This window comes from Maylandia zebra, unplaced genomic scaffold (assembly GCF_041146795.1).
Source record: "Maylandia zebra isolate NMK-2024a unplaced genomic scaffold, Mzebra_GT3a scaffold02, whole genome shotgun sequence".
Taxonomy (NCBI): domain Eukaryota; kingdom Metazoa; phylum Chordata; class Actinopteri; order Cichliformes; family Cichlidae; genus Maylandia; species Maylandia zebra.
Window position 1 is genome coordinate 851486 of NW_027490032.1, and position 144179 is coordinate 995664.

The 144179-nt window shown below is 40.3% G+C and overlaps 7 protein-coding genes, 4 long non-coding RNA genes and 1 other non-coding gene across 14 annotated transcripts in view; 6 read left to right on the forward strand and 6 right to left on the reverse strand.

Moving 5' to 3' along the window:
* The window catches only part of LOC106676162 (butyrophilin subfamily 2 member A1-like), a 4154-nt gene extending 356 nt beyond the window's left edge, over nucleotides 1–3798 (forward strand). The window contains exons 2-3 of the mRNA XM_076881003.1: nucleotides 1950–2297; nucleotides 2527–3798. Coding sequence (XP_076737118.1) covers nucleotides 1950–2297; nucleotides 2527–2621 — 443 coding nt within the window. The 3' untranslated portion in view covers nucleotides 2622–3798. The remainder of the gene's footprint in view (nucleotides 1–1949; nucleotides 2298–2526) is intronic.
* Nucleotides 3799–23923: 20125 nt separating this feature from the next.
* LOC143412403 (uncharacterized) lies at nucleotides 23924–31288 on the forward strand. The gene is made up of 5 exons (XM_076881073.1): nucleotides 23924–23989; nucleotides 24069–24311; nucleotides 24383–24513; nucleotides 30991–31099; nucleotides 31179–31288. The coding sequence occupies exons 1-5, from the start codon at nucleotides 23968–23970 to the stop codon at nucleotides 31286–31288; spliced, it is 615 nt and encodes a 204-aa protein (XP_076737188.1). The 5' UTR covers nucleotides 23924–23967.
* On the forward strand, nucleotides 31253–33981 carry LOC101483770 (butyrophilin subfamily 2 member A1). The gene is made up of 3 exons (XM_004574251.6): nucleotides 31253–31391; nucleotides 32210–32554; nucleotides 32777–33981. Exons 1-3 carry the CDS (start codon nucleotides 31334–31336, stop codon nucleotides 32947–32949), a joined length of 576 nt encoding a protein of 191 aa, XP_004574308.3. The 5' UTR covers nucleotides 31253–31333; the 3' UTR covers nucleotides 32950–33981.
* Nucleotides 32298–39100, reverse strand: LOC143415696 (uncharacterized). Of its 2 annotated transcripts, none has more exons than XR_013096125.1 (5): nucleotides 39010–39100; nucleotides 37794–37853; nucleotides 34608–34751; nucleotides 32771–32852; nucleotides 32298–32400 (listed from the first exon to the last, which is right to left on the reverse strand). It is a non-coding gene; the product is annotated as an uncharacterized LOC143415696 (long non-coding RNA). The 2 variants fall into 2 exon arrangements; XR_013096124.1 differs by having other exon boundaries at nucleotides 34569–34751.
* On the forward strand, nucleotides 37860–40754 carry LOC112430577 (uncharacterized). 2 transcript variants are annotated; one of them, XR_013096123.1, is made up of 3 exons: nucleotides 37960–38393; nucleotides 39846–40211; nucleotides 40450–40754. It is a non-coding gene; the product is annotated as an uncharacterized LOC112430577 (transcript). The 2 variants fall into 2 exon arrangements; XR_013096122.1 differs by having other exon boundaries at nucleotides 37860–38393; nucleotides 39846–40754.
* Nucleotides 40755–42088: 1334 nt separating this feature from the next.
* Nucleotides 42089–46336, reverse strand: LOC112430293 (Fc receptor-like protein 5). Its single transcript, XM_076880931.1, has 6 exons — nucleotides 46306–46336; nucleotides 45697–45732; nucleotides 45242–45505; nucleotides 44917–45162; nucleotides 44606–44830; nucleotides 42089–42406 (listed from the first exon to the last, which is right to left on the reverse strand). Exons 1-6 carry the CDS (start codon nucleotides 46334–46336, stop codon nucleotides 42381–42383), a joined length of 828 nt encoding a protein of 275 aa, XP_076737046.1. The 3' UTR covers nucleotides 42089–42380.
* Nucleotides 46337–51330: 4994 nt separating this feature from the next.
* LOC106674693 (uncharacterized) lies at nucleotides 51331–66172 on the reverse strand. Its single transcript, XR_013096151.1, has 4 exons — nucleotides 66042–66172; nucleotides 64285–64317; nucleotides 52512–52671; nucleotides 51331–52292 (listed from the first exon to the last, which is right to left on the reverse strand). It is a non-coding gene; the product is annotated as an uncharacterized LOC106674693 (long non-coding RNA).
* On the forward strand, nucleotides 53537–60959 carry LOC112436117 (uncharacterized). The gene is made up of 2 exons (XR_003024941.2): nucleotides 53537–53960; nucleotides 54089–60959. It is a non-coding gene; the product is annotated as an uncharacterized LOC112436117 (long non-coding RNA).
* A 10214-nt stretch (nucleotides 66173–76386) lies between the features above and the next one.
* Nucleotides 76387–85581, reverse strand: LOC143415713 (uncharacterized). Its single transcript, XR_013096138.1, has 4 exons — nucleotides 85426–85581; nucleotides 85176–85339; nucleotides 79682–79852; nucleotides 76387–77362 (listed from the first exon to the last, which is right to left on the reverse strand). It is a non-coding gene; the product is annotated as an uncharacterized LOC143415713 (long non-coding RNA).
* Nucleotides 85582–100243: 14662 nt separating this feature from the next.
* On the reverse strand, nucleotides 100244–109334 carry LOC143415702 (high affinity immunoglobulin epsilon receptor subunit alpha-like). The gene is made up of 6 exons (XM_076881090.1): nucleotides 109241–109334; nucleotides 108611–108646; nucleotides 108181–108441; nucleotides 107856–108101; nucleotides 107602–107769; nucleotides 100244–101197 (listed from the first exon to the last, which is right to left on the reverse strand). Exons 1-6 carry the CDS (start codon nucleotides 109269–109271, stop codon nucleotides 101043–101045), a joined length of 897 nt encoding a protein of 298 aa, XP_076737205.1. The 5' UTR covers nucleotides 109272–109334; the 3' UTR covers nucleotides 100244–101042.
* A 4593-nt stretch (nucleotides 109335–113927) lies between these two features.
* Nucleotides 113928–121939, reverse strand: LOC112431817 (Fc receptor-like protein 5). The gene is made up of 6 exons (XM_076881031.1): nucleotides 121835–121939; nucleotides 121052–121087; nucleotides 120618–120878; nucleotides 120293–120538; nucleotides 120057–120206; nucleotides 113928–116860 (listed from the first exon to the last, which is right to left on the reverse strand). Exons 1-6 carry the CDS (start codon nucleotides 121863–121865, stop codon nucleotides 116718–116720), a joined length of 867 nt encoding a protein of 288 aa, XP_076737146.1. The 5' UTR covers nucleotides 121866–121939; the 3' UTR covers nucleotides 113928–116717.
* A 17961-nt stretch (nucleotides 121940–139900) lies between these two features.
* Nucleotides 139901–144179, forward strand: part of LOC101485537 (programmed cell death 1 ligand 1) — a 9947-nt gene continuing 5668 nt past the window's right edge. The window contains exons 1-2 of the mRNA XM_076881045.1: nucleotides 139901–139974; nucleotides 142575–142726. The gene's annotated coding sequence lies outside the window, so the exon portion shown is untranslated. The remainder of the gene's footprint in view (nucleotides 139975–142574; nucleotides 142727–144179) is intronic.

Here is a 144179-nt window from a genome sequence, read left to right on the forward strand (position 1 = left end):
TGGACTTCATAGGGAGCTCAGCAGAACTAAAAGGGAGAAGAGAGAGAAAGGAGGAGTATTATGCTCAAAGTCTAGAACAAAGATATGCCTTTAATAATGTTAGTGCAGTCTACGGGGCCATACTTGGCTGAGCTTTAGCCAAATGCTCTGAAACAAATGATTTTTAAAAACTATTTTTAAACTATGCAACGTAAGAGTTTCTCACGGTGAAGAAGATGAAGAAATGGGACAGTCATCAGCAGCAAAATTAATCATCTAATTTCTGCCCCACAGGGCAGCTTTTTGGGTGAATACAGACAGACACACAAACAAGCAGCAGTTGAATGTGGTCGTCATGATCTCCAGGTCTTGGAACCAGGGTTTTTAACTTTAGGTTGTTTAGGGTTTGTCTGCGTTTATAGTTTTAAATTAAATTCAGTAAAGCTGTGTCTTGCTCTCAGATGGATTTATGACTGTACATGGTTAATATCTGATATTTAGCTTTCAGTGTGGCGTGTATTCCCATACACTCGAAATGTGAGGGCTAAGTTGCTGGGTCTTTTGGGTAAGCCATCATAGATAATTTAGCTCTCAGAAGACAAATTGTTGACTAATTTGTTAATTAATCTAAGGTGTGGCAAATCACTGAAATAAAGTTCAGTGCATAGTTGATATAAATTGTCATGTTCATGTCAACGCCTTGATAAATAATGCTCAAAAAATATACATTTCTTGTGCTGTGATATTATGTCACAGGAGTGTAAATCTGTAAACCCTCAGAGTCACATGATCAGTAACACATGTGAATGGCAGCCACACATGATTCCCACTTTTCTGTTTTAAATTAAACCCTGTTTTAAATTCATGATGGTACACGTGCATTGTAGCCTCTGACAACGTCACTTCACTTTACTTTGCAATTACTTATTTGCAAAAGTAATTAGTTTCTTAGTTACTTTTTAAAAACATGATTTACAACCTGAATAGGTGATAAAGCGATAGATCTTCTACTCTTCTACTTTCTGCCTAATCCATCATATAAAATGTAATCAAATGGAAAAGTTTCTTTTTAACATTCATTTTATTAGTTTTAGTCTTTTAACTTCATGCATCAAGCAAAAATTTAATTATATGCAACATTCTCTGACTGGAAGAAATTAGTTTAACATTTAAACCTATTTTCTGCACATTCCAGCACATAAAATTTACACTCAGTCTTTCAAATAGATGCAAGTAAAACACAGCAGAAAATAAATAACATCAAAGACTAGCGGTCCTGTTGCTCTATTTTCACCTGTAAAGCAGGAGTGGGGTAGGCGGAGGTTTACTCTGGTGCAGGTGAGCCGCAGCGCTCAGTGGAAGAATCCGCGAGTTTCTCTGTGAGTTTCCCATTACGTCGTAGCGCACTCAGTGCTTGCTTGGAAGTTTAGGGTTTTTTCGCTGTAAAAAGAAGTTTTATTCCCACGCACAGCGGACGCTAATGTTTTTGTCACTTTTATGGAATCAAACTCAAAGTAAGGTCAGTACTTCCACGCTTTAAACGCTGCACGTTCATACTCTCTCCCGTACTCTATATATTATCCATTGTTGATCTGCACACAGCTGTTGTCACGAACATCGCACTCGCTTACGTCACTGTCATGAGACCCTCTCGCAAAAAAATATCACGGTTTTAGTAACACAGTAACGCAGCGTGCTTACGGGAAAGTAACGGTAATCTGTCTATGAATAACTTTTGTGAGACTCTAAGATCTGAAATTTAAATGAGCTTCTCTGCCTTAAGAAACTCTTCACACTCCTCCTCAGTATAGAAGAAATTTTTAAGGGCTATGGAAAAGAAAATTCACCAGTTAAACTAGTAAACTTTTCTGGAATTCACCTTTGAAGTTAAAGGGAAATTCTCAGCAGAAGAGTTCTGGTGTCTGCTGCAGAAGTGAACATTTGTACTTTAACCTCTCTGCTCTGTATAGTTTCTCTTTCAGACCAGAAAAACGTCACAGCTGAGTCTGGACAGAACGTCACGCTGACATGTCGAGCTCCAAACAACATCCAGACTGTGGAGTGGAGAAGAGCTGACCTGGGAGACGAATATGTTTTTTTGTATCGGGATGGGAGGAAAACTTTAGTGCGCCAGCATCCATCTTTTAAGGACCGGGTGGATCTAAAGGACAAACAGATGAAAGATGGAGACGTGTCTTTGATTCTGAACAATGTGACGATTAATGACACTGGAACATACGAGTGTCGTGTCGTTGAGACGGGAACATTTGGTTTGAAGCTCATCAGCATCATCTACCTTCATGTTGTTGATCCTCCAGGTGAGTGAGTAGAGTTGAGTGTGTGTGTGATCAGAGGTGAAGCTGCTTCCTGCTTGTTGATGTTTGTTTGTAAAGATGTTGTTGATGAGACTTTGTAGAAAGCAGCTGGTCTGAGTGATGTGATCAGAGTGCAGCAGATAATGTCTGACAGCAGTTTGAAGAGGAAATGGATTCTGTTCTGTTCTTCACTCATGACAGCTGACACCTCACACCTGTTTCTCACCTGCAGGATCTGTTGGACTAATCGTTGGTGTATTAGTTGCTGCTGCCCTCGTTGTTGCTGCTGTTGCTGGATTTGTGATCTACAGAAAGTATAAAGGATAAAAGAGTCAGGCTTCACACTAACCTACTGATGATCTGCAGCACATCCAAATATCTCAGACCTCTGAACAGCTAAACTTTGAGTCTTCTGCTGCTGTCTCGACTTCCAAGTGATGTCAGTGAACAGGGGGACAGACACCAGGGACCTCACAAAGAAATTAATTATGAAGTGTCACCATAAAATGTTATTCTGTCTTATCTCTGGGTATGGAGATGATGGAAAGTCTTTGTGAGGAATTCAGAGTAAAGAAAATCTAAAAGAAAACAGAGTATTCTGCTGATTCAACAGTTATTGTCTAATTTTGCTGCATCCAGCTTACACAGTAAAATTAGACTTGCCGTTGTTCATAAGTTCGAATTTTAACAAAAACAGGGTGCTTCTGTTTATTACTAATGTTATGGCTGCAGATTAGTGTCTCACACTTGAACTCAGCACTTTATCAGGAAATTGCTTTAGTTTGTCAGTAGATCAAGTGTGAAGTGAAATTAATTTGACTGATTCAACGGTCATTCTTGGAGGTTGTTCAGCAGCTTAAATGTGACCTAAAAGGAGACCAGAATCAAATGTAAAAACATTTATACATACATGCACATATACATGCGCACTCATGTCAAAATGTGATGCTCAGTTTTCATGTTAGTGATGCTGTAACCTTCGAGCTGGGCTCGATTTATGCTTGCACGTGTGAAACGTATTCCCACATGAATCTATGTTGGCCTTCAGCAAATGTTACCATGTTGAGTAAAATGAAATAAGAGCTGCTTTCCTGATACTTTAAACTGTGACTGTAAGATTGACACAACTTGCTAAACCATTAATCCCACTTTTGAACTTCATAGCAAGACCACAATGGTGCAAAAAAAAAAAAAAAAAACCAATATCCAAACATAATATAATAAATAAGGGTGGAAAGGCTTTAGTCATTATCCTTATAATCTTTATTTATGGTGCACTACTCATCTGAAACACTCGTCATCACAGCGTTTCTGGTTTTCAGCTTTGTTTTTTCTTAAGAGGATCTTTGTGTATTTACCTTTTGTTTATATTTTAAAATATTTTGTGTATTTTTTTGAATGTCAAGCAGTCGTTTCATTGTGACACTTTTATCTCTGCTATAAAAATCAAGTATACAATCAGGCTTCATGTCCGTTTTCACACAGAATAAAGTCCTGAAGTATTTCTGTTGTTTGCCAGTCTTTTTCTTTCAGGCGGACTTTAACTCATCACCCTGTGACTCATCCAGCATCTGTGTGGCAGGGTGACAAATCAGCTCTAGCACAGACTGGACTGCCGGCTCTGTCCGCAGTTAATGACTAAATCCCTGTCATAAACTGCACACAGTGCAAAAAATCTTTTATAATAAATTGTCTCAGTGTAAAGAGGGGGAAATACATCCGTTTTAAATTCAAAATAGCTTTTTCTTAACATTGGGAGGAAGAAACCTCTCCTGGGCCTTTCTGGATGGAGATTGCGTGTTCTTCCTGTCTAGGCTCTCAGTTGTCGTTAGTGTGGTGTGAACATGAGTGTGTGGTTGTCTGTTTCTCTGCATCAGCCCTGTGTCAAGCTGGTGACCTGTCTAGACTGTATCCTGACTCTCGCTCTGCGGCATCTGGGTTAAGGTATATCTGCTGTAATGGTTGCTTTGCTCACCACCGCAACCAGTCTGACAATCCCTGATATTTATACCTGCAGGAGGCGGGTATAAGGCGCAGGTGTCAGGTTAAGGCTGTGTGCAGGTAGGAGTGGAAGTAGAAGGACCCAAAGTGCAGACACTCGGAGGCAGAAAGTGGCTCAAAACTCAGCTTTTATTGCTGGATTGCAAAAAGTGGCAAAACGTAACAGAAATCCAAAATCCAAAATTCCAAATAAACTTACATGACCAGGCAAACGGAACACACAGCATAAATGAGAGTAGATCACAACACAGACACAAAGAAACACGGGGCTTAAATACACAGAGGGAGCAATCAGGGAATGGGTAACAGGAGGGAAACACAGCTGGGGCAAATCAGAACTGACGAGACAAAAGAAGCGTAACCTGAACACACTGAGATAAGACAGAGACCTTCAAAGTAAAACAGGAAACACATAACACAGACTGAACAAAGACACAGACTCACTTGCAGGCACTACAGAGGGAACAGAGACGTGGGACCAGGGCAGACAAAGACACTGACTGGACATGGGGATATAGGAACTAAGGATACACAGAGACGCGAACTAGACAAGGGGATACAGGTGATAGGGGAGACAGAGCAACTAGAGAAGACAGAGACATAAACCATAAGACAGAACTCAAAGAAACCAAAGACTAGAAAGTATAAATAATATAATAAACTCAAAAACCCTGGGTCAACGACCCAGGCATCCTAACAGCAGGAAGGTGTCGCCACACAGACAACATCTCCCTCTGTGTGACTGTATGTGTCTGAGCTCCTGATCTAAAGTATCATTTAGCTGTAGGTCAAAACCGACACAATCATATATTTTATCTTCGATGCAATGCACCTTGGAGGTGCCACAAACATCGTTTTACATGACATGATATCAAAATTGACACACAACACCCGTGACACAGGCAACATCGCATAATGGGGTCTTAGGCTCCAGCCCTTTACCACGAAGGAAGGAAGATGGATATAAGATGACTCATCTGGGTCAGAGGACATCAGAGCTTACGTGACATTAAAACTGTAGCTGCCGGTGTTATTGTGAGGTTTTTCCGGTGACGCCATCCCAACGCATGGCAGTCTAACGAGTAGCTCTCTCATAATTAATTCGTTCACCCCGTGAAGTGTCATAATTATTACCAATTTTTAATAGATAGTAGAGATATAAGCGGGGTGAACATGGGGAAAAGAGATAAACAGAAAGGATCGGCAGAAGAACGCGTAAACGAAGGGTTTTCGGCAGCGGCATCGCCACCTCGACATGAAGCCAATGCTAGGGCTAACATGGACAAAGGCTTGGCTTTGACCACGATACTGGAAAAACTACGGGACTTTTGAAGAGAGTTCCAAGAATTTAAATCAGACTTGGTCAGAGCCAATAATAGGATAACCGAAGCAGAAACCCGTATCGCGAAGATGGAAGACCGGGTCCAAAACGTGGAACAGGTGATGCTAAAGATGCTAAAAATTATCGGCGAGCAAGAAAGTAAAATCGCGGATCAGGAAAGCCGGGCCCGGCGAAAGAATCTGAGGCTGTATAATGTCCCCAAAGGAGCGGAGGGGTCTTCGATGCCAGTTTTTGTGGAAGAAGTATTGACGGAATGCCTCAACCTCCCCCAGGGCACAGAGCTTGGTATCGAGAGATCACACCGGGCTCTGGGAGCAGTGAGGAACTGAGAGGGAACCCCACGTTCCCTCTGGAGATATACTGTTCTGTCGAAGTGGGTGAGATAACAAATACTTTCCCCTTACTAGATGATTAAGATTGCTATAGAGACTGTGGAGAAATGCATCTTAAAGGAGTTATCAGGGGCCCTTGCCCTTCAGCCAGGGGAGGTTTCCCCCTGTTTATGGGATTTATGTGCCAGGGTCTGATAGGGATCACGTTGTTTTTTTTTTGTTTGTTTGTTTTTTTTTTAATTTGTCCGGTTTTGGATAGTTGTTGTTGTTCATTGCTCGGGTTTTTAGAGAGAGTTTACCAGTCGATAAGTTACTTAAGTTTGGATACTTTATTTCGGAAAAATGAGCGCTAAGGGAATTAAGGTTATATCCTTTAATGTGAACGGGCTCACGAATCCGAAGTAGAATTTTGACTAAAATTAAGAAAGATCAAGCACAGATAGTATACTTACAAGAAACACACTTGAATAATAATGAACATGAAAAATTTAGGAGGATGGGCTTTACAAACATGTTCTCCTCAGCGTATGAATCCGGTGTTCCAGATCTACTGGCGTTTAGATCTACTGGCGTTTAGATCTACTGGCGTTGGTTGAACAGATGTGTGGCAGACTTGCGTTTCAGGAGCTGCTTCCGACAAACCTGCAAAAAAACGGCAAATGTGTCACCTGTGACACTTGTGAGGTTATCTCAAACACACTCTGTCAGTTTTGATGCTGTTGAACAACAAAATGTTTAAAAATGTGGTGACCTGGTGATATCCTCATGCGCGACGCGATCGCGAAAACAGCAAACAAGTAACACCACGCCGATGTTGTCCACAGGACAGCAAGAGTAAACGATCGGGAGACTCTTGTTGTCCTTATCGTTCCCCTCGCACGGTTTATTTCTCCGGTTTCAGCGTTTTTGCTTCACAACTAAAGCGAGCAGTTTACTTTGTGTACACTAACATGGACTCGAGTCAACCAGCGCCACCTCTGGCCAAGTGCCACAGCCTACAGCCAGATCAACCTGTGACACACATCTGCACCACGTTTGAATCCGTGTCATGCACATTTGTACCTTTCAATTGTGTCTGTTTGTGCGTCATGCAAATAAACCTTTGAAATGAATGAAATGATATCATATATTCCTTATTAGCCTACATTTGTAAAAAATTCCAAATTATATACACAAAGTCATAGAAATCACCACTCCAATTGGTCATCATGATTTTGATATTCTCTTTTTCCATAACAATAAAATACGCCTTTGAAAAATATGACACATCAATATTTCATTAGTGTTGTCACATCACATCCTGTAAGCAGAGTCTGCCTGTGTCTTTTCCCTGGAAATTAATATTTCCAGCCAATATAGGCAATCCATCAACATGGCTGGAGAGTTGGTAGTTATATACAGTCTGCATAAGTGTGGTTAATCCAATGAAGATTTGTAAGGAGATGGCAGTTACTGTGAATTCACAGCAGTTACACAGTGATTAGTAATAAACAGTCAGTGAGAGTGAGTGGATTTAAGAAAGTCAGTGACTCAGGTGTGTCGCTTGGTTTGTCATCTGTTTGTGAGACTGGAGGAGACGTAGAAATCCTTTTTTTTAAATCTCAGTTAGGAAGATTCCTGTTTGAAAACAAGCACTTTTTGTGAGAAATGCAAGAAGTACATCTGCAGAAAGCACACAGTTACATTCTGTCCATCATGTGGACAAAATCGAAAATGTTGAGCATTGAAAAACTGAGAACGTTGGGCAAGTTCAAAAGACGTGTTTGTAAGAACGAAAAACCTTTACCAAATTGTTCCTAAAATAGTTATGGAAAGTCTAACTGTTGTATGTCTGTGTTCTACATGTTTATCTGATGGGAAATAAAGGTGCTATTGTTTTATTGCAGTTTCTTGACAGTTCTGAGTGGATTTACACAGTACGGGTCAAAATGACCCGCAACCAAATCAATGTCACTTTTTTTGTTTTTCAACATAATACAAGGGTTAATTTCCAAAACTTGCTTATGATCTTCAATTTGTAGCAGATCCAGCTGCTATCACACAGCAGCTGGAGCAGTTTCAAATGGAGGTCAGTCCACTGCTGCCACCTGTGGCCAAGTGCCATAGCCCACTACTAGATTAACTTGTGACACATCTGCACCTGCTGCTATGATGACATTGAGTAGAGGCTGAGTGGCTGCACTAACCCCTGGTACATCCAGATCTACCCACAAACATGTTGAAAGATGCAATGGCAACAATGTGGATTGTCAACACTAAAAACAATCAGTAAGCAAAGACAACAGGGATCACTTTTTTCTGTTTATTTAGCATGCACAACATTTGTAGTCGCCTTCTGCACAGGGGAAGTCCACACACACTGTGTGGTACCACTTTCCACAGAAGGTGCAATCTGCAAGATTGAATGAGATTGTCAGAGTCATTGTCTGACTGTTTATTACTAATCACTGTGTAACTGCTGTACATTCACAGTAACTGCCATCTCCTTACAAATGTTTATTAGATTAACCACACTTATACAGACTGTATATAACAACCAATTGTAAAATGTTTGTTCGCAGAGAAAAGACGCAGACAGACTACGCTAACGACATGTGATGTTACAACACTAATGAAATATTAGTGTCATTTCATTCATTTCAAAGGTTTATTTGCATGACGCACAAACAGACACAATTGAAAGGTACAAATGTGTTGTGCATGAAACGAATTCAAACGTGCTGCAGATGTGTGTCACAGGTTGATCTGGCTGTAGGCTGTGGCACTTGGCCAGAGGTGGCGCTGGTTGACTCGACTCCATGTTAGTGCACACAAAGTAAACTGCTCGCTTTAGTTGTGAAGCAAAAACGCTGAAACCGGAGAAATAAACCGTGCGAGGGGAACGATAACGACGACAAGAGTCTCCCGATCGTTTACTCTTGCTGTCCTGTGGACAACATCGGCGTGGTAATACTTGTTTGCTGTTTTCGCGATCGCGTCGCGCATGAGGATATCACCAGGTAAACTCGCCACATTTTTAAACATTTTGTTGTTCAACAGCATCAAGACTGACGGAGTGTGTTTGAGACAACCTCACAAGTGTCACAGATGACACATTTGGCGGGTTTTTTGCTGGTTTGTCGGTAGCAGCTCCTGAAACACAAGACTGCCACACATCTGTTCGACCAACGCCAGTTGATCTAAACGCCAGTAGATCTGGAACACCGGCCGCAGACGGGGTGTGGTGATCTTGATTTCCAGGGCACTGAACTTTGAAAAGTCATTCGAACTTAAAGATAAGGATGGGAGGTTTATACTGGTCTGGGGAACAGTTGATGGTAATCTGGTTACTTTAATGAATGTGTACGCCCCACCAGGAAGTGACTTAAGTTTTTTTAAGAACATTGTTAATATAATGGTGACAGAAACTCAAGGCCCTTTAATTTGCGGCGGCGATCTAAATGTACGCCTGCAGCCGGATCTAGATAGCTCTAATAGAAAGAAGCCGGGATCGAGTACCTTATATAAAATAATTTCAGCATTGTTTGACGAGGTTTAATTGATGTATGGAGAAATCGCTTTCCTACAAGGAGGGATTACGCTCATGTCTCAGCCCCACACTCCCTTTACACGAGGATAGATTATTTTTTGACGTTTGGAAGAGATAGGGATAAAATCTTAACATGCGAGATGGGCTCGATAGATATAAGTGACCACGCACCGCTGTATCTGACAATTGATATGAACGTATACCCCAAAATTTCAATTTGTAGATTGAATTCATCTCTGCTTAAAGATGTGGAATTTAGGAAAGTAACAAGGAAAGAGCTCAAAGACTATCTCGAAATTAATAATAATGGGGAGGTGTCACCCCCGATGCTATGGGATGCATTAAAAGCTGTCATGAGGGGGAAGATAGCGTTTGCCTCCTTCCAAAAAAAAGTAAGAGAGAAAAAAATGGAAGAATTACAAGTGATTCAAAAACAATTAGAAAGTGAGCACAAACATAAGCCTTCAGCGGGCACCTTGCAGAAATTAACAACGATTAGAAATGAAATAAATACGCTGAGTACACAAACGATAAAGAGAAAATTGTTATACTTGAAACAGAAATATTATGACGGGGGATCGCAATCAATGAAGATTTTAGCATGGAAACTTAAGAAGAAGATAGCGGAGAATACTGTAACTAAAATTAAACACCCAGAGACGGGAAATATAATGACTCATCCTAGTAAGATACAGGACGCCTTTGAATCATTTTATAAAGCATGGGAGTCCCAGGGGGGACTCCTGAATTCCTGAATTCTTTATGCCTACCAAGCCTTAATGAGGAACAAAATAAAATGATGATAGCGGAGGTGACGGAAGCTGAACTTATGAATGCCATCAATAGGTTGAAATCAAATAAGTCACCAGGCTCTGATGGTTACACCGCGGAGTGGTATCGGGAATTCGAACAGGACTTGATCCCTACATTACTCAATACTTTTAACTGGGTGTTAAAAACAGCGCAAATCCCGCCGAGTTGGAAGAAGGCTATCATCTCGGCTATCCCGAAAGAAGGGAAAGACAAAATGAAGTGTGGCTCATATAGACCCATTTCTGTCCTTAACATAGATTATAGACTGTTTACTTCGATAATGGCCAGGAGAATGGAAGAACTTTTACCCGACCTGATTAGTAATGATCAAACGGGGTTCATAAGACGACGACAGACCCAGGACAATATACGCAGAACTCTTCATGTAATACATCAGATACAGGCATCTAAGAGTACAGCCATGCTTATGAGTATTGATGCAGAAAAAGCCTTTGATTCTGTAAATTGGGACTTTCTATACAAAGTCTTGGATAAGATATACCGACCTTGTCATTATGGTGGGAAAATTACGCTAGAGATTTATAGGATGGAGGAAGTAACAGCTCATGTCAATGACAGGGTGGGTTGGTTCCATTTGTGTTGGGATAAGTGGGTTCTATATGCCAATACCCATAAACCGAATCTTCTTTTCAAAGCTTGAAACCACCAACCTAGCTAACTGGTCACTCCCGACTGTTTTTTTTTCTTTTCTTTTTTTTACTCTTTTTTCTTTCTCTTTCGTTTTGCTTTGTTTTTCCCTTGTAAATTGTGTTGATTAATGCCTGTAATCACCTTCGTGAAGTAATATTTTAGAAATAAAGAATTAAAAAAAAAAAAACTGTAGCTGCCTTCACCAGTGGGTCCCGAAAAGCCCTATATAAATGCAATCCATTATTATTATTATTATTATTATTATTGTTGTTGTTATTATTATTAAAAGAATTAGAGGAAACATCACAAAGTCATGGATGAACAGATTTCTGAGTGTGTTGCTTCCTTTGGAGGAGGAATGCATGTGAGAACCAACCAAATTAGTCTGGATATCAGGAGCAAGGAATTCATTAATTCCTGATGGTAATTAATATTTTGCCCAGATTTGGCCATAATCTCTGAAATCTTTGGACTTGACTGACCACATTAACTGAGGGCTGACATTAGGCTAACTGCCTCAACTCTGCCTCACATATTCCCAAGTGACATTTAAACAAAGTCAGTTTAGCTTAGTTAAATAGTGTCAAATGACAACAACAGTTACCTTAAGGTACTTTATATTTTAAAGTAGAGTCTACTATAAAAGATAGAAAACTCAGCAATCAAACGATCCCCATTCTGTATGAGCAGTCACTTTGACGACATTGGGAAAGAAAAAATCTCTTTTATGCAAAAACCTCAATCCACCAGGCACAGGGAGGGGCGGCCATCAGCCAGTCAGAGATCTGCCTTGACACGTCGTAGATGAGCTGTGTCTGTTCCTTGGGATTTTACTATAAAAAAAGAAATCGCTGGAAATTTTTCCAAACTCCAAGAGAGCAAATTGGAATCAGGCTCCATAGCATGCATCTGTGAACAAGAGAGGGAGCTCTGCTTTAAAAGAGACCGTGATGGATGGATGGATGGATGGACAAGCTTCATATCAGTAAATCAGTGTTGACATATAAAATAGGAAATAAAATATTCTGTGTCTGTCTGCGTTGGCCAGAAGACAAAAGACAGAGTTTTAATGTGATCCCTTTAGAGCAGGGGTGGGCAATCTCAGTCCACGAGGGCCGGTGTCCCTGCAGGTTTTAGATCTCACCTTGGGTCAACACACCTGAATCACATGATTAGTTCGTTACCAGGCCTCTGGAGAACTTCAGGACATGTTGAGGAGCTAATTTAGCCATTTAAATCAGCTGTGTTGGTTCGAGGACACATCTAAAACCTGCAGGGACACCGGCCCTCGTGGACTGAGATTGCCCACCCCTGCTTTAGAGCCTGAACCATGGCTGAGATCGTGTTCATTGAACCTTATAACAAGTTAAAAATAATAGTCATAAAATTTCCAGATATGAGTTTCAAATAGGATCATCTGCAATCTTTTGTGCATGTTATTGCTCAGTTCATCTTAGACAAACAAAAACATATACAGGCAGGGCTGGTGTTAATAAACAACACTGATGATGTACAAGTCTAAGAAATAAACTCGCCCATCAAATATTATGTGTCTGGTGTCACATTTGGCATCCTTGAACAACTGAAACAGTTGTTTTTAGGAATGTGTAGTCCTCCTCCCTGTGCGATTCACTCATTTCAGCTGTGTTTCAGTCCTCTTTCCTGTGTCACAACCAAAAACATCATTTGTGGGAACACAAAGGAATGTTTGATGAGAAGGAGAAAGAATTATGATAATTTTGTCACGGTTCGCCGTTTTATTACAGTTCCACCAGGTGTATATACAAGTTGTGCAGGGGAAGTGATATATACAGAGCGGTGATAGGGAAAAGGCTCTGGGAAATCCAGGGAGGGGGAAAAAACACTTGCTCTTCTTCAGGCACTCTCACGATCAGTGTCTCTCCAAACACTCTCAAAACAGGAATGCCCCTCGGGGAACGCAAGAAGAAGGAATGCGCTGAGATGCCTGAGTAGACTTGCTCAGAAGTGGGCTGCAGTGATGCGAGTCGCACAAAACGATCCAGCGATGTATAGTAGTTACTCCCTGCACTAATGAGGCCCAGGTGGGCCGAGGTCGTGAACCTGCCGTGAGAGAGAGAAAACTACTGATCAGTGACCTGCTGATCCTCTGGGCCGTGACATATTTATATGTTTGAAGCTTGGGAATTTCACCCAGCAAATATATCAAAAGGTACTAATTACCAACAAGGTCCATTAAACTTCAGAGATGTTGTTCAGGTCATACAAATGGTTTCCTGACAATGATTGCAAGCGTTAAATTGCATCTTGAGCCACACACAGCCAGCTTTAATGACTGCCAGATAAGGGAAATTCCTTTTTTCTGTCACTGTACAGAAGTTTCACTGCACTTTTAAACCTAATATGAGAAGAAAAGAAGTTAAAACTTAAGTTTGATGCCTCTGTTTTAGAGCTGTCGAGGTCCTGGGTCGCTGGAAAAGAGTTTTGAGTTTGTTGTTATTATTTTTTTTCCATTTTGTATTAGTTCTTAGGGTTCAAGTCTTGTGTTTAGTTTTTCTATTATCCCTACCTGTGTCCTCTCCCGGTATTCTGTTCGTGTCCCCGTTTGTGTCGTTTGTGTTTTCTGTTTGACTTTGAAGGTTTGTGTCTCGTCTTGTGACTGATGACACAAAGTTTGAAACTTTCTGGGTCACCAGAGATTGAAGTCAGTTATGTCTGTTTCATTTCTAAAACTGATATACTTTCTACTTAAGACTCAGCAAGTTACATTTTAAAGGTCAAAGTCAGCAACAGAAAAAGGAAAACAAAGACAAAAAGGAGAAGCAGCAACACCTTTGTAGTGCGGCTCGGAGAAGCAGTAGTAGTGGTGCAGTAGAGCTATGAGCAACGCACCGAGGCCCAAACGTCTGAATCATTAGCTGATTCGGAGAAGAGTCAGGAAACACAGGGCTGGGTCAGAACAGTAAAGTTCACACAGTATTTCTCAAGTATTTTTCCTGGAAACAAATGGGCATGTTCATCATTTTGGGGGGAAAGGGGGAAAAAACTAACAAAAACTTGCAGTGAAACACATGTTACAGGTTGCTCCAGTGGTGTGATGTTGAACCATACTGAGCAAGTTCCAGGATGACTCTGTTACTTCATTGACAACATGCAGCATTCAGCCACTTTTGGACGTTAAATATTCTTCTGGTGCCAAATGTATTGCGCCCAGTAATAAAAGCAAGCTCCTCAGCAAATATAACTCCGCAAGGAGCACTGAGATCATCGAGCCAGATGATCTTATTACAACTCAGGTCTGGTTTAAAGCAGAGAGGAATTTGGGCCTTCGCAGGATCATTTATTATGGCAGTTTCATATCGCAGCTGCAGTGCTTAGACTCTGGAATAACTTAATATTGGTAATTCAGAATCTATCCAGCCTTTCAAATTCTGTCTTAAAACTCACTTTTTTATGTCGGCTTTAATCTGAGTTCAGTCTGAGAACCATCGGGTTTGTTTTATGTTTGTTTTTATGTTAAATACATTGTATTTGTGTCATCTCACGTCTTGTTTTCTGTATTTGTTTTCTCTTGTTCATTAACTAACTAGTTTGGTCAACTTTGTTGCTTTTAAATGTGCTATAGAAATATAATTGACATTGACTGATACAACACTGGTCTGCCCAGCTATTGGTTGGTAAATTTATTTATGTAGTGTTCTCTTTGCCCGACTCTCCCCCAGTTCAGTCCATGGTAAATGGACTGTGAACTGACAGAATGCAGGCTGCATAAACCATATTTTACTCTCACCTAACACTCAAAGCACTTTGCACTCCAAGCTGTAACAGCAGACACTTTTAACATCTACGTTATTTGATACACGGCCCTGCTTTAAAATTATTCAGAAAAAACAAAGAAAAACAAAAACTTCTAGATAATCTTGGTGTAAAGTCGACTTCCACATGGCTGGAAAACAAAGGCCTCCAAAAAGCAACTCTTGTTTACTTAATCCCAAAGAAGACAAGAATGGCATTTTGTCCTTGTTTATAGCCAGATGTTGTCCATCTTGCGTTCTGGTTCTTGTTTGTGCTGTGATTTTTTTTCATTATCATCTACTAAACTAAAACATGTACTTTTTACTTTGATTTAACAGCATGAATGGCTGTTTGCTTCTCTGTAGTGAGCCTGCGATAGACTGATGAAACACATCTGAACTACATGTGAGAGAAATGATTGTGAAATTTTCCATCTGTTCCCTCTCTCAGAGAAACATTATTCTGTTACAGTGTTTCCCTTCCTGTAACTAAAGGTCAAAGGTCAAGTGAAGGCCTGCATGTGCTTTGCAAATAGAAGCTCCTCTGCTGCCACCTACTGGCCGTTACTAAGCAGTGAATGATGTCTGTTCATGGCGCTTACACTCACCGGCCACTTTATTATGTACAATTTCTTCACAGCAGTGACTTCAACTTCCTCTTCTTGCCTGGAAGTTGAGGATCACAGTTATTTATGTGATAACCTGGCTGATTGTGGCTCAAGAGTTGGCAGTTCGTCTTGTAATCGGAAGGTTGCTGGTTCGAGCCCCGGTCTCGGTTGTTGTGTCCTTGGGCAAGACACTTCACCCGTTGCCTACTGGTGGCGCCAGTGTCCAGAAGCCTCGCCTCTGTCAGTGCGCCCCAGGGCAGCTGTGGCTACAATGTAGCTTGCCATCACCAGTGTGTGAACGGGTGTGTAAAATGCTTTGGGGTCCATAGGGACTAAGTAAAACACTATACAAATACAGGCAATTATCATTTAATCAACCTCAATAACCCTGTGGGAAGGATGAGACGCTGGAGGTCTCCATATTTTCTCAGATTAGATGATGACAGATGGTGTAGATATCCTCAATATTGAGAGATCCTCAGATTAAACCTTATTTGTTTCATTGGTTTCATTTTGATTGAGAATAATTTGACCTATCAGAGACCAGCAGCTTGATTCTGGTGGTTGGATATAATAATGTCTAAAAAAACCAAACCCACAAACTTACAATAAACAGACAAAATGGGGAACCGGTAACAGATAAGATAATGTTTGAAACTTATCCGAAACATTTCCATATCTAAACTCTTCCAGGCCTATTTACTGCAAGACAATTGATCATAAGAGCAGCTTCAGCTGTTCCACTGGAACAATGTCTAACTGGCATCTGTGAAGCCCCACACTTACTTCAGTCCTTACTCTGTACTTCTAAATATCAGCTTTAAACTGAATTTATCATGTGAATTGTTACATCATTTAACCCCATCTGTGATTCTTTTACCTCACCTTCTTCTGAATATCAGATTTTCCCCTGAGTAATTACAGTATTTTAGTAATAAATAAATAAAATTTGCCAGATCTGTCTCATGGTTGACCCAGGGAGCAGACTGAGACAGCACATACTGAATTTAAGATCTTTATTTTACAAAAGCAAAATTGTAAGTCATCATTTTCCTTACTAAGTACTGGAGCTACATCGTGACTGATAGGTTTGTAGCTTGAACCTATCCGCTGGAATGTTGAAGACAATATAATTACACAGCAAAGCAAGACACGAAGTAGGCAAAGTTCTTCATGTTTCTCGTGCACGGGAGAGACCGGACAGGCGCCGTTCCTTCGCTTGACCCCAGTTGCTCTCTTCGTTCTCCCGTAACACTGCTCTTTTATTGAGGTTACATAAATATGCATAGGTTCATTAACATATGACGTCTACATACAAACAAAGAGTACCGTGTGTGTGTGTGTGTGTGTGTGTGTGTGTGTGTGTGTGTGTGTGTGTGTGTGTGTGTGGCTGATCAAAGGGTCATATAACATAAAAGCACACAAGCAAACATCCTTGGTCAGGAAGAGGGTAGCCCCCCCCTCACCCTAGATAACACCGTGAGGAAGTCCAGCAGTTCATCTAAACAAAAAAGCACTTAGACTAGAACAGACGTAGCTACGTTAATCCTACCATAAAACAATAAGACAAGGTACGACCTCTTCCCATGCTCCCAGGATGTAGGTGTGGAATACACACCAAGCCTTTGTAGCCTGTTAAAGATCACACATCCTATCACTACACAATTAATTATACACCTCTAAGCATACATGGTTAAATATTTCTAAGCATAAATGACAACCAACAATACAAAATCTAACAGTGACATTAAGGCGACATCAGGGAAACATCAGACATGATGGGCTTGGAGTACTGAGTGTAGGGAGACAAAGGAGTGATGGCTCAAAATGACTCCTCCTGGCAGTTCTAAGTGATTAGCTCTAATGTTTGTACGGACTTTCAATGAGTACGATGTGATCAAAAACATCTGCAGGTACATTCAGTGTTGATATTTGACACATCTGAACCACAAGGTACAAAATAAACTGATTAATATAAACTGTGTGGAGTCGCAAATTTTGAAGCCAGCATGATAACCTTATCTAACGGATGATGTGGAGATCCAGCTTATTTAGATCTGATTAACATCAGTTCACTAAAGAAAAAGACCCCCTGAAAAGATTAGAATTGTTGAGACAGAGTTTAATACACTGAATCATCTGAACAGCAAGAAAGTACATAGCAAAGCAAGCAAAGCAATCTCGGGGGTGTAGAGTAGCACAAACAGCAAAGCCACACAGACATGGAGAGAAGGACAGGTGGTGGATCTGGTGGATCCTCTCTCTATAGTGCCCGTTAACTACCCCTGCTGCTGGGTAACGTTCCACCTGTCCTCCAGTCAGAAACAGCAGCTGCAGGGTCAGGTACAGGCCAAGGTCCTGCCAGGGGCTGGTCAGGACTCTCACTAAGGGCCATCTGCAGAGGGGCAACCTTTGAATAACCCTTTGCTTAGCCTTATCTCAATGGGTCAAAACACAGTCAGACATGGCACATTAATGAAAATGATTAAATCTTACAACAAGCAGTATGCATCAACAGGTGCTCATACAGGAAGTGGCATAATCGTATGATATACGTGTGAATAATACTTAACTGAACTACATCTTGTAACTAAGTTACATGCAATTTAAATTTATTGGGTAAATGTTTAACATGCTGATTCTGATACAGTGGACCCTCGTTTATCGTGGGAGTTATGTTCTAAAAATAAAAATAGGTGAAATCTGCAGGACCAGTGCCTGGATTGATTACAAGAACGCCTATGACTCAATGCCCCACACCTGGATCCTGGAATGCCTAGAACTATATAAACATGTACATGTATATATATACGTGTACATATACGTATATGTATATATGTGTACACATATATACATATATGTATATATATATATATATGTATTAATTATGCTGCAATAGGTGTAGGCTGCTGGGGAATTCACATGATGTATTGAGTGTTTTTTATTCAGTCACCTTTCTCACCCACTATGTATTAATAGACCTCGCTGCATTGAATCGTACTTGTTATCTCTGTCTCTCTTTCACAGCATGACTTTATCCTGTTTTCCTTTTCTCACCCAAACTGCTCACAGCTGATGGCCGCCCCTCTCTGAGCCTGGTTCTGCTGGAACTTTCTTCCTATTGATTTTTATTATATTTATGTTATTATTTTATTCTAATTTTTGAGTTCAAGAGAATAATGGGACTCTACTTAAAATCATATTTGTATGCATAAACTGAATAAGTAACTGAAGTAATTAAATATTTTTTTGTATTTACATGAATATCTGAAGAAAATATTTCTGATTTATAGACAGTCTTTGCTTTAATTCACTTACTACATTAGTTTACTATTATAGAGCAGGTATTGGGATCACCTTATAAGAGCATAGAGTGATGGGATATGTGAGTACTCAAACCATGCACTAACATGAACATGTACTAACTTGGAGGAAATGAGCACACAAGCTTTATATGGGAGGACAAATGAGATTGGACTTACCTCAGGGAGAAAAGAAAACTTGATGACATGTGACCCCCAAATCAGGTCTGAGGTCACTAAAAGGCCATAGATATATGATGTGTATCTGTAAGCATTAGTGTGTGCATGTAAATGTGTGTGGGTGTTGGTAGCTTGCAGAGAGCTTTATAAAGGGAGATTAAAGGTACCAGGATACAACGGTGTTCCAAAAATCAGACGACAGAAATAAAAACACAAATGAATCTTTGATTCATGAAGCTCCACACAAAACAGACTGTCAGTCACCTCCTGAGCCACAACCGCTTTGTGGTTCATGGTTCGATTGCTGGCTGCTGCAGTTTGCATACCACAGTATCTTTTTGCGAGATACAGGAGGACCTGAAGTAGCTCTGCTGTGTTCATCAGGGTGTGAAGGAGTGGGTGTGAGAATAAATAGGTGAAATGATCCAACAAGAACTGTGAGTACTTAAATAACCCAAATGGCTGTGACACAGGCTTTTATTTAAAGAAGGAGAAAAATACAGAGAGGAAGCGGATGTGCTTTATTTGCTGTCACTGATAACAGATGAGAAAGGGCAGATACTGAGAGGAACAATCAAGAAAATGTTTCTGCTTCATCTGTTCTGTGAGTAAATTCTCTCTGGTTGTTTGAGTGTCTGTATTTTAGTCGGGTTATTATTGGAGAAGACAAGAGAAATTTAGATTGGACTGAATTTATCTTAAGAACATCATGAGAACAAAGAGCAGGTCTACAGAGGGACCCATACCATTACACAGTAAGAAGGACTCTCGTAGATTTACTTGAAATGTGCAGACATGTTACACTCAGTCAGTTGTGGGTATGTTAGGTTACAAACTGATTGCACAGGTTTAAAGTAATTGGTGAGTGTATGCAATAATAAACAAGCAATAAAATAAAAGTGGAAGGCTAAATGATCGAGGAATGAAGGGTTGCCAGTGTTGATGTATACTAACTGGCCTCTATATTAGGTACGCCTGCTAAATCACTTGTTAGGACGAATATCATCACCCATAACCAGACCTTACAATATAAAGCACCTCTTGTGAGGTTAGAGCACATGAACAGAATAATCTCACCAATGAGTAAAGTTGTGGCTCAGGCTGTGTGTGCTGTCTGTTAAACAGTGTCCATGTTAATATGAACAAAACATTAAAGTCATTTCCAGCTTTAACACCAAAGGCTCAGGAAGTAGAGCAGGTAGTACCAATCGGGCTGCTCCAGTCTGCACGTCACACTGCACGATATTGAACCCTGACTCCTCAAAGTGTTAAAGTGCGTAAATGTTAGTTATAAAGCTTTAAATATGTAATATATTTGGATGCAAATCAGTGGGATTTTTTTTCCCAAAGTTGATGTGATTGAAGTAGAATAAATAGGTAAGTGTATGGAGTGGTTAATACCTGCAGCAGAGAAAAAGACAGCTGAAGCTCACTGATGCTTTTGGTTTATTAAAATCCCTTCCTGTGTTGTCCAAAACCACAGACGAAGCTGTCAAAATAATAATTACATTGTAACATTTTTCACAATGTTATTTTTTAAAATTAATGTTTTTTTTAAATTATTTAAATAGTTCTCAGGGATTTTTAGGAAGAGTCAATTATATTACACTGAACAAAAATATAAACGCAACACCTTTGTTACTGCTCCCATTCCCCATGGGATGGACGTAGAGACCTAAAATTCATTCCAGATACACAATATAACCATCCCTCCCAAACAGTGGTCACAAATCAGTCCAAATGTGTGGTAGTGGGCACATCTGCCATATTGAGATAATCCATCCCACCTCACAGGTGTGCCACATCAGGATGCTGATCTGACATCATGAGTAGTGCACAGGTGTACCTCAGACTGCCCACAACAAAAGGCCACCCTGGAATGTGCAGTTTTGTCTCACAGCAAAATGCCACAGATGCCACAAGCAATGAGGGAGCGTGCAATTGGCATGCTGACAGCAGGAATGTCAACCAGATCTGTCGCCCGTGCATTGAATGTTCATTTCTCAACCATAAGCCGTCTCCACAGGCGTTTCAGAGAATATGGCAGCACATCCAACCGGCCTCACAACCGCAGACCTCGTGTAACCACACCAGCCCAGGACCTCCACATCCAGCAGGTTCACCTCCAAGATCGTCTGAGACCAGCCACCCAGACAGCTGCTGGAACAATTGGTTTGCACAACCAAACAATTTCTGCAAAAACTGTCAGAAACCGTCTCAGGGACGCTCAACTGCATGCCCGTCGTCCTCATCGGGGTCTTGACCTGACTCCAGCTCGTCGCCGTAACAGACTTGTGTGGGCAAATGCTCACATTCGATGGCGTCTGGCACGTTGGAGAGGTGTGCGCTTCACGGATGAATCATGGTTCACATTGTTCAGGGCAGATGGCAGCTGAGAATGTCCCAGTTCTTGCATGGCCAGCATACTCACCGGACATGTCACCCATTGAGCATGTTCGGGATGTGCTTGACCGGCGTTTACGACAGCGTGTACCAGTTCCCACGAATATCCAACAACCTCGCACAGCCATTGAAGTGGAGTGGACCAACATTCCACAGGCCACAATTGACAATCTGATAGACTCCATGCGACGATGTGTTGCACTGCATGAGGCAAATGGTGGTCACACCAGATACTGACCGGTTCTGGGTCCCCAGACCCCCAATAGCGCAAAAAACTGCACATTCCAGGGTGGCCTTTTGTTGTGGGCAGTCTGAGGTACACCTGTGCACTACTCATGATGTCAGATCAGCATCCTGATGTGGCACACCTGTGAGGTGGGATGGATTATCTCAATATGGCAGATGTGCCCACTACCACACATTTGGACTGATTTGTGACCACTGTTTGGGAGGGATGGTTATATTGTGTATCTGGAATGAATTTTAGGTCTCTACGTCCATCCCATGGGGAGTGGGAGCAGTAACAAAGGTGTTGCGTTTATATTTTTGTTGAGTGTAGAAAGAAAAGCAGTGAGTGTCTTCGTGTTATTAGATAAGGAAAGCTGCACATGTAACCAGTGAATCTGTGTGTGTTGATTCACTGGGCGTTCCTAAACTGCCACATAGAAAATCTGACTCATGTGACTCTCAACAGAACATGCAGTAAACCTTAATAGGTTATTGGCTTAATAGGTTATACAGGTCATAGTGTCTGTCTTTACCCTGCATTTGAAAACAACAACAACAACAACCTACACGTGAATAGGAAAACATAAGAAAACAGGCTGAACTTAACTGGGCCTCAAAATTCCCCACATCCACACATTTATGCCTGTTAGTACCGAACACCTTCAGAGGCAACTGGAGGTCAGAGCAGCTCTGAAAGCACCAGAGCGGCATGATATATTTGCCTAATGTTAATACAGGAATGTGGATAAGTAGTTGTGTGTGCACTGATTCCTTCGCCCGTTTTGCCTGTGGAGCCATCGTTCTCTAACACTTATTTACTAATGCCTAATAAACTTCCTGCTCCATCTTCTTCTTCCTTCATCTTGTCCTTTTAACACAGCCTGCGTAAAAACAAAATAAAATAAATACCCACATGTGTTGAGTTTAATGTTCCTTAGTTACCTTTAGAAAACTAAATTGCTTTCCTCTCACAGGCTCAATGAACTGTTTTATTTCTCTTCAGTTCCGATCTCAGTGCTGAGCTGCACAGCAAACCAAGGTCAGTAAACTTAGTTATTTATTATATTTATAAATAGTTTTGTTTTTTCAAATATGTTAAATTATTGTGGTGTCGCGATGAGGAATCACTGGGGATGGTAACTAAGATACTGACAACGCCACCTGGGGGAGGGCGTTACACCCCAGGAAAGATTTCTCTAGCCAATGTACGTGTTGCACTGGCTACCAAAGCCCACAGACTCGTTATTAACGGCAGAGGTGAGACAAAGGAAGTTTACAAATTTCAATTTATTAAGAGGAACTACTAAAGACATATAACTATAAAATCAGGAAGGCACCTAGGGTAGCAGGGTTGAGACGGCAAAATAGTTAATTAAAACACTTTATTAACAAACGATGATTAAAATGACCAGACCCCCTCCCACGATGCTACCCTAAAACAATCACAGCATGATAACAGAATAACTAAACAAAATAGTGGAGACCGGCCACTTGAGGAGGCAACCTACGGGGAGGAGTGCCCAAGGGTGCCACCAATTACTCACCCGTGTAACTTCACTGCAGACCTCACTGTCACTCACACTAAACTCTAAATGGTGCAATCTACCTATGCCCGGTGTGTACACTCGCATGCATCGGGAAGGGGATTCCACCTCACGTGCCTAGCCCCTCAGCAAGCGGCCGCACCTCCACTAAAGCAATAAAACAAAGCATAAAACGTTACACACATTAATAAAAGATCTACATAAAACAAATACACCCCAAAGTACTGTTCGTTATAAAAGCATCACATAACAAACAAAACAGCATGACAAGACAGCAGCAGTATAGTGCAAACCACTCTCTAAAGGGCAATACTAAACTGCAGCGCTCAACTGCCTAATGCTCTCAGCCACCTTGGATGGACAAGACTGCCAAATGCCTCCTTCTGGTAGTGAAGCGCAGCTGTTTCTTATAAGCCTGCTAATTATCAACTGGGAAGGTGTGGATGTTAGTGGTGCGTTTGTGGACATCATGTAAAATCCTACCCCAGAATCTACTTCACTACATTATGTTAGATTGATATGCGTTGCTTTAGTGGTAGTTTCCAATGTAAAATTGCTGGAAGTAGCTAAATGAATTTAAAGGGTTCACAATCTGACAGCTGCTCTCGTAGCCCTCACAACACAAATGTGCTTTCACTTTTTGATTTTCCCTAAATAATTTTTTGATATTATTAATTATTTTAAGACATTGTCATTGATCATCTTAATTTTATTTTAACACTTCACAGCTCGTCTGACTGTGAGTCCCAGCAGCTCTCAGCTCTATAAAGGAGGCTCTGTGTCTCTGAGCTGTGAGGAGGACGACAGCTCTGCTGGATGGACTCTGAGGAGAAACACAAGTAAAAAACAGAGGACTCAGTGTGTCGACTGGGGGAAAAAGCATAGTTCTTCCTGTAAAATCACCGATCTCTTTACATGGGACAGTGGAGTTTACTGGTGTGAGTCCAGAGAGGGTCCCATCAGTAACATGGTTAACCTGACAGTCACTGGTAAGCTGAGTGTGTGGAGTTAGTGTTGATGAAGCTGTGTGTAAATGGATGAAATGCTGTAGTTTGTCTCTGTGTTGAGGTGGATCAGTGATCCTGCAGAGTCCTGTCCTCCCTGTGATGGAGGGAGATGACGTCACTCTGCTCTGCGAAGAAAAGAATTCCTTCAACCTCCCAGCTGCTTTCTATAAAGATGGCTCCCTTATCGGCAACGAGACGACAGGTCACATGACCATCCAGCATGTTTCCAGGTCTGATGAAGGCCTCTACAAGTGTGACATCAGCGGTCATGGAGAGTCTCCATCCAGCTGGATCACTGTCACAGGTGAGGAGCTTCACTCACATTTTACCATTTCACCTACAAATTCACCTGAACAGGTGGGATTCTCTCTGCAGATAGGCCTGCAAACACAATCCTACACCCATCCTCAGCACCATCTCCTGACCCCACCTCCCTCAACCTTGTGTTCAGCGTTGTCTCTCACCTGCTGGTAATATGTCCATACTTCATCTCCACTCTGCTCATGGTGTCTTTTCAGACTAGATTTTTATTTATTATGTTTGATCTTCTCATTAAACATACACATATAACACATATTATAACTAATATTTGAATGTAATGTAATGCAGTGTATGGAAAAAAATCAGTAACTGGCAGGACGGTGCTGCCCTCCCCACAGCAGTGATCTCTGCAGATCTCTGTAAGAAACTTTGGTCTCACTTGTTCTTCTTGAGGAGTTCTTTGGGTTTGTTGGGAAATCAGTTTTACCCCGGTTCTTTTATTCCTCGAGCATCCAGAGATGGCACCGGACTCAGTAGTCATTTTCACAAAACTTTATTCATCTTTATTCATCTTTACTCATCTTCATTTATCTTTACTCTTCTTCATTTAAGCATGCACTTCTTGAAGGGAAGACGAGGCCGGTGTCCCTCTCCAAAATCTTCACTCCTTTGTCTGTGAAACACAGTTTTATAGAAGCGACCCCATCATAAAACCCCCTACGGTGTGCTGCAAACACTGTCTGTGTCTATGTGCACGAGCACATGAATGCCTACATGTGCGCGTTCCCGCGTGTCTATGTGAGTGCTCATGAGTGAGTGTAATGAGTAAAGTAAGGGATTACTATTGCAAAAATGGTAATTAGATTACTGTTATTTTCCCGTAGGAACGCTGCGTTACTGCGTTACTAAAACCGTGATTTTTTTTGCGAGAATGTCTCATGACAGTGACGTAAGCGAGTGCGACGTTCATGACAACAGCTGTGTGCAGATCAGGGGCGTCACTAGGTTTTAAGGACAGGGGGGGCTTAGCCCCCAAGAGATGCACACGACATGAACGAACGTAGTGAATGAGCACAAAATTTCACAAACAGAAAACAAAGACTGACAAATTGTTTTCCTACTTTTTTGGACAGATTAAACATCCTAGGCCACCAATAGATCTATTGTTTTATTTCAGTCTGCTTTATAATACAGTACAACAAAAAAACAGAGGAAATGTGTTTGCCGCATCAATAACAAGAAAAAAACTGAAAATAAAAAAGTACATTTTTCTGGCTGCAATCACCAGTTACTTGGTGGGTGGAAGCATCAAAGAATGACGTCTGTTTTTAAGAGTGGCAAATCGGTCAATCACTCTGTTGTGACTCAGATGCTGAAGCGTATCTTTTTCAATAGACATGACTGCAAGACTGTGAAGTCTTTTCTGACCCATTGTTTGATGCAGCCAGGAGTGCAGCCGACGCAGTGCACTAAAGGACCGTTCACACGAGCAGCTGCTGACAGGCACTGTTAGGGCAACTCGGATGGTTGCCTTCAGAGAGGGAAACATGTCTGAATCAAGGAGGTTGTACACAGACAACATATTTTTGGGTGGACATCCAGCCTCTGTTTTCCGGGTAAGAAAGTTTCTGGCCACCAGAACCTCCTCTTTTTTCAGGTCAAGTCTGTAGTGCTTTGCAAGTTCATTCAAGTGTGGTTCACTCAAGAAGTTCTCAGATTCAGGACTGCATGCCTGGATGCCTTTTAGCAGCCCTGCATCTACACTGCAAAATCTTTGATCAAGCTCGCCAACCATCCGATCCACACAAGGGAAAAGTAACTCTCTTTTCAATGTGTCTGAGTTGTTCAATTCAGTGCGTGAACCCACAGTTGCCTCCAGGACAAAATCCTCCATTTTCCTCTGTTTGTGCCTTGTCTTGGCACCTGGTTCATGGATACTGTGGGTGTTACACAGGGCCTTGGTTTTCTCATACAGCTCTGTAGCAAATGCATCTGAGTGTTTTCCCTTAATTGTGTCACACACAGCTTGTTTGCAGATAAACGCTTCTGCCAGGTCTAAAGTCTCTTTCTGCAGGAATTTGTGGAGTCCTTCGGTTACAGACAGAATTGACTGAAACATCAGTAGTGCATAGACTGCTGAGAACTTGTAGAGCTTTGCTCTGAGACCAACAGCTATGGGGGATCCAATTGCAGATAGGCACTCCAAAATGGCAGGCAATGTCTCAAGAACTGCACTGATTGATCGCAACTGACATGCCCAGCGAGTGTTTGAAAGTTCCACAAGCTCAGTTTTTGTCAATCCAAGCTTTGCCTGAGTCTCCATGAACTTATGATGATTGACTAGGGAGGTGCTGAAGAAAGAATACACACACTCCAACAAGCTGAAAAGCTCCACAGCCTCTGGGACAGCCTTGCAAGTAGGGATGGGTATTGATAAGATTTTCACGATTCCGATTCCATTTTCGATTCTGTTTAACGATTCGATTCTTTATCGATTCTCTTATCGATTCTTTTTAAAAAAGGAGAACACTAAGGTCGATTAGCTTAGAACTTTGTTTTATATCTTCTCTTTGAACAAGATAGAAATTTAGGAGTAACATGGCCTTACAAACCCAACAGTGAGATCTTAAGAGATCCAGCCTACAGCTCTTCAATGGGGTGTCACAGGGTCCCCAGGAAAAAAAATTGTAAATGTAAAATAATAAAATAAATATTCTTCTGTAGCAATAACAAAGTATAACATAAATTGTTCTGTGGCAACTACACAAGAATATCCAGTAATGTCCCTGCCTACAATTAAACACATTCACTTACCAAAAATCGGGGGCATCTGCTGCGGCAAATGGGTGCAAGCCTTTTACCACAAACTTAGTCACTGCTCGGTGACATTCGTCTATCCTGGCCTGAAAGGAGACGCTACCAGTAGACTGCAGTGAGAACTGCCAGCATCTGAGCCAGACTCTGTCTGTCTCTCTCATCATGGTCACCTAAATGCACAGTAATGGCAGGTTTTGTAATAAGGCAGATCGCGCTAACATAATATGCACTGTTAGTTGATTATTTACCTGCCGCATTAACGGGAGAGGACGTGCAAACGTTACCGCTGCTGCTGGGTTGAGATTCACGAGTCCGGAGCGGAATTAAAAACACGACATTCATTTAAGGTCATCGTGTGTTTTGTGAGCAAATGCTTTTGCATATTTGCAGTGTTTCCTCCCTTAAATGAAATATCTACTTTGCAAGTTGCCCTGTTGTCATCCGTTCTCATAAAGTATAATCAAACTTTTGAGCGTTTGAGCCGCTTAGGCGCCGTGTTTCCTGCCAGGTAAATGACGCTCCGCAACGTGGTGACGTCATTCGGGGCGACTGGAATCGATAAGGGAATCGTTTGCAAAAATGGCAAACGATTCCAAGGAATTGAAACAGTGGGAACCGGTTCTCAACAAGAACCGGTTTTCGATACCCATCCCTACTTGCAAGTATTGCACAAAACCAGGTTGAGTTGATGAGCATAACAATGCACATAGATAGCCTCAGGATGGAGCCTTCTAAAATGTGCTTGTACACCTCCAGTGGAGCCACTCATAACGGCTGCACCATCATATGTTTGTGCTACACACTTAAGCTCTGCAAGACCATAGTTTTGGATCTGCTGCTGAATCTCATTTGCAATGGACTGGGCATCAAATGATTTTATCTCTGCTAGTGCAAGGAAACGCTCCTTCACTGCCCCCTCTGACACGTACCTGACACAAACAGCTAACTGCTCTGCCTTTTTATCCCTTGCCTCATCCACCATGATGGAATAGACTTTAGACTTTGTCATTTCAGATACAATGACACTAGTAACTTCCTGGGCACAACAGTCAATCATGTCATTCTGGGATGTTGGTGAGATATACTGTGCATTTGATGGGGGATTATGTTTTTGAAGAAAAGCATCAAACTCCTTCAAAAGCTCCATGCACGCAAGAAAATCCCCTCTGTTTGGGCTGTCTTCACCTTCATCATGGCCACGAAAAGGGAGTCCCTGTCTCCCTAACATAGAGGTGACTGCAACAATTCGTCTGAGATACTCTCTTCTTTCGACTATCTCACTCACATTTGCAGTTGCTATCACCTGTGCAACGTTTCCCTGTTTGCTAGTTCCCTGGTAGCTTTTCCATGTAACAACACTGTCCTTATGTGTTTGAGCCATCTCATGCTTGCCAAAGATGACTAAAGCTTTCTTCCAGTTCTTGCAACCGCTACTGACCAAACTATCATGTTTGATGTTTTTGCCAAACACTCTACATGGGAAGCAGAAAGCTGCATTCTGGCTGACTGAATATTCTAACCAGTTGTGCTTTTCAAACCAGCTGTGGTTAAATGCTCGCTTCTGTGTACCAAAAGTATCATGTGGATAGCTCTTCAGCTTCACCTGTCTGGGCCCTGTGTCTTTGTCACCTAAATCAAACCCTGTAGTAGAATGAGTTGCTGCAGCTGCTTCATCATTTTCCCTCTCTTGGCCTGTTTGCTCTCCTCTCTCTGTAATAACTTGATCTTCCTCTGCCTCTCGATCCATTTGCTGCAGCTCCTCTGTCTCTCCTTGCTCTCTCTGACTTGAACTTGCCTGTTGACCTTTTTCTCCCTCAGCCTCCCCTTCTGTCTCACCCTTCAAGATACATTAAAACATACTGAATTGTAATGTAAATTGCTAATATCATGACTTCTGCTCCCGCTCCACAGTAATTTGTTGCTCCCAAATATTTTGAAGTTACAAACATTATATTTTGAGCACGCATGTGACTAAAATGGTTGCAATTTAAAGCCCTGAAAAATATTACTAAATTACTTGAATTGAAGTAATATTAAAATAGAACCCTCAAAAATATGTGAGTCAGGCTAATTTGACTTGTATACATATCTCTCTCTTTGCTCTCTCCACTTTCTAACCTTGACTCTCCTAAATAAAAGCTCAAGTTAAACAGGTCTTATATGTTGTACCGTGACTGAAATGTTTCATATTTCATATCCATATTGAGTCCCATAAAATTCTAATCAGACTGTCTCCATCACAAATGACTCCATCCTTTGACTCACCTCTCCAGCAGACGTCTCTCCCCTCTGCCTCTCTGTGCTCCTCTGCCCTGACTCCTACAGGTTAATGGGGATGGAGTGATTATTATTATTTCCACTGATGATAACCATACCTGAATGAGCTCAGCTGGATTTTTCAGAGCTAAAACGAGTGACAGAAATTAACATTATGCTAACAATTTAACTTAGTGCGCTAGCCAGGTTTTTATTTACAAAATGGGGAGCACCTGGTTCATTATTTACATGGGATTCTCTGCTGTTAGCTGGAGCTAACTAATTGTTACTACCAGCCAGTGATGAAGACTTACTTTCTTGAAAAACTTGCGTATATCCATGATTTCTTGCCGATTGCCACATGTACGCTAGTGTGTCCGCAGGTGTATACGAGCGGAGTGTAAAGTAGCAGTGAAAATGAGGACTGGATTTTCAGTCATGTGGATGTCCCCTGTGAACAACTGGAACGGATTGGATAACGAAGCACTGACGCTACCTTAACAATGTAAAGCGAAAGGGACCAACCGAGTTATGATCATATTTGTGTGAATAGCGACAGGTTTATATTATTATTTCTTTAAACTCATATTCCTGCATCTTTATATTGAATTTGTCTGCAAGTTCTGTAAAAAAAAAAAAATCGAATAAGTTAAAAAAAATAAAAAATAAAAAAAAAACAGGCAAACCTTCGCCTACGCTAGGTGGGTCATGTATGTGAGGTAGGTGAGGTGCTTGAAGTGCACAGAATAAGCTGCTGTATGAGTGTGTGGTTAGTCAACAGCACTTTGAGCTGTCAGTGAGACAGAAAATAACTTTATATATATGCAAGTTCATTATGTGTCTGTTTAATGGTGCAGACTGATGGTAGTTTGTACCTGTGAGCACAAACACCAACAATGAAGGCTAATAATCCAACATTTGAATCTATTTATTCTGAGCTGACTGAGAGCCAGGCTAAAAATAAAAAATCATCACTGCTGTCTACATCGCACCCTGTGCTGATTAAAGTGAGAGAAGGTCAGTGAGCAGGTTTTCCATCAGGTTTTCCTGCAGTTTGATTCTTGGTTCAGTTTAAAAATTTGACTTTAGTTCAGATTACACTTTTGCTCAGTGTGTTTGTTCACTGTGGACTGATTCCAGATCAGATTATTCAGAAAACAACACTTTATTTACTAGATGTAAGCCCTAACAGTCCTTAAAAAAAGTACGTAACAGTAACCTAAGTAACAATCCTTAAAAAAAGAAAAGCAAAAGGACTGTAGAGGCATAAATCAGTATAAAAAAAACTTGTTATTACAAGAAATAAATGGAGTTGCTAACATCTGTTTTTAAATATTTTACCCACGCCCACTCCATCCTTCCCAGTAACTCCTCCTAAGGAAACATTAAAACAAAGGAGCTCTTCTCAGAGTCAACGTTTGTCATTGTCTTTCCACGGCATCAGCTCCTCAGCTGCAGGCAATTATTCTGGCAGTGCACACAATGAGTCTTTGCCAGATCGCCTGCTAACCTCAGTTATTTCACAGCCTCATGTTCCTGTGTATTTATCAGTGTGCATTACTTAGTCTCCTAGTCGGTACCTGGACTCGTCATTCCAAACCCTGCCATAGCCTTGCTTCTGGATTCAGCTGCTGCTTAATCCTTTTCAGACAAACTGCCATTCTCACCTGCCTGCCTCCCTGCACACCTATATTGGACTCAGCACTCGCCTGGACCTCACCTCGCCTCCACCTCCAGCTAATCCCCGCCTGCAAACACGTAAGCCATCCCAGCTTGTCAAATGGGAAAACACTCACAACTCCTTGGACTGTTCTGATTTTCCTCTCCTATGTTTCAGTGCCCTCACCAGCCCCACTCCAGTCTCAGCAGTTTTTGTTTTCGCAAATCACTTGGAGCTTCTGGTCTTTGGTTCTGCGCCTGAGTCCATTCCACGCCACGGGCCTCTGAGCCCTGACAACGGTCTAAACATCTGGAAAGTCCTGGAGGAAGAGAATGGCTGGACTCATCTGGATTCTGCTTTCTGCGTGCCTCCTGGGTTGTACCTCTCAAGGTAAGCTGTGGTCTGTGTACCAACTTTAATCAGTCTGCGTGAAGTTATAGGCTGTAATCAGTAATAAAAGTTTTAGGTGGAGTTTGTGTACAATTAGAATTTAACCACACAAACCTGGAGTAAATCAAAGTTAACTAAATAAGGAATTTAGGACTTTCGGAGTTACTGACATTTTTATACACAGTCCCTTATAGTCAAAGCAGACATTGATTCAAAGTGTTGAAAATCACAATCAGCTCAGCTGCACCAAAAACCCCGAAAGAAGATAACTAAAGTGCACAGCTGCAGACTTTTTCCATGGTTGAGACAAACGACTTCACAAAGTCTAACAAAGTCAAAAACGCTCACGAGGAAGGAGGAGTATTATTATTAAGTCTAAAACCAAAAGATTTATAATGGTAATACAGTCAAATTAAACTCTGTTTTAAATCCTCGAGGGTGTTTCTTGGTTGCGAACCTCTTTAGTTGTTCTGATCATAGAAATAATTCTCAAATAATCAGGCATTTTACATGTCGTCTTTGATTTGTCAGGCCTTCTGTCGAACTGGTCAGTGGATTTTCTTTTTTTTTTAAATAATCAATCAAATTCTGAATGTTTTGCTCGATTTACTAATAATCTTGTTTTTCCTTTTTTCCAGAAAAAACACTTTTTAACAGTTAAATTTAAAGGAAAATTCCCTGGATTGTCATTGAAACACATTATATTGTCCCAAATGCTGCTACCCAAGTCTTAACTGTACAGTCCATGTCCAGTGATCCTGATGCTTTCTGTTGAAGTAAACAGCTGTTTGAAACCTTTACCTCTCTGCTCTGTATAGTTTCTCTTTCAGGCCAGAAAAACGTCACAGCTGAGTCTGGAAGGAACGTCACTTTGACATGTCAAGCTCGAAAAAACATCCAGACTGTGGAGTGGAGAAGAGCTGACCTGGGAGATGAATATGTTTTTTTGTATCGGGATGAGAGGAAAACTTCAGTGCACCAGCATCCATCTTTTAAGGACCGGGTGGATCTAAAGGACAAACAGATGAAGGATGGAGACGTGTCTCTGATTCTGAACAATGTGACGATTAATGACACTGGAAGATACGAGTGTCGTGTCGTTGAGAAAGGAACAATTGGTTTGAAGCTCATCAGCATCATCACCCTGAGTATTGTTCCTCCAGGTGAGTGAGCAGAGTTGAGTGTGTGTGTGATCAGAGGTGAAGCTGCTTCCTGGTTGTTGATGTTTGTTTCTAAAGATGTTGTTGATGAGACTTTGTAGAACGCAGCTGGTCTGAGTGATGTGATCAGAGTGCAGTAGATAATGTCTGACAGCAGTTTGAAGAGCAAATGGATTCTGTTCTGTTCTTCACAGCTGACACCTCACACCTGTTTCTCACCTGCAGGATCTGTTGGACTAATCGTTGGTGTGGTAGTTGCTGCTGCTGCCCCCGTTGTTGCTGCTGTTGCTGGATTTGTGATCTACAGAAACCATAAAAAGGCAAAAGAAGTTCGTCTCAGACCTCTTGTCATTAAACAGTCTCCTGCTGCTGTTCCCACTTCCCAGTGTTGTCAGTGAACAGACACAGCTGGAACTTCACAATGAAACTGATTTGTGAAATGTCACCGACAGTTATAGGTTTTTGTTTAGCTGTTGACCTAGTGTGTGAGAGCAAAGAAAACATCGAATTTTGCTGTTTTATCATTTATTATCCAGTTATTGCTTCATCCAGATCACACAATATAATTCTGACTATGAATCACTTTGAATAATCTCAGCATTATTACAATATTCTGCTCTTTACACTGGATGTCTTTGCTGCAGTGTTCAAATATTCAGCTTACTTTTACAACCTGTGCCTGTGCAGATATTAGTTAGCAGTAACTTGCAGTTGTTCAGAAGCTCCAACTCGAACAAAAACTCAGTGCTTCTGTTTTAATAGCTGCTCTGAAACTTGAACTTGATACACTTGAAGCTTTGCTGTCACACAGCCTGACGGAGACAATGTGGAAATCGCTTCAGCTCGTTAACAGATTAAAGTGAAATTAATTAACTTGACCGACTCAACCATCACTCTTGGTTTGTGTTCAGCAGCAGAAATGTGAATTTCAGAGATCAGAAGATTAGAATCAACAATAAGAACTTTTATACATTTTAATAATGTAATGTAAAATTGATCTCACCAGTGTTCACCAGCTTTGTTTTGATACCGAGATTGTTTACATTCCTTTTGGGTTTGTCATTTTCAAAGAGCAAGCTCAGGCAGCCTCGTTGGGGCTTAACAGGATAAACTTTAATCACTGAACTTTTGGAATAGGGGTTGGGGGGAAATTCCATTAATTATATATGTACCATGTGCGTTTTGGCAGTGCCAGGAGCTCTGCCATCTACTGCCATCTACAAGTACTGTATTGTACACAGGTATGAATAGACTCACGAGCCACAAAAGATTGAAGATTATTAATTTAAGGAAAATATGAATCTAATGAGGACTTATGAGCAACTGCTGTGACGTGTCTCTTTCATTGCTTGTTATTTAGTAAAAAAAAAATGCTTGCATGTAAAACTCGTAATCACAATAAAAGAATAAAAGCAGAAATGTGAAAATCATCTTCATCACTGCTGTTTCTGTTTTGGTTTCTTTCTTTCTGAAGAAGAAAGTATTTGTGCCTTTTTGAACATAAACATTCATTTCATTGTGACACATCTTTACCCTGCTATAAAAAAATCTGGTATATAATCAGGCTTCATGTCAGTCATCCACAGAATAAAGTCCTGATGCATTTTTGTTTGTCTGTTTCTTTCAGGTTGAATTTAGCTCATCACCCTGTAACTTTTAATGCTATGTGGGTGCACTCTGCAGCTCTGGCTGTTGCTGAGTGCAGTTTGTGACTCAGTGTGCAACAGAAAAAGAAGTGTTTAATTTTCAGTTAGGATCTAATGCACAGCTTTCTTATGTGTCAGGAACTGGCATCACCCTACGAAGCAGTATTGCTGCCATGCAGAGTGTGCACGAGTCATTGTTAGTCAAATGAAATTTGCACATTATATTTACACTGGTCACTTTAAATCAGGACTAGAGGAAAGTTTGAAACTCAGCAGTACACACTTTTCCTGTGTGTGTGATGTTTGGAGAATCATGTGAATGTTCGCAATTTGTGAAACAATTCGAAAGTCACACCAATGACCACCTTAACTCAAAAACACACTGGAATTCCCAGAAAACACTCCCTGACTGTTTATCAGACACCGTCTGCGTTCCATCCAGATCCCTCGTGGGCGGCTCAGAGTCTCGCTCTGCACGTCACTAAGCTGGAGCTTGGTATGCTCTTGTTGGAGGAGGGCGCTTTTTCCCCCCTCACTCTCTTCTACCAGCGCAGCTGCAGGATGAAAGAACAGAGCACGGTTCACACTAATGTTTACTGCCAGATGCTTACTAAACACCTCATTCTAACTATTTATCCCTGGAATGTGAGTTTCTTCCCACATCTGTACTGTTGCACTCACTTTCGTCACAGACCCAATCGTGATGTTTAGCTTTTAAAATAAAACTGTGTGAGATGCTGTCATGTATTTGACAAGGCAAGTTTGTTCCCATGCAATCTTTAACCAGACCCACATCATATTCAGGGTTAGGGCCTCTCACCCAAACTTTGCAATCCAAAGTTGTGCAGGCCCGGTTCATATCAATCATAAAAAAAACACGAATAAGATATTTGGAGGGGTCATAGGTCAGTACCAGGTAACTCATGAGGAACAGATATTAAAAAAGACAAAGCAAATTTATTTTAAAAATTTAGTTATAAAACAAAGCAAAAAAAACAAAAAACCAACCTTAAATAATCTCGGTCTAAAGTCGTCATCTCCATGGTAGTATGGACATGGTTTGAGAACAACTCTAGTTTAATTCAAACAGTTTCTTGCCTTTGTTGATAGCTATTATAAAATAGCTCTTGTGTTTTTGAACAGGTGATGGATGAGCTTGTGCTTTCATTAATAAAAGAAATAAATCTTGTCTCATGTCTCCTGTATGTGGTGTTAAACAGGCTAATACTGCTGCACTTTAATGTCGGTAGTTCAAAAGCCATTATAGTTTATGATGTGGGACTCACTGTGGAAAGTTTGAGAACTGCTGATTTAGAGCTTTAAAGCTTTAAGAGTAAAGACCTGTAACTAAGGGTCAAAGGTCAAGTGAAAGCAGGCATGTGCTGAGTAGAACCACCTCTGCTGTCACCTACTGGCCTTTATTAAGCAGTGACTGATGCCTGTACACAGTGCTTCCAGTCACTGGCCACTTTATTGGGTACATTTGATAGTAATAAGCTGAAACCCTTTTCCTTTACAAACTGCCTTCTTTATTCTAGTATAGCTTTAACAAGCTGGTGGAAACATTCCTCAGAGGATTTAGTCCATACTAACATAAAAGCATCACACGACTGCAACACATTTGTTGGCTGCACATCCATGTCTGCTGGAAGAGGAGAGGGAGGTCTGGGCTTCTCTCTTTAAAGAGAGACTGATGGATGGATGAACAAGCTTCATATGAGTATATCAGCACTGGCACAATAGACTGCCTCTAATTAGTTTACATTTTCGAAATGTCTTCAAAGTTTCTTCAACCAACAAAAGAACGAAGGAAAATGTGTAGCTTTAATGTAGTTCTTCCTCTGGTCTTATCAACAATTCTACTTTTGATAGTTTCTTTACCCTCTTTAAATCTGTTGATATCAAACTACTAAGTGACTAAATCTCTCGTTCCATGACGATCCCAAAGGTGCTCTGTTGGATTGAGGCAACTGGTTTGGAATGATTTCAGCTTTGTGACATGGTGTGTTGTCATAAAAAGATGGATATGCTCAGCAACAAGACTCAGGCAGAGTGTGCAAAAATGGAAAATGTGTCACACCACTACACCACCAGCCCGAACTGATGCAGGTCAGGGTGGAGCCATGACCTCCTATCCAAATTTTGCAGAAAACTGGAAACTCATTAAAACCAGACAATATTTTTTCCAATCTTCTAGTGTCCCATTTTAGTGAGCCTGTGTGAATTATAGCCTCCACTTCCTGACAGTAGTGATTCCTACTCTTCATCTTCTTGCCTTGAGGCTGATAGTCACAGTCATTTGATGAACCTCAATAACCCTGTGAAAAGGATGAGATGCTGGAGATCTCCAAATTCACTCAGATTAGATGAAGACGGATGTCATAGATATCCTCATTATGCAGAGATCCTCAGTTTAAATCTGGGTTCTTTAATTTTTATTCAAAATAATCTTTTTTATCCAAAAGAAATGTTTCCATATCTAAAATCTTCCAGGCCTATTTCCTGCAAGACTAATTGATTAGAAGAACCACACCAGCTGGTCCACTGGACCTTTTCAGTGCTTACTCAGTAGTTCTAAATAATAGCATTAAACTGGATTTATCATGTGAACTTCTGCATCATTTAACCCCATCTGTGATTGTTTTACCTTCTCTACAAATACTGCAGCCTGGTATATAAACCATGCCAACATTCCCTTTCTATCAGGGGTGGGGAACTCCGTCGAGAGCCGATGTCCTGCAGGTTTTACATCTCACCCTGGGCCAACCCACCTGAATCGATGATTAGTTCATTACCAGGCCTCTGGAGAACTTCAAGACATGTTGAGGGGGTAATTTAGCCATTTAAATCAGCTGTGCTGGATCAAGGACACAGTTGCAGGAAACCGGTTCTTGTGGCCTGAAATTCCCTAAGCCTGGTTTATATCAAAACCAGTGCTTATATCCTGCTGTAAAATGACCTTTAGTCTTGTGTCTGTGAAGTATCTCTATTCATCTACATGCATCCGAAGTAGGGTTTTTTTTTTGTTTTGTTTTTTTTTTTTTAAATCAGACTGCACCCAGCACTTTAATGACCTAAATTCCAAGTACTGTGTGTGAAAAGACTCCTGACTCTGGTTGAGTCTTGCTTTAATTTGTAATTTTTCTGCAAATCTATGTAGAGTCTATTACGCGAGTGGCCAATGTCATTGCCAGCATTTATAGCTGTGTGGCAGTACCATTGTTGACATTCATTCAAATTCGGAGCATGTGAGGTTAAGTTGTAGATTGTGGCTTCAAATGTTCAGAAAATCCAATATTTTGCATGACAGTGAAATTTCAATGTTGCAACGGACAGTTCCAGCAACTGCACAACTTCCAGCGTTGAGGCAACACTACCCTGTTAAAATTTACGGGTACATGGAAGTATGCAGAGTACATTGTGTATCAAAGGAAGTGTCCTTATTGAGACAGTGATTTGCTTTTTATTTGGTTTATTTGGCTCGTTTTCAGCACCAGGTCAAATAGGATGCAGGTAGTGGTTTGCCAATTTCATGCTTCACTGCTATTACACTATTATTTTAAACCTACAGCACAACCTGGACGACGGGTTTTTACCTCACCACGGGCAGTTGTCAGATAGTTGCAGACCAGTCTCTTGGCTTGGATGATTGGAGCCTAACAGGAAAGTCAAAATAGCGTTACTGGGCTTTGATGTAAATTAAAAGAAAGAAGAAAACACATCAAAAACATGAATTTAGTTGAACTTATTGACATCAGAGCAGACAAAATTACCCAGACTAGCTCTTCCTTTGTGGAAGCTGCAGCAAAAATGCTGCACACATAGATGAATGCCCCAAAATGGCCTATTCAATGCACATATTTCATTGTTGTGTCATTAAGTTTTGACACTCAGAAGCAGTTTCCTTTGATTTCCCCTCACACCAACTCACACCCTTACTCAACCTCCAGTTTCTCAATGGGAAGAGTGTAGATGTAGTAAACCATCATGTTCCCTCAGTCAGTGACTTTCCAGCTTTGCTTAATCTGACTTGCTTAGGATAAGATATTAGAAGCAGGTTCTGATTTTTTGTTTGTTTCTTCTTAATTCTGTGTGAGATCAGAAGATCTACAGAAGGTGGAAAATGCCCACTGTAACATCTGTGTTACACTACTGGATTTGGATGTCTGCCTGCCTTCTCGTGCCTGTGTCTACATGTGAGTTGCATATCGGTTCGCGATTTGTGTGTCTGCATCAGCGGCATTTGCTTAAGTCATACTAGGACATAGATATAAATGTAGCATTTGGACTTGTGAAAAGGATCTCTGCTGTAGCCATCTGGCTCAGGGGGTCTCTGTGTGGGCTATGACATGTTCTGAAATAATAAGAAAGACACTTTTGGCAGCCTAAACACTAACGTTTCGTCGTAAGTGATCATATTTGAACTACAAGGTGGAGTGCTAAATTATCAGGTAATTACATTTGGCTTGGTTAGCACTCTGCATTTATAGGTCATATGGTTGTAATCCCGAGACACTCATATCTAATTAAATCAAGTAAGAGATTGAATTAAGAAAAACAAAAAAAAACAAAAACAATTTCACTGGACAAAACTAAAGCACACTTTCTTGGATGGTCTGAACCAGACCGCAGGTCATACCATCGATAATCCATAAATGCTCTAAACACCCTAATAAACATGGGTCAGTGGCGGTGAAGTCCACTACACTGTTCTCACGGGAACGCAATGTTTCCTACCTACAAGTGTGCAAATAACTGTAAACCTCGGCCACAACAACCAGAGCTCAAGTGGTACATTGTTGTGTAACCTACCGTTCTAACAGAAGATTAGGGGGACCCGCATCAAGCTTTCATGGAAAGAAATTAAAAACACCAACTTGGACCAAGCACTGGCAGCTTCAGGTTTGCTGAGGAATACCTAATTGCCCACACCTGAGCTTATGAAAAAAGCAAAGACCAGCTCCGCCCACCAGGGGCGGTTCCCAGACTCAGGTCTCACCTGTTACACATGCCTCTTACTGCATTATCGAAGTTTGTTTTTATTGAGACATAAATATAGAAACTAATAAAAAATTGTAGTCAGCTGCACACCAGTTTATTTCAGCTGTAAAGCTAGACATTTTAACATGATGGGCATTGACTCTCTTGGTCAGGAGATGACCTGTGGGTTCTTGTGCTTATTTTCATGTCGGCCAGTCAAGCATTTTTGCAATCTGGTGCGTTGCACCATGCATGAGTGATCGTGTTGATTTTTACTGCCAGTGTAATTATCTTCCATTACCGAGACATACAGATATACAGAGGGAGACTCCAGAGACTTCCTTTTTAGGAAAGTTATATAACATATTGAAAGCTTGAAAGCTTGAAACCTTGGAAGAGCTTCTGAAAGCATGGCCTCTAATTTATACGCATTTTGGTCAGAGATAACTTCCATGGTCTCGTGGCCTAACTTGTTTAATCCCCTTGATAAGGTCAGGCGGGTGGTCATTAACAGCAACATGGCATTCATTATGAAGTCCCCAAGTATTGCAAATATTGCTAAAAGTACATGTGGTGGGACGTCCCCACACCGGCCTCTGTGGAAGTTGGAGTGAGAGTTGCCCTTTGACCTGATTTAACTTATGTGGTCTGTGTTTTCTCTCTTTCAGTCTCATTAAGCGCAACAGTTGAATCTGGAATCAATGTCAATCTGTCATGTTTTGCTTCTGTCTATGACAACAACAACATCACCGCTGTACAGTGGAGCAGAAGTGACTTGGAGCCAGAATATGTCCTTTTGTATCAGGATGAGCAGTTTGTTACAGACAACCAGCATCCATCCTTTGTGAACCGGGTGGATCTGCAGGACAGACAGATGGAGGATGGAGACGTGTCTTTGATTCTGAAGAATGTGACGACTGCTGATAATGGAACATATGAGTGTCGTGTCCTGTTGACGGGAACAAACCGTGAAAAGAGAGCCTTTTTCAAGGGTAACCCCATCTGCAGTGTAAACCTGAGAGTTGATCCTCCAGGTGAGTGAGTAGAGTTCAGTGTGTGTGTGATCAGAGGTGAAGCTGCTTCCTGGTTGTTGATGTTTGTTTCTAAAGATGTTGTTGATGAGACTTTGTAGAAAGCAGCTGGTCTGAGTGATGTGATCAGAGTGCAGTAGATAATGTCTGACAGCAGTTTGAAGAGGAAATGGATTCTGTTCTGTTCTTCACTCATCACCTACCTGACAGCTGACACCTCACACCTGTTTCTCACCTGCAGGTCAGCCGGACATTCACAAAAAGGATGGAGGGTTCAAAATTAGAGTTGTTATCCATCCAGCTAGTTTGACAGTTTTTATTTTGCTTGTTGTTGGTGCAATTGTTGGCTGTGTGAGCTACAGAAAATATAGACAACGGCAGAGTCAAAGTTCTTAGTCTCAGAGCTTTAAACAGCTGAAGTGTGAGTCAACACATCCTGAATTTGGTGATCAGAACATTTTCTTTATTTGGGCATGTTAAGAACTTGTAACAGAACTTCATCATGATGAAAAATAAGAATAATAAAGATTTCTTCATCTCAAAATATGATATAATGAGTTTTTGATTTTGAACATCAAGTATAAAACATTTTGGATTGATTGATTGATTATACTTTATTCATCCCGAGGGAAATTGGGTTAAGGCTGCCAGCCGTGCCAGCGCCGTTGACTGACGTTATTTTTGGTGTGTCAGCCTTTCAGTCTTCCTACCATTTCAACCCTCCTACACTATATACACAAGCTCGTGAACTCCTGTAGGTATCACAATTGTGTTTCTGCTTTTTATGCTCCGCACTGGAGGTGCCATATATCTGATGTTAGCAACTATGCAGGTTGGGCCTGGTTAGTAGCTGTGTGACTGAGTATTTACAGAAGACATTTTGAGGCTCTCCTATTGGTTGCTGTAGAGTTTCTTTCATATCAGATGCAAAACAGCTCCTGCACCTTTACATTGTTAGGTTAGTCACCTTTCACTGGTGCAGACACAGAGTTGTACAGCTAGTTGGTGCACTTTAGTGTCAGTAGATGGCAGCACTAGATATTGGTTTATTGTTGAGATGGTGGTCAGAGCGGCCAGAGCTGGTGCCACATCCAAGAATCACCTTTGCTGCTAAATCAGCTCATTAAACTCTTCTTTAAAACCACCACTTCACATCTGTTACCTAAATGCTAAATGGTGATATTACAAATACTGTTTTTCTTATTGCAACAAAGAAAATCCTGCATGTGCGTTCTGCACATCTGCCCGCCACTCACACTGCTATGACAGAAACACTTTAACAGGTGTTTACTTTATTATTTCACAAATGCATGATTAGTGCAAGAGAGCAGTTGCTATTTTAATGAGAGCTGACAATAAGAAGGAACTTGAAGAAACTACACTAACTTGTAATAACATCTGTGCACGACAGCTGCAGGAGCACTGAGCTGTTGATGTGCTGCTGTGAAGGTAAGACATTAAAAAATGAGTTGGAATCTGCTCATTATGTATCTATTAGACTTGTAACTAGCTGATCATTTGAAAAAGACACTCAGCTCTATTTGTTTGAAACATCAGATGTAACCGATTTCTTTTTTTGGGACCTTGGAGAGTGTAACAGACTTTGAACCACAGACAGCAAACTGCACGCCAGCTAAGATGTGGTGTACAGCTTCTTAAGTTAAACGTCATCTCCCAGTGCAGCCATCCATAGCCCAACAGACTTCATTTCCTATCACGAACACGTACGCACTTTGTTCTGACTTTTTTTCTCTGAAGTTTCCAGCCACTGAATAATGCTCCTGCTGTTTATAGTGTGCAGCTGTGGCGTGTATCAGTTAGCATCAGACATCTTTCTGAAACCCACAGAACCACACGAGAACAAAAGTGAGACCAAAGTTTATTGATTCTGCAGAAAAACTAGATCACTGCTGTGGAGCAGACAACACGGTCTCCCACTTAGAAATTAAATGGATCAATAGAAAGATCAATAGGGGATCATATACAGTGCATTCCATTACTGCATTAATGCATTACATACTATACATACTCTTGATAAGGCAAGCGTGCTGGCTGTGTAAGGTGATGAGAAAAACACACGGAAATATATGAGTATTACACATCTATGTCCTGGGGTCTTATGGGTCGGTTGGACCAGTAGCTGGAAGTCATCGGCTGGACTGGTGGGAATCTTCAGTACAGAGCTCTGGCTTCACAATCTGAACACACAGTTTAAAACATCATGAGAAACAATAAGCACCTGTGCACAAACCTGGCCCGTCTGTTATATTCATATACAGAGAGTGAGGAACACGTCAAACCAGTTACAGTTCAGACACATCTTAACGAAAGGTTTCAATGTCTAAAGTCTCTCAGGCGCAAACCTGCATTTTAAGTATTAATCACCCTAACACACTGAATTATGAATACTATAAACAGTATATGTGAAACTTCAGATCACACAGCATCTGCAGGTGCACCCCCTGCTCTTTGATACATTTCAACCACAAGATACCGAAGGTCTCACGCAGTTTACAGGAACAACATATAACAGGTGGAGACTGTTGCTGTGGGTTTTTACTCTGACAAAAGGTCAATATTCTGTATCTAGGTCTCCTTTGTTTGCTACGTGTCTTTCTATATGTTTTTATAGAGCAACATCCATCCCAGAAAACAATTGAAACATGAACATTGTAACATGTCGTGCATTTGTTTGTCTGAGGTTGTATTTAAATCATTTTTAAACCTACTAAGGGGCGGATCTGCTAATGATGTCAGTGTTAATTTAAACCGATGAGCTCACCGTGCTTGGATCACGTGACTTACATTTTCTTTTTTAACATTTTTTTAACTGGAAGATACAAAATAAGCTCATCAAAATAAACTGTCTGAGAAGTATGAACCAATCTTCCCACACAGGACAAAAAATGAAAAACAGGCGGATGCTGCTGCTGTGGTTTTACAGTGAGAAAACGCCATTTTCACACCTTGCACATCCTATCTCACTTTTACCTTTAGATCATCTTGGATTTTTCTATTCTATTGTTTTTTTCTTTTCTGCACATGTGCAGAGCCAAACAAGTGTGATGTTGACAAGTGTGATGTGATGCAGAGCCGTGCTGTTAGAATAGAACCAGGAAAATCCAAAAGAAGAGCGTGAAAATCAAAGGAGTGCGTAAGAGAGTGTAAATGTTGGCCTCATGACAATCTGAGGTGCTTAATTTTCTTCTGCATTTCCTTCCAGCTTTACTCTGAGTCTACATCACTTCCTGTACTTAACATTGTTCTTTGACTTAAACTTTACAGCTTTTATGAGAAAGTCTCAAAGTCTGACTTGACCAGAGAGCCGCAGACAGCTCACTTAGTCTCTTTGGTGAATGGTAATTAAACTGGTTCTTATACACTTGAGTACTCAGAGCACTTTATACAAAATACATCATTCATCCATTCATACAAGCACTTGTTTTCTATTGATTTTTTAAAATTGATTTTATCCCTTAGCTGTATTATATAAAAGGAAGTGTGAAATCAATAGTTTAATTAATTAGTGTAAATTGACACGGGAGGTCTTTGTGAGAAGGAAAATCTGAAATGCTTATGACAACACAGTTGTCCAACATTTCTGCTCTCCTTCAAATGTTTCAAAGTCATCCAATGAGTCAGATTAGAGTCTTTACATATTCTGGCCTCTGAGGCTTATGTTTGACACCACTGGTTTAAACTGGAATGCCAGGAATAGCTGGAATTGTTCTGAGCGTTAAGACAAAGAGGAGCAGCTGTACCTGGTCTTTGTTTATATGGGTTTCTCTTTAATCTTGATTTCTACATAACAGATGTCTTCTGTCCTCACTGCTGAGTAGACGGCAGCTAAGGTGCTCTCTGCACAATGAAACACACAGAGAGGACATCAGTGCACATGTCATAGAGACACTACTGCCATTACATTAATCATTCAGATTATTTATTGTGGGGAAAGTAATTATGATTTTCCTGCTGAATTTGTAAGTATTATTGTAGCTTCCACAGATTGACCCATGAAAGCGTCGAATGAATGAATGAATCAACAAATCCACGAACTAATCAATCAGTTTGTTCTATGTATAAAGCACATAAAGATGTTATAAAGTTTACATATTTGCTGTAATTATTCATTCAATTTATGTTATTTTATTTTATTTAATTTCTATGATTTATATCTTGCTGCTTTATTTTATATATTGCATTTATATCTTACACTCTTGCCATTATAGTGCACTAATTGAATTTTATATATTCCTTTAACTTTTCTTAAGTCTTTTTTTGATACTGAGGTGAGTAAGAAACAGTATTTGAGTTATCCTGTGTGTCCAAGCAGAGAACTGACAATAAAACATTTTTGAATCATGAATTTTTGAAAAGCCTGAAAGTCGGAGTCTCACCTTGAAGCTTCCTGTCAACATATCGTTCCACCAAAACAATCAGTAAGACCACTAGAGCTATGACACAGAGTGTTCCAGCAGTCAGCAACACCGGGAGAAGAGGAGAGGAAGCGGCAGGAAAGGTCGAGGTGGTCGAGGTGGTTTTAGGTGGAGGTGTGGCTGTAGATGGAGGTGTAGATGTAGGTGGAGGTGTGGATGTAGGTGGAGGTGTGGTGGTGTGTTTGTCTAAAACAAAGCAAACACAGTCATTAAGTTGTCGTCACATTGTGAATGTTGAAACCTGCAGAAACACAGACAGGTGAGTGTGTCACCTGTGACAGTGATCCAGCTGGATGGAGACTCTCCATGACCGCTGATGTCACACTTGTAGAGGCCTTCATCAGACCTGGAAACATGCTGGATGGTCATGTGACCTGTAGAGTCTTTCCCAGTGAAGATGCCATCTTTGAAGAAAATGGCTGTGAGGTTGGAGGGAGTGGTCTTTGTTTTACAGAGCAGAGTGACGTCATCTCCCTCCATCACAGGGAGGACAGGACTCTGCAGGATCACTGATCCACCTCAACACAGAGACAAACTACAGCATTTCATCCATTTACACACAGCTTCATCAACACTAACTCCACACACTCAGCTTACCAGCGACTGTCAGGTTAACCATGTTACTGATGGGACCCTCTCTGGACTCACACCAGTAAACTCCACTGTCCAGTAGAACGATGTGGCTGATGATGCAGGAAGAACTGTCTAATATTCCAAACTCATCTCCACACTGAGTCCTGGTTTCTAAGCTTGTGTTTCTCCTCAGAGTCCATCCAGCAGAGCTGTCGTCCTCCTCACAGCTCAGAGACACAGAGTCTCCGTCAAAGAACTGAGAGCTGTTGGGACTCACAGTCAGACGAGCTGTGAGGGTTAAAAATAAGCTTTTCATTAATTTCAAAAGTAATGTAAATTATTGTTTAGATGAAATCAGCCTATAGAATGAAAATAAGATTTAAATGTGCTATAGCAGCCCACAAGCATCTACACACCAGATATTTCTGATTCTGATCACCATTTTAGCACTTTATATTTATAAAAAGACGTTTACTGACCTTGGTTTGTTGTCCAGTAAAACACCGATGTCAGAACTAAGGAGAAATTACAATTAGGTTAGTATAGAATAAAGACTAAAGAATAAATGACTGTAGATAATTATTATGTTATAGATAACTATGAAACTCTGGGAAAATGCTGGTTTTGCTACAAGAGATGTCACGTATGGAGTGGGATGATTAAAGCAGGATGATTATGTTAGTTTAAATGAATCAACACTTCTGAGTCACACTAAATGTCAGAATCCTCGAAGCAGAGGTCGAGGAGGGGGTGTGAGAACAATTTAAGGAACGTTGTGCAAAAACTCTTCTTCGTCTTTCATGTAAATTCATAGGTAGATTTAGAAGTCGATAATAATGAATATATAGTAAGAAATCTTTGCAGTATCATTTCCCCTGTAAATGTCACACAAAACTGTCTATCAGTCTTTTTGCACTATTAGGGTTTTTTTTCTCACTGTACTGGTGGCATAAAGAGCACTACCATAACTTGGTGCTTTTATTCTTCTTTTTCATGCTTTTTCCTTCATCACTTTTGATTAACAGAACAGAAAGTAAAAGTTCAACATTTAAAACAAAGAAAAACCAAAAAATTCATGCTTTACTCACAGAGCAGACATAGTACAGACGCTTCCTTCATCGTCCTCTTAACTGACGTGACCTTTTGTTCCTTTTTGTTATAGAGACAAGGTAAACCCCACCCTCTTCACCAACTTGTCTTTTTTCTGTATGTGTAAGATGTGTGTCAAATATAAATTAAAACAAAAAATCATTCAATTCAAATTGTAGTTTAAAAGTTATTTGACAGAAAAGAGTACAAAGCTGCACTTTCAATAATTTAACCGCTTTTAGTGTTTGAAAATGTGTTGTGTTGTTTGGCAGCTTCTCTTTTAGCAACACTTTAACAATGAAGAGCTGGGAGAATAGGGATGCAGTGGTGAAATTTTCCCAGTCTTCCCAGATATGCAGTTTTAGCTGTTGAGCACAGCGGGGTTCTTGGAGACTGTTGCCCACAAAGACACTTGCGCAGGCTGTCACCGCACCAGCAGCAGAATCATTGATACGAAACAGGATGGGTCTGTGCGTTACCTTGTTTACATCAAATTCTGACCCTACCTAAATCTTTCAGAATATATTGAAACTAACCAGACCAGGCAGTGTTTTTAGAATCTTTTATTTACATTTGGTTAGTGAATGTGTGAATTGCAGCCTCGGTTTCCTGTTGTTAGCTGACAGGAGTTTCAGCTGGTGTGGTTTTCTGCTGCTACAGAATCTCCTTCACATGCGGTGCATTCAGAGAACAGCAAGTATCCTTTTGTTGTAACGAGTGGTTGTTCGAGTCACTTTTGCCTTCCTTTCATCTCAAAATATAAAAAACGGGTGTTGCACATTCATTATGCGAGTTAGTGACCTTTCACTTGTGCAGACTCAGTGTTGGAGGGCTTGTTGGTGCACTTTAGGGTCAGTAGATGGCAGCACCAGACTATGGTTCCTTGGGACCCGTCACTCAGGAGGACGTGGCTGATTTTTCTTTTTTTTTCTCCCCATTGACTCATCACACGCAAGAAAACTTGCACACACAGACACACACGCCTGGTGCTAAAACTCACCCATCCTGCTATATCAGCTTCTTGTTAAAGATTAGACTTGCTCCAAATTACAACTTAAGTCATTTATATGCTTTTAGATCAGTAATAGTTACCACATGCCATACGGTAATATTACAGGTACCAGTGGTGAATTTTGGTATTGCAACAACAACAACAACAACAACAAAATCCCCCGCGGCATTGACTGTTGACAGAAAATCTTCTAATGTGACAAATCCAAATTATATCTGTGTTTTAAGATTTTACAAGGTTTTATATTTGAAAAACTTCCTCATATAGATTTCTGACATTCAAAAACAAAACAAAAACAAATCAGCGACCAATATAGCCACCTTTCTTTGCAAGGGCACTCAAAAGCCTGCCATCCATGGATTCTGTCAGTGTTTTGATCTGTTCACCATCAGCATTGCATGCAGCAGCAACTACAGCCTCCCAGACACTGTTCAGAGAGGTGTACTGTTTTCCCTCCTTGTAAATCTCACATTTGATGATGGACCACAGGTTCTCAATGGGGTTCAGATCAGGTGAACAAGGAGGCCATGTCATTAGTTTTTCTTCTTTTATACCCTTTCTTGCCAGCCACGCTGTGGAGTACTTGGACGCGTGTGATGGAGCATTGTCCTGCATGAAAATCCTCTTTTTCTTGAAGGATGCAGACTTCTTCCTGTACCACTGCTTGAAGAAGGTGTCTTCCAGAAACTGGCAGTAGGACTGGGAGTTGAGCTTGACTCCATCCTCAACCCGAAAAGGCCCCACAAGCTCATCTTTGATGATACCAGCCCAAACCAGTACTCCACCTCCACCTTGCTGGCGTCTGAGTCGGACTGGAGCTCTCTGCCCTTTACCAATCCAGCCACGGGCCCATCCATCTGGCCCATCAAGACTCACTCTCATTTCATCAGTCCATAAAACCTTAGAAAAACCAGTCTTGAGATATTTCTTGGCCCAGTCTTGACGTTTCAGCTTGTGTGTCTTGTTCAGTGGTGGTCGTCTTTCAGCCTTTCTTACCTTGGCCATGTCTCTGAGTATTGCACACCTTGTGCTTTTGGGCACTCCAGTGATGTTGCAGCTCTGAAATATGGCCAAACTGGTGGCAAGTAGCATCTTGGCAGCTGCACGCTTGACTTTTCTCAGTTCATGGGCAGTTATTTTGCACCTTGGTTTTTCCACACGCTTCTTGCGACCCTGTTGACTATTTTGAATGAAACGCTTGATTGTTCGATGATCACGCTTCAGAAGTTTTGCAATTTTGAGACTGCTGCATCCCTCTGCAAGATATCTCACTATTTTTGACTTTTCTGAGCCTGTCAAGTCCTTCTTTTGACCCATTTTGCCAAAGGAAAGGACGTTGCCTAATAATTATGCACACCTGATATAGGGTGTTGATGTCATTAGACCACACTCCTTCTCATTACAGAGATGCACGTCACCTAATATGCTTAATTGGTAGTTGGCTTTCGAGCCTATACAGCTTGGAGTAAGAACACATGCATGAAGAGGATGATGTGGACAAAATACTCATTTGCCTAATAATTCTGCACTCCCTGTATGAGTGACATCCTGAGCTAAAGTCTGTTGGCCATTGAAGAGAAAAAAGAGAGAAAAAATAACATAGAAATAAACCCAGAAGCAAAACCAATCATCTTTGAGCCCACTGACTCATTTTTGAATTTTCTTCAGATGAACATTTCACAAACATGCTCTAAAGATAATTCATCACTGGGGGCTGATCTATTTAATCTATTTAATCTATTGAAAATAGAGTTTCACTTTATCATTTTTGTCATGTTATTTTCTGACAATAGTCCAGCCTATGTGTTATCTGGCCTGAATTCAAAAGATCCTTGAGTTCCATCTCTGGCAGGACTTTTGATAGGCTGAGTACAGACTGGACCATGCTCTATACCTCTCTTGTTGTGGCTGTTGCTACTAGCTATTGACCTCCAGGGGCAGCTGACAGGTTCCCGGCTGCATCAGTGGCGTGTGGCTTGGGCAGTGGCTGATGCAAAAACTTGGGTGTTAGTGGGAAGTTGCTGACATCTGTAGAGGAAGCAGAGTCTGGGGTCTGAGTCCCCTATTCAGGTGGTTGAGTTGCTTCACCTGTTTTGTTGCGCTGTAGCGCCGCTCTTCACCCTCCCTTTCTGTTCGTGGAGCTATGTATACACAGACTGGTAACCCCTGCTCTGAAGATTTAAGCATAAACATTGCTCAGCAGAAACAAACTCAAGGACTGTTTGTATAGCAGCTGATCTAGCTCGCTAGAGTTTGTCAACCCTGAACATAGCTCTTCAGTATCTGTAAACTAGCATCTCTGTGTCTGTAAGTTCTCAAATTGTACATTCAAAAACTGTTTCCTCAGAGGCCACATCCTCTGGCCCTATGGATATAGGGAGTAAATATAACTGGGACTGTTTATTCAAAGCCTGTTAATTTAAAGGATTGTTTTTTGATTGCTTATTCAAAGCAGAGAGCAAATCCTATTAAGACTTTAGCTGCTTCTCAAAAACTGGCCTTATTGGAGACTGTCATTCCCAGGGCCTCCCAAGAGGCTGAGTTTCAGCCTTCTGCTGACTCTGGACTCCTGGAGACTAAGAAGCCAACACAACCTGCATTACCTGGAAACTCTGCCTTGCCATCTCAGCTGTCTGAGCAATTAGTTTCTGCTGACAGCCCGAGCGCGTTGACCCAGCCGTCTCCGTCCTCTTCTGGAAGCTTCCGTGAACTCATTTAGCCAGCTGAGGATTGCACCTTGCTGTCACGGCCTGGGCAGAGCCAATGCCCTGAACAGCTCCAGCCAGCATTACCACTGCCAGATTTTTCTGTGCCTGCTGGTTTCATTTCATCGCTGGAGAACCATGCCAGCTGTCTGCCATGTGGGACACCTTGCCAGCCAGAGGTGGTGGACGAGGCGCGCGGGGGGTCCTTGAATGCCGGAAGAGGGGGAACAGCCGGGTGAAGGGCTGCTCCTGCCGGAAGTGGTGGAAGAGCCACTCCAACCAGATGGTGGAGGTATGGGTGTAGATCTCCCTTAAATAAAGAACATCAGCTAAAAGTCACATTGTGAATGTTGAAACCTGCAGAAACACAGACAGGTGAGTGTGTCACCTGTGACAGTGATCCAGCTGGATGGAGACTCTCCATGACTGCTGATGTCACACTTGTAGAGGCCTTCATCAGACCTGGAAACATGCTGGATGGTCATGTGACCTGTAGGCTGCTTCCTGATGAGGGAGCCATCTTTATAGAAAGCAGCTGGGAGGTTCCCAGCCAACATTTATATGTGGGGCCCATATGGTTTGGAAATGGGCTGAAAAATGGGCCCCATATAGGATTGTCCGCGGGTTCCGTAATGGCCCCATATTAAATGCCCATATAGGTGTTATGTTAGGAAAATCTGGGAACTAAATGGGCCCCAACTGGGAAAGTACACAAAAACCCACCTGGGCCCCATCTTTCAAGTTTTTGTGGGTACCATGTAGGCACCACATAGGCTAAAAAGTGGGTTTTAAGTGGGATTGTCCGCAGGTTCCACAACGGCCCCATTTTATAAGCCCATCTCGGTGTTATATTGGTAAAATCTGGGAACTAAATGTGCCCCAACTGGGCAAAGTACACAGAAACCCACCTGGGCCCCATCTTTCAAGTTTTTTGTGGGTACCATGTGGGCACCACATAGGCTAAAAAGTGGGTTTTAAGTGGGATTGTCCGCGGGTTCCATAATGGCCCCATTTAATAAGCCCATCTCGGTATTATATTGGTAAAATCTGGGAACTAGATGGACCCCAACTGGGCAAAGTACACAGAAACCCACCCGGGCCCCATCTTTCAAGTTTTTGTGGGTACCATGTGGGCACCACATAGGCTAAAAAGTGGGTTTTAAGTGGGATTGTCCGCGGGTTCCGTAATGGCCCCATTTTATAAGCCCATCTCGGTGTTATATTGGTAAAATCTGGGAACTAAATGGGCCCCAACTGGGCAAAGTACACAGAAACCCACCCGGGCCCCACCTTTCAAGTTGTTTTGTGGGTACCATGTGAGTACCACATAGGCTAAAAAGTGGGTTTTAAGTGGGATTGTCCGCGGGTTCCATAATGGCCCCATTTTGTAAGCCCATCTCGGTGTTATATTGGTATAATCTGGGAACTAAATGGACCCCAACTGGGCAAAGTACAAAGAAACCCACCCAGGCCCCACCTTTCAAGTTGTTTTGTGGGTACCATGTGAGTACCACATAGGCTAAAAAGTGGGTTTTAAGTGGGATTGTCCGCGGGTTCCATAATGGCCCCATTTTATAAGCCCATCTCGGTGTTATATAGGTAAAATCTGGGAACTAAATGGACCCCAACTGGGCAAAGTACACTGAAACCCACCTAGGCCCCATTTTTCAAGTTCTTAGTGGGTACAACATGAGGAAAACATGAGCTAAAAAGTTGGAATGGCATTAGCAGTGGGTTCTGTATTTGCATCTTATTTCTAGTTTGAATTGACTAAGTTCTGGCACTGAGTGGGCCCCATGTAGTAAAACAGTCACAAAATCAATTTTTCAGACGGCTAATACGGGTTCTGTGACACAAAGACACCAAATATATTAAAGCTGACCGCAAACAAAATCTAGTTTGTAAATAAAACCATTTCAAAAATCACGAGGGTACACAAAACAACATTTTTCACATTTATTTTGTCCAACAACTGTGATTTTACGTAACTGTATTCCAAAGTGCGTAAACGTTTAAAAACTAGAAATGTCAAACTACAGCAAAATTTCCTTAGATATTTGGAACTGTAGCAACATGGGGAAAAAGTCAGATGGAAAACTCAAAAGCTTATCTTGAATCAGCAGGGTTTGTTTTTTTACAGAGCCGTAAGTCTATTTTGTACCCTTGCAGCCCTCGGTCCTCCTGTCTTTAGCTCCACTGAACCACTTGGAGAGAGCCTTCTCTGCTTCTTGCAAGTTGACTTTTGATGTTAAATAATTCTTCAGTGCCTCTGCAAATGAAGAAGAAGAAAAACGGGCAAGCCAAAGTAAAGTTAATCTTAGCTTACTTCATTTGGTGATGATTTTCAAAGAACAATGTTTATTTCACTTTATTGCCTCAAAAAATATATACAAATTGCATGATAACCAATCTCAGTTACACTTTCAAACACTTTATTAAAAAAGTTTAGTTTTCTAAAGTTCAAATGTCTCAAGTGAAACTAACTTACCATACACAACATTAAAAAGACGCAAATCTCTGAACTTTTTTTCCCCATGTCGGCCAAGCATGTTGTACTCCACAGCCAGCTCAGGTGATATGAGGAATTTCATCATCCTTCTTGTGGCATCGTCTACACTTGTTTCCCCTGTATCTGCTACCATGGCAACCTGAGGGGAACATACAAAAAGGACAGATTAGATACTGGCATCTGGTTAGGATGCCTCCCTGGTGAGGTGTTTTGGGCACGTCCCACCAGGAAGAGACCCAGAACACCCAGGACATGCTGGAGGGACTATGTTTTTCGGCTGGCCTGGGAATGCCTTGGGATTCCCCCGGAAGAGCTGGGCCAAGTGCCTGGAGAGAGCGAAGTCTGGGCCTCTCTACTTAGTACCGGATTGGGTCGAGGGGCAGCAGCCTAAGCTTAAGATAATGGACCGGAATGGAGGATAAATGGACACTTTACATATTACTTAATGTTTACTGTGTGGTGATAAAAAAAAAATGGTAGTAAACACAAGCTAAACTAAAAAAATTAATTGCGCTTCCTTAACCCTTTATCCCCAATAATGTTACGCAGGATAACTGGTAGGTCTGGTAGGTTTTTTCCTCTACTGTATACTATATGAATGTAATCAAGGATTAATAACAGAAAGAAAAAAGAAATTGAAATTTTGCCATTTTTACTAAAGGCAATCAAAATGTACATGAATAAAATATTTAAATTAGTCAATTCAAATTAATAACTCTAAAACACTGAACAAAATTAAGTATTTGACCCTGTGGTTTATTTTCGGACATCTCTTTTCTTCTAAAAGTCCAGGCGTGTTGGGCCCCTGGCAGAGCTCAGGTTTGACGAGACAGGTTTGGAAAAACCTGTCGCTGGTGACTTTTTGGGGGCTAAAGGGTTAAAATAAATAGGAATTGGCCAAAATTTGTATAAACTATGAAAGAGCAGAACAAAAGTAAAAAAAAAAATCTTTATCTGTTATCGGAATCAAATATTTGATTAGAATAAAAAATTTAACTTTTGAAGAAAATATAATCTGATCAAACATTATTCAGCTTTAAATATTGTTCAGCTTTAAACATTATTCAGCTTTAAATATTGTTCAGCTTTAAAGTTACTGTGCAACTGTGTAATAAAAATGTGCTCACGACTTTGGCCTTGAGAGCGATAAGAAGCGATCGCCTCATCCTGCAGGTGAAAGATATCTGCAAGCGAAGAGACTAGAACACCCAAGGCCGATTTCCTTTTATGGAGTTGTTTTTCTGCTAATGCAGCACTTTCCTCACAACCCCCTCCTGTAAGTTTTAGAGAATATATACCCATCCTCACAGCAAATATTTGGAATCTCTTGATGTGAGCTGTGTTGAGAAGTTGTCTCTGTCTCAATAAAAGTTCACTGATTCCCCATCTGCTGCAGGTGTCCGGTTGTCTTCATTCTCCGCCAGCCTGGTTAAGTCAATTCCTCCTTAACATCTAAAAGAACCTATTTAATGAAGGAAGACGGGTTCACTTTGTGTTTAATATTATTCTATTGCTGTTGTTGTTTTTTTATATCCTTCAATTGGCGTCACGAACAGGATCCGCTCCAGGCCAAACTGGAACGGGGGGGAGGACATCAGCCGTGGTCTGAGTGAACGGAGTTTGGACAAAAAGCTGTGTGCACACAAAAACAAGGTAAGCAGACCTTTTATTTCTGCTATATTGAACATTATAAAAATACTTAGTGTCCAAACTCCTAGTAATTCATAACCAAAATTGTCTGGCTTACTTAAGGCTTGTTGAGAATCAGACAAGTGAATAAGAGATAAGTGAATAAGAAATAAGTGAATAAGTGAATAAAGATAAGAGTGAACTGAGGTCTGACCACGGTTGCAGCCGACGGGTTGCTCTCCGGTGTCGGATAAATACCTCAGTGCAGGTCTGGGACCTTGAAAGGGTTTATTAGTAACGCCTTTCTAAACAAATTAAAAGGTTAAAGGCCTTGAGAATATTTTTTAGTAATATTCTCTAAACTACAGAAGGGTTAGGAAGGCCCAGAGGACTTTATTAGAAAAGATCCTCTAAAACTTAAAAAGGAGAAGTACTGGTTGGAGTCCAAAGGAGGGGTCCCTTTGATCAATAGGAGAAAACGGATCTCTTCTTAAAACCCCGATGATTTTAGTGTTTTAAATGTTTTGATGTTCTGTTTGATATTGGACACACATAAATACACGCTGAATGCTTGCTGTGGAACACTGGGCAGGACAGTTTGGTTCTCCGTTGTTCACAGATTACACAATTAAAGGAACTAGGTTCCTCTTTTGGTTAAAATAATACACCACACATAGAATTTTTTTACACATTTATTACATACATAAGGAGGGTAATGAGTGACTGCAGGTAATGTATGAAGTGTGAATGAGACGTGTGAACAAGGTGACAACCAACTAGCACCCCTATCAGGAAGCTCTAGGCAAGGTTACCCGCCAGACTCCGGTTTGGTAGAAGCCTGGTAACACCTGAAGGGATATTTCAGTGCTGACTCACCTTTAAAGCAGCGCCCCAGCTGTTAGTGCCTAACAGAGGCAGAAACCCAGCTGGCCCAAATTCTCCTTTAAAATCAATAAATAGAACATAAATTACCGGTGTGTGTAAATAAGTTGTATAAATCTGTTAGATCTGAAACTCCTGCTAAAAAACTTCCTCTCTACAACTCTTTTCTCTTCTCTCCCTCTTTCTCTCAGTTGGGATTCTGTGTGTGTATGTGTGCTGGAGAAATAAAAAAAAAGGAAAAGGGTCTCTCTCTCTGTCTCTGTGAGAGGAAAAAGGTGGGGGCCGAGTGAGCCCGCGGGGCCGAGCGGGTCCGCGGGAGCGAGCGTGTATGCTGTATGAGGAAGAAGGGGGTGAGAGGGAGCGAGTGAAAAGAGTAATCGAGTATTTGGTGATTTTTTTATTATTTCAGAGGCACTGGGTAAGAGTTTTGACTTTAGCTGTGAGAGTTGTGAAAAGAGCAGGTTTTTCTTTTGTTGTAGACTGTGAGTAATCGGTGTTTTTCTGCCTATTGTGCTGCGTGGAAGACACAGAAGTGTAGAAATGTTTGTGGTTTATCTTTGTTTGACGTTTTATATAGAGTTGGTTGATTCAGGGTGATTTCTCCCGTTTAAGGGAGGAGTTGCATTGTGGTTATGTTAAAGCTTTGCTGTAGGGGTATGTGTGTGATTTTGTGCTGGCTTCGCATGTTTAAATGGATGCATAGAAGTTTGTCAGTGAGAAATTGTTATGGTGGGGTTTTAAAGTTAGTAAAGAGTCAAACAACGCCCACTGTTTTAAAAAAGGCCCAAAACATCATAAAAGACACCTCACATCCTGGCCACTCCCTGTTCGAACTGTTGCCCTAAGGCAGACGGTACAGGGCAATCAGAGCAAGGACTAATAGACTCAAACACAGCTGTTATCCAACTGCAATAACACATCTGAATACTACAAAAATGTCCACCATGCCACTCTTGTGTTAATCTATGCACGGTCTGAAGCATGACGGTGGGAATACTTAGTATTTTAAGTATTCTATCTATTTTATTGATTGAATTTTATTGTTTTTTTATATTTGATATTACTAGGGATGATGCAATGATCGGGGACCATTCTTAATGTCGTCGGTCTCATGACAATGACAATAAAGTTTTTGATTTTGATTCTGATTCTGAAATACACCCTCCTCAAGAGTTCAATGATTTAGGCAGTTATGTTTATACAAATACTAAATGTATGTTTAGTGTCTTCATACAGGTGTTTTTTCTTAACCTGGAAGCCTGAGTACGGCAGCAGAAGACAGGCCAAGCTTTGGCTAAAATTCACGGCTGGACACCAGAGTTGTCCTCACCCCTCCCGGTAAAACAAAAAAGAGAGAATGTAGTTTGAGGCGGGTTTTTCTCGCTGAACTGCTCTGGGTGCTGTGTCCCTGGATCTCACCAGTGTTAACCTCTGGCGGAAGACATGGAGAAAAGGAAAAGATGTTCCTGGTAAATCACTGAAACAAATAAAACCACACACAACCAGAGAAAGATATGAGAAGGGTGAGGAACAGACACGTGTGCGTGTTAGAGAAATGCCTCGTTTGAGAAAAAGTTAAAGTAACCCATATACAGACGCACCCATACATGCAATGAAGAAACAGCTTACATACATGTGCACGTACATGCAAGGTTAAAGTAGCGATACTTAACATACACCTGTTTTTAAATGATATAGTTTATACATTACTGACAATTAAACGCTTTGGGTTGCAGGACAACAACGTAACGTCAAAAGACAAAGACACTGGTCTGAGGATTAAGTGAGGACACGACAAATTTAGTGGTTAAAAGGGTCGACTTGGGACATGTTTTTGTTGATTGTTTAAGACAAATGACTACTGAATGATAGGAAATTCCTTTTTAGGTTTCTAAACAGGATCTTAAGAATTTTAACACGTACCTGTGTTGTCCTGTCAACTTGAGGGGTTATGAGTTGATTATATGGTGAAAAAAAAAAAAAAAAAAAAAACAAAAACAAAAAAGGGGGGAGACGAGATCTCGTTGTTTCTCCCCTCTCGGGATAACACAGCCAACACAGCACAGCCAACACAACATCATTTTCCTGTTCGCCTGTTTTGTTTTGTTTTTGTTTTTTCTGAGAGCCGAAGCTGACCTGGACTCCTACCCTCCCCTCTACCATCGTTGCCCTCTCCGCGACCATCTTTGACCCTTTGACCCCTGAAGGCCACAGCAGCTGGACTCACAACAACAACTTGAGGATGTCAACAGTGCTGCAAAAGAGTGATCTCATGCAGCAGAGACGGAGAGCACTAAACCTAAAGCCCGTTTCACTACACGGGGGAAATTCCCAGGCTGCGTCAGCTGACAGAGCTGTGACGAGACGCGCATTAAGCCCGGAGGAAAAGGGACGGTGAGCAGAAGGATGCTGACCTCTGAGAAGAGCCGAACAGCAGAGCTGCAGAAGGCCGTGGAGCAAAGTAAGGACAACAGAAACAGACCCAAAGAGGAGGGGAGGACCCTAGGCCATGCGTCAGGCCGCTGGTTTACCTAAACTACAGAACAGGAAGGTGATGAACACAAACATATACCAACACACGAACACACACTTCTGCATGCGCCTACTTAGAATGAAGGGAAACACACACATGAACACTTATGCTCTTGTTGAGGGAGTAAAAACTGATACATACCCATGCACTAAAATCAAAATGTTGATTTAATTTACTAAGAAGTGACACACAATGCTCCAGCTGCTGCAATGAAGAATGCTTTACTGACAAAGGCTCAATGCTGCACACAACAAAGTCAAATACAGAATTTGCTATAATAATAAGCCCAGAGGGCATTTGTGTGGTCTGGGGAGCAGAGTCCGGAGCGGTTTGGTTATGAAAATGATGCCCGTGCGAGATATCTGGGGCTTAAGGCCTCGACTTAATTGTTTACTCTACACTAAAAAGAAAAGAAAACACTCTGAGCAGTGGTGCAGAGTGAAAACGAGGAATTAACAGTGTGAGTTTTATTTCAGAGCGCCACGTCATTGTGATGGAGATTTAATAAAGGAGGAACACACGGACAAAGAAGAAGAGAAGGGGGGGCAGCCCTTGAACGCGATTGCCTGAGGCATTAAAGTTCTGTACTAAATTCTGGTTTCCAGTGTGAGAAAAGTCACGCAGTGCCAGTAGTAGAGCTAGGTTGAGTGATGATTCTAAATTACTGTAAGTAAATCATCGTACACCGTTCAAGTTTCATGATAACGGGGATCTAGACTTTGTTGAACCCTAGGCAATTTGAACAGGTAAAAGTCGAGTGGCCAAGTAGCAGTTGAATAAAAGTCATTGAATAAGTGTTGAAATAAACTGGCAGAATTAAGAGAATTAAAACATTTCAAGAGCTCAACTTACTTAATGGTTCAATTTTGTTTCACGAACGCAAAACATATAGGTTTATGAATATGAAAAGGTTGAGGTGGTGTTGATTTGACTCTGTGTAGGTTTAGGTTGGTACTTTTATTGATGGGAAGAATATTCAGTGACAAGTCCTAAGACCCGGGCGTCTGCATTTTGTTTTTGTTATTTTTCATTTTATTTTGTTTTATGTTTACTGATTTTTGTTTGTGAATCTTTTCTTTAAGCAGATCTGCACATCGGAAATTACAAGCATTACACGTCGGCGAGAAAATTGTTGTAAGTGAGTTTCTCCGCATTGAAATGGGTTCTGGAGGAAACACTTGTGGGGACAATTAGAAACGAGAGTCCCTGTTTAAAAAAGGATTCAGCGAGGTAATCCAAACTCAAGTTCTTGTTTCTTTTTGAGATGACGTCATTTTGCTGAGTGTGGAAACTAGATGCGACGACAGGTTTCACTATCAGCAAAGAACGGATGAATGGATGAAAGACTGGGAATAAAAACAAACGGACTGACTGGTAAAAGATGACAAGACTTGACCATGACTCAAGGTTAACCACCTCCACCTAGATAGGATAAAAGGGTGGATGAATTTATGTGGGTTTCTTTTACAGGAGTAGAAGGATGACAAAATATTCGAGGATGAGTGAACCTGTAAATGCCATTTTTGTGTCTTGTGTTGCTTACAGAGGTAACTGCGCAGCGTTACCATTTACATTTTCTTCCCTACAGGGTTACAGTTTTAATGTTTTTCTATTACAGGATTTCTGGGCGGATGTGTGAAGAAACGGTGTTTATGGGTTAGGAGTTGGGGATGCTATTACACTGTATTCTGGTGAGAGTGTTGGGGGAGACACACCCTGTCTTGAAAACTGTGATTCTTTTACAGGAAATGTTTTATAGCACCTATGGAATGAGGATGCCTGACTACGGTCAATGTGCTGCTAATGTTTGCTTTGCTTTGGTGAGAGGGGTGCAGTAGAAAACAGACAAGTGACATGAAAACAAGTAATAATAACAAATAACAAATTTGGGGACAGTTTGACCTAGAGCCCACTAACTGGCCATTAGGGGCTCTCTCTCTCTCTCTCTCTCTCTCTCTCTCTCTCTCTCTCTCTCTCTCTCTCTCTCTCTCTCTCTCTCTCTCTCTCTCTCTCTCTCTCTCTCTCTCTCTCTCTCTCTCTCTCTCTCTCTCTCTCTCTTGGAATAACATTGCCCAAAGGGTGAATAAAGCAAATTGTGGCAATAATAGTGATTTAATGATTGGAGAAACCTGAACATGATACTTGTCTGTTGAGCTGAATCGTTTATTACTCTTATGATTTTCCGGTGGGACTATGAAGATTTTTTGGTACAGATTGCAGGTTGTTGCTCTTTAACTCCTAGAACACGCCCTTGGCGAGGTGGGGGGAACTGGACCACCTTTCTCTGCCCCATCATCCTCTATTAGACGACATCCAAGCTAAGTAAACATGTCTTGGCCCTTTCCCCCTGAAATGACAGGCAGGCAAAGATGTTGCGTCTTTGTTTGCTTCCTGGCCCTGGGTCTCATTCCCATTGGCATAATCCTGATCTGTGAAGGGCCCCCGACACTTCTGACACCTTCAAGTTCAAAAGCTTCGCCCCCTTCTGACAGTCCCAATCTGACAAATGTAGCCCCTAGGGTCTTGCCCACCACTTCCTCTCCAGTTTTACCATATTCACTTTTGAATGTCCTTAGCAGTTACCGTTCTGGGTTTATTTTACGGTTGATTTATTCTTTCACATTTTCACGTTTATATCTCTCATTATTATAGTATACTCTGTACTCTCCACATTTTTATCATTACTTATGCTTTTTGGTTGCTGAGTTACAGGAACTGTTAATTTTGTGTCACTACCCTGGTTGCACTAACTCGTTGTATCCGTGTGTGCAGGACAGCTGTTACTGCTTTCGTCGGGAACCGAGACTGCTTGCAGCCGACCCCTGGGCAGGGTGGTGCCTGGACTCTTTTCTCCTCATCTGCAATGACAGATAAAGACAAATGATAAGACCCGAGGAGTTTTTCGAGCCAGGCTTCGACACGTCTCTGTGTTCCTTTGAATGTTACTTATTTTTGTGTGTTGACCCATTTAAGATGGGTCAAAAGGGGGATTTGAAGAAAATATAATCTGATCAAACATTATTCAGCTTTAAATATTGTTCAGCTTTAAACATTATTCAGCTTTAAATATTGTTCAGCTTTAAAGTTACTGTGCAACTGTGTAATAAAAATGTGCTCACGACTTTGGCCTTGAGAGCGATAAGAAGCGATCGCCTCATCCTGCAGGTGAAAGATATCTGCAAGCGAAGAGACTAGAACACCCAAGGCCGATTTCCTTTTATGGAGTTGTTTTTCTGCTAATGCAGCACTTTCCTCACAACCCCCTCCTGTAAGTTTTAGAGAATATATACCCATCCTCACAGCAAATATTTGGAATCTCTTGATGTGAGCTGTGTTGAGAAGTTGTCTCTGTCTCAATAAAAGTTCACTGATTCCCCATCTGCTGCAGGTGTCCGGTTGTCTTCATTCTCCGCCAGCCTGGTTAAGTCAATTCCTCCTTAACATCTAAAAGAACCTATTTAATGAAGGAAGACGGGTTCACTTTGTGTTTAATATTATTCTATTGCTGTTGTTGTTTTTTTATATCCTTCACTTTCTGGAAGATTTCTCGTTACATCTGTCATAAAAGTAACAACATCTCAGAAAAGAAACATGATAGCAACAGAAAAATATGATAGCAGTGTGATGTGATGGTCCCTGGCCAGATTTTTACACATATTATAAGCCCTGTGACACAAAAACCACAGAACTCTGACACGCACAGACTGTTTTCCTTCGTGCTAATGAAGAAAAATGCTGGTCTGGTATATAAAAGGGAATTTATTCTTCCAGGACCTGAAGCTCCGTAATGCAGCCCTCCAACAGCCAAACCTATCTGTTCTCTGATTGTCTTGATGCATGCTCAATCATCCAGGTAAGTAAATCTCCAAAAGTTGATTCTGTTCATCTGGACGTAGCGCTTGCAGCATTTTCTCCCACTGAAAATGCTACGTCCAGATGAACAGAATCAACTTCTGGAGATGTTCTCTGATTGGATTGTTTAATTGGTGATTGACATGAAATTGACCAATCAGCTGAAAGGAAGAAAAATAGGGTCAAAATTTGGATGTGTAAGTATAAATCCACACACAGCCAGGAAAGCCGAGCGCAGAGTTGTTTGTAGCACCAATTCAGCCAGAGTGGAGCCAGATGGATTTTCCATCCATCCACACTGTAAAGTCTATAGACAAATTAACAGTGTTGTTGGTATTTTCTAAAACAGTTGTATTCAATAGGAATTGCTGTTTATAGTCCTCCTGTATATCTGCATGTTCCCTCCCAATTAAAACCTGTGATAATGGAGATTCAAATTCATGTCATACCTATACCAACAGTTATCAAGTATCCAGATCGACCTTTACTGATGTGCTCTGTCAGTGCGCCCCAGGGCAGCTGTGGCTACAATGTAGCTTGCCATCGCCAGTGTGTGATTGTGTGTGTGAATGGGTGAATGACTGAATGTAGTGTGAAGCGCTTTGGGGTCCTTAGGGACTAGAAAAGCGCTATAAAAATGCAGGCCATTTACCATTTAAAGGAAAATTGTTATTTCCATGTATTTTCCTGTTCTGCCTTCAACTTTGAGGACTTCCCCCCACATTTCTAGTTGTGACAGTGCACCTACAACAAAAAAAATCTGCTGTGATTTACATTTGTTGAAAGAGCAATTTTGTAAAATAGTCTATTTTTGTATGCACAGTTTACAAATCTGTCCTGTACAGCATGGACTGATTGCATGCTAAAAAGTTGTTGCTTAAAAATAAAACAATACATTTTTAATTAATAACATCAGCAGAAAGCCTTGTTATTAATTAGATGTACAATTTCTATAGAATACGAAACAACTCAGTTCATTTTTGATCATATCAATACCAGCATATTACACAACTAGTGATGGGATTTTCGTCTCTTTTTAGAAAGCCGGCTCTTTCGGCTCCCAACCGGCTCTTCAGGTTGTTTTGTTGCTTTAATTAATTTATTATTAACAACAATATAAAATTATGAACAAAAGGAATTACTAATGTAAAAAAAGAAACGTGGTTTTATTTATATATGTTTATATATAAATATATATGGTGGCCCCTAGAGACAAAGCATGTACAAACTCCAAAACCCATTTCTAGCGTCAACTGAACTTCCAAAACAGAGCTATCTAGATCACTTAATTTACACAATTGAAATCATATGTGTATTTTTTGTGTATTTATACACAAGCACTCATATATATTCATAAAAAATTCCAAAAGCTGTTCATTTACCTGTTACTACCACACACCAAATCCGGTCGTTGGTACTTCCTGGCTTGTGTAGCCACTAGGTAACAAAATCTCAACACTGTGCCTAGCATCCTGGAGCACTTCTGTTGTGTTTTGTACGTGCTTTGGAGTTTGTACGTGCTATGGAGTTTTTACGTGTTTTGGGGTTTGTACGTGCTTTGTCTCTAGCAGCCACCGTAAATATACTTTTATTTATTCTCTCCACATAAAATGTAATAAATAAATCATATAATACAAAAAAAACAACTATTTACATTTCAACTTTTAACTATTTAAATTTTCAGCTTTTTCCTTTTAAACAAATTTAAAGTGAAACAACACAAAACACTGCAAACCACAACACAATTAAATATAAATTATAATATGAAAACAAACAGAAGATGCACATTCTCTGTCATATGGGCCTGCATGAATAAACTTTCTGAATCCTTTATCATCCGCAATTGAAAATAGTTGTGGATGATTACTATACCTTTGTAATGTGACGTTGTTGTCCCTGGCTCTCTTTCTCTCTCTCTCCCTCCTGCTCTGTTACTGTGCTACTGCGTGTGTAACAACCGCCCCTCCCCCCTCTTCCCAGCGCAAAGCACAAGGCTCGCGTGCAGAGTGAAGCGGAAAAAAAGTGCGAGAGAGAGGGTGAGAGAGAGAGAAAAAACACGCTTGTGTCGTTCACTTCAAAGAGCCGTTTCGTTTTGACCAACACATCACTAACAACCATGATGAAAAACGCTCATCTGCTTCCATCACCATCAGCTGATTAACATTGAGCTGCTGCAGTCAACACCATCAAACTAATTTAGTGTTTAATGTTATGTTATTGAATGCTTTTATTTTTAAATCTTTACCAGCGCTTAAAGACTGTAGATGTTCACACCTGGTGTTAGAAAACCGAGCTCACAGCAGTATTTTTTTTTATAACAGGAAATTTTAATTTTTATTGGTTACCGTGTTTATTACCACTTTTATCAGTAATGTACTTCCTATAAAATATGGATTTGATAAGTTACCGGTTTATTGAAATCAGCTAGTGAACACATCGATCACTTTATTGAACTACACACCTTACACTCTTGTGAGCCCTGGTTACTAACAGCAGGTGTGAATGTTTGGAGTCCAAAACGCAGATAAAGATTAGAATAACAAGGCAATGTAAAATCAGTTTAATGCAGTTGACAGTAGCAGCTCAGATGGAAATCAGCCAATTGTGAGGAGAGCAGAGGACCAAAACTGTCAGAGTTGTGGGTCAAGTGAAGAGAACACTGTTGGCATTATTGTTAGCATAAAAGATGAAAATTAAATAAATGTTAAATTTTAAAATAGATCATTGCCTCCTGTGCCTAAATAAATATATATACTTAATACCAATAAAAAAAAAGGATGCCCCAAAGACCATCACTTTTCAAAAATAATAATAATAATAATAATAAGTAATACAAATAATATGAAAGTTACTTACATGTCAAAGATGGTGCTTGTGATCTTGAAGAATCTAAACGTGATAAGGAAATGAAAGAAAGTGCATGAGAAAATACAAACATTTTTGTTTTTTCCCAGGATAATTCAATATAAAAGATTCTCTTACTAATGCACAAAATGAACAGTGTAATTAAAAGTTTGAAAGGCACTGCATGTGTTTATATGATAAACTGACTAATTCAAGCAGCAAACACTAGCAGTGCAAAAATGTATCTAACTAGCTGACAGACTTTAAAGTCACAGGAAGATATATCAAAATGGTGACTTATGCCAGAACAAATGACTTGACAGACATAAATCCTAAATTCCTTTAAGTAAAAAAGGAATTACTTTTTTATAAGTGGTCCCTAGTGGTTTTCAAATTATTACATGGCTTGTTAATTTTTTATTAAATTATTAAGAAGCCAGATGAGTTCAAAACATTTACAAATGACTATAAAGCACTATCCAAACTTCAAATCAAGTGGCAAAATCTCCAAATTAAAAGTACTCGCAAACTATAAAAATTTGATTATACTTAAAAATATGCAAAAACTAATTTAGTGGAATTTTTACCTGCTCAAGAATACATTGAACATGCAATATTTAATTGAAAAGAACAAAATTTGTGTACTTTTAGAAAGGATTATTAAATATTTGGGGATACTAGCCATAAAGAGGGTCTCGTACATTTACGGGCATCTAATTTCCTGGATTTAATGGTTTAAAAGTTTAATAGGTCTTTGAAGTTGATAATAAAATTGAGTCCATTATTAGCAAAAAGAATTTAAAAAAAAAAAGAGCAAAAAAATGCTTAATATATAATAATTGTTTTAAACTTAAGCTTTGTAATTGTAGCAGATTTCATTATGTCTGTAATTTTTTATTTAGCCCCACAGTAGTAAAAGCCATAAATGGGAGTTAGATTTATTACTAGTATTTTACACAGCATTCAGCTATAATAACATGTTCTGCATTTTCCTACTTCACCATCTGATCTGAACAGCTGCACTCTCTTAATTAATTAATGACCTAACATTTCTCAGTAACCAATAACTAGATGGAACAGCACAGTATCTAAGAGAGTGATCAGACAGTGTTTGAGCTAAAGACGCTGTGTGTTTCTTTTGGGGGCTTTTTACACACTGATCCACCACCGTTTTCCCATAGTACAATGCATATCTGGTAACATTACCGTATTCAGATCAGAAAACCGTTTCAGCTGCAGGCATCTACTCCTGTAATTTAAACAATCACCTTGCTACACTGCACATGAATATTACGTAACATGGTATGACTAGCTCATGTTCAGACATTTAAGATACTGTTCAGCCATTTTGTTTACTGGGTAGTGCATAATGGCCGAGTTAGCTGAGCAGGAATCCACTAAAGCCAAAAAAATAATATAAATTTTTTAAATTAATTACAAAAACCTTATAGGAAAACCCAAGAAACAGTTGCAGAAGCACAGAAAAAAACTGCCGTGTACGTTATAGTGTGTAAATTCAAAAACTGTATAGAGAGAATGGTGCAATGAAAACAGAATAAGATAAGATGAACTTTATTGAGTAGAATATAGGCAGTAAGAGTTTTTTAATTAACTTTAAATTATGTTTGCCAAAGACAATGCAGCAAATTAACCCAGTTCTACCTGCTAGCTAAAGATGTTATGCTTCTCCCCCTTATACCGTTTAGGACGACTATAGAAAGTTACTAAAATAACCATTGATGAAAACGTATCAAACTTTAAGTATTTACCTTTGTCATAGTTTTCGATTCTTTGGTATCCTTTTGTCCTCCACGTTCTTAAACACCAGGGAGAGAAAAGGCGCAACAGACGAAAGACCGCGAAGACTAGACGCTAGGCGGTGCAATCTGCTCCTCCCTCTTTTTAAACGAGCCAATAGGAGCTGCTCACATTAAAAACAACTTTATTTAAAAAGTCGTTTTACACCTGATACAAAAATTTTAAAAGTCAAACAATGCACAAGTTTAAAAGAACAATTTTATTTTTAAAAGTTTTTTAAGCATAGGGATGGTTAATATGTTTTAAAAAGTAATATATAATATTTATCAAAAAGTGTCACCCAAATCAACATCATAATAAAAATATAATTAATAAAAATATAATAATGATAAGAAGAAGAATAACAGTTTACCTAAAAGCTCTTCTAACATTAGACTGGTTTTGAAAAGTTTCAATAGTGTCAATACACCATAAGGACAAGGGAGTTTCACAGTTGAAGTGTGACTGCTTGAAAGACCCCATTCCCTCTCCTTTCCACTAGTTCAAAGAAAATATAAATTATTTCTGGTTATATAATTTGAGGGCACAAGTTTGAAGAGTAACATTTTAACAGATCGGTAATATACTTCAGGAGCTTTACTGGATCTGATTAACCAAAACTTCCATCTTCCATTTAACTAACTGTCTTTTCTCTAATACAGTAGAGTGTGTCTGATCTACTAAAAATCCTCAACTGCATGTTTGCTCAAGTAAATAGTCTTAATTGTTTGAACAACCAGTAATCCTTAATTTGCAAATGCCAAATCTGGATTTTGTCTGTGTAATTCACTTTTATCTTAGGTTTTTTATTCGTATTTTTTGCTTTTCTTTTTTTCTACTCTTGTGTCCGTTTTAATCACTTATTATTGCTGCTGTGACAAGTGAATTTACCTAAGAAGAATCATGAAGTCCTTATTTTATCTTATCTGAGCCTCACCATGCAGCCTACCATGCAGAGTTCACATTAAGTACATAAAATGAAATCTAAAATTAAAAAGTAACCAGTTTCAAACCAGTTATTTGGAATAGTGTGCAGAGTGTTTTGAGTAACATTGAATGTTCAAAAACACCAAAGTTCCTATAGTCTCACTTGACAGCTGGGTTGTAGTGTCTGATAACACATAACATCTTGAGGTCTCAATGTGGACTTTGAGTACATTTGCTAGCCAAGGCTAAATACTGAGAGGGTCAAAAATGAAGGGTCAAGAACATCTGACTGTACGTAAGGGTAGCAAAAGTGATAGACTGAGGTTGTGCCAAATATGTTAAAGTTAGGGTGATTTCTTAGAGAATGGTACCACATGGGTGCCGTCTGCAGGTTATAAAAGAGAGTTATGTTCATACTTTCTTTTGAGATTATTTTTACAATTTGACTTTCAGAACTCCCTGGGTTGTGCGCAATCTGTGATGGGCTTGTTTGGAATAAATCCTCCTTTATTCAAATAACACTTTCTCAGGCTCTTCACAGAAGAAGAATCCTCACATAAGCATGTGCTACCATTTTGAACCAATGTACACATTTACCATCACTAACCCAACTAGGACCTACATTGGATGCCCACCCATATGGATTTGATGTTAGAAACGCAAGTGGGTCCCATATATACTAAACAATCTTGAGCCCATGTAAAATATATGCCCATATTAATTTAACATAACCCATTTGGGGCCCACATAGACATGTTTTCAGGGTCTGACTTGCATTTGCCCATGTGTGACACATATAGTTTGACCAGGTGGGCCCCACCTATGTCATCAGTACCAAAAAATATATACCGATTACCTCACTTTGCCCCACCTGGGGCACACAGCAAATGCTTTTCTTTAAATGACTGTGTTTGCCCATGTCTAACCCAGGTGAAAAACCCAAGTGGGTCCTACGTGTGTTTCCCATTTTGAAACAAGTGAAGTGTTTCCCATGTTTGACCCAGCCAGGACCTACTATATGTTTCCACTCGGTTTTGCCCATATGGCTTTAATGTGAGAAACCTAAGTGGGTCCCATATATACTAAACAATCTTGAGCCCACATAAAATATATGCCCATATTAACTTAACATAACCCATATGGGGCCCACATAGACATGTTTTCAGGGTCTGACTTGCATTTGCCCATGTGTGACCCATATAGTTTGGCCAGGTAGGCCCCACCTGTGTCATCAGTACTAAAAAATATATACTGATTACCTAACTTTGCCCTACTTGGGGCACACAGAAAACGCTTTTCTTTAAATGACTGTGTTTGCCCATGTCTAACCCAGGTGAAAAACCCAAGTGGGTCCTACGTGTGTTTCCCATTTTGAAACAAGTGAAGTGTTTCCCATGTTTGACCCAGCCAGGACCTACTATATGTTCCCACTTGGTTTTGCCCATATGGCTTTCATGTGAGAAACCCAAGTGGGTCCCATATATACTAAACAATCTTGAGCCCACATAAAATATATGCCCATATTAACTTAACATAACCCATATGGGGCCTACATAGACATGTTTTCAGGGTCTAACTTGCATTTGCCCATGTGTGACCCATATAGTTTGACCAGGTGGGCCCCACCTATGTCATCAGTGCTAAAAAAATATATTGATTACCTAACTTTGCCCCACCTGGGGCCCACATAGACATGTTTCAGGGTCTGACTTGCATTTGCCCATGTGCGACCCATATAGTTTGACCAGGTGGGCCCCACCTATGTCATCAGTGCTAAAAAAATATATTGATTACCTCACTTTGCCCCACCTGGGGCCCACATAGACATGTTTTCAGGGTCTGACTTGCATTTGCCCATGTGCGACCCATTTAGTTTGACCAGGTGGGGCCCACCTGTGTCATCGATACTAAAACATATATTGATTACCTAACTTTGCCCCACCTGGGGCACACAACAACAGCCTATCCTTAAATGACTGTGTTTGCCCATGTCTATCCCAGGTGGAAAACCCAAGTGGGTCCTACATGTGTTTCCCATTTTGGACCAAGTTAAGTGTTTCCCATGTTTGACCCAGCTAGGACCTACTAAAAGTGCTCACTTGGGATGGCCCATATGGGTTTAATGTGAAGAACCCAAGTAGGCCCCATACAAAAAGCCCAGTTTGAGCCCATGCCCACATGGTACCCATCCAGCCCGAGCAAAAACCAGGTGGGGCCCATATATACATGTTGGCTGGGTTAGGGAGTGGTCTTTGTTTTACAGAGCAGAGTGACGTCATCTCCCTCCATCACAGGGAGGACAGGACTCTGCAGGATCACTGATCCACCTCAACACAGAGACAAACTACAGCATTTCATCCATTTACACACAGCTTCATCAACACTAACTCCACACACTCAGCTTACCAGTGACTGTCAGGTTAACCATGTTACTGATGGGACCTTCTCTGGACTCACACCAGTAAGCTCCACTGTGCCATTCATAGATGTTACAGATGGAACCAGACCACCTTACCCAGTCAGCTCCACACTGAGTCCTCTGTTGTTTGCTTGTGTTTCTCCTCGGCAGAGCTGTCGTCCTCCTCACAGCTCAGACACAAACTCTCCTCCGAAGAACTGAGAGCTGCTGGGACTCACAGTCAGACGAGCTGTGAGGGTTAAAATTAAAATGTTTCATTACTTGCAAAAAGGAATATAAAAATATTAAGCCCCGCCCTCTTCCCGCACGTTTTCCCCCACATATGTAGAATGTGTGCCAAACATAAAAGAAAACAGAAAGTCAAATAATCATCAACTGAACAAATTCAAGTTTAAATGTTATTTGACAGAAAATAGTAGAAAACCAACATATCTGATATTTACACAGTTTCTTCTGTTTAAAAAAAATAATGGATTTGTGCAGCAGCTCCTTTTGTAGTAAAAACTGAGAAGTGGGGAGACTAAGTGATGCAGCTTTGATGAGACATTCTACCATTCTTTCTTTAAATTGATGTTTTAGTTGCCCAACACATTGGGGCCCCTTTTTTGGAGACCGTTCTCTGTCCACTAAAGGTCCATGAGTCACTTTTTGCAAGCTGTTACTGCACCAGCAGCCTAAACCACTGATCCAACGTGGGGTGGATACATGCTTTCATGTCGTTTACACTAAATTCTGCCCCTAACATTTGAATTTCTCAGCACACTTTGAGACTCATAAGACCAGGACGTGATTTTAGAATCTTTTTTATATTTGGTGAGCCTGAGTGAATTTTAGCCTCGGTTTCCTGTTCTTAGCTGACAGCAGTTTCAGCCAGTGTGGTCTTCCGCTGCTGTAGCACATCTGCCTCAAGGTTTTACATCCTGTGTGCTCAGAGATGCTCTTTTACCTACTTGTGGCACAAGAGAGAGCGGTTAATGGATTTACTGGTGCCTTCAGTGGTGCTCACTGTTGATCTTTGCTCTAGTCTTTGTCTGTATGACAAAAAAGAAACTCAGTGTGGGTAATCTGCATTTTTAGTTTGTTGTTCTTCTGTGAAGTGATATGTAAATTGTCATTTTTCATTTATTACTATAGTTTACTGTGCTCTGTGACCACTAGAAGAAAACACATTTTAATGCGCTGTACATCGCAGGGTAGGCGTGACGCCAACAAAAAGATCTCCCTCTCTTTCGAGGGAGACGTTTCTGGTGGGGAAAGGAGGAGGATGTGTTGAACGAAAATAAGGTGTTTGCAGGACAGACCGGCGTGACCGGGACAGCGGAATCTCCGCCGCAGCCGTCCTACTCAGTTTTGTGGAGCAACGCGTCTCGGCTGTCTGCTGCTTCAGGACCCAGCCTTCGCAGCTCGGGTCGGATGCCTCTGGAAGCCGGCGTATCAAGTCAAGGTGAATGTGCAGTGTGAGGTGAAGTACTGATTGTGCTATGGTGGAAATTGATCATCTTTAAATGATCGATCTTCACTTTCGGTGAGGGAGAAGATAACTAGCACAACAGCTAACTTTGGACTGTGGCTAATCAGCTAATTAAGAAGCCATCGGTAGTCTCGGCGCTAAAGACTCTGGACTACCCCTGACAATGCCACCCAAGAAAAACTCGGCCTTGGAGGAGGCGGAGGATATCAAAAGATCACTGGACTTCCTATCACAGGATGTAAATGACATCAAAATTAAACAAGATAAAATACTTAACTTAGTGAAGAAAGTTACAGAGTTGCGTGTACGCCTTGCTGAGCGGGACAAAAAAATAACAGAGCTAGAGAAGAAAGTGGTGGATTTGGAGCAATACTCAAGGATAAATGATGTTATTGTGACTGGGATTAAGATCAAACCCCACTCTTATGCTCATGCTGTGACCTCCGGTAACAATGAAGAACCCGGCTTACGGGAGGAGAACTCGACGGAGCAACAAGTGGTGTCTTTTTTTGCATCCAAAAATATACACTTGGATGTAAATACCATTGATGCCTGTCACCCTCTTCCCACGAAGAACAACATGCCGGCGGTGTTCCTGAGGTTTGTCAGCAGAAAAAACAAAGTTGCACTAATGAAGCAAGGGAAAAAGCTAAAAGGTACTAACGTCTATCTGAATGATCATTTGATTAAAAGAAATGCGGACATTGCTAAAAAAGCCAGAATCATGAGGAAGCAGGACAAGATACAGAATACTTGGGTCATGAACTGTAAGGTATACATCAAACTGAAAGGAACGCCTGAGGAAGCTAAAGTGGTGATTATCAAGATATAGAGGAATTGAATAAATATGAATGAAGACTACTGAGGGTCTGCACAACCTGTGTCAGTTAAAGGAGTGTAAACTCATACAATGACATCTAAATACTCCTTAAATCTGACAAAAGATGAATCTAGAAACACAAGAACGGAGTTTAAACCTTGAGGATTTGGAATTGAAGCATTTCGAATATACTGATCATAACGCTTTAGATCAAGAAGATCAATTAGACCCTGACAACCACTTCCTATTAGCCAACCCAAATGACTGTAAATATTACTCTGAAAAAGAATATAATTCCTCAATTAAAACTGATAAGAAATTCTCAATCATTCACTTTAATAGTAGAAGTTTGTATTCAAATTTCAGTTCAATTGAGGAATATTTACAACAGTTTCACGACCCATTTAGTATTATAGCAGTATCAGAAACATGGATTAAAGAAGAAAAAGGTGTTGATTTTGAATTAAAGGATTATAATCTTAACTATGTTAATAGAACAAACAAAGCAGGAGGAGGTGTTGCTATATATGTACATAGGAAATTTAAATTTCGAATATTGGAAAGTATGACATTGACAAAAAATGACTTACTTGAATGCTTAACCATAGAAATTATCAATGAAAAAGAGAAAAACATTATTGTTAGTTGTCTTTATAGATCACCTGGTTCGAGTCTAGAAGTATTCACTGATTGGATTGAAAAAATATTTTCAGCTGTAAGTAATAAAATATTATTCATCTGTGGAGATTTCAATATCGATTTGATAAATCCAAACAATCACAAGACCACCGAGGATTATATTAATAGGATGATTGGTATGAGTTTATATCCCACAATTTTAAGACCAAGTCGTATAACATCTCATAGTGCTACCCTTATTGATAACATCTTTACAAATAATTTAGAGTTAATAATTGCTAGCGGACTAATGGTATGTGATATAACTGATCACCTGCCAATATTTATAGTGTATGACGTTAAGAGTGTATGTAAGAAAGTACCTCAGAAATATATCTACAAACGAGTAAGAACAGAAAATGCAATTAATCTCCTTTATCAGGACTTGATGAATCAGGATTGGAATGCAGTGTATGCTGGAGATGATGTGGATAGAGCTTTTGAAATATTTTTGGATATCTTCAACTGCCTGCATGATAAAAACTGCCCAGTCGGGCAATTCAGTATCAACAATAAATCTATTAAATGCCCGTGGTTAACCAAAGGACTACACAAGGCCTGTAAGAAGAAAAATTCTTTATATAGACAATTCACTAAATTAAGAACTGAAGAAGCAGAGTATAGGTATAAAAAATATAAAAATAAACTAACGGAAATATTAAGAACTAGTAAGAAATTATACTATACTAAATTAAGACATAAAAATAAAAACAACACTAAAGAGATATGGGGAATACTTAACACTATTATTAAAGGTAACACAAAAAAGTGCTCATATCCAGATTATTTCACTAATAATAATAGTGACAATTACAATCTAAACGAGATGGTGGAGTGCTTTAACAGCTTTTTTGTTAATGTGGGACCGGAGCTGGCTACAACAATTCCAAAAAGTAATCGCAGTGAAATGTCATTGATAGAAATAAATTCAAAGACCATGTTCTTGTCGGGAGTTACTGAATTAGATATTTTAGATGTAGTTAACAACTGTAAGAACAAGACCTCTACTGATTGTTTTGGTATAGATATGATATTAGTTAAACGAATCATACATAGTATTGCCAGACCTCTAGCTTATATATGTAATTTATCATTTCAAACGGGGAAATGCCCAAAGAAAATGAAAATAGCTAAAGTTATACCCATATATAAAAGTGGAAACAAACACATCTTCACTAATTATCGACCAGTGTCCCTGCTCCCGCAGTTTTCTAAAATATTAGAAAAACTTTATAATAATAGACTAGGTAAATTTATTGACAAACATAAACTAATTAATGAAAGTCAGTACGGATTTAGGACAGGAAGGTCAACTTCAATGGCTATCATTGATGCAATAGCAGAGATAACCAACAGTCTGGATAGAAAAAGACATGCAGCAGGGATATTTATTGACTTGAAGAAAGCATTTGATATGATTAATCATTGCAGATTATTTAAAAAATTAGACAGATATGGTATTAGGGGAGTGGCTTTGAAATGGATCCAAAGTTATTTGACTGAGAGACAGCAGTATGTGAAGATGGGCGAGTTTGAATCGGGGTATTTGGGCATTAGCTGTGGAGTGCCACAAGGATCAGTTCTGGGACCAACTCTATTTAACCTTTATATAAACGACATATTTAATGTATCAAAGTTACTAAAATTAGTCATATTTGCTGACGACACCAATATTTTTTATTCTAACGAAGACCATAGTGACCTAGTACTTAACATTAACAATGAGTTAAGGAAATTAAAAATATGGATGGATGTTAACAAATTATCTATAAATTTGAGCAAAACTAAGGTAATGTTCTTTGGGAATTACAATGTAAATGAAGATACTGTGATAAAAATAGATGGTGTAGTCATAGATGTAGTATCAGAAATAAAATTCTTGGGAGTAATGATTGATAGCAAAGTATGCTGGAAATCACACATCAGACATATACAAAATAAAGTGTCCAAAAGTATCTCAATCATAAATAGAGCCAAGTTCTTCTTAAACTGCCATGCAATGTATTTGTTATACTGTGCACTAGTCCTACCATACTTGACTTATTGTATAGAGGTGTGGGGCAATAATTACAAAAGTTCTCTGCATCACCTGGTTATACTACAAAAATGTGCTATAAGAATAATGTATAAGGTAGGATATTATAGTCACACTAATATTTTGTTTTTGCAGTCAAAACTATTAAAATTGATTGACTTAGCTGAATTCTCAACCGCTCAACTCTTATATAAGGCAAATAAGGGTATACTGCCAGAAAATATCCAAAAGCTCTTTATACATAAAGAAGGAGGTTACAATCTGAGGGGATGTAGTAACTTTAAAAGGCAGATAGTTAGAACTACCAGGAAAAGTTTGTCCGTGTCTTTGTGTGGAGTGAAACTTTGGAACAGATTGGATGTAGAGCTCAAGCAATGTCCAAATATCCATCTGTTTAAATCGAGGTACAAAAAATGTATATTGTCAAGGTACAAAGAGGAATCGTGTGTGTGATTGTTTATCCATGATAGTAAATAATAATATATTCTTTGTATGATTTTTTTTTCTTTTTCTCTTTTTCTTTTTTCTTTGTTTATATATAGAATGTTAACAACAAATACTTATATAAACAATTATCTTGTAGAGTTGAAATGGACACTGTTGATATTGTCTTACGCTGTTGTTATTACTGCTATCTCCATTATTAGGAAACAGTAGACCAGAATTAATCTTAAAAGTAAAATTGATGAAGTTACTACTATATAATGGAAGCAAAATTCATTGATATTTTCATAGCTAAAATATAAATAATATATGGAGAGGATTTAATGACCATGATGGTGATGACTGTGATATTCAACGTTGGTAACAAAGACTGTATTATTGATGCCAAATATTTACACTACTGTATGTTGTAATTATGACAATGTGATAACTTTATAATTGTAATTGTATGTCACAAATATTTAAATGTACTGCGCAACTACAAAATTTAAAACTCAGATAAGATTGCAGGGGTGGGAGTTAAAAAGCTTGTCTTCATCCCACTCCTTTTCGAGCTAAACTTGGTTTTTTTTGTGTGTGTAATTGTACATTACAATAACTTTATTAATTGGTTGCTCGAATAAAGACATTCATTCATTCAATGTTTCATTGTGCAAGCTAAGAAAGTTAAAGTGTTTTGTTATTTTAGAAAGCAGAGTCCATGGTCCTTGAACTTTTTGGACCTTCTTTACCTGAGCGTGCCTGAGCCTAGAAGCAATGCAGGTTGGGCCTGTTTGTTCTTTGATGGGAAACAATCTGGGAATACCAGGTGTGTAAAAGTGCTGTTTAAAATCATATCAGGCCACCTTCCACTAGAGGGCAGTTTTACATAAACAGAAGTGAATTTGAGGCATCTGCCGTCAGTTTCACCAAAATGCTTAGAAGAAAACTTTGGGCATAAATGCAGTTAACTGGCAGCCTAAACAAGTTCCCATGTCTGAAAAACATTTAAATCTATTTTTTAAAGAGTTTCACTTTATCATCTTATGTATTTTGTTTTACACTGAAACAGAAAGACACAGTTGTATAAAGCTTACAGTCAAATATCATATTCATGAACTGCATTTCACTCCTCCCAGAACCTTAAATGACTACTTTAAAGAACATTTTTCTACAAATACATGAGTCCTGCAAGTGAGCAATAAGTAGTTTAAAAGAACTAAAGACAGATGTGAAGAAGGATTTTTCTTTTTTTCCACGCTCAATCAGTTTTACCCCCTCACAGCCATCGGGTCTTTGGCAACTCATTAAGGGTTAGGATTGTTCTGCCTGTTTGGAAACCCCAATTTGAAAACCTTTGGACTGAAAAAGTGCATGTTTAGTAGGTTACAGTAAAAACAACAACAACAACAAGCGAGGACTCTCTACAAGTTGCAAATGGCCTGAAAATAAAGTCCCACAAATTTAATTTCTTCAAATTAAAGCTATTCAAACTCACACATACACACTTTGTTCTCAGTCTTTATTTTCCAGCTTTGAATGATTCATGCTTTAGTCTGGAGTTGAGGTGAAGTTTTAATTGTTTCTTTCTTTGTCATCTGCTCCAAACCGAGCCGTGTTGTCATGTTTCGGCTGTTTGCAGGCAGGAATTGGACACAAACGCAAACTCACTGGAAACAGGACTGAACTCAAAATGGCAGCTTTTATTGCTGAACACTGAAACCTAAACCGGGAGGGACGGACAGACAGAGCAAAACATACAGCATGAGGACAATCACCACACTGACACAGAGAAACACAGGGCTCACATACACTGGGACATAATCAGGGAATGGAAAACAGGAGAGAGACACAGCTGGGAGAGATTGGGGCTAACGAGACAGGTTGAGCAAAGCTGGACACACAAAAATGAGACACAGACCTTCACAATAAAACAGGAAACAATACACAAGGACGCAGACTAAGAAACACAGACTTTACATGGGCAGAACTAAACCTAAACCAGAATAAGCTTGAACATAGAACACCATCATCATCATCATCATCATCAAAAAGATCAAGAAAATAACCACAAATATGAAAACTCAAAATACTGGGTCAAAACTGACCCGTGACACGTGTATCTGTTGGCCGTAACTATTCAAAGTTTCCTCTCAGACGTCTTTATGAAACTCACAAAACCACATGAGAAGAACAACAAGGGAGACGAAAGTTTACTGATCCTGCAGAGAAACCAGATCAGTGCTGAGAAGACACCAGCAGGATCCCACATTTAGAAATAAAATATATAACTGGCCTTAAATACACAGCATTACATTGATATATTAGTTATATTCTCTCTTAACTACATGTTGCTGAAGGCACATTTGTTTGTTTTTTTCTTTGTTTTTGCAGGTTCTTCACATAAAAATCTTCATGAGGTGCTTTGAGGACTCGGCGTGACCTGCAGCTGCATCTCAGTGGCTGGACTGGTGAAATGCTTCACTTCGGAGTAGATGACGTCTGGCTCTCTTGGAAACTCTGGACATACAAACACAGACAGATCAAACAATGTGAGGATAAGCACCCGTGTACAAAACCAGGCCTGCTTCTTATGTTTATAGATAGTAAACTGACAGAATGGGGAAATGTCAGTGAACACGTGTGGTCAATACCCTAAAGGCCTTTTCTCTAGACTTAAAGTAAAGGTTTTTTTAATCTAATATCAAACTTCAGAAATTTACATTAAAAGTCTTACTACATTCTGTCATGAATGAGCTTTTAATCTGAAAGAACCCCACCAGGAAATGTTTAGTTTGGTAGCAGAGAGTGAGCAGAGAGGGGACTCTGAAGCTGTCACTATTAGCATTAACCTGAAGTCATCATGTGAGCTGTTGAAGCATTAAATCCTCTCCGTGATTATTTTGCCCAGCAGCCTTTAAGTGATTATCACCTTTACTGTGACTATCTACAGTAACTTGGTTGGTTTCATTGGTCATTGATCTCTAATCCAGTTTAATTTAACCTGTTCTGAAGCTTTTAGGACCTCAAATGACTTTCAGTGTTAAACATTAAGTAAGTTTTATGCAAATATATACCAGTAATAGAATATGTTGTACATAACACACACAGCTCCTACATATAGACTCAGTGTTATGTTTAACCACAAGATGAAAACTGAATAGTTTCTGGGGCCTTGTGTCTATTAAAAAACAAAAACACAATGCAGCATGCTAAAGTGTTACTTAGCCAGCAGTAAAAATGTGTCTTTGTAGGAAAAACAGCTGTGACAGAAAAAAATGACCCACTTTTGGCGGTTACACCAGTGCTGAGTCAGCGTGCTACTTTTACTTTGGTGCTTGGAGCACATTTTGCTAAATTTATACTCTTATAGCTTCACTTATGTTGAAGCTTCTTTCAGTCGTTTCCTTTTTCACAAGGGGTCGCCATAGCAGATACACCTGTTTCCTTGGACCCACACTTTGTCACACTGCAGAGACATTATCTTTGGCACTGTGGCGTGAAATCATTCTTAGTAACCATACACGAGTTCAGTGTAAACTACAGCGCGAAGCTGCAGATGTTGTTGTTTCACATGCAGAGTTTAAAACATGCAAAACTGTTAATGTTAGTGTAGGACACTTGGAGATGTAGAAAACACATGGTTCATTTATTCATTTAAATTTATGATATACTATTGTTTTGCATGTTATTTGATCAAAAGTGCAATAAAGAGTTATATTTTTTTGTTGCTCAGATCAGGGTGGATTTTTCTGCCACTTGGCTCTACCCACAAGTTCTGACCACAAAAATTATGAACAGAATCTGTGACAAAAGGCAAAGGCCCTTTCAGAATCCAACACTCATCAGAAATGTGGACTAAGCTCTAGCAGTGGGTGTGCAGGGACTGAATGGCTCACAGCAACACCTCATAGTCCCAAAGCACCCCTGACAGAATACCCTGAGGGAGACAGTTGAATGCCTTCTCCAGGTCTACAAAACACATGAAGACTGGTTGAGGAAACTCTGACACGTGCATGTAAAAATCCTCGAGAGGATAAAAAGGTCTACATTGTGCCTCCTGCATCTGACGTTTTACTAATAAACTGACTCTTCTTTCCCTGGAATGGACTTTCCCAGGGAGGCTGATTAAAGTGATCTCCTATACCGAGCATGCTCAATATCAGCATCTCTCCACCTGCACTGTGCATTGTGTGACCAGAATACCATCGTCCTGTACGCTTTGAGACAGACCAAAAGTCTTTTTCCATGAAATATTAATGATCAGTAAGACATTTGCTCTTAGATCTATTGTTTGTGCAGAAAACAGTGAGTATGTGTGTTTAACAGCTCTGCAGTAAAGCTGCAGAAACTGGAAACTGGACGACCACAGAGCTGCTAGTTTCTGTTAAACACAGGCTGAAAAACATTGTTCAGCATGTGAAGAACAACACTTACATTGAAAGGCTGCGACTAAGTTTTGAAAAATACATCACTAAAACAAGTTAGCTACGCTAGTGTGAAAGGTGGGCTGCACACCAGACATGTCTCCAGTCCTTCAGAAATAGAGACAGACAACTAAACTCTATGTGGGAAGTAAAGTTAGTTTTAAAATATATCGTCCATGAAAACAGCTCTGTGATGATTTCTGCCACTCAGAAGATTAAAATCCTTCAACCAGAATGCTAAATTTATACATATTCCACCTGCCATTCTCTCTCAAGAAACACCATCAGATCTAATTGTGGATGTGGTCCCTGCTGGTGAATAAGGAATTTAATTTATTAGTTGTACTACAAGAAGTCATTCTGTGAGCTTTTGAAAGCCTGAAAGAGAAAAAAAACTGAGTGTGAGTCTCACCTTCAAGTTGACTGTGACTGGTTTGTTCCATCAAAAGAAACATTAACACCACTACAACCACGAGACAGACCGACGCAGCAGTCACCACCATGGGGAGAAGAGAGTAACAATCCAGAGAGGTCAATGTAGAGGTGGCTGAAGGTGGAGCTGTGGCTGCAGGTGGAGGTGTAGCTGCAGACAGAGGTGTAGATGCAGGTAGAGGTGAAGATGCAGGTGGAGGTGAGGATGTAGGTGCAGATGTATTTTTCTCATTCAGCTCCTGTTATGTTTATCTCCACCTCATCACGCCCTGTCCTTTTGGATACTTTCTCTCCTGTTTCACTACCTGAGCTGGTAAAACTAGTGAATTCAGTGAAAGCATCCTCTTGTCCACTTGACATTGTACCTGCATCATTATTCAAAAATGTCTTCCAGGTTATTGGTCCATATGTGCTCACTCTAATCAACCCTTCACTGGCGTCTGGTATAGTTCTGATCTATTTTAAAAATGCTGCTATTCTCCCACTTTTAAAAAAACCTCAGCTAGACCCCTCTCTTTGGAGCAGCTACAGACCAATCTCTAAATTACCGTTAATCGCTAAGCTTCTAGAAAAGGTTGTGGCTAGGCAACTTATAGCGGCTCTGGACAAACATAACATTTGCGATAAGTTTCAGTCCTGCTTTCGCAGAGCTCACTCCACAGAAACAGCCCTTCTTAGGGTCTCAAGTGACATCCATCCATCCATCCATTCGCTTCCGCTTATCCTTTTCAGGGTCGTGGGGGGTGCTGGAGCCTATCCCAGCTGTCATAGGGCAAGAGGCAGGGTACACCCTGGACAGGTCGCCAGTCTGTCGCAGGGCCAACACACAGGGACAGACAACCATTCGCACTCACATTCACTCGCACATTCACACCTAGTGGCAATTTGGATTTTCCAATTAACCTATCCCCACAAGCTGCATGTCTTTGGACGGTGGGAGGAAGCCGGAGTACCCGGAGGGAACCCACACAAACACGGGGAGAACATGCAAGTGACATTTTGATGAATAATGATGCAGGAAGATGCTCGGTCCTACTTATGTTGGACCTAACATCGGCTTCTGACACTGTTGACCACCACATCCTCCTCGAAAGGCTTAAGCATTAGGTTGTTGTATCGGGTACTGCCTTGAAGTGGTTCTCCTCATATCTACATAACCGATCTTTTTTCTGTGGTGGTCTCCGATTTTAGGTCATCCTCTACCTCCCTTACTTGTGGTGTCCCTCAGGGTTCGGTTTTGGGGCCTTTATTGTTCTTAATATATCTTCTCCCCCTCCAGCATATAATGGGCTCTTTTGAGGACATTTCTTATCACTGTTATGCTGATGATATTCAGTTGTACATCTCTTTTAAGCCCCAGGAGTTATCTAAGCTTCAGCTTTTAAATGACTGCTTAGATTCCATCAAACGTTGGATGGCTGTAAATTTTCTCCAACTGAACGAGGGGAAAACTGAAGTCCTCATATGTGCTCCGGACAGATTTTTATCCCAGATAGTGAAAGCCCTTGGTCCTCTCTCACTCTATGTTAAAATCCTCTATTAGGAATTTAGGTGTCACTTTTGACTCGACTCTCACATTGGATGGGCATGTGAAATCTCTGGTTCGGTCTTGTTTTCATTTAAGAAATGTTGCTAAGTTAAGCCCTATTTTATCTCGCCCTGAACTGGAGATAGCTATACATGCATTTATTTCCTCACGCTTGGACTATTGTAACTCTGTTTATGTGTCTAAGCAAAGGTTCTCTGGATCGTCTGCAGGTTGTGCAAAATGCTGCAGCTGGGCTGTTGACAAAATCCTCCAAGTATTCACATGTGACACTGTTGCTATTTCAGCTACACTGGCTTCTTGTTGAATTTAGAGTACATTTTAAGATCCTGGTCTTGACATTTAGAGCCTTGCATGGACTGGCACCAGCCTACATCTCCGATCTGCTACAGCCCTATGTCCCTTGCAGGTCCCTGAGGTCATCTGATCAGGGCTTACTTGCTATAAAACAGACTAAGATGAGAACTAAGGGTTACAGAGCTTTTGCCACTGTGGCCCCGAGACTGTGGAACTCTCTCCCTCATACATTAAGAACTGTGGACTCGGTAGTTGTTTTTAAAAAACAACTCAAAACTCACCTTTTTAAAACTGCTTTTGGTTAAATTTCTGCCTGTTTTATATTGTCTGTTTTACCCTTTTATTGTTTGTTATCTTATGTGCAGCACTTTGTGACTCTGTCTGAAAGTGCTATATAAATAAAATTGTATTTATTTATTTCTGTAGATGTAGGCGGTGCTGTGGCTGCAGGTGGTACTCATGATATACACTCAACAAAAATATAAACGCAACACCTTTGTTACTGCTCCCATTCCCCATGGGATGGACGTAGAGACCTAAAATTCATTCCAGATACACAATATAACCATCCCTCCCAAACAGTGGTCACAAATCAGTCCAAATGTGTGGTAGTGGGCACATCTGCCATATTGAGATAATCCATCCCACCTCACAGGTGTGCCACATCAGGATGCTGATCTGACATCATGAGTAGTGCACAGGTGTACCTCAGACTGCCCACAACAAAAGGCCACCCTGGAATGTGCAGTTTTTTGCGCTATTGGGGGTCTGGGGACCCAGAACCGGTCAGTATCTGGTGTGACCACCATTTGCCTCATGCAGTGCAACACATCGTCGCATGGAGTCTATCAGATTGTCAATTGTGGCCTGTAGAATGTTGGTCCACTCCACTTCAATGGCTGTGCGAGGTTGTTGGATATTCGTGGGAACTGGTACACGCTGTCGTAAACGCCGGTCAAGCACATCCCGAACATGCTCAATGGGTGACATGTCCGGTGAGTATGCTGGCCATGCAAGAACTGGGACATTCTCAGCTGCCATCTGCCCTGAACAATGTGAACCATGATCCATCCGTGAAGCGCACACCTCTCCAACGTGCCAGACGCCATCGAATGTGAGCATTTGCCCACACAAGTCTGTTACGGCGACGAGCTGGAGTCAGGTCAAGACCCCGATGAGGACGACGGGCATGCAGTTGAGCGTCCCTGAGACGGTTTCTGACAGTTTTTGCAGAAATTGTTTGGTTGTGCAAACCAATTGTTCCAGCAGCTGTCTGGGTGGCTGGTCTCAGACGATCTTGGAGGTGAACCTGCTGGATGTGGAGGTCCTGGGCTGGTGTGGTTACACGAGGTCTGCGGTTGTGAGGCTGGTTGGATGTGCTGCCATATTCTCTGAAACGCCTGTGGAGACGGCTTATGGTTGAGAAATGAACATTCAATGCACGGGCGACAGATCTGGTTGACATTCCTGCTGTCAGCATGCCAGTTGCACGCTCCCTCATTGCTTGTGGCATCTGTGGCATTTTGCTGTGAGACAAAACTGCACATTCCAGGGTGGCCTTTTGTTGTGGGCAGTCTGAGGTACACCTGTGCACTACTCATGATGTCAGATCAGCATCCTGATGTGGCACACCTGTGAGGTGGGATGGATTATCTCAATATGGCAGATGTGCCCACTACCACACATTTGGACTGATTTGTGACCACTGTTTGGGAGGGATGGTTATATTGTGTATCTGGAATGAATTTTAGGTCTCTACGTCCATCCCATGGGGAATGGGAGCAGTAACAAAGGTGTTGCGTTTATATTTTTGTTGAGTGTATTATACTCATATAAATCAACCTAAAATGGGAAATAAATTAAAAATAAATTCAATGTAGTCAGAGCTGCCATCCTAACCATCCAAGAACAAAGAAGATTCGAAGCATAGATTTGTTAGAAATGTTTTAAAAAAGGTTCATTTGGTTACCTTGGTTTGTTTTGCAGAAAAGCACTGAAGTCAGAGCTAAAGAGAAATGACACCTGTATTAGTTTAGACTAGAGTACCTCCCACCAAGAAAAGGAAGTTCAAATGTAACTGAGAAGAGTTCATGTCCACTTTAGTCACTCCTTTATATGAAAAATGAAAGACTAATTTGTAGCTGCCATGTCTAAAATAATGTAGCAGTTTTGTAAAAAAAAAAAAAAAAAAAAAAAAGCTGTGTGTCTCTGAGTACTCCACAGTGCAAAGACCTGCCTGTTAAGTTAATATACCTCCAAAATAGGTAATTTCTTTATTTTAGATGTAATCCCTTGGTAAATCATGTTGACTGCAGACTATTTATCAAGATAAGCAAAGTTGTTTGAGGTAAACTCAGATACAAATACTGTAAATCAATTTATGGCATCAGAGTGATCAGGGTAAACCCACAGTCTGTTAGGTTTTCACATCACGGCATGAAGCGATATTGACCGAGGACCGACTTACAAAGTCTGCCATTAATTTGCATCATTTTACTAAGTAAAATTAAACATACAGATATAAATCTGTCTTTGAAATATTTGCCTTTTTAAATGTGAACCAGATCAGCCTATCAGTCTGTTTACACTGTGCATTTCTGCTCCCACACCTCTAACACCAAGTCTGTAAAGCTGTTCTTTTAGTGATTACTTCATGTTTTCTGTAGTGGATGCATAAGTAACAGAACCACAACTTTTAACTCGTGTGTCCACTTTTAACGTAAGCTGACATAATAACTAATTCAGTGAAGTCAACTGGAAAGATGCAAAAACTCCTTTTAACCCGCTGCCTGGATCCAGCCTGACTTCTTCTTTATGTCTTCTCCTCCATCATCAGCTATTAGTAGACAGTAAAAGTTCCGAACTATAAAAACAAAGAAATTGTCCACTTACAGAGCAGAGCTGTTTCCTTCATTGTCGCCTTGACTGATGTGACCTTTTTCTTTCTTTTTTGTTAGATACACAAAGTAGGCCCCGCCCTCTGACCCCAAATGTTTGTTTTTTCTCCACATGTGTGTGAAATATAGATTCAAACATTGTGAAACTGCTACATGTCTCACAGCACTGAGCTGCTGCGATGTGATTGGCTCATTAAATACTTGCATTAACAACCAATGCAAAATGTGTAATAAAGTGGTCAATCAGGACAGACTGTGATCAGAATAGTTACTCTTCATAAATGTGCATTTATCTTTGTTTTGAATATTCCTTAAAACTGATAAAGGTACTAACATAAACACTCAAACATGCTGTGCCCTTAAACAGGGGAAATAGTGAGGAGAAGTGAAAGAATGGCACGAACACGCAGCTCTCACTCGTCTGTATTGAGTGAAGGAGAAGACGCGCGAATCCACCTACTGGAGCCCCGAGGCATTACCAATGGATTGACGCACAATCAACCCAGGCAAAACTTTCACTGCTTATCTTCCTCTACCTTCCCACTGCATAATCTATAGAGCACAACAGTCAAAACAACAAATAAAGCAATAATAAAAGCATGACATGAAATATAAGGAACAGAGATGTGCAACTCAAAAACTAATCAAATTTATGATCCACCACAAACATATCGAATAGAAACTCTGCTCATTGAAAGAAGCCTGAAAGAAAAACCTAGGAGTGTGAGTCTCACCTTTGAGTTTCCTTTGAATGTTTCATTCCAGCAAAAGAACCAGTAACTCCAGTACAACTACAACACAGGCTGATTGAGCTGTCAGCAACACAGGGAGACGAGATGAACAGCAGAAGATGTAGGTGGAGGTGTGGATGTAGGTGGAGGTGTGGTGGTGTCTTCCCCTAAAATAAAGCAAACACAGTCATTAAGTTGTCGTCACATTGTGAATGTTGAAACCTGCAGAAACACAGACAGGTGAGTGTGTCACCTGTGACAGTGATCCAGCTGGATGGAGACTCTCCATGACCGCTGATGTCACACTTGTAGAGGCCTTCATCAGACCTGGAAACATGCTGGATGGTCATGTGACCTGTAGGCTGCTTCCTGATGAGGGAGCCATCTTTATAGAAAGCAGCCGGGAGCCTGACATCTTGTTCGTGTCTACATCACTTCAGGGCCGTGCAGAGAGGTTTAAAGGGGCGGGTGCTCAAAGTTAAAAAGGGGCACATTGAACCAGGCTGAATAACAACAACACACATTCATCAAGAATCTAATATGAGCAACAAGGCAAAGCAAACATCGCCGATGTTTTACGCTTTTAGCGCTTTTCTAGTCCTTAAGGACCCCAAAGCGCTTTCCACTACATTCAGTCATTCACCCACAGGCAATAGCAAGCTACATTGTAGCCACAGCCACCCTGGGGCGCACTGACAGAGGCGAGGCTGCCGGACACTGGCGCCACCGGGCCCTCTGACCACCACCAGTAGGCAAACATGGGGTTAGTATCTTGCCCAAGGATATTTGGCATGCAGCCAGGAGGCAGCCTGGGATCGAACCACCGACCTTCTGATTAGTGACTGACCTGCTCTGCCACCTGAGCTACAGCCACAGTACAATGTTGCTGTTGAGGGGTTTCTGCTGCTCCTGCTGCTGATAGTGCTGGAGGGCAGGGCTGTGTTGATCTGAGACTGTAGACATTAGGAGAGATGGTAGCTGATTAAACAAGTGTCATGAGATAATAACTAAATGCAAAGATTGGTGACAGCGCTTGGAACCATAAGGCAACAAAAAACTGTGAGAAATAATTTAGGCTCTGCCTGTGAATCACTCTTTGCTTCTCTTCTTCCTTCCATCCCATCATTTCATATATCACTCTCCACTTGCTGTCTATCTGAGAACAAGGCACAACTTGCTATTGCAATAAACTATAATCTAATTATCCACACCTAACAACTCCAGCACTTAATCTAAATGATGACAGAAAAATGTTATAGCCCTGCCTTTAGTAGCCTCACACAGCTCCTGCTGTTTCCTCCTCATGTCCTTACCAGGCATGTCTGGACAATGTTATATCATGAGTAATATTTTTTTTAAAAATCCATCTAAATAAAACACACACATGCACGCGCACACAGAGACATTTTAGACCTTCTTCAGAATACTGTATATACTATGGGCATCATGGTGCTGATCCAGAATCCTTACATTATTATTTATTACTAGAGCTACAATAATAAAGCAATGAGGAGGGGGGAGTAATAAATATGAAATAATGTATTTATGATGATTCCATTTGTTTCACTATCCACTCTGTGCAGGGCAAAGCTTATTACATCTTTAAACTGTAGAGATCCAATCATTTTACTGCTGTAAAATCCAACTTTTGTCTTATTTAAAATATAAATCTAATATAATCTGCTTCTTAATGTATGTTCTTTAAAATACAGCGTGTGTTTTTTAAAATATTATTATAATGCATAATTATGTGGACATGCATATTAGATCGTTTTTTAGTGAAATATAATCCCTCCAGAAAGGCAGGAAAAGCCCTGTAACTTACTTTAAAACTAAATATGTTCCCTAAAACGGTGACAGAGCTACAGACCCATGACAGCCTTACCCAGGTAGCCAGCAGCTATCACCAGCACTACTTGTGCAGTTAATAAAAGGACAGATAATGTTTGTCGCGCTGTTGCACACACAGCACGCTCGTTTGTTTCAGTTCATCAGTTGCAACAAGACAGCTTACCAACGTGTACGTAATAAGCTAATACTCCTGTGTGCTACACACTACAGTGTACGCTGTACACCTACTTACTGGTTTTGTCGCATCAGTCTGTGTCTCTGAGTTAACTTGTGTTTCTCCTACAGCTCCGGACCGCAACGAATGCGCGTGCTCTTTGTGAGCTCGTTCCCGGCTCGTAACCAGCGCGTTCTGCCGTCAAGGGCGATCATTGGTTAAATGTGATCATGTGACTGATGCAAGCCAGATCCTTTTATTTAGCAAAACTGTGATTAATAGTTAAATATTATTGTTGAGGGGCACAGACAGGACTCCGCACGCACGCACACATTAAAATAATAATAATAATAATTTTTTTTTTTAAAAAAGTTGCCTCAACAAAAGGGCACTTTGGGCACCCATCAGGAAAGGGGCGGGTGCTCAAGCCCCTCTAGCCCCCCCCCCCTGCACGTGCCTGCATCACTTATTAGCAAACTGTAAACATTCAACATTTAAAACAAAGAAATTTACTGCTTACAGATTAGACGTAGTAGAGATGCTTCCTCCATCGAAGAATAAAGAAAAAGCAGCAACACTTTTTGTAGCTCAGACAAGCAGCAATAGGAGGCTTCTGCAGCTACAACCTTATGGACGGAGGGGAGGCTTATGTTAAGATAAGATAAGATAAGATAAGATAAGATAAGATAGAACTTTATTAATCCCTCGGGTGGGTTCCTCTGGGAAATTCGACTTCCAAAAAGCACAGCAACGACCGAAGTTACAGTTACAGAATTGTTATATATATATATATATATATACACACACACACACACACACACACACACACATATATAAATACAGAGACAAATATAAATAAAATATACAAAGGGGATAAATAGAATAAATAGGAATAAAAAATAAAAATACAAGTGAATTGCACATTTCAAGTATTGAGTCTATTGCACTGTTGACTATTTACAAAAAGTATTGCACAAGGTATTGTACAGTGAGGTGAAGAGGCACTACAGCTTAGTTGTTCCCCCCTCCTTTGTCCTCCTGTCTCCCCTCCCTCTCCCCTCCAGAGAGGAGTTAAACAGTTTGATGGCGTGTGGGACAAAGGAGTTTTTAAGTCTGTTAGTTCTTGTCTTGGGGAGAAGCAACCTGTCACTGAACAGACTCTTCTGATTGTTTATGGCCGTGTGCAGAGGATGCCCAGCATTGTTCATAATGTCCATCAGTTTCTTTAATGTCCTTATGTTACAGCTAGAGAAGTCAGGTCACCGATGACCGCAACATGCTCAGACAGCAGTTGCTACTTATACATGACCACCTAATGTGATTGGCCAGTAATTAGCAGTGAAATATTAAATAAATTATTCATTCTCTTAGAGTCAGAAATGTATGTACATTTATCTAACCCTCGGTGTCTCCACCTTGTGTGGGGGACACAGATGAGGTCGTAACATCGTTATATCGTTACGTAAAGCATCACAATTAAAAAGTATGCAGAAAATGACATTTATGGTCAGTGATAATATTTATGTAAACCACATTTTAACAATAGGGATATAAGTATTTTATTAAAAGTTAGTTTGTACTAACTATGTGATCTAAAAGTACCAGATGCTTTCATGATCTTTCAGTGTTGGAGGGCTTGTTGTTGCCATTGAGTGTCAGTAGATGGCAGCACCAGGCTGCGGTTTAATCTTGATCATCAGATCATCAGAGGGACATAGCTGATCTGTGTGTGTGTTTAAACACAATACAAGTAAACTCCCACCGACAAACACCTTTATGTTTCCACACACCATACCAGCGGTCACTTTTAGTCTTGCTACATGTGCTACAAGGGCTGACATCTAACTGAATTTTAAATCCATGGAGGGTTTCTTTCTATTTCTCTTTTGTAAAACCTCCTCAAAGCCAAAAAGGTTTCATCTCCTAGTCCACTGCTCAGGCCTCACACATGCGCATTAGTTTAAAGCAATAGTGAGCACTTTAACATACACAGATGTGGCTCTGATCTGTCATCAGTTTTCTTGGAAACACTTTTACCAGTATAAGTAAATCCATTATATTGTACATAAAGGTGGGCCAAGCATGTGTCCAATGTGTGATAATCAAAGAAAAACCTTTAAGTGTGTAGAAAGAAGAGTTTCATTTCATCATGATAATCATTTTATTTCACAATGAAATAGAAGGACAGCTGTGCATGTACATGACTCCTGTAAGTGAGCATTTGTTATGGTAGCATAAACCGATTAAACAGTTTTCTTTACTGAAGGAATATTTCAAAACTGAGATTTGTGGCCTCCTCCTCTAAACTAGAGAAACTTGTGCGTGCATTTGTGTTCAAAGATTACTGTCCTGTTTTATAGGCTTCAATAAATAATCTCTTTCACACCTGCTAATGCAGAAAAAAATAGCTAAATAGATGGAAAATTTATGAAAAGTGTTATAACATAACATAAAACCTGCAGATACAGTCTGTTTTTTGTTTGTTTTTAAGACAGTTTATCAACAAGATATTAAAAGAATATCAATTAGCTGTAGAGCACAGAGACGTCTGCTCACACACCCCTATTTGGAAAAAAAAAGGTCATCCTGAACCATGATGGAGACAAAGAAGAGCAGCTGTACATTTTATAGTTGCTTCTTCTTGTTTCTCTTTGATGTTGATTTCTCCATGAGTGACATCTTCTGTTCTCACTGCTGAGTCGACTGCAGCTGCATCACTCTCTGCATAAGAAAACACATAAAGTGAGCATCAGTGCAGGCAGTACAGTCCTATAGATACTGCTGCTGTTACATTAACGATGACATAAAAATCATTCAGATTAATTATGTGCCAATATTTTGTGCAGGATTCAAATGCGACATGATGGAAAACTGATCAGATCCAGCAGCAAACATCAGCACACTACTGCAGGTAAAAATCATTACAACTAATAAATGTCTTGTTTATGTTTCTTAAATTTATGCGCTTTTTAAATGATAAAAACGTGTTATTGTCGTTATTATTTATTTAGTATTTTCTTAAAAGGTCATGCTATGAACAGTAAACACAGCCAAACATCAGAAAACAGAAAAATGTAAAAAGTAGTAAAAGTCAGTGGCACCAAAGAATAGAAAGGAGAGAAACAACTAAACCTGTCCTGTGGGTTTCTTTTAAACCACCATATCCTAGATTTAAGCACAACATGTCATTTTTCCCCCCCCACTCTCAGTTTTATTTTCACAGCGCCAAATTATAACAGCTGTTGCCTTGAGGTTCTTTCTGTTAGCTGGCGCTAAATAAGCTAAATTAGCGTTTTTAGCTTAGCTTGCCCTGGATTCAGCTTTGACAAATATGATCGACTGTTTCCAGTAGAGTTCCATCATCTTGTCATCTTTTACCCTCTCAGAGCACCGTGTGTTTGAGTGTCCAGACCATTGCATTTTAGATTTATTCATGTCTTACACATCATCCCAACTCTTTGGGTAACTGAACAACTTTAACTAAAGTGAATAGTTAGTCTAATTCATTACTGCGCCCTGTTTGAAATTAAATGTTTAGCACACAAGGAACAACAACTCACCATTAACAGACTTCTACAAACACAGAGCAACCAGCATGTGATCTACAGTATGATTGTAGGCTTTGACTAAGCTTTTAAAATATGTATCACTAAAATTATCTATACATTCTCTTAACCACTGATCAGGAAGCAGGAGGGCTGGAGCTTCTCCCTGCTGGGATAGTATGAAAGGCGGGCTGCACATCAGACAGGTTTCCAGTACATCACAGGGCTAAGAAAGACAACTTAGCAATCTTACACGCCTACATCTAATTTGAAATCACTAGTTAACACCTATCATGTCTAGACTGTGGGAGGAAGAACTCAACACTGTGAACTGTTTTAAGCCGCACCACGTTTTAGTTTGTAACCATGAAAGCAGGTCTGTGATGGTTACTGCCACTCAGAAGAACAACCAGAATGCTTTGCAGTTTGTTACTTCCTAATGCAGGCCTTCATCTCCTCCTGAGCCAAAAGAAAAATAACTATCAGAACATTTGATATCTGCACATTAAAGCCCATGACCTTTGTTCTCATTTTGTCTGAATGTCTATATTTAATAGTACAAAAGACACAAATTATATGTGTTACGACCCGACTCGAAATGACCGTAACAAGAGCGGAGTGTCCCGCGACTTCCCACGCCCAAACAGACACAGCCACAGCATCGGACTTTTAACAACAATTTATTCACAACAATGACACTCACAGTAGTGGAAGTGTATGATTTCAGGGTGAGCTAAGGCCAACACAACAAACAAAACTCAACCTAGGCTTCAGTTCCCCTCTGACCTGTTCAGGGAAAAGAAAACAAAGAAATGACACAAATAACACAGTCTGACCTCCCTGGTCTAAGAACACAGGAGAAAAGAAGGCTACCCAAAATAATCGGCAGCTCACCCCTACTTGCTCCGCACTTCACACACATGTCTGACTTTAACTAAGTAGCTATGGCTGCGGATGCGGATGCGGCTGCGGCTGCGGCTGCTCCGTCTGGACCTGAGGGAAGTGCATGGGAAGTCTGCCAAACCCCACACCGCAGCGCTTCAGTCGTCCGTTTATAGTTCACGTCCACAGCAGGAACCAGTTACATCAGGCCGTTCCTTAGGTCCACCAATCACAGCCGAGCCCCTGCACAGGTGAATTTGCATACACACATTAAGAAACAAACAAACCAACAACACATACACGTAACAATATGTTTGATACCTTAAATTACGATTTGATTTAAAGAGCACCTTATGGGCAGTATATGACATGGTGGTTAGCACTGTTGCCTTACAGTAAGAAGGCCCTATATTCAAATCCACCTTTTGTGTGGAATTAGCATGTTCTCTCTCTTTTATACTCTCCAGGTCCCTCTTCAAAAACAAGCATTAATAGAGTTAGGCTAACTGATGATTAACTGTGAATGGTTATCTGTCTCTGTGGCCTGTCCAGAATGTACCTCACCTACCTGGGACAGCCTCCAGGATATTTATAATAAAGAAAACTCCACAGAGCTGCTTTTAACCAAGCTTCAGCTTTCCTTTGGATATTGTTTAAAATTGAAAAACATACTAACGTAAAACATTCATGGAACACATAAAGAGTGAAAGTCTCACCTTTAAGTTTGCTTTCAACATGTCGTTCCACCAAAACAACCAGTAACATCACTAGTAACACAACACAGACTGTTCCAGCTGTCAGCAACACGGGGACAAGTGGAGAGGAACCAGCAGAAGAGGCAGGTGGAGGTGTGGATGTAGGTGGAGGTGTGGTGGTGTGTTTGTCTAAAATAAAGCAAACACAGTCATTAAGTTGTCATCACATTGTGAATGTTGAAACCTGCAGAAACACAGACAGGTGAGTGTGTCACCTGTGACAGTGATCCAGCTGGATGGAGACTCTCCATGACCGCTGATGTCACACTTGTAGAGGCCTTCATCAGACCTGGAAACATGCTGGATGGTCATGTGACCTGTAGAGTCTTTCCCAGTGAAGACGCCATCTTTGAAGAAAATAGCTGTGAGGTTGGAGGGAGTGGTCTTTGTTTTACAGAGCAGAGTGACGTCATCTCCCTCCATCACAGGGAGGACAGGACTCTGCAGGATCACTGATCCACCTCAACACAGAGACAAACTACAGCATTTCATCCATTTACACACAGCTTCATCAACACTAACTCCACACACTCAGCTTACCAGTGACTGTCAGGTTAACCATGTTGCTGATGGGACCCTCTCTGGACTCACACCAGTAAACTCCACTGTCCAGCGGGTCGATGTAGCTGATGTTACATGAAGAACCATCTGCTACTCCCCACTCCTCACACTCAGCTCTGGTGTCTATGCTTGTGTTTCTCCTCAGAGTCCATCCAGCAGAGCTGTCGTCCTCCTCACAGCTCAGAGACACAAAGTCTCCTTCAAAGGCCTGAGAGCTGCTGGGACTCACAGTCAGACGAGCTGTGAGGGTTAAAATTAAATATTTAATTGTTTAGCAAAGTAATAATTATACTATTTTTTCTGTGGTTAGGGCTTCCACCTTAAAGATGTTAGATTAAGCCAAGAAACAAATATTTGAAATATTTAAAAGAAATCACTGACCTTGGTTTGTTGTCCAGTAAAGCATTGAAGCCATAACTAAAGATAAATGACACTTAGGTTAGTATTTAAAATAATAGAGAACTGAGGTTTATTTAGCTCATTTTCAAAAGCTAGAACTGGAAAAAAACAAGGCAGAGATGATAATAACTCTTTTTTGAAAGGAAATTTTAGCTTTATTCATAGATCTCGGGTCCACTCACATTATTGTGCAGTCACGGAAATGTGCTACATGTGTTACACGTCCTCTCTGAATACTCCACAGTCAAAAAATGCTTTTTTATTAATAGTTAGTCTGATTATAATTAGAAATGGGAAACATTGTAACTCTGAGCATGAAGTCGTGTGTCCACTTTAAAGTTAAGCTGATATAATAACTAACTAAACTCTGTCAAGTTCACTGGTTCACAGGGTAAAATTTCCCCTTTAACCTGCTGCTCAGTCCATTCAGCCTTTTTTCTTCTCCTCCATTATTGTTTATTAACAGAGCAGACAGTAAAAATTCAACATTTAAAAGAAAGATATTCTTCACTTACAGAGCAGAAATAGTAGAGACGCGTCGTCCATTGTCCTCTTGACTGATGTGGCCTGTTTTCTCTTTTTGTCACAGAGCAAACCCTGGCCTCCTCCCCATATGCTTTTTTTTTTTTTGTCTATATGTAAGATGTGTGTAACAAGTATATTAAGCTAGAAAATCAAAAATGTTGTTGAACAGAAAATAGTAAAACAGCAGAATCTCCAATGTTTAGAATGTTTTTGCTTTTTGAAAAACATTGACTCGTTTTGAATTTGAAGCACTGCACAAACTGAGAACTGTGGAGACCAAGTGACAGTTTTTCCCACATATATATCTTTAGTTGCTCAAAACATATGAGCCTCCTTTTTAGAAACTGGTCTGTGCCCATAATCATGTTTGCAGTCTGCATTCATGCTGTTTTACACCAGTTTTGACCCCACCATCTAAATGCTGAAGCATTAGACTAGACTATGTTTTTACAATCTTCTCTGATGTTGGTGAGCCTGTGTGAATTGTGACCTCAGTTTCCTGTTCTTAGCCGTTATTACGTCCTTTGTGCTGTGCATACTGTGCTCTTCTGCATACCTTGGCTGTAATGAGTGGCTATTTATGTTCCCTTACTATTAGCTTGAAGCAGTCTGACCTCTCTCATCATCACTTTTCAGACAATTCTCTGTAAACCGTAGAGATGGTTTTGTGGAGAAATTCCAGTAAGTTTCTGAAATACTCAGACCAGCCGGTCATTCTGATGTTCACTTGGGACCAAGCATGGAAATATCTGTACTTCTAATGCTGGTGTGCGCTTTAATAGCATGTTCATTTGAGTGTTCATTTCTTTATATATGTTTGCGTGCCTACCTCTGAGTGTCTCAGCCTTATGTGGGGACAGAAATGAGCTGTTGTGAGTTGCAGGTGAAGCTATATTAGCCATGGCTGTGGTTTGAGACTGATATGAATATAAATGTGAGAGTAACAGATACCACACGGTGGCTCATCAGTGTGAACCGGGGGCACAAAAAGTACCAGTATATTTAAAGGGTTAACATTAAAAGTTAAAGATGTATATCATTTAATGTGACATTATAGGGAAAAATAACTGATGTTTGTGTAAAAGAAAATATTTGGCCTAATATCATTTTTGTTCACTAAACAGGTGGATACATGCCACAACATTAGAACAACCGACAAGTACAGTTAATGACATTAAGAGCACTCCCCCAGCAGGAGAGTTTACCCCATTACACCAGAAAACACTCAGGACACAGGCTCCAATCTTCTATGGCCTCATTACTGCAATGCTCTAACACTACATAAAAAAAGATTAACAATAATTGCATTAAAACACATCTTATTGTTTGAGATAATTATAATTTCAAATATATATATTTTTTTAAATATAAAAACCTGTTTTGCACTGTGTGATCTGAAAGTGCTGTATGCTGTGAACTGAATGCTGGCAGCACAGCACATACATAGGAGGACTGAAGTGTACAGGAATATACTCTGGAAAAAAAGAAAAGCATCCTGCAAAAGTAAACCAGGCCTTTCCCAAGGCAAAGAAATGGGATATTCTTCAATGACCAAGTCAGTCAGTTGATCTCAGCCCAAAAGAGCCACTTTTCAGTTTCAGTTTTTTTCAGTTTTCAGTTTTATTTGTCATATGCAAGTTAGCACAGGGTCAACATTGCAATGAAATGTGTTTGACGAGCAGCAGTCACTCAGCAGCATAGTACAGTAGGAGAAAATATAATAAAATATAATAAAATAAAATAAAATAATAAAAAAATAGAAAAATAGTAAGGAGCAAAATATTAGAGAGACATGGTAAAAAAGAAAAGATGACTAAATATAAAAGTATCTACAAATATAAATATATGTACACCAGTGATTAAATGAGAAAATCTTGAAAAGAAATATGACGGGAGGGCAGATGGGATATTGCACAGGAATGAGCAGCACTTTTCAGTTAGTCGATACAAAACTGAAGACAGAGAAAGTCACAAAGAGCAAATCAACACAGTAAATGCCTGACAAAGTTTGTCAAGGATGGAAACAGCATCTGGTGATGTGCATGGGTGATAGACTTCAGGTACTCATTGTTCAGGACTTTAGGACTTCAGGCCAAGTAAAACCTGTGCTTCTATTTAAAACAATGTAACTTTGTCTAATTACCTTTGAGCCTCTAAAAATTGCTCCAATTCATAACCAATAAATGCCATGCAGCTGTTAAACCATTAAATTAAAGCTGGAAGTTTGCACGTCAGTCACATTTTGATTGTATTGTCAAATATGTTGTGGTGGTGTACAGAGGCAAAACTGAACTCTCCTCTAAATTATGTCCATAACTATAACACCCACTGCTGCTGATAACACACAACTCTGTTACTGTGACAACTTTATTTAATAAAGTGCATTAAATAAGAAACACAACACATAAAGTATCAGAACATAGTTCATGACATTTCTTTACAATAAAAACTAGTTACAAGTTGACAAAATACATTCAGATAATTCAGAGACACCCTTTCCTCAGATTAATGAAGACAATGTCTACACTACAGTCACAGACCTTACAAGAGAACAATGAACTGATAACTGATAATGAAGAAACAAAAGTTTTTACAGCACAATGTTTGTCGAAGGCTGTGTGGAGGTGAGATAAAGACCCAAAGTGCAGGCACAGGCTGACATGTGAGTGAGCTTTTATTGAAGGAGAGTCAGTGTTGGGAAGGTTACTTTTAAAATGTATTCCACTACAGATTACAGATTACATGCCCCAAAATGTATTTTGTAACGTATTCTGAATACTTTGGATTACTTAATATATTATCATGCTTTTTACAACTACATGAATGTACTATTGCTGTGTGATTTATTACTTTTACTGAAGGCTACTCATGATACCAACACCAACTAGATGTTTAAATCTTAATATAAAATGAGTAACAGTAGGGTGGACATTAGGTAAAGCTGCACTTGTTGCAGTGATCTTGTATAGAAAACTATTTGGCGCGTATATAAAACAGGTCCGCGGCTCTGAACCGTAGTAAAGGGACCTCTGGCTAATACGTCGGGCTGGTAGCCGAAAAATAGCTTTACTTTGTTGTGTGGGTCAACTTTTCTAGCGAGAGACAGAGAGAGGCGTTGAAAGGCTGCTCCAACGGGACTTATTGTTTCGGAGGAAAACACGAACACAGCGTACAGTCGAGTCTTAATAGCTTACTTACAACTGGGCTCGTCAGGCACTCTTCTTGGCTGCAGTGGTTATTATTATATTTACATGCTCCGGTTTTTGCTCGGTGACAACTCGTACTTTTTGGCTCTCCTTTTTCTCCCTCCTCGCACTCACAGACACATAACGGGTATGTCAGCACGGACTACACTGCCTATGAGGCTACATTCTTTAGGGCTATGCTTGTAACACTCTGCCTGTTGCCTTCATCCATCCATCCATTCACTTCTGCTTATCATTTTCAAGGTCGCGGGGGGTGCTGGAGCCTATCCTAGCTGTCATAGGGTGAGAGACAGGGTACACCCTGGACAGGTCGCCGGTCTGTCCCATGAAACCCATGAATAACCAATGATCAGGACATAGAACTTAAACATAAAACACTGGAAAACACCCAGGACCATGACAGTTCGTGAGCTGGTAAAACACAGTTTCATGTCAGGTGTAGTTCCTACAGATTTTAAACATGCTGTAAACCCATGGTTAAACCCATGGTTAAAAAACCTGCTCTTGATCCTACAATTCTTGCAAATTGCAGGCCTATCTCCAAACTACCTTTTCTTTCCAAATTTCTTGAAAAGATGGTTCACAGCCAATTAACGACATTCCTGGAAAAACTTAAATGTTTTAGAGGTTCCAGTCCGTTTAAACAATTTCATAGCACTGAATCAGCCCTTTTAAAAGTTTTTAATTACATACTGACTCTGAGGACTGTGTTGTTCTTGTGTCTTTAGATTTGACAGATGTGTTTGATACAGTGCATCATGCCATTTCACTCACTTGTTTTGAGCAATGGGTGGGCATTAGGGGCACAGCACTGGCGTATAGAAGGGCGCAGATCAGTTTAATGCTGGGTTGTGCTGTAATAGTTATCCTCGGTCAGAAGGAGAAGCTGACATCCAGGGAGTAGATTGTAACAGGTGGAATTTATTTGCATTCAGATTGGTGGTACAAGGAGATATGGCATAGTGTGGGAGGATGTAGAGGGGTGATGCGGGGTGGTTTCTGCGATCAAGAACAGGAAAAGCATTGGAACATGAATACAGATTAAAGGGTAAGAGAGCTAGCCATGAATTTCTCTACAACAACTATGCTACGGTTGAGCATCAGTTTGACAGTGTATACATTTATTAAAGCACTACCTAAATTGAGCCACAAGATGGCACTCCAATACAAGGGACAAATATTCATATTGAGGCAGTTAGCAGTCAGCCCTCTAGTTAACGACTACGTAATACAATAATATTACAGCACACAAAGTTATGTGAATTGGTAAAGGGAACAAATAAAGCTGGAACAAGGCCAGAAACTATCAAATAACTGAGCCACCATAGCTATCATTAACTAGCACATATGCCAAAGGTAGATAAAACCAATGCGCACAAGTAATAGAGTAGAGCATCTTAATCATGGAATGTTAACTCACACACCATTCACAACAACCACGGGATGGGCTATTCGTTTTTCTTCCCAGCAGCTCTCTTCTCCTCTCTCATCAGCCCAGGAACAAGTCAGGCTATCTCAGGGGTCCCATGAATCCCACAGAGGCTGCTGGGTAATGTAGTTGATGCTTACACTGACTTTTCTACCACCGCATTGGTTCAGGTCCTACTTTGCCAGGCAAACTTTTTGTGTTAGTCTCTGTGACCATGTGTCGTCCTCCACTCGTCTCTTGTGTGGTGCCCCACAGGGCTCAGTTCTCGGCCCCCCTTCTCTTTTCTTTGTATCTGCTCCCTCTTGGTTCTATACTGAGAAAACACTGCATTGCATTTCACTTCTGTGCTGGTGATTGTCAGATTTATGTCCCTCTAAAGAAAAAACACACAGCCTTTACTTCAGTGTCTTGATGACATTAAGGTTTGGATGTCTTTTAACTTTTTAAAATTCAGCGACAAAAAACCCCCAATGTGTATTTAGATTCCTTGGCCCATTATAATAAGCCAACTGTCACAAACCTGGGCGTCAAATGGACTGTGATCAGTAACTTCACAGTCAGATTAAGATAGTGGTAAACTCAAGCTTCTTTCAGCTCAGGCAGCTGGCTAAAATAAAGCCAATTCTTTCACGGCAGCACTTTGAGACAGTTATCCCCGCCTTTGTTAGCACTCGGCTGGATTACTGTAATGCACTTCATTGGATTGGATAATACTTGTGTTTTAACTTGTGGAGATATAAGTATTTTATTTATTTTTATAAATAATTTATTTATAAAAATAAGTATAAAAAGTAAGTTTGTACTATGTGGTCTGAAAGTACCAGATGCTTTCAGATTATCTTTCAGTGTTGGAGAGCTTGTTGGTGCAATTTAGTGTCAGTAGATGGCAGCAATGTCCCTGTAGAGGCTAAGCCTATGCTTGAAGCCACTGAGGTGGTCGTTAACGGGGGTGACGCGATGTCACTGGTATGGATGAATTAGGTAAAAAGTCCAATAACTCCAGCAGTACTTATCTTGTCCCTTTTGGTCTTTATTCCCATATCATCTTAACATAACAGCGCAACGGTCACAAACTGTTTGCCTTCTTACAATTAATGACACACCTGACGCCGATTATGTGCGTCTACCTTAAATACCTTTACATGAACAAAACAGAAAAAGGTGACCTCTAGCGACCACATAAGGTATTAACCCAAGAATGGCTTCTACAGTCCCTCTTGATCATCAGAGGAACATTGCTGATGTTTGTGTGTGTGTGTGTGTGTGTGTGTGTGTGTGTGTGTGTGTGTGTGTGTGTGTGTGTGTACACACACACACACACACACACACACACACACACACACACACACACACACAAGTAAACTCCCACCCACAAACACCTTAATGTGTCCACATGGCATACCCGTGGTCATTTTTGGTGTTGCTACATTTGTTACAAGAAAAATCCATGGAAGAGAAAGAGTAATGGGTACAGAAAAAAAATCAAAAGCAACAAAACCAAGTTTCATCTCTGAGTCCACTGCCCAGGCCTCACACATGTGCTTATAGTTAAAGCCATACCAGCTACCATCCATTACTTTAGCATACACAGATGTGGTTCTGAGGAATCTGTCATCAGTTTTCTTGGAAACACTTTTACCAGTATAAGTAAATCCATCATATTGTACATAAAGGTGGGCCAAGCATGTGTCCCGTGTGTGATAAACAAAGAAAAACCTTTAAGTGTGTAGAAAGAACAGTTTCATTTGATCATGATAATCATTTTATTTCACAGTGAAACAGAAGGACAGTTGTGCATGTACATGACTCCTGTTTATGATAGCATAAACCGATTAAACAGTTTTCTTAATTTAAGGAATATTTCTTAACCGAGAACTGTAGTCTCCTCATCCAAACTAGACAAACTTGTGAGTGCATTTGTGTCATCGTTCAAAGATTACTGACCTGTTTACTGGCTTTCACACCTCCAAGCAACCCAAAATGCTGCAGACAGACTCCTAACACGTTCCAGCAAGTGAGCTCACATTATTGCATTTATTGCAAGACTAAAGACTAGGATAAGGGGAAGGCCCACTCCAGCTCCTTTTAGCTGGCTCCTTAAAAAGTTAGAGAAACTGCTGTGAAATATAAGTGCCTATAAACATTTAACTGTTATTTGGTGAGGTGGGGTTTTGTGTATTGTGTATAGCCAGAGCCCACTGCCATATTTTTGAGTTCCCTTCAGGTAGTCTGGCTTCTTCCCCCAATCCAAAGACATACAGTTAGTGGGTTAAATGATGATTGTAAAAGGAGGGTGTAAATGCGAGTGCGAATGGTTTTCTGTCTCTCTGTTTTAGGCCTCGGGCCACCCACATGACCCTGAATTGCACAAATGGAATAAAAATGGATGGTAAGATGGATAATATATGAAACGTTTCAGATCACATAACATCTGCAGATACAGTTGTTTTTCTTTTTTCTTTTTTAACACAGTTTAACCACAAGATATAAAAAAATCACAATCTTATGGTCCGTTTGGCCTCTCAGGGCCACCGTACAATCTCAATAAAATATAGAAGACTGCTCACACACCCCTATTAAAAGTCATCTTGAACCATGATGGAGACAAAGAAGAGCAGCTGTACATTTTTGCCTCTTCTTGCTTCTCTTTGATGTCGATTTCTCCATGAGTGACATCTTTTGTTCTCACTGCTGAGTCGACTGCAGCTGCATCACTCTCTGCACAAGAAAACACATAAAGCGAGCATCAGTGCAGGCAGTACAGTCCTACAGATACTGCTGCTGTTACATTAACGATGACATAAAAATCATTCAGATTAATCATGCTCCACCTTTTTGTGCAGGACTCAAATGGCAATAGATGCAAAACTGATGTCAAACTGCTGCAGGCAATGGCGTGTCCAGCGGGGTGGCCTGGGGGGGCACAGGCCACCCCCCCAACCAGACTGGCCACCCCAGGTGCCACCCCAAAGGCAAAACAATAAAATTCAATCAAATATCAAATGTCCGATTATGTTTTCACGGTGACGCTCAGATATCCGAGTGTAAGTGAATGCAGCATCGGCTTCTGCGCTATGTGCATCACGTTAGCAAAGGTAGGAGAGCCAAGCACGAAAGACGTCACTGCAGGAAACAATTTTTCGGTGAAAGAAAATGAGGACAGAATAAATGTCCCGGTAAGTAATATTAAGTTTGTTGAGTTTAGTAAACTTCGGCGAAATTAGAATACCAAGGAAAAAATAACACTTAAAGAATTATTGCAGCTGTGGAATATTTCAGACAGTATGCTACTGAGGGCAGCTAACATAAGAGTTATGAGTTATAAGATATAATCTAAGTCGTAACATTGCTGTATGGAGCTGCAGATTTGGTTGCAGGTTAACATAGCTGGACTGGCCATCGGGCTTATTTGACTTATTTTTTATTTATTTTTGTAAGGGCATGAACAATGAGAGGTGGTGGATTGGCCAGATGCAGGTCGATGTGTAGAAATAACTCCGTTGTTTGGTGGTGGCTATGGCGGGGCTTCCACAGAGGCAGCAGGTGGATGAGGGAAGGGGAGGCAGGAGGAGAGCCCCGAGGCAGCCGCCAGTCCGAGTGTCAGGTGAACTGAACTTCAGGTAAGAAGTTATGACCTGCAGTCTATCTGGGTCAGATATGAACTAAGTTTAGGTGGAGTTTATTTTCGTTGTGCTGACTTTTTACTGTCAGTTGCAATAACTCATACTGCGTTCTAGCCAGCTTGATGGAGTTTTTATACAGCTGTTCGGTTGCTATGATGTTACTGATAGTGAACTTTATTTTATTCATAAGGTTAGTAGAGTTGCCAACGGCTCCTTAAAAAAATGGAATGGTCCCTCATTCAGAGAAAATATTACACGTTTCGTATTGAGCTGAGAAGAGACGCAGTTTGTCCCGAACTTCAGCTAGAATGGAAAAAGACACAAAGCTGGATTTATTCTGTCTTTACGCTGCACAGCTGCCTCTTCTCTCATCCTCCCTCTCCTGTTGCTACTTCAATCATGAAACTGATCGATGATCAGCTGATCGGCTTTTCTCTCTTGTTTGTTTATCGCCCACTTTGCGCCAGAAAGACGAAACCAGCAGATGTCGCGCTAAACAACAGCAGCACGTTTAAGCTTGATCAGCTGTTGTTAGAATTTATTTAATATTAATTTCTAGTATCAGCTGATGTTTGCTGGAGCCACAGCTGTAAAGCTGCTGGTCATGATGTTGGTTTGGATATCTGGTGAGAGGGAAACGTGAAGACCACCCACCAGGATCCTTTTTTATGTAGCTGACAGCTGGTAACTGTGCAGGGGCGGGTCTAGCAAAGTTTTGCCAGGGGGCCAGGTAGGGCATTAACAGGGAAAGGCACAAAGAAATACTTTTCTTTCCTATTCTCATTTAAAATATCTAGCTTTTATTAAATAATTATCTAAATCTTACAACCAAAGTTTTTATCTGACGTAAAATGTATAGAAATCATACATATACCAAAAAGACTGTACATCACTGTCACAACAGGGTTTGTTTTCATTCAAAGGCTTTATGGCTTTAATACCTGGTGGGTCGGTCTGTAGTCAAAATGCCCGATTTTCTGTCCCAGTCCAGCCCTGCAGGTTATACTGGCAGTGTCACCATGCCAGCTGACTGTATTTCATCATCAGCCAGTGTTGTTCTTTATCAATATTACCAAAGTTTACCATAAGGCAGCATAGAAAGTATTTACTTGCTTTCAGGTTTTATTCAAATATTAGTCTTTTCAGTTGTTTCTCCACTTTTTTCCTGTTTCAAAATCAAACACCAGTTTGTGAGAAGATTATCTTCTTTTTTTAACAGGCAGAGAAAGTTTTGCATTGGAATGGCTAATTTGTCAATTGTTTGCTACAAATGTTCGTATTTTAATATTCAAAAATGTTTTTGCCCAAAACATATGTGCAGTATATGTCAGTAAAAATACTATGCAAATATTGCTGTCCTTGAATGCTGAGTAAACACTGACAAAGCACTGATTGTATCTCTTGTACTTTATCAACGCAGTATCTAAAAACTTTGCACCGTAGTGGTTAAAATCTCATTCTAATAAGAGTTAAAAGTGCATTTGGTTATTAGGTTTATAGGATTATTGAATTATGGTTAAGGGTTGGTAGAATTTTTTTTTAAAAACATTATCTGCCAATTAAATCTGCCACCCTTCTCCAGATCTGTGCCCCTACCTGGCCCCCCCAACAAAAATTTTCTAGACACGCCACTGGCTGCAGGTAAAAATCATTACAACTAATAAATGTCTTGTTTATGTTTCTTAAATTCATGTGCTATTTAAATCATAAAATCTTGTTATTATGGTTATTATTTATTAAGTATTTTCTTAAAAGGTCAGACTATGAATAGTAAACACAGCCAAACATCAGGATAGAGAAAACGAAGTAAAAAATCAGTGGCATGAAAGAATAGAAAGGAGAGAAACAACTAAACCTGGTATAGATCCAGAGGGTAGATTCCTAATCATTAAATGATGTATACTTAACAAAAAGCTATGTATTGTTGATATACATGGCCCAAATGTTAATGACACCTTATGTGGTTCTGGGGGTGCTCTGCCTCCGCGCTGGGGCTCTGGCTTGGGTCTGTGGGGGCTTGGTTACTGGTTGGTGTGTTGTCGGGGTTGTGGGTGTGTGCACGCGGGGCCAGCGTACAGGACCTCTGGTGTCCTGTACGCCAGAAATGGGGTCCTCTTTAACTGGCGGGGAAGTTGTCACATCCTTGCAGGAGCTCCAGCTGGTGGGGGAAAGCTATAGTAGAGGTGGAGAATGAACTCAACCTGGGTGTCTGTTGTCTCATGTAGTCTGGGAGATGATTGGATAACGGGGTGGGTGCAGTTTCCTCTGTGGTGGGGTTGGGGGGGCCGCCTCGGGCTCTGTGGGGCTTGGTGGTGCTGCTACTGTTTGCCCCGATCCGAATGGGTCTTAGACTCCATCTCTCTGGGAATACCTCCACAGGTTTGGGAGGTTATTTCCCCCCCACCACACTCCCTGCCGGTGGCTGATGCCCCTCAGCCATCAGTGCATTGGTAGTTCTCGGTGTCTGGGGCTTGGCGTTCAGGTATGTACCGCCTCACTTCTGGTGGCTGCTTGGTGGGGCCTGGTGCCCGTGGCTCAGTCGGGCCCTTTCCGGGGGGTGGGGGGCCCTCAGACCCTGGGCATCTGGGCTCGGTTTGCTCTGGCACAGCAGGCGTAGCCGCTGCTGGCAGATCCTAGCCTTGTCACCACAGCCCCCTGTAACGACGAGCTCTCATTGTCACTTACTGGGTCTGTTGACCCAGCGTTTTAAGTTTTAGTTTATTTGGATGTTGATGTTTATTTTTAAGTTCTTAAGGCTAGCTAAGTTAATTTGTTCATTAGATTCCCCTTTTGTTTTCTACCCCTGTATTTAGGGTTCCCTCACCCTTTATGTGTTTCAGGCTGCGTGTCTTATGTTATCCAGTTCCTGTTGTCATGTCTGCTTTCCATTCTGATTCCTCTTTTATTGTGAAAGTCCTTATCCTATGTGCAGTGTGTCTAGTTTTGCTTCGCCCTGTTTCGTTAGGTCTGATTTGTCCCAGCTCTGTTCCCACCTGTTCCCCATCCCCTCATTATCCTCCTGTGTGCATTTAGTTTGTGTTTTCTCATTCAGTTTTTGTCAGGTCGTCTGTTGTTCCTTTTCATGTTTTCCTGTTGTCAGGATTTTCCACATTCAAGGTTTCGTTCTTTGATTTTTGTGTTCAGCATTCAATTTTGCCAGTTTATTTCTATGTAGTTTCTCCCCAGTGTGCATGTGCCTTTTTGTTTTTGTACCTTTTAATCAGCCATATTAAACAGCTCACCTTTTGTTAATATTCAAGGTTAGTCTCACGTTCTTTCGTGTTTTAAATAAATACTTAAATAACACAGTACGGTGGCACGGTGGTTAGCACTGTTGCCGCACAGCAAGAAGGTCCTGAGTTCAATTCCACCATCAGGCCGGGGTCTTTCTGTGTGGAGTTTGCATGTTCTCCCTGTGATAGTGTGGGTTCCCTCCGGATACTCCGGCTTCCTCCCACCGTCCAAAGACATGCAGCTTGTGGGGATAGGTTGATTGATTAATCCAAATTGCCACTAGGAGTGAATGTGAGTGTGAATGGTTGTCTGTCCCTGTGTGTTAGCCCTGCGACAGACTGGCGACCTGTCCAGGGTGTACCCCGCCTTTCGCCCTATGACAGCTGGGATAGGCTCCAGCACCCCCCGCGATCCTGAAAAGGATAAGCGGAAGCGAATGGATGGATGGACTTAAATAACAGTAAATACTTAGTATTTACTGCACACTGCAGTGTGAGACTGAAGTGCCCTAATAGGGTGATATGGTACTACAAGGTCATTAAGATAAGATGGGGCCTGATTATTTAAGACCTTGTATGTGAGGAGCAGGATTTTGAATTCAATTCTGGATTTAACAGAAAGCCAAAACAGGAGAAATCTGCTCTCTCTTTCTAGTCCCTGTCAGGACTCTTGCTGCAGCATTTTAGATTAACTGAAGGCTTTTCAGGGAGTTTTTAGGACATCCTGATAATAATGAATTACAGTCGTCCAGCCTGGAAGTAATAAATGCATGAACTAGTTTTTCAGCGTCACTCTGAGACAGGATATAATTTTAGAGATACCAGAACTAAAGTAGAGATTGTATACTGAGTATATACTTTCACAAGAGTACTTCTGTGAAACATGAAGATGGAGCTGAAACACAAGGCTGTATTTGAACTGACTGACCACAGACCTGCTTTCATGAAACCCCCGTAACCATAGAAAAATGCGGCAGGATGTCAGAGAAACTCAAAAAATCATTACATTTCCTCAAGTGAAGTCCACAGTTGAAGGATTTGTGACTAATAAAATTGTGCAGAACTGATTAATAATTTAATGTTTGCCTTAATTGTTTGCGTGTGTATGTGTGGCCTGCAGTAAAATTTGAGCAGCTTCTGAGTTTTCATCTGAAACAGGAAACTGGATGAGCACAGAGCTATTAGTTCTGAAAATACTGTTTGCACACAAGGAACAGGACTCACCGCTACAGACTTCTACAAACACAGAACAGCTACTGTGATCTATGGCATGATTGTAGACTTTAAATAAGCTTTTAAAAATATGTATCACTAAAATTATCCATACATTTTCTTAACAACTGTAGCGGGAGAACTGGAGCTTATCTCCACTGGGATAGTGTGAAAGGTGGGCTGCACACCACACAGGTTTCCAGTCTGTCACAGGACTAGGAAACACAACTTAACAATCTATCCAATTTGAAATCATTAGTTAACACCTATCATGTCTTTAGACTGTGGGAGGAAGAACTCACTCAGCACAGTGAACTGTTTAAACTGCACGTTAGTGTGAGGTGAAGAGTAAAGATAGTCTTCTTTGCAGTGGAAGGTTTTAAACCTTGTGGTCTGAAACCATGAAAGCAGGTCTGTGATGGTTATTGCCACTTAGAAGAACAACCAGAATGCTTTGCAGTCTGTTACTTCCTCATACAGACCTTTATTTTGCCTCATTGCTGTTTTGGGCCTCCTCTTGAGCCAGAAAACAATCAGAACATTTGATATTGGCACATTCAAGCCCGTGACCTTTGTTCTAATTTCTTCTGAATGCCTATATTGAATATGATAGAAGACATAAAATATATGTTTGATAGCTAAGATTACTTTTGTATTATTATTATTATTAGTTTAAATATAAAAAGTACCTTTTGGGCAGCATTTGACATGGTGGTTAGCACTGTTGTCTTGGAGCAAGAAGACCCTGTATTTGAATCTACTATCTGTCTGGAGTTTACATGTTCCCTCTGTTTTTGTGTGAGTGCTCCTCCAAAAACATGCACTTAATAGAGTTAGGTTAACTGATGATGTCGAGGATGTAGCCCACCTACCTGGGATACTCTCCAGACCCCCTGCTACTCTAACTGGACAAGCGAATGGATGGATATTAAATAATAAAGAAAACTCCACAGAGCTGCTTTTATCCAAACTTCATCTTTCCTTTGAATATTGTTAAAATTGAAAAACATACTAATGTGAGACGTTCATGCAACAAAAAGAGAATAAGTCTCACCTTTTAGTTTCCTGTCAACATGTCGTTCCACCAAAACAACCAGTAACATCACTACTAACACAACACAGACTGTTCCAGCTGTCAGCAACACGGAGACAAGTGGAGAGGAACCAGCAGAAGAGGCAGGTGGAGGTGTGGATGTAGGTGGAGGTGTGGTGGTGTGTTTGTCTAAAATAAAGCAAACACAGTCATTAAGTTGTCGTCACATTGTGAATGTTGAAAGCTGCAGAAACACAGACAGGTGAGTGTGTCACCTGTGACAGTGATCCAGCTGGATGGAGACTCTCCATGACCGCTGATGTCACACTTGTAGAGGCCTTCATCAGACCTGGAAACATGCTGGATGGTCATGTGACCTGTAGAGTCTTTCCCAGTGAAGACGCCATCTTTGAAGAAAATGGCTGTGAGGTTGGAGGGAGTGGTCTTTGTTTTACAGAGCAGAGTGACGTCATCTCCCTCCATCACAGGGAGGACAGGACTCTGCAGGATCACTGATCCACCTCAACACAGAGACAAACTACAGCATTTCATCCATTTACACACAGCTTCATCAACACTAACTCCACACACTCAGCTTACCAGTGACTGTCAGGTTAACCATGTTACTGATGGTACTCTGATTGGACTCACACCAGTAAACTCCAGTTTCCAATGAGTAGATGTGACTGATGTTACAGGAAGAACCAGCTGCTACTCCCCACTCTTCACACTCAGCTCTGGTTTCTAAGCTTGTGTTTCTCCTCAGAGTCCATCCAGCAGAGCTGTCGTCCTCCTCACAGCTCAGAGACACAAAGTCTCCTTTAAAGAACTGAGAGCTGCTGGGACTCACAGTCAGACGAGCTGTGATGTTACAATTAAACATTTCATTGTTTTGCAAAGTAGTACTTCGACAAATTTTTTTAAATGAGAATTAAACTATTTTTTCTGTGGTTAGGGCTGCCACTCTAAACATGCCAGAATAAGAAGCCAACAAACAAATATTTGACATATTTAAAAGAAAATCACTGACCTTGGTTTGTTGTCCAGCAAAGCATTGAAGTCAGAACTAAAGATAAATGACACTTAGGTTGGTCTGGAAAATAATAAAGGGCTGTGGTTTATTTAGCTCATTTTCAGCCCCCGAAAAGTATAACAATCATTAAAAGGTGGAACTGGATGCAGCAAGTTTAGAAAAAAGCCAGAGATAATAATAACTCTGTTTTGAAAGTGAAAGGAAAAGTTTATCTCAGCTTTATTTATAGATCTATATAGATAGGTCCACTCACATTATTGTGCAGTCACGTAAATGTAAAAGGATTAAAGAATGTGTGTTTGAACTGCTGTAGAAAAAAAGACGTCTTCATAGTTTACACGTCCTCTCTGAATACTCCAGTCAAAACATTTTTTATCAATAGTTAGTCTGATTATAATTAGAAATCAGAAACATTGTAACTCTGAGCATGAAGTCATGTGTCCTCTTTAAAGGTAAGTTCATATAATAACTAACTAAACTCTGTCAAGTTCACTGGTTAAAACGGTAAAATGTCCCCTTTAACATGCTGTTTTTAACAGCAGGTTTTTATCTTCTCCTCCATCATTGTTTATCTACAGAACAGAGAGTAAAAGTTCAACATTCAAAAGAGAGAATTTATCCACTCACAGAGCAGACATAGTAGAGATGCGTCATCCATTGTCCTCTTGACTGATGTGACCTGTTTTCTCTTCTTGTCATAGAGACACAGTAAACTCCGCCCCCTTCCCCCACATGTTTTTTTTTGCCTATATGAATGATGTGTGTAACAAGTAGATTAAAAAAGAAATTCAAAAATGTTGTTTAACAGAAAATAGTAACAATGTTTAGAATGTTTTTGCTCTTTGAAAAACATCGACTCGTTTTGAATTTGAAGCACTGCACAAACTGAGAACTGTGGAGACCAAGTGACAGTTTTTCCCACATATATATCTTTAGATGCTCAAAATATACGAGCCTCCTTTTGAGAAACTGGTCTGTGCCCATAAACCATGTGTGCAGGCTGCTTTCATGTTGTTATACACCAGTTTTGACCCCACCATCTAAATGATGGAACATTAGACCAGACTATGTTGTTACAATCTTTTGCTCTCTGATGTTAGTGAGTCTGTGTGAATTGTGACCTCAGTTTCCTGTTCTTAGCCGTTGTTACGTCCTGTGTAGTGTGCATACCGTACTCTTCTGCATACCTTAGTTGTAATGAGTAGCTATTTGTGTTGCTATCAACTTATCAACTTAAAGCAGTCTGACCTCTGACCTCTGCCATCAACATGGCAGAGAGCTCTTTCTCTCCTTTTCAGACCATTCTCTGTAAACCATACAGATGGTTTTGTGGGAAAATCCCAGTAAATCAGAAGTTTTTGAAATACTCAGACCAGCCCGTTTGGCATCAACAACAATATCTGACCAAATATCATTTTTGTTCAATAAACAAGTGGATACATGCAGCATTACATGAATTGTTATAGATGTAACAACTGTATAAAACAATGATAATAAAAAATAAACTGTACATTGTTACATTACAGCATTCCTTTGGACTGATGTGGATGTCACTCTGAGATGTAACACTGGCTGAATGTTGTTTCAGACCCAACATACTCATCCCGGATAGCAGCACTCCCCCAGCAGGACAGTTTACCCCATTACACCAGAAAACATCACTCATCGTGACACAGGCTCCAATATGCATGGGGCCTCATTACTGCAATACTCTAATACTACATTAAAAAACCCCAATGATTAGCGATAATTATATTGAAAAACACATTTTATTGTCCCCTCCACGAATCACTACCTTAACGTGGTGGAGGGGTTTGTGTGTCCCAGGGATCCCAGGGGCTATGTTTTCTGGGGGCTTTGCTCCCTGGTAGGGTCTCCCATGGCAAATTGGTCCTGGGTGAGGGACCAGACAAAGAGCGATTCAGAAGACCCTTATGAAAAGACCATCGAGGGAACAGTTCACCCTGCCCAGGATAGGGTTACCCGCCCTGGAGCCAGGCCCGGGGAGGGTGCCCGAGGGCAGGTGTCTGGTGGCCGGGTCTTAGTCCATGGGGCCTGGCCAGGCACAGCCGGAAAAAGGGACATGGGCCCATCTTCCTGAAGGCCCACCACCCGCAGGAGGCACCGCAGGGGTCGGGTGCAATGTGAGCCGGGCAGCAGCCAGGAGTGGCTCGGGGGGACTCAGAGTAGAGTCGCCACTCTTCCACATCGAAAGAAGCCAGTTGAGTTGAGGTGTTTCCTGGGTAAGGTTCTCCGGGCATGTCCCACCGGGAGGAGGCCCCAGGGCAGACCCAGGACACTGGAGAGATTATATCTCTCGGTTGGCCTGGGAACGCCTTGGTGTTCCCCCAGATAAGCTGGAGGAGGTGGCTGGGGAGAGGGACGCCTGGGCTTCTCTGCTTGGGCTGCTGCCCTCGCGACCCGGCCCTGGATAAAGTGGAAGAAAATGGATGGATGGACATTTTATTGTTTGATATGAGTAATTTAGTAATTTAAATTTAAATATGAAAAGCTGTTTTTTTCACTATGTGATCTGATTGCAAACACAGGATTGCTGGGCAGGACTCAAATGCAGGACGCGGAGCTGTGCAAGGAGAAAAGGGTTTATTTACAGCACCGGGTGAGATATGTTCATACAGTGAATGTGGCGAGTAGGTAGGATTTGGAGAAAATGTCCAGGGCAGACAGGCGGAGGTCCAGGAAGGTCTATACAAAGTAGATGGAGAACAACGATTAGGAAGTGAACCAGGCAACACAGGAAAGATACATCAGAAAGAGCCTGGGCTGCACTTTTTGAAGTAAGTACAACGATCCAGCCTGAAACAATCAGCAGAGATGTGCAGCAGGTGAGTGGAGTCCAGGATGGCACAGATACCCAGACGACGCCCTTGTGGTCATTCATTTACAGGTTACAGAGACTTCCATCCAGACAAAAAGCATCTTAACTTATAGCTGGGAGAGAGAAAGGGAAAGGAGGAGTTGTTTTGGGTGGGATAGTGAGATTACCAACAGCTTTTATACCTCCTACTCATCTCTGCAGATACTGATATGACACTTCTAGGGGATGATGATGATGATGGGCCATAGGATGGACATTCAGCAAAATACAGCCTTGCAACAACAACATAAAGACAACTGTAATGTCTGCGAGCATGGGGCAAAACAGAACCACAGGTCCTCACTGACTGGACAAGCACACACACTCATTTATATCATTTCTCAGTAACTGTTTCCAGTTGGACCAGCTTCTACATATATCACACAGACACATGTTACAGCATGAGTGCATGTTTTTAACATATAAGTGTAATTTCTGGATCACCCATTCAGCCAAGTCATTGACAGCACTGCTCTGATACAAAGTCATAGTAGTATATGCACCCTGCTCTCTGCCACTCTTCCTTTTTTTAAAACAGTTTGTTTTCTTGTCCACAGTTAAAGTGTTTCAGAAAATTTTGCCAATTTAGTGTGTGAAGTGTAAAATAGCTGAGCTGAGGTAATAGATTGACTTTTCATCTGAATCATTATTGACTGAAGTTAAGGTCCTAATACTGAATAAAAGATTAAAAAACAATGAACCTGTGTAATAATACTGACAATAGAATAAAGTCAATTCAAAGTTGCTCTGTTGTCACTTATTGGTAGTGATTGTTTGGCCACGTGACAGCAGTATTTATTTTTTTATTTAAAAAAGAAACCCAACAATCTTCACCCTCCAGGGCCAGTTTAGTATCACCAATTAATCAAACTCCATGCAGGTCTTTGGTCTGTTTGAAGAAACCCTGAGAAACTACCCAGTGAGAACCCCCACAGACACGGAGAGAACATGCAGACTCCTCAGAGAAAGGGTCCAAACAGCAGGTGGATTCAAATCCTGGAACCAGAATAAACCAGGAAATAAATGAATGTGTGTTCTTCGTCTTTCAGAGGTGAATTTTTTTGATTTCCTGATTTTGAACCTGTACGATGGTGGTAGGTGGTAGAGCCCGTCACCTACTAACCTGAAGGTTGGTGGTTTGATCCCCGTCCGCTCCATCAGAGTACGAATGTTAGATAGGAATCTCTTACATGGAGAAAGAATCTAGAGAAAATATGCTTGGTTGAAAGAGGCAAATTCGAGTACTCAGAGTACAATAAGAACTGGTCCATTTACCATTTACACACCAAACTGTATCCCAGGTTACAATCAGAGCAGCCCCTTCCTCCAGAGGATGTTTTGATGGCCAACCCTCATTTGTGAAGTCCATCAGTATGTTTCTGCCTGTTCAGTCTGTGCCCAGACCAAGTCACTGACCTCACCACCTGCTGGTTTACTCGTCCAGACAGCTGCGGTCCTACATCATGGTAGATTTCCTTACTAGCCTCCAGGTAAAGCCACCATACTAACTATTGCAAACTGTTTTTCCAAGGCTGTGTGTTTTGTTTCTCTCCCTAAGCTTCCTTCAGCCTTAGAGACCTCTCAGCTTTTGACAGATCACGTCTTCATGTTACACATGACAGAATCTCCGCAAAAACTTTCCTTCGCTTCCCGCGAACTCACAAGAAGTAAAGAAAGCAGCAGCACTTCTGTAAAGTAGCTCAGACAAGCAGCATCAGGAGATTCTCCAGCTATAACCTAATGCACGGAGGGGAGGCTTATGTGACAGCTAGGGAAGTCAGGTGACTGGAGGCTGCAACATGCTCAGACAGCACCTACTACTTATATATGACCAACTAATGTGATTGGGCAGTAATTAGCAGTGAAATATTAAATAAAATATTCATTCTGTTAGAGTCTGACACACAAAGTAAACTCCACCCTCTTCCCTGTTTTTCTTCCATGTGTGTGTGTGTGTGTGTGTGTGTGTGTGTGTGTGTGTGTGTGTGGAATATAGATTGAGACATTGTTACACTGTTACATGTTTAAATGCACTGAGCTGCTGTGATGTGATTGGCTCCTCACATATTTGCATTAACAAACAGTGGGACATGTGTACATAATAAAATGGCCAGTAGGTTTGTACTGTGATTAGAACAGTTACTCTTTTATCACATGTTGCATGTTGATTCTTCATAAATGTGCATTTATTTAAATCTCACCATCTCCGCTTTCTGTGGAGGGCACCGATGAGGTCATAACATCATTACATTGTTACTGAAAGCATCACAATTAAAAGTATGCAGAAAATGAAATTTGAAGTTAATGATAATAATTGTGTAAACTACACTTTAAAAGTGGAGATATAAGTATTTCATTTATAAAAATAAATATATAAAGTTAGTTTGTACTATGTGATCTGAAAGTACCGGATGCTTTCATGATCTTTCAGTGTTGGAGGGCTTGTTGTTGCCATTAAGTGTCAGTAGATGGCAGCACCAGGCTGCAGTTTAATCTTGATCATCAGAGGGACATAGCTGATCTGTGTGTGTGTAGTCCCCTCATCCAAACTAGAGAAGATTGTGCATGAATATTAGTCATCATGCACAAATTACTCTCCTGTTTACCGGCTTAAATAAATCATCTCTTTCACCTCCAAGCGATCCAAAATGCTCCTGACACGCTCTAGCAAGCAAACTCACATTATTGCATTTTTATTCCCCAACCCTGAATTGCACAACTGGAATAAAAACGGATGGTAAGATGGATAATATATAAAAAGTTTCAGATCACATAACATCTGCAGGTGTTTTTCTTTTTTCTCTTTTTTAACACAGTTTAGCCACAGCAGTGATTCTTGATATAAGGGACAAAACATGTCCGGCAGATAAAACCCAATTTTGTGGTTAAAAATATGCATACAAGTGTTAACCCAACTGCCTAAAAGACAAACCAAGGCAATGTTTATACAACAAAACTATGATTTTGCATTTTTTATAAATATATATTTATTTTAAATGGTACAATACATTACCAGTACCTTAAAAGTCCATTGTCCAGAAGCAGGTGTGATAATATTAAAATACAGAAAAAAAATTAAAAGTAATGTAAAATTAAACATCATGGCTCTCGTCACTAAGTATTTAAGTCAATACCTTATATAATATCAAAATATGCAATTGAAAATTTATTTTTAAATATTTTTTAAGTGATTAAAATCGTGTCCAGAGTTTTTGTCAACACCGTCAGATTTTTTTCAAAAGTACAAAAAAATCAGGAATTATTGTGGGCAGCTTACACTCTGAGGACCCCTTTACCACTTCCTGTTTGATACACATGCCATGAAGTCACTGCTGTGATAATTTGTTTGTTTTTATTTCATTTATTGCACACCTTTCTGATAAAACTCTGTGTCACAACCATAGTGCATCAACACCAAAGTCGATATAAACCAAGATTTAATTATTTTTTTTGTAATAAGAGCTTAATTTAGGTAGATTGTAGAGGCCATAAGCAAATGATGAAAAACAAGATGGCTTTTGTCAGAAAAACATGTGTTATGAGAGAAAGTAGGGTATTTTGTCAACACCATCAGGATTTTTGTCTGACAGTGTTCACCCTTTTTCTAATGGTGTTGACAAATCTCACAAAAGTGTGCTATTCACCATTTATGTTAAGTCATTTTTTATTAATATTTCAGACATATTACTTCCTGTGTATTTTACTGATATTTCTGCTTCACAGATGTGTCAAATATTATCAAATTTGCCTTATCTTGAATCTCATTGTTTATGTATACATTATTAATCCTGTAGGAAAATGCTTAGTCCTCTGCATTTAACCCATTCACTCAGTGATGCAGTGGGCAGCTACAAATCCAGGTTAGCCTCTGTTCGTTGGATTTGGATTAAGCCTGTTGTGCTGTTAAAATGTTTTAATGCTTTTTATCTTGTTCTATTACATCTGAATTTAGACAGGTTGTAACTCTCAGTGATGCCGCAGAGTTCCTTTGACTTTGGGATCTGCAGCCCAGGTTGGACCTGGAAATGGCTAATGACATCAGACTTAAAGACCAGATAGCATTTCTATTGCTGAATGCATAATTGTGTTGTGAATATTCATCCTTAATCTGTGAAAAAGCATAAGGTTCAGAAAAAATATAGTAATTAAAAAAATGGTACATTTCAGGCTAGAATAGCAAAGGGAAACCTGTCAGTAGAGGAACGAAAGAGAGGGAACAGGGATGATCAAAAAAGAAGGAGAGAAAAAATTAACAGCCAGCCTGAGTTGAAGAAAGAGTTTCTCATAAAGGAAAGATGGAGAAATAGAGTGAAAGAGGGAAAAATAAAGAACACCAGTGATCTGAAAGAAAGAGAAAAAAGTCAGAAGAGAAGGTTTTGGAAACAAGCACAGAGAGTCAAAAGGAGAGAGAGTACAGCAGGGTCTAAACACACAACCACAGAGTACTTTAGGAATCAAGGAGTAGTAGGCAGCTACTTTCTGGTGAACTGTTAAGATGTAGAACTTGACATGTGCAAAAACAGAATTGTTATTATGTGTCTTGTGATATTACAAAGGTTGCTAAGGTTTAATTTTCATTTTGAAAGAAATAATATCTTGTTTTCTACTAGAGTGTCACCACCGTCAGCACCTTGTCAACTCCATAATATGGAGTTTTTGTTTATTTTTCTCTTTTGGAGAACCATATATTTTCCTCCCTCATGATCTTCCAATAAAAATACGTAATTTTCTCAATAAATGTGTAATTTGCATGCTGCTTAATATGACTGTTTCTTATACAGATTAAATACAAGCTTCTGAAAATATGTATGACTGTAACTCTAATAATAAAAAGCCAAAACAATCTTACTTTTAAATATGGTATAATTACTTTGAAAACATATGTGCATAAACAATAGAATAGAGAAGCTGCTAATAGTCAAAAGAGCTGAAACAACTTAATTTAAAATATATATTTTTGCATTTCTTTGTGTCTGACGGTGTTAACAAAAACCTTGCACTTCTCCAGCAAAAACATAAATTATTAAAAAATGTTACACCTGGGAGATTGTACCAAGACATGGTGAGACTTTGTGTAACAATTATATGTAAATATGTTTTTGAAATATCAAAAAATATATTTTAGAAAATGAAAACCTGTTTTGTCCCTAATCTCAGGAATCACTGACAGTATACATAAAAAATCTCAGTAAAATATAGAAGTCTGCTCACACACCCTTATTTTTTTTAAAAATTCATCTTGAACCATGATGGAGACAAAGGACAGCAGCTGTACATTTTTGCCTCTTCTTGCTTCTCTTTGATGTCGATTTGTCCATGAGTGACATCTTCTGTTCTCACTGCTGAGTCGACTGCAGCTGCATCACTCTCTGCACAAGAAAACACATAAAGCGAGCATCAGTGCATCAGTGCAGGGAGTACAGTCCTATAGATACTGCTGCTGTTACATTAACGATGACATAAAAATCATTCAGATTAATTATGCTCCACCTTTTTGTGCAGGACTCAAATGGGACATGATAGAAAACTGATCAGGTCCAGCTGTCAGGTTGTTGTGTGCGGGCGAGGAAGAGATGACCCAAACGCAGGACTCATGGTGCAGAATGATGAGGATTTATTGGAGCGAGTGAAAGAACAGAGCAGGAACGACAGGACTGACTAACTGACTGGAAGACTGAATGGCTGGCTGAACAGCTGAACAACTGAACACAGGCGGAAACGACAACAGTGACAACATCAATGACACGACGGTGAAGGAGTGGAAACAGAAGACTGATGAGGATGATAATGAGAGACCGGTGAGCACACAGCTGAAAATAATGTGGCTCACGACACATTAGACGAGCTTACACAGGAAACAGGAAGTGAAAAAACATGGATGTGGCAAAATCTGTGCTCTCCTCCTGTCTCATTCCCTCATTATCCCTCAGTGTATTTAAGGCCTGTGTTTCTCTCTGTCACTGTTGTGTTGTACCTGCATTACGCTGAGTGGTTTTCCCTCTGAATTGCTGAAGGTTAGTTTTGCTCTAAGTCTGGTTAGTTTCTCTCATTCATGTCACCCAGTTTCTTGTTTTCATTATAAAGTTTACTTTCTATTTGCCATTTTTAAGGTTTTGGTTTGTTTGTGAAGTTATTTCTGATGATGCAATAAAGCTGTCGCTTTCAGTTCATCCCTCTGCATTCAGTGAGTCCTGCATTTGCCTGCCACACAGCACACCATGACAAGATCAGGCTTTGAACAGTAAACACAGCCACACATCAGAAGACAGAAAAATGAAAAAGCAGTAAAAAGCCAGTGGCATGGAAAAATAGGAGGGAGAGAAACAGCTAAACCTGGCATGTGGGGTTCTTTTAAACCATTGTTTCCTAGATTCAAGCATGGAGTGTGAAGGGTTATTTTTGTCATTATAATTTAGTTTTATTTTCACATCAATCATAACAGCTGTTGCCTAAAGGTTCTTTCTATTGTAAAACCCTATAAAATGACCCCTGTACAAGCAAACACTAGGCAACAGTGGGAATGAAAAACTCCCTTTTTAACAGGAAGAAATCAGCTAGAACCAGGCTCAGGTGGGAGCAACCATCTGCTGTGACTGGTTAGGGATGTGTGGATGAAGACAGGACAAAAGACACATGGAAGAGAGCCAGAGGTTAATAATAATTAAATCCAGAGAGGTGTATGAACACATAGTGAGTGAGAAAGGTGACTGAAGAAGTAATACTGATTGCGTCATGGTAATCCCCCAGCAGCCTACACCTATTGCAGCAAAACTAAGGCAGGATTTAGGGTCACCTGGTCCAGCCCTAACTATATGCTTTAGCAAAACGGAAAGTTTTAAGCCTGATATTAAAAGTAGAGATACTGTCTGTCTCCCGAATCCAAACTGGAAGCTGGTTCCACAAAAGAGGGGCCTGAAAACAGGAGAAATATGCTCTCTTTCTAGTCCCTGTCAGGACTCTTGCTGCAGCATTTTGGATTAACTGAAGGCTTTTCAGGGAGTTTTTAGGACTGATTGTATACTGAGCATATACTTTCACAAGATTACTGCTACGAAACATGAAGATGGAGCTGAATCACAAGGCTGTATTTGAACTGATGACTACAGACCTGCTTTCATGAAACCTCCCGTAACCACAGAAAAATGCAACAGGATGTCAGAAACTCAAGAAATTATTACATCTCCTCAAGTGAACTCGTAATGAAGTATTTTTGAGTAATAAAAAGAAGTGAGCAGATGCAGTTTTTGTCCAGAACTTTTAAATAATTTAATACAGTCTTAATACTGTGTGTGTGTGTGTGTGTGTGTGTGTGTGTGTGTGTGTGTGTGTGTGTGTGTGTGTGTGTGTGTGTGTGTGTGTGTGTGTGTGTGTGTGTGTGTATTAACATCCCTGAGGAGCTGACGAGTTTTCATCAATAAAAGGAAAGTGGACGACCACAGAGCTGTTAGTCTTTGTTATACACAGGGTGAAATACACTGTTTGGAGCACAAAGAACAGCACTCACTGCTAACAGATACTGCAAACACAGAACAACTACTTAGTGATCTATATATACTGTAGGTCTTTGACTAAGCTTTTAAAAATGGTTTAAAAAAGCAGGAGAACTGGAGCTTATCCTCTCTGGGATAGCGTGAAAGGCAGGTTGCACACCACACAGGTTTCCAGTCTGTCACAGGACTAGGAAACACAACTTAACAATCTATCCAATTTGAAATCATTAGTTAACACCTATCATGTCTTTAGACTGCGGGAGGAAGAACTCACTCAGCACAGTGAACTGTTTAAACTGCACGTTAGTGTGAGGTGAAGAGTAAAGATAGTCTTCTTTGCAGTGGAAAGTTTTAAACCTTGTGGTCTGAAACCATGAAAGCAGGTCTGTGATGGTTATTGCCACTTAGAAGAACAACCAGAATGCTTTGCAGTCTGTTACTTCCTCATACAGACCTTTATTTTGTCTCATTGCTGTTTTGGGCCTCCTCTTGAGCCAGAAAACAATCAGAACATTTGATATCAGCACATTAAAACCCATGAACGTTGTTCTAATTATTTATTTAATACCTGAAATTTTGTAATCTAAAGAGTACTTTGTGGGCAGCACTTGCCATGGTGGTTAGCACTGTTGTCTTACAGCAAGAAGGTCCTGAGTTCAATCCTTTTGAATGTTCTCTCTGTTTTTGTGTGGATTCACTCTGAGTACTCCTCCAAAAACATGCAGTTAATAAGATAAGGTTAACTGATTATTCTAACTTGCCACATAGGTGTGACTGGTTGTCTGTCCATGGTGTACCCCACCTACCTGGGATAACCTGCAGACACCCTGCTTCCTTAAATTGGACACGCAGAAGAGAATGGATGGACAGACTACATTCAGGATGTTCAACATTATTAATAAAGGACAAATTTCTGCTTGAGAAATACTTGATGCAAATGGAAACTTTGGTTTGTTTGTGAGAAACTCCAAAGAGCTGCTTTTATCCAAGCTTCATCTTTCCTTTGAATATTGTTTAAAATTGAAAAACATACTAACGTGAGACGTTCATGCAACAAAAAGAGAATAAGTCTCACCTTTTAGTTTCCTGTCAACATGTCGTTCCACCAAAACAACCAGTAACATCACTACTAACACAACACAGACTGTTCCAGCTGTCAGCAACACGGGGACAAGTGGAGAGGAACCAGCAGAAGAGGCAGGTGGAGGTGTGGTGGTGTGTTTGTCTAAAACAAAGCAAACAAAGTCATTAAGTTGTCATCACATTGTGAAAGTTGAAAGCTGCAGAAACACAGACAGGTGAGTGTGTCACCTGTGACAGTGATCCAGCTGGATGGAGACTCTCCATGACCGCTGATGTCACACTTGTAGAGGCCTTCATCAGACCTGGAAACATGCTGGATGGTCATGTGACCTGTAGGCTGCTTCCTGATGAGGGAGCCATCTTTATAGAAAGCAGCTGGGAGGTTGGAGGGAGTGGTCTTTGTTTTACAGAGCAGAGTGACGTCATCTCCCTCCATCACAGGGAGGACAGGACTCTGCAGGATCACTGATCCACCTCAACACAGAGACAAACTACAGCATTTCATCCATTTACACACAGCTTCATCAACACTAACTCCACACACTCAGCTTACCAGTGACTGTCAGGTTAACCATGTTACTGATGGTACTCTGATTGAACTCACACCAATATATTCCACTGTCATGAGGCACCATCATACTTATATTACAGGAAGAACCAGCTGGTTTTCCCCACCCATCTCCACACTGAGTCCTCTGTTTGCTTGTGTTTCTCCTCAGAGTCCATCCAGCAGAGCTGTCGTCCTCCTCACAGCTCAGAGACACAAAGTCTCCTTCAAAGAACTGAGAGCTGCTGGGACTCACAGCCAGACGAGCTGTGAGGGTTAAAAATAAAAATAAAAATGTCATGGTTGTGCAAAGCAATGATGATACAACATTCTTTAAATTAGAATTAAAATACTTCTCATGTGGTTCGGGCTGCCAACCCTAAACATTAAAGAAGAAGAATTTAACACATATTTGACATATTTAAAAGAAAATCACTGACCTTGGTTTGTTATCCTGCAAGGCATTGAAGTCAAAACTAAAGATAAGTAAAACTTAGGTTAGCATGTAAAATAATAAAGACTGTAATTAATTTGGCTCGTCCCATCTCGTCTATCTCTGATCTCTTGTCCACTTATAATTATGTGAGTAAGTAATCCTTGTGGGAGGCATACATCAATGTAAAAGAATAACAGACTGTGTTTTTGAACTCTTTAAGAAAAAGATCTATTCATATTCATTATTTTTAGCTTGTTGCTATGTTTATATTTATAGTTCTAGTCTTAAGGTTTGTTACTGTTACGTTCCTCATTTCATCTCAAGTCTCCTTTTTCTTTATGTTTGTGCGTCTCCTGTGTGTAGACTGGGTTCTCTCTCTGTCTCCCTAGTCCGCTGTGTCCTCCTGTCTGTTCTTCTCTGGTTCCAGTGTTAAGACTGTGTCTCTGTGCCTTTGTGTTAGTTATTGCTAAGTTCACAAGAACTCAATAAAATTAAATATTGGAAATCAGAAATCCATCAGTTTATTAGCACTGTGCACATTTCTGCTCCCACATCTCTAACACCAAATCTGTAACGCTGTTCCTTTAGTGATTATTGGATGTTTTCGAACTCACTGTACCCAATGCATAAGAAACATTTGGAAACATGACCGGTAACAGTAAGCATGAAGTCGCGTGTCCACTTTAAAGATAAGCTGATATAATAACTAACTAACCTCTGTCAAGTTCACATTAACAGAGCAGACAGAAAAAGTTCAACATTTAAAAGGAAGACATTCTTCACTTACAGAGCAGAAATAGTAGAGACGCGTCATCCATTGTCCTCTTGACTCATGAGACTCATTTTCTCTTTTTGTCATAGAGACACAGTAAACTCCGCCCCCTTCCCCACATACTTTTCTTGCGTATATGTAAGATGTTTGTAAAAAGTAGATTAAAAAAATCAGGACAGAAAATCAAAAATATTGTTTAACAAAAGATAATAAAAGAGCAGGCTCTCTAATGTTGCTTTTTGAAAAACATCCACTCTTTTTGAATTTGAAGCACCGCATGAACTGAGATCTGGGGAGGACCAACTGATGCAGTTTTGAAAGTACAGTTTTTCCCAGACATACGATTTTAGCAGCTCATTGAGCCTCCACTCTGGAAACTTTCTCTGCCAACAAATGGCTCATAAATCGCTTGTGCAGGCTGCTTTCATGCTGTTTTACACCAGTTCTGATCGAAATGCTGAAGCATTAGACCAGACTATGTTTTTACAATCTTCTGTTCTCTGATGTTGGTGAGCCTGTGTGAACTGTGGCTTCAGTTTCCTGTTATTAGCTCTACGCTCTTGCTGTTGTTACGTCCTATGTGCTGTGCATACCGTGCTCTTCTGCATACCTTGGTTGTAATCAGTGGCTATTTGTGTTGCCTTACTATCAGCTTAAAGCAGACTGGACTCTGACCTCTGTCATCAACAGATGTTTTTTTGGGAAATCCTAGAAAATCAGAAGTTTCCATCTGGCATCAACAACAATGCCACATTCCCCTTTACTCAAATCACCTAAATCAAATGAGAATATCTGTAACTGTAATGCTGTTGCCATGTGATTGGCTCATTACATATTTGCATAAAAAACAGTGACATTTGTACCTAATAAAATGGTCAGTAAGTTTGTACTGTGATCTGAACAGTTCCTCTTTAATAGCATGTTGATTTCAGTGTTTGTTTCTTTATACATGTTGTGTGTTTCTCGGCCTTATGTGGGGACAGAAATGAGCTGTTGTGAGTTCCAAGTAAAGCAGTGAAGCTTTACTAGTAAAGCACTGCTATATTAGCAATGGGCTGTGGTTTCAGACTGATATGAGTACAAATGTGAGAGTAACAGATACCACAGAGTGGCTCATCTGTGTGAAACTGGGGCACAAAAAGTACCAGTATATTCAAAAGGTTCAGTTTGCAGGCCTGCATTAACACTAAAAGGTTAAAGATGTATATCATTTAGTGTGAGGTAATATAGAACATTATAAGGAAAAATAACTGATGTTCGTGAAATGTGGATGTTACTCTGAAATGTGCCATCAGCTAAATGCCATTTCAAACCCAACAGCACTCCCCCAACAGGACAAGGATGGAAACAGCATCTGGTGATGTGCATAGGTGGTAGACTTCAGGTGCTCATTGTAGGCAAAGGACTTTAGACCGAGTAAAACCTGTGCTTATATTTAAAACAATGTTAATTTGTCTAATTGTCTTTGAGCCTCTGAAAATGGAGGACTGTTTATAAAAAATGTGTCTTAATTCATTGAATGCAACACACTTAAATTACAGCTGGAAGTTTGCACATCAGTCACATCTTGATTATAGTGTCAAATATTTTGTGGTGGTGCTCAGAGGCAAACTATGAACAAACGTGTTTTTTGCCACCAAATGATGTCCATAACTGTAACACCCATTACTGATGATAATACAACTCTGTTACTGTTACAACTTCATTTAATAAAGTGCATGAGATCAGAAACACAACACATAAAGTATCAGAACATGGCTCATCAAATTTGATTACAATACAACTAGTATGTAAGTTGACAAAATACATATAAATACTTCAGAGACACAATCCTTCCCTGAGATTAATGAGCACATATTTTCACATTTATAAAACCTCATTAGAGCCCAAAAACTGAAATCGTTTATTTTTATGTGAATGACATCATGATTTAAAGACTGTGGGTCAGTGAAGAGAAACAGCAACGTGCTCTGTTCTGTTCATCTGGATGTAACGTTTTCAGTGGACATTTCGTCACTGATCCAAGTGACTTCTTCAGTCAGTCGATAAATTATGATGTAAATTTATAATATGAATTCTTGTCGCATACTTGATTTTGTAATAATATCTTATGATTTGACAAATTGGAATTGATTCATTATCACTTGCCTCACTTAATAGACCAGAGAACGCTACCACAACTAGAAACCAGGGTTACACTACTTTCCACTGGAGAAAAGCTGGAAAAGGGTAGATATATATTCTTGGGAATATAGTTTGATTCAAAGGTTAGAGCACATTAATAAAGTTGAGAAAAATGTAAATGAGATTTTAAATATAATTAGATAGAGGGCAGCTTTAAAAATGTATATATAGCATTAGTAAGATTAGATGTGGATAAAGTGGATAGGATGCAGGCCAAGGCACTGCGTCTCTGCTGTGGGATAATGAGATCTTTGGCTGCTGTTGATGTGGACATGGGAGGCAACAGCAGCTAAAATTTACTGGGCTTCACTTACAGGTTACAGAGATTTCCATCCAGACGAAAAGCATCTTAACTGGGAGAGAGAAAGGGCAAGGAGGAGTTGTTTTGAGTGGAACGATGAGATCACCAACCGTGTTTATACCTCCTACTCATCTCTGCAGATATTGAGGACGGACATTCAGTAAAATACAGCCTTGCAACAATAACATAAAGACAACTGTAATGTCTGCGAGCATGGGGCAAAACAGAACCACAGGTCCTCACTGACTGGACAAGCACACACACTCATTTATATCATTTCTCAATAACTGTTTCCAGTTGGACCAGCTTCTACATATATCACACAGACACATGTTACAGCATGAGTGCATGTTTTTAACATATAAGTGTAACAATATTTGAATCCTTTAATCACCCATCAGATCTTCATTTCTGGATCATCCATTCAACCAAGTCATTGACAGCACTGCTCTGATACAAAGTCATAGTAGTATATGCACCCTGCTCTCTGCCTTCCTTCCTATTTTAAAACAGTTTGTTTTCTTGTCCACCGTTAAAGCGTTTCAGAAAATTGCATCTATTTTAATCAGTGATGTGTAAAATAGCTGAGCAAATATTTTTAGTGTTAAAATTCAGTTAATGAAAAATGTAAACTTGATAAATAAGATTTGATTCATCAGATAAAAGCACGACAAGTTAAACTTTGTGCACTCAACGCCTCATAGTATCGTGCACCACCACTCCAGAGGAGTAGATGGCGATAATACACTGTGGTCTACAGGAACCAGGGAAGAAAAGATCAAATCCATGGTTTACAGTTTTTTCCGAATGCCTAAACCCAAACTGTGATTCCTGTAGCACAATTTCTAAAACTATTCAGACTTATAGCAAAACCACTCACTGAGTTTGCAAAACTAAAAGCACAAAAACTGCTTTGCACTCAGTTTGCAATTTTGTAACACACACTTTGCAAAACTGTAGGCACAATTCACTGCACAACACTCACTTGAAGTTTGGATCCCTCCATGCTTATGGATCTATGACAGAAGTATGAGCTCAAACTGACATAGCCTACCTTGTGCACAGGGAAAGCAAACGCCAGATGTGTTTTGTATTCATACCATCAGTGTGCAGTTGGAGCATTGTGTGCTTAGGAGATGATGGCTTGTGTGTACTGTTTGATACGGAAACACCATTTTTACGAAGGTGTGAAGAGTTAATCTAGCTGTGTTCGCTTTTGCAAGAGAACTACAATGTTTTGATGATTGGGTGACAGGTTTTCTTATTTGTGTGAAGAGTTTTGCAAAATTAGCCAATAGTTGCAAAAAAAGGGCTTAAGCAATCAGAAAAAACTGTAACACTAATTTGCCAACTGTCTGGCACACTTCCACATGTGAAAACTGTTTTAGATAAGTAGTCCACTTTGCAGTCAGCCTAAGCACTATAAACAGGCCACAGGTAAGCTGTCCATGTGGAGTACAATGGAAGGAGCAGTAAGAGCGAGAAGAGTGAGAATCAGAGGAGGCCGAGGGAGAGGACGTGGAGGTGAAGAAGTTGGAGGAAGAGGACGTGGAGGTGAAGAAGTTGGAGGAAGAGGACGTGGAGGTGAAGAGGTTGGAGGAAGAGGACGTGGAGGAGCAAGAAGAGGACGAGGAGGGGAAAGAGGAAGGGTAAGAAGAGTACGAAACAGAATAAGTGATGACACCAGAGCTACAATAGTGGACCATGTCATCAACCATGGGATGACCCTGAGGGAAGCTGGCCAACGTGTTCAGCCTAAACTGAGCCGCTACACTGTGGCAAGCATCATTAGGACATTTCGAAATGAGAATCGGTAAGTACTTTGTAGCACTGCCATACTCTAATGAGAAACACAACAGTACCATACATGCAAAAATACTGAAATTGTTACTTTACAGAATTGCTAGACGTCCAGATGTTGGGGGCAGAGGCAGAATGTTCACTCCAGAGCAAGAGACCCATATAGTGAACATGGTGATTGCCAATAATGCAATAAGACTGCGTGAAATACAGCAGCGCATAATGGATGATGACACCATCTTTCAAAATATACACAGTGCAAGCATTTCTACACTAAGTCGTGTACTTGCGCGCCACAGAATAAGAATGAAGCAAATTTACAGAGTTCCTTCGAGAGGAACACAGAACGTGTAAAGCAACTGCGATATGACTATGTGCAGGTAAGCTAGTGTCATTGGTTCTGAATTTGGAAGTGCATACTGTAGTGTTGTGCATGGGCCTGATGTGTTGCATTTGTTTTGTCTTGTCCAGAGAGTGATGGAACTAGAAGCAGATGCAATGGGACATGAGCTACTTTTTGTAGATGAGGCCGGTTTTAACCTCAGTAAAACCAGGAGACGTGGCAGGAACATTATTGGACACCGTGCCATCATCAATGTCCCAGGACAACGTGGTAGTAACATAACCATGTGTGCAGCTATAAGCCAAAATGGTGTTGTTCACCATCATGCAACCATAGGCCCATACAACACTGCACACATTATTGCATTCCTGGACACCTTGCATGACATGCTCACTGTTCAGAGACCAGAGCAGACCCGATATGTCATCATATGGGACAATGTTAGTTTCCATAGGGCTGCTTTGGTCCGCAACTGGTTTACAGACCACCCATCCTTCATGGCACTCAACCTCCCTCCATACTCTCCATTCTTGAATCCCATCGAGGAGTTCTTCTCTGCCTGGCGCTGGAAAGTGTATGACCGTCATCCTCATCAACAGGTAGCCCTTTTACAGGCAATGGAGGAGGCATGTGGAGATATTGACCAGGCATCATGTCAGGCCTGGATACGGCATGCAAGGAGATATTTTCCCCGGTGCCTTGGACTGGAGGATGTCGCATGCAATGTGGACGAAATTTTGTGGCCGGACCCAGAAAGACGACATGATGTAGGCTGATTGTCTTTTTTTTTTCTTTTATTTGTGGAATTCCTATTTTGTGTTCTGACTTTGTCTTGGTTTTGATGAGTGTGAATGAACACCAATACTTGACGTTTGGATCCTTGTATGTTTACATGACACTATGACAAAGGTGTGACCTCAAATTGACATCTGTACACAGAGAAAGCAAAAGCCAGATGTGTTTTGTATTCATACCATTCAAGGTTCAAGGTTCAAGGTTCTTTATTTGTCACATGCATAGTTATACAAGTATAACACACAGTGAAATGTGGCCTGACACGCTCCTCGACATGTGCAAAAATTTGGGGGGGGGGGTGTAGAGGAAGAACATTATATATATATATATATATATATATATATATATATATATATATATATATATATATATATAGTATATACACTGGGTGAATGTGCAGTAGTAGCAGCAAGCAGGTGAATTCTGTACATTAATATGAATAGACATCTGACTATTTTACAGGATAGACATACCATCAGTGTGCAGTTGGCGCATTGTGTGCTTAGTAGATGATGGCTTGTGTGTACTGTTTGATACGAAAACACCATTTTTACAAAGGTGTGAGGGGTTAATCTAGCTGTGTTTGCTTTTGCAAGGGAACTAAAATGTTTTGATAATTGGGTGACAGGTTTTTTTATTTGTGTGTAGAGTTTTGCAAAATTAGCCAATAGTTACAAAAAATGTGCTTAAGCAATCAGAAAAAACTGTAACTAATGAGTAGTGATGGGCAAATCAAGCTTTCTGAAGCACTGACGCTTGTATTGAAAAACGGTTCATTACTCGATGCTTTTCAGCACAGTCTCTCTGGTGACATCTGGTGGCCACGAATATGAAGAGCAGCTTGAATCTACAAAATAAAACCAACTGCTTCATAATGATTGAGAGTGGAATTCTGTCTGATATTGGGCCACCGTTGTGTTGCTTTAAACATGTAATTTTTGGTCTGAAAAAATTGTTGTTTATTTATTTAATAAATAATTTTGATCAATAAATGTTCCTTGTTTAAACGAGCGACATGGTGTGGTCTTTCTTTGCTTGTGACTTCTTGATACAACACATTATGGAGTATGCTTCTGCTGTGAGGTCCTGCCTTCATGTACTTATGCATTTAATTAATCACTGGACAGGTGGACAGGTATGTTCATAAATAATATTATATTATATTTTTCCTTATGCATATTTTTTGACCTGGGGGTAGAATTGATTGTGAACTGAAAGGGAAAATGCTTATGAACTTGCAAAGTAAAATCACGATAGGTAACCCTTTTTCATTTTTATTTAAAAAGAGAATTTGTCCCACTGTGCGATGGCCGAGGCTGTTTCTTTTCGTGGACATATTTTCTCCTGCTTTAAAAAAAAATCCTCTCACATGGTACAGAAGAGGCTGAGGTGCACGGAAACTGGTAGAGAACCAGGTGAATAAACAAATTAAATTGCAGCACATTTTGTAGAATAACTTCTAAAGTTATTTAATAATATTTATATTATACAAAGCAGATTTTTGACATTCTAAGTTTTTCACCTTTTCAGATAAATAAACACGCACAAAACAGAAGCAAACAACAGGAACACAAAGCTGGCAAACCCAACCAAAACTGACCACAATCAACTCAAAATACCTCCACACTACAGAACCTCCTCTTCCTCGCTGGCTCCTTATCTCTCAGTAGAATGATCAGTGGTTTGCTCTCTCGCCATCAAAACACTCCACAAATCCGTCGAAATCACTTCCTGATAAAGCACTGAATCAGTTACGTTCTAAATGAAGCTTCGGACGTCACTGATCACGTGACTCTGGCCAAACGAAGCAAGCCTCGACACAGCGCTTCTGAAGCATGTTGGTGGTTTGTTTTTTTTGACACACGCACCGGAGTGTCAGCTTCAAGCCGGTGTTCGGCGTTGGTGTTGTGCGCATGCGCCGCGTCTGCGCAGGGTAGGATGTTTTTTCAGGTAGGATGGATTCCCAGAACATGTGTCATCACTACTTTTGAAGTCGCGTTTACAGCAACCGTACCGTGCACCACACCAGACAGTTTCACGAAAGGCCGGAAAGCAAATTCAAAGTCTTTGTTTGTCTGTTACATTCGGACTGCACCACTGACTGGATACATTATTTTGAAACACCTGCATTATTATCATTATTAGGCCATATTTAAATAACAAAATAACTTAAAGCAAAATTGGGAAACATAAAGTCTGAAACAAGTCTTTATATTAAGGGCCATCAGTCAAACAATACTGTTTGCTCTGGGTCTAAACAGCGCGTTTTGTGTGAAGTCTGCTTTTGCGCATGCGGCCGCTTTGAGGGTTCACACAGGAGCGCGTTTGCTGTCACATTTTATTTGTAGTGTGAACAAGCAGACAAAAAAAAAAAATCGGATTTGATCAAAAAATCGGAATTGAGCATTAAGATCTGCAGTGTGAACGTAGCCTTAGTCATCGACTGTTCCGTCCTGCCGTGTACTATATAGTCATACATGCTGTAGATGTGTGACTGTCACAGACGTCATTTTTAGACAGTTCTAAAAGTAAAGTCAGAAAATAATCTTTTCTTTTTTTTAATGGAGTGGCTCAACAGCTGCAGTAATCATTGCCATGTTGCTATCCTGGAAGTCTCATTTTGGATTTCAAAGTAAAAACAATTAAATAGCAAACTTCTAAATAAAGACCTGGATCTTTTTCTCCCTCACACGAAGCTCCTTTTAAGCATGTCTTTGTAAAATCCTGTGCATGGTTTGGTTTCTGTTCCTTTATGTTATTGATATGTTATGTCTTAATTTGCATTGCTTTTGACCTCTTGGGGCCACCATAGAAAGCCCTATATGAGCTTTTTAGTTTATGTATTTTTTTTTTATTTAAAAAAAAAACAATCTTCACCCTCCAGGGCCAGTTTAGGATCACAGTTAATCCAACGCCATGCATGTCTTTGGACTGTTTGAGGAAACCCTGCAAAACTACCCAGTGAACACACCTACAAACATGGAAAGAACATGCAGACTCCACATAGAAGGGCTCCAAACAGCAGGTGGATTAAAATCCTGGAACCTGAATAAACCAGGAAATAAATGAATATTTTCCTATTTTGTCTTTAAACATTTCTTTTTCTGTTGTTTCTTTGTTAAATATGACTGTGAAAAGGACCCGACACACTGTTCCGTGTGGCAGATTTGATTGTTTCTGGATTCAGCACTCACACATCTGACAGCTTTCCAGCAGTCTCACACTCCTGTGATCTCCTGTGAAATAACACTATAGGTGACAGTGCTAATGTCTGTTTTGTATTTAAGTTAATAAACTGTTTAGCAAATGTTCTTGTAGCCATTTGATTTCAGGATTATCAACTAAATATTATACTATATACCCTCAGAGTGGATATAGTGGATGTAGCTCAGTTGGTAGAGCAGGTCGCCTATTAATTGGAAGGTTGGTGGTTCGAAGACTATGTATGCTGAATGTTTGATAGACAACACATACATAGAAAGAGCATTGAAAAAATGTTCTTGGGTGAAAGAGGCAAATTTGAGTACTCAGATTAGAATAAGAACTGGTCCATTTACCATTTACACACCAAACTGCCACCCAGGTCAGTGTGTCCCAGGGCAGCTGTGGCTACAATGTAGCTTGCCATTGCCAGTGTGTGAGTGTGTGAATGACTGAATGTAGTGTAAAGCGCTTTGGGGTCCTTAGGGACTGAGTAAAAGCGCTATACAAGGCCATTTACCATTTTTACAATCAGAGCAGCCCCTTCCTCCAGAGGATGTTTTGATGGCGATCCCTCATTTGTGAAGTCCATCAGTATGTTTCTGCCTGTTCAGTCTGCACCCAGACCAAGTCATTGAGCTCACCACCTGCTGGTTTACTGTTCCCCACAGCTGTGATCCTACATCATGGTAGATTTCCTCACTAGCCTCCAGGTAAAGTCACCATACTAACTATTGCAAACTGTTTTTCCAAGGCTGTGTGTTTTGTTTCTCTACCTAAGCTTCCTTCAGCCTTAGAGACCTCTCAGCTTTTCACAGATCACATCTTCATGTTACACAGAATCTCTGGTGACATTGCCTTGAACTGAGGACCCCAGTTCAACCCCAGTTTGACTAATGGTCAAACAAAGAGGACCAACCAGGAATTGGAGGCCACCCTCACTGTGTGTTCTAATCAAACCCATCAACTTAGAGCTTGCACCTGGCCTGTGCCAAATACCTCCAACATTTGATGACCTTCTCTGCGACTGGATTATTCCTGTTTGAGGCTTTACTGGAGTATCATTTTTTCCAGGCCAACAAAGTGAGTTCTCTGTTCTTTCTGTCCAGCATCACCTTTGACATTGCCACCAAGGTGGACCTGCATAAAACTATGGAGCAGAACAAGCTTACGGTGATTGGATCTCGGCCCTCATCTACACTCCAGGTCAGAAAGTTACTTCCAAAAGTATCCCATTGAGGACCAAATCCCCCAAAACGTCTCACAATTACATTAGTCCATTTGGGATCAAGTCACTCATCAACCCATCACTGTCCACCTTAAGCTCTCCAGAAATGTGACAGTTCACAATATGTTCCACATCTCCAGTTCAGTCCAGTCCACTGTTCACTCTTGGTGATATGCTTCTGTCAAAATAAATATGTGGGAGCACAATTAGCTGAGCTTTCTCTCTGACCCCAGTATTTGTCTCGAAATTCAGGTATTCGTCTAGAAAGTTCTGCAAATTCAACCTCAATCTCTCACCACTGTATTGCTGTGTTTGCAATATGTCACCAGCACCGAAGAATATTTAGTAGGTGAATCATTTCTTTGCAATGTGTCCTTTATATTGAGGCTAATTCTGCTAACTTTTATGTAGTTTTCATTCATCTAGAAATTACAGATCACATTTCTCCAATATTGCATTTCATACTTCTCTTACACAACTTCTCTAAGATCGTGGATCATGCTTGCTAGATGGAAAAAAAGCTTTTCCATAATAAAACTTGAACTCTACAAGTGAACAATTGAGGAAGATTAAAATCCAAAGATTGGGAAGATGATTGGACTTTCGATTTTGATTTTTTTTTCTTAAAAAAGCAGCATAAATAGTAAGAGTTTTGCATTTCTGAAGCAGGGAAGGAGAGAAGAAGTCTCAGGTCCAGTACCAAAGAAATGTGGTAAGAAGAAATATATATGGTCACAAAACTGACATCATTAACAGATGAATTTCTTTTGTACTAACCCAAGCTTCTAGCTGACACTTTAATTCAGCTGTGTTGGAGTAGGGATGCATCTAAAAGCTGCAGGACAGTAGCTCTCGAAGAGTGGAGTTGGACACCCCTGCATTATGCCATACAATTTTCTTTGTGAAGGTCACTGTTATTCATTTATTTATTTAAACTGTGGAAATTTTGTTTGACAACAAAATGTAATCATAGCCATGCTAAATGAATAAACGTGTTCTGTGTAAAATAAGATGGACTTCAAAATTCATACGCGTTGGGGAAAAACCTTTAAGACTTTACACAGGTTGGTGGTTAAGCCCTTGCTGCTCCTTAGTGAACCCCAAGTTGTTCTCTGATGTCGGAGTGTGAATGTGTTTGAAGGCTAGAAAAACTTCCTTCCATACATATAAGTGAGTGAGGCGCTGTATGAAGCCCTTTGAGTGCTCTAGTAGAGTAGAAGAGCACGATATTATATCCAAACACAGAGTGCAGAATACTTGCATAATATTAAACCGGGGCAGATGCTCGAAGCTTACTATGTTGATTATTTGTGCTCAGATCATTTCGTGATAGAAATGGAGCTTTTAAAATGATAAGGCATTATTAGAGAACTAAAGTATCTGTTAATGATATCATGTGACAATCCAGTGTTTGAAAATATTTATTATAAAAAACATAGATGACTTTAAACCCTCCAGTGCTGGTTTTGGTATAGCTGAGGTGTTAGCATAGCTTAAAAAACATACTGATTAATTAATGATCATAGACCAAAAAATGCATGTACTCCTCACACGTCAGGCTTTTAGACTGAAATAAATCAAAGTAGTTAAACTCTTGAAATACTGCTGTAGATGGGAGTCTTGAAACTATAACTGGCTTAGCGTGTTTAAATGTTCTAACATACTGTATATGCTTTTATGTAGAATCCAAATAAAAAAGGATTAAGGTGAATAAATAAAAGCTTAATGTAAAATTATTTAATTTTCTTTGTGAGTGACGGTGTTGGCAGCAGGTGATCATGTCCGTGCGTTTGTTTGTCCGTGCAGATCTTTAAATGTCCAAATCAGAATGTTAAAGCAGACCCTGAAGTTAATGGGGAGTTTGTACAGCCTATCTAATATAAAACATATTAAGTTAAAACACTTAGACACGAGAAATGAGTGTCTAAGTGTTAGAAATGAGAAGAAAATACAGAGACGTTATTGTTACAGATAAAGCTCCTGAGGTCTGAGGGCCTACGTGCACCAGCAGCAGAACGTATCAGACCAGTCACAGTCAAAATAACACAAAGGTTACAGAAAGGTTTTTATTTCTAAATTATTTGAGCTTTGAGCCATTGATGAACTGCAGCACTTTCTCCAGAATTTACACATTAAACATCTTAACCTACTTTTAGTTGCTTTACTTGGTCCTTGTGTGTTGATCGCGACTGTGCACAAGCTTTTTCCTTATTGCTGCCTCCCTAAAACACTCTGTGACTGGTTGCTTGTCTTGAAAAGTGCAACATTAATAAATTTGGCTTACTTTAAACCTCCTCAAAACAAACAACCTAAAGAAATCAAACCTTCAACGCTCTAATTATGAACCATGAAAACCAAAAACAGCTGCCACAGTAATGTTGGTTTTATGGACCCATGTTGGTGGATTTTAATTTATTTATTTATTAACACAGTTCAGAGGCTACAGAGATGCACTTGTGTGAAGTCGTCTAAAGATCTTTTCATGGTACGCAGAGCTTTGCAGACCCGGTTTAGTTAAATCAAAGATGGTGGCAGCGTGTGTGTGTGTGTGTAGGACACAGTCAGCAGGAGTTCAGGTGGAAGATATTTACTCTTATTATTTATTTAAGATATTTACTGAGCTGCTGTAACTCTCTGTCTGGTCTCAGCCATGATGATGGAGCTCGTTTTCCAAACCTTGTATCTACATTTTTTTTCCTGTGACGTCAAAGGTCAAAGGTCAGATGAAAGGCATCACAGTTAGGCAACTGAAGCTCCTCTGCTGCCACCTACTGGCTGTTTTATTCTGTTACTGATGCCTTTACACAGTGCATGTACTCCCTGGCCACTTTATTAGGTACACATTGCTAATACTGGGCCATGTTTTCCTTCAGAACACATTTTTAGAACTGTATTTATTTTCATACCAAAATTGTTTGTTATGTTTACAGGAACATTTATAATGAGAAAGAAAAAGTTCTTTGGTTTCACATTCAGAGGGAGGACGGCTGAGCTCCGACATTTTTCAGTAATTTCACTCATTTTAAACCTCATCTGACAAAATGTAACCTTTGAAGGTCAAAGGTCAGACTTAAACAGACTGCTCCTATGAACACAAAAAAAGAGAAGAGGGGGAGGACACTTGTGTATTTCACCCTCCCATTAAGTCGTATTTCCTTTGGTATTTATTGCGTTGTTGTAACCGCTGCTCATTTTGTAATTTGTCTTTCCTCAGTGCTTCTACGCCAGCAGAGATGTGAGCAGAGGAGGGGAGGAAAATGAGACGTCTTTCAAATCTTCCTTTAAAAGTGAAGTCAGTGAAATGATGTTTGACTCAACTGCATCATGTACAGTTTTGAGACTGACTGCAGCTGGGTTTTATCATCTCAGGTGTTCATGACATGTTTTATTTAGAGACGCTTTTGGTTAAATTCATAATTTAGATCATGTGACAGACATGACATCTTTTTAAGAAATCACACACAGAAACAGTGAAGGGCAGAAGGTTTGATCCTCTTAAAGAACTGAAATAATCCGAATAAAGAGGGCGAGCTGTTAAAGGAGTCCTCGTTCTGTGGTTTCTATATTCCAGGTGTGACCACAGCTGTTTAACCTCTGCATCCTCCATCTGTCCTCCAGACGCCTTTTAGGACCTGGGACATGTTTCCAGCTTCCAGATGTGTAAAAATACATCCCAAACGAAAGCTCAGGTCTCAGGAGGAAACATAGTTTGTTTGTTCTCCTGTAACATTCAAGGTCAAAGGTCACATAAAACTGTCAGGCGTTGGGAAAACTAATGATCTTCTACTGCTGCCACCTGCTGGCTGTTATCATGCAGTGACTGATGCCGCTATCTATTTACACACAGTGCATACATTCGGCGGCCACTTTATTAGGTATACCTGGCTAGTCCCATGTTGAGATTCCTTTTTTCTTCTGAGATATTTAAATTCTTCATGGCACTGATTCAACAAGCTACTGGAAACATTCCTCACAGATTCTGGTCCATATTAAAATGACTCCATCACACAGCTGCTGCAGATTTGTCCATGATGTGGATCTCCTGTTAAAACCACCTCCTAAGATGATCTGTTGGACTGAGATCTGGTGACTGTGGAGGCCATTGGAGTATTTCTGTGAACTCATTGTTATGTTCAAGAAATTAGTTTGAGATGATTTGATTTTTTGACATGGTGCTTTATCCAGCTGGAAGCAGCCACCAGACGACACTGTGGTTATAAAATGATGTACGCAGTCAGTTAGAATACTTCAGCAGGCTGTGGGCTTTGAACAGTCCTCAGTATGGGGTCCAAAATGTGCCATTAAAATATCCCCTGACCAATACACCACCAACGAACTGTTACTTCTCCCTTCTGCAGAAGCAACAGGATCATGCTTCTGCAAAACTCATCAGACCTGTGCTGTAACGCCGCAGTTACCCTCAGTTTAAATCTCTAAAAAGTTAATTTTTCAGCAGATTCTGGTTTATGTGAGTCATCTTCTTCCTTTTCAGAGCAGAATGGCAGAAATATAAAAAGGTTCTCAATTTGAACTTCACTGGATCCACTTCATCATGTCTATATGCCAAAGGGTTGAGTTCTGCCGTGTGATTGGCTGTTTAGATATCTCTGCACCTACTCAGTGGTTTAACCAGCAGTTTAATAGGTGTGCCGAATAAAGTGGCACACCTATTTAGGAGGACTCACAGAGGATGGATTTGTTGTGTCAGTTTGTGTCAGTTTATGTTGTTGTTGTTTTTTTTTTTTATCTATATAAAACAACAACAGACTCGGGGTTCCTACCAGCTGAACAGCTGAACAGCAGCTGGAGGCAGCGTTGAGCAGATGAACCTGCTCGCTGACTTTCTCTCGCTTTGACTTTGAAACTGTAACGAGAGACACGATTTACAGATTAATTTTCATTACTGTAAAGATCATTACTGATTACTGTTACACTTTAGTGCCAGTAGAGGGCAGCACCGCACCATGGTTTATTCTTGGGCAGCTGTGCGAGAGTTGCTGACTTTCCCTACAAACTGCACCAGGTCTGTTAAATCAACTTATCATTAAAAACCAGAGTTCATTCATATGACCACAACCTTCCACTGGGGGGCGCTTTAACATAAACACACATGTCAGTTTTTATTAAAGACAATATCACCAGCATGCTCAGAAGAACTCAACACATTTTACTTAAAGACAGTTGTGAAAGTTGGGAAAGTGAAATTGTTCCTCCTGCTTTTAGTTTGTGGCTGAAGTTAACCTGTGTGTTGTCTTTGTTATCTGCTCTGAAGGTGACTGAAGTGTGTTTGGGTTCAACACAACAACTCACGTTTTCCATCAGACATCTTTGTGAAACCCACAGAAGCACACGAGAAGATCAAGTGAGACCAAAGTTGATTGAACCTGCAGAGAAACCAGATCACTGCTGTGGAGACGACAGCACACTTAGAAATAACATATAAATAACAGGAAAGTTACTGAAGACATGAAACTTGGATTACACCTACATTTTAGTTACATAACATTTATTATTGTTTATGTATAAATGATGTCTTGGTCATGCTTTTATTCTGAAAGACCTGGTGAAGAAAATATTCTTTTTTAATATAAAAAATCTAAAAACTAGTTTAAGAAAGTTAAAATTTTCCAGCTTCTTTATAAAAGAAAGAATAATAATAACTCTCCATTTAACTTTCTGCCCTCAGAGGTTGTGTGAGGTTTCCTTCATGAGGAGAAGAAACAGAATATAAACCAGTGTGTTTACAGTGAGTGTGTCAGGTCTGAGCTGCTGTGGGGACCAGTTAGAGAGCAGCAGCTGGATCCCAGTGGTTGGACTGGTGGACGACTTCAGTGAGGAGTAGATGACATTTGGCTCTGGTAGAAACTCTGCACACACAAACACACAGGAGGAGAATATAAGCACAAAGCAGAGCCTCTCTGTTCTCTTTATATACAGCAAAGCATCAGGACACGTCAGTGAACGCATCACAGTTACAATAATATAACTTGGATCACATAACATATTGAACTTTGGACACATTTTCTGCTGATATATGACGAGTATATGAACAGTATCAGATCACACAGCATCTGCAACTTCGCTCAGAACCTTAATACTGCTGCTATCACTCTGAGCCCTGATGGAGAAAGAGTAGCAGCTGTACAAAAACAAAACTGAAATAATAGTCTTTGGTGTCAAAGAAAAACGATTACAGGTCACCAGAGAACTTCAATCTATACATCTAAAAACCACAAACCAGGCGAGAAATTTGGGTGTAGTGATGGATGCAGACCTAAACTTAGAAAAACACATTAAGACAATAACAAAGTCAGCTTACTATCACCTCAAGAATATTTCAAGGATAAAAGATCTGATGTCTCAACAGGACCTGGAAAAACTAGTCCATGCATTCATCTTTAGTAGGCTTGATTACTGTAACAGCCTCTTTACAGGTCTACCTAAAAAATCAGTCAGACAACTACAGCTCATTCAGAACTCTGCTGCTCGAGTCCTCACTAAGACCAAAAAAGTGGACCACATCAGTCCAGCTCTGAGGTCTTTACACTGGCTGCCTGTCCGTCAGAGGATAGACTTTAAAGTTCTGATGCTGGCCTATAAAGCTCTGAATGGTTTAGGACCAAAATACATCAATGACCTCCTGACCCAGTATGAACCATCCAGATCCCTCAGGTCATCTGGATCCGGTCTTTTATCAGTTCCCAGAGTCAGAACCAGACACGGAGAAGCTGCATTCAGCTTTTATGCTCCTTATATCTGGAACAAACTCCCAGAAAGCCTCAGATCAGCTGAAACACTCAGTTTATTTAAATCCAGGTTGAAGACTCACCTGTTCTCAGCTGCATTTGAATAAAGCACCAAATCCACACTTTTAAGCTTAAATTTCAAAACTAACATTTTAACTACTGATTTTATCTACTGTTCTGATTTTATCTGTTTTGATTTTATATACTGTTGTTTGTTTGTTTGTTTGTTTGTTAATTAGTTAGTTAGTTTATTTGCTTGTTTTAATCAATTTTAAATCATGCTTTTTATTTGTTCTTGTTTCTAATGTCTCTGTAAAGCACTTTGAATCACCTTGTTGTTGAATTGTGCTATACAAATAAACTTGCCTTGCCTTGCCTTACCTCTGAGCTCTCGTCTCTCTGATGATGAACGTCCATAACTGATGTGTTCACTTCTCCCTGCTGAGCAGACTCCAGCTCCATTACTGTCTGAAACACACATGGAGGACGTCAGTGCAGGCAGCACAGTCTCTGAAATAACCTCAGTAGTATCTATAACACAAAAAGGTTTGTTGAACATTTTTTCTCTACAGTGCAAAAACTGTGAGATGACTCGTGACTCGTGGCAGGTCTGACTCATAGAAACACGATTACAGATCAGGAACGTGTTTCTCATCAAAGCCGTCAATCATCAAAAACTTGTAAAACCATCTGACCGATCCTGTCAGGAGGCTACATCTGCAAAACTACAAAATGAGCCACATAAAGAAAGTCAAATCCAAAAGACCAACACAGCTGAATAGATCAGGTTGATTTTTATTGTTTGTATAGAAATTATAAACCACTCAGAGTGTTTTTTATTGTCTCTTTATCTCTGCGGTAGAACCTGGCAGTGAGCCTGAGTTAATTAGAAACCAGAAGCTGGATGATCACAGAGTCATTTCTGATAAGTGCAGGTGGACAAACACTAAACACAGCATTTACTGTAAAGGTCACCCAACAAAACATAATAACAGCAAAGCGACTTGTGATCATTTGTCAAAGTTGTCAGAGTTTAAAGGACAGTCTGGATTCTGCAAACCTCCTTAAAGTTAGAAAATAAACACACACCAGCACAGCCGACAGGAAGGACGACTTTCAATGAAAACTACATGTAAATATTTTAATATGATAAAAAAGCTGCTGAACTGGAAGCTCAGCTTCCTGTTCATGAACTTTAAGACTTCAGGCATGTCGTCTCGTTGCATTTTTGGACGTTGCCCGATGTCCTGCTGGCATAAAATAAACACACTCTGAGAGTTTCCAACTTGACCAAACAGATGTTTCCATACAATGATTATTATGGATATATTATTTCTGACTTTCTCTGTCTGCTGTGTTTCCTGGATTTGTGAGCAAACACAAGAAAAAAGTGCAGTCTGTCCTTGTTGAGTTTCTTAGTTTGATTCAGTGAGAAGAGTCTGGAAGAGGAGCTCAGGAGGAGCAGGAAGGAGGAGGGAGGAGCAGGAAATAGCAGTAGTTTCACTTTGTCAAAAGGAGGACTGCAGCTCACCTGTGGACTCCACCATGATTGTTTGAGTGAGTGAAAATTCATTTACTTCTTTCTTTAACCAGGTTTGTCACACAGTTCTCTTATTCAGCCTTTAAACAGACAGATCTGAGTCTACAGTTTAAAACACAGCGAATACAACGTGATGATGGGAAATGTGGAGCACTGCCTTCATGATTTAAATCTGGGGTCAAGCAGGGCCCGAAACTGGTGCTTTATAATAAATATGATGATAATAAGAACTGAATTACACATTCAAACGCAGAGCTCCTGCTGTAACCTTCACTCTCTAGGTTTTTCCTTTTCTTCACTCATCTCAGATTTCTGGCACAAACATGTCGTAAACAACATGAGTGATACTGGTGTTGGTATGTGATTCATATCAGCATGATGGGATTGATGCTTTAGTTTGTTTCTAAAGGAAACGTGTCTCCACATGTTCCCTGTTCTGATCTTTACCTGTCCTGTGATCATGTGACAAAAGGCCTGAGCAAATACATTTAAGCTGCAGCGAGTGAGAAAGAGGAACACGAGGAGGTGCATTGAGGTACCTCCACACCATGGATCTGAGTGGAAAACAGAGCAAACAGCGATGTGTTTGCTTCAAATTCTCTGCTGTGGCAAAACCACCGACCTCAGACATGAAGCCTGAAAGCAAAGCTCCACTTTGATTTGAAAAGCCTGTTTAAAAACAAGCTAGCCCTCTTTAGCACGCTGTTGTACTCAAACAACAAATGTTTGGTGATTATGCTGTGCTTTAAAGTTTTTTTTCTTTATGTTGTGACACCAACACCTCAGTGTTGAGTAAAATGATGCGTAGCAGAGAGTTTGACCTTTGACCCGAGGATGGAGCACTCCTTCCAGGTGCCAGATCTGCATGAGGCCGTGCTAGCTACAGCTAAGCTAAGGCTGATATCATTTTTATAAATGTTTACATTAAAATAATCAGTTTTCTTAATATGTGCATCCACATGTTGTTTACAGACAGATTCTGGTTTATTTGTTTAGACAGCAGGTTTTGGTTTGTTGCCTCAGAGCAACAATGTGCAGTTAGGCCACTTTTCTTACAATAATGGTAGCAGTGATTCCAAATTCTGGTCCTTTATTCAAATATAAACCAGGTACCCCAAACTCTCAGAACGTAGGGTAATATAACACTAACATTAATGCCAAGGAGGGCTAGTCTCACCCAAAGTGCTTTAGAGACGGGCACATTTACACTCCAGGTGTCTAAAAACAAACAGTTTCAAAATGCATTGAAAAGCTCAAAGGTGTGATTTTTCCATTATTTCTAATAAAAAACAAATCTCACAGTGATTTAATGATCATTCAAATGTGTTCACAAACTGATGTTTGATCTCATGAATCCTGGCACACTGCTCTCCACCTTTAAAACTTGATATCGTGGTACCAGTATTTACTCAGTACTGGAAGATAATCCAGTTCTGCATTGTCACACACTGCTAGAAAGAAAGGAGGGAGCTTTGATAACCAAGCTCACCACAGCCAGGTGTAGCTCATGAAATAAAGCACAGCAGAGAAACCAGAACAGACACAAGCAGACAGACACGCTTGTGTGAGTTTTTTAAGGTGGACTTGGACACAATACGAACAGGCTGTGTGGGCGTTGTCTGTCTTGCCTGGAGGGGTGAAAGGAGGAAGCCTCGGCTGAATCCAAAGACGTCATGTTTGAAAATGTGTTTCTGTGCAGTTTCCATGGTGACGGTATTGACATTTATATCCCTGAGTACTGTCTGTCAGCAAGCTGTCAGTTTGTTTCTGACATGAAGGTGTGCAGTAAGGCCGGGCTGGTTCCTCTCATGCAGCAGTTTCTCTGCAAACGTCTCCAGTTTAACAGAACGATATCTCTTTACATTAAAAGTTCTTAAACTCATAGTTTCCTAAATATTGATCACATGTTAGCAGTTAATCTTCTCTCTACTGCTGTGAAACACAAAGAGAGAATCTAACCTTTTATCAAGATTCAAGAGACAAGATTCAAACAGGCCGTCTGAACTTATTTTATTAAGTTTTGGAATTAAATCACAAAATTCTCAGCTTTCAGGAGCCATTTGAATTTTCTCACTGGTCTAAAATGTCTGATGAGTTACAGTAACGTGAAGCACACATGCTAAAATCTTGGCAGAGCTGATTTATCTGCCTTGTTAAACTGTCTGAGCACAGAAAAGCAAAGGACAGATGCACCAACAGGTCAGAACATCACTTTATTTAAACAAACAGGCTCCTGGTCGGAGAGCGTGTCCTATTCTCAGTCTCCTGATGACGACTGGACCCCCGACTCTCACCTCTCCTACTTTCCTTTGTTTAGTCATCCTCCTCCTGGATTTCCTTCCACCTCATCAGCAGTAATGACTGATGCTAACCTCATCAGTCTCATCACCACCCTCTTCTCCAACTGTAGTCTCATAAAAAGTCCACTAGTTTTCACAAACCTCAGAAGTTACTTTCCTGCCAAGTCCACACATGAATTCAGAATAAAACAACAACAACAGAGTTTTCAAAATCTCCTTAAAGTCATTTAAAGGAGAAATAAGTAAACTACTTAATGTTTATGCTTCCTTGTTTACTTCCCTGCTGAGTCATTTAACAGGGAGTGTCCTTTTTCCAGCTGTAAAAAGAGAAACTGTGTCTCTGCTGCTCCGATAAGGAGCTCTGTGACTGGTTTTGTGAGACTGCTATTCACACTTGAATGAGAATGAAGCGACACTGCTTTGGATCTTCCCTCATCCTTAAAGTGCAGCTGTGGATAATCTGCTGAAGGTAACCACTAACACTACTAATGCTATCATCACTGCACTTTAGAGCTAATGTGAAAGAAGCAGCTCAGGCTGTTAGCAGCAGCACGGAGCCCTGATCTGTTTATACAGCGTTAGAATGACGACCAACTGTCATCAATCGAGACTGGAGATAGCATGAATGACTGTAATTCTTCTGCTCTCATTACATGAGTGCACACACTCATTCTGAATGTAAAGTACATGTGTAATTTTACTTTTTACATGCCTGTGTAATTTTATGTAATTAATATAAGAAGTAAAGCTCACAGGGCGCACACGTCAGCCACAAGCTCAGGTGAGCAAACTCAGTATGAATCCATTAAAAGTTTGCCAGGCTCTTAATACACAGCAGTGATGATGTGGCCTGTTAGCGCACAGTTAACTGGAACAGATCCAAACATGGATAACATTTTAAAAGCCAACAGTAAACATTATGCAACGTAGTTAAAGAGGTTTGTGCAACAAAGGCAGGGCTGTGAAATTACTTTTAATGTGTAGCTGATGATAAGCCAAAGCATCTCCATCAGCTGGATGCAGGTTATGATACTGCAGATGTGACTTCACTGACCTGATTCACACATTTGTGGTAAAAATATATAAAATAAAATAAAAAAAATTCTTCATGGATCGTGTTAAAGCGTTCAGACACTTTTATCTGTTTATCTATTTTTGCATTTGGTAGCGATGCTGTGATGCTTTCATGCTGCAGCTCCTCTTTACTTCCCACGGCCATGAACTCAAGCTAATCCTCGTTTCTTCTGTCTGCTCACTTAAAATGAGCGGTGTAGATTAGATTAGATTAGATGAAACTTTATTAATCCCTCGGGTGGGTTCCTCTGGGAAATTCGGTTTCCAATAGCAGTTACAGAATGTGAGCAGAAATATACCACATATACACATATATAAATACAGAGACATATATAAATACAGAGTATACAAAGGAATAAATAGAATAAATAGGAATAAGAATACAAAGGAAGTGCACATTTTAAGTATTGTCTAGTAGAGTCTAATTGTAAGTAGCAAATAACTAATCTGAAAGGGGCGTTTCACCGATCAAATGACTCTTCAACAAACATCCTTTGCCATTAGTAACAGCCACTCCAGAGATGTTTGCTGCAGGAAACAACTGATCTGCTGATTTAGCACACAAAAGAAAACAATCCTTTGAATTCCAGTAATGATTTTATCACTGAGTGCGCTCTGTCTGCTGGTTTGTTTGTGCAGAAACAAGAAATATACATGAAATAGATATAAAGCAAGAAAAAAGTTACAGAAAATCATAAGAGATAATATAAACTATCAGTGGAAAAACCAAATGAATGCACTGATATTCTCGTCACAGCACAGTCAGAGGTTTCAGTAACGACGGCTTAATAAGATGCACATATAAAATGTTTAAGTCGCCTGTGAGGAAAACAAACATAATCTGAGCA

Coding starts and splice junctions, on each gene's coding strand:
- LOC143412403 (XM_076881073.1), top strand. CDS start 23,968: ATGGTTAACCTGACAGTCACTG. Junction 23,990..24,068: donor GGTTAACCTGACAGTCACTG/GTAAGCTGAGTG, acceptor CTCTGTGTTGAG/GTGGATCAGTGATCCTGCAG. Junction 24,514..30,990: donor TCATCTCCACTCTGCTCATG/GTGTCTTTTCAG, acceptor AATCCTTTTCAG/ACAAACTGCCATTCTCACCT.
- LOC101483770 (XM_004574251.6), top strand. CDS start 31,334: ATGGCTGGACTCATCTGGATTCTGCTTTCTGCGTGCCTCCTGGGTTGT. Junction 31,392..32,209: donor CCTGGGTTGTACCTCTCAAG/GTAAGCTGTGGT, acceptor TGCTCTGTATAG/TTTCTCTTTCAGGCCAGAAA. Junction 32,555..32,776: donor CCTGAGTATTGTTCCTCCAG/GTGAGTGAGCAG, acceptor TCTCACCTGCAG/GATCTGTTGGACTAATCGTT.
- LOC112430293 (XM_076880931.1), bottom strand. CDS start 46,336: ATGAAGGAAGCGTCTGTACTATGTCTGCTCT. Junction 45,506..45,696: donor TTACTGGACAACAAACCAAG/GTCAGTAAACGT, acceptor TAACCCTCACAG/CTCGTCTGACTGTGAGTCCC. Junction 42,407..44,605: donor TGTTGACAGGAAGCTTCAAG/GTGAGACTCCGA, acceptor CTGTGTGTTCAG/ATTGTGAAGCCAGAGCTCTG.
- LOC143415702 (XM_076881090.1), bottom strand. CDS start 109,271: ATGGATGACGCATCTCTACTATGTCTGCTCT. Junction 108,102..108,180: donor GGTTAACCTGACAGTCACTG/GTAAGCTGAGTG, acceptor CTCTGTGTTGAG/GTGGATCAGTGATCCTGCAG. Junction 107,770..107,855: donor CAGCTGGATCACTGTCACAG/GTGACACACTCA, acceptor GCTTTATTTTAG/ACAAACACACCACCACACCT.
- LOC112431817 (XM_076881031.1), bottom strand. CDS start 121,865: ATGGATGACGCGTCTCTACTATTTCTGCTCT. Junction 121,088..121,834: donor GTCTCTACTATTTCTGCTCT/GTAAGTGAAGAA, acceptor ACTTATCTTTAG/TTTTGACTTCAATGCCTTGC. Junction 120,539..120,617: donor GGTTAACCTGACAGTCACTG/GTAAGCTGAGTG, acceptor CTCTGTGTTGAG/GTGGATCAGTGATCCTGCAG.